Below are 121896 nucleotides of genomic sequence, written 5' to 3' on the forward strand. Positions count from 1 at the left end.
CCAAAGCTGTGTCTTGGACAAGTCATGTACTCGTCATATAGTCTGGATTTCCCACTCTGCCATACAGGTACCACTGGGATATGCAAGGTTACCTTAAGACATGCATTTATTATTTTAGTGAGGAAATTATCAGAGGGGAATTTATCTAAAAATCATATCCCTATCCATATTCATATCCATAGCAGTGTAAGATCTGGATATACCTGAGGGAATTTAGGAATATTTAGGAGACATAAATGTCAAATTTTATGATTTTGACATAAATCATAGATTCATAAGATTATTAGAATCATAAATCATTAGATTATATGTTCAAGGTGAAGAAAATGAGAGTCAAGAGGACTCCTAGATAGGGTGAAGTTGAGTGAAACAGAGAAAAGCAGCCAGGTACCTGATGAGGGGATGGTTGGATTTATAGCAGTATCTCAGCCAATAATTGGAGAAAGAATGATAGACTATCACTACTTTGCATTTACACATGAAAACTGAGATGTAAGCAATAATCACCAATGATCACCAACACCATAAAGAGAAAGACAACCAGACAACCAGATGGAAGCCACAACTCAAAAAACAAAATTGTCTTCGCAATCAAACCTCAGTCTGACCCAGCTTCTGCAGTCAGCCACATCTAAAGATGGCTTCCCTAAGGGAGCCAGTCCCTGGAGGGGTGAGGTTGGCAATGATGAGGCTGCTGCTATGATCCAGCCTCCCAAGGTGCCTGGTCCCTGTGCAAAAGCTACCTGACATGGGTGTCCCCCTAGGAACTCTGAGACTTTGGTCTCCCCTCCCCCCAGATATATAAGTTGGCCACCAGCAGAAACTGGGGGCATGCATGAGACAATGGTGCTCTAGCTCCATGCAGTCATTTCCAGGTAAGGAGGAATAGGCAGTGGCAGAAGCCTGAGCCTTCCGCTTCCCCTTGGGGCTCCCCTCATCCTGGCAATGCATGAGTCATCAGTTAGGCAGGAATCCATAGAGCAAAAATTATTACTCACCCTTTAGTGAGGCACCTGTAAGGTATCTGCCGGCATCAATATTTTGTTCCAGGAGGTTAAATACACTGAGAAGGTGGAGGATGGGAGGAGTCCTGGGGGGAGCGGGGTCCTCAGATACGTGAGCCTTCAGGGACCAGGATAAGGCTCAAATCCCAGTCGGAGTCCTGGAACTGAATCTCCCGTTACAGGCCGGTCTGCCCTACTGAATACAGCTCCAGCAAGACTCAAGAGAGGCATTCCTTGTCTCCCAGGCAGTCCCTGGTATCTGTAACCTTGAGTACCATCCCACCATCCATCAGTGTGGATCCTGAATCCCTGCCCCGGGGTAGAATGCTCATCTTCAGGAGGACCCTATCTCTGGACAAGGCCTTTGCTGCCTCCTTCCCCCACCCCAAGCAGAAGGTCTCTTGACTGCCCAGGATAAAGGAATCCACAGACATCTCAGGAAAGGCTGTTCAATGAGCTGGCATTCAAGCCCCCACAGAATACTACCAATAGCCATGAGCCCTCCTCCTGCTGCCTCAGTTTCCCTATTCACATAATGGGGTCCTCAATGTACTTTGGGTGTAAAAGTGAATGAGACAGAGCCCGTGTCCTCAAGGCAGTGGGAGAATGACTAGAATTCAAGTGCAATGGTAAGGATAAAGGTATAGGAGGGGACATGGCAGTTTCAGCTGGTAAGTTGAGTGGGGTCTATTGACTAGGCCCCACAGCAGATCCCAGATGGAGGTTTGGGGCCCCAAAGCCCAAGTGCAGCTGTGCGGGGCTTGGAGAGGAGCATCCATGGAAGCAAAGCAGGGTGTCAGGCTTGGGGAGAGGGCAGTGATAGCTCCTCCTGAAGTCCTGGAGACCTTGAGCCCCAGAGTCATCAGTCTGCCCCCTAGGGCTTGTGTGTCCCTGGTTTCCTCTCCTGGTAGGGTAACCAGGTAGGGGCCTTAGGGAGAGGCAAGACCAAGAGTAGGATCAGGGTCTCAGGGGAGGGAGGAGACCAGATGATCCACATGAGAAAGTCTAGGAAGGGAAGTGTAAGAGGAAGAGTAAATAGAAGAGGTGAAAGGAGGGAGTAAGGGGAGGGGTGGGAGCTGTGTTCCTGCCCTCACTCAAGCTGGAGGTAGGAGCAAGCAGCCTGTGGGTAGGGTTGGATATGGGAGCCCCAGCTAAATACCCTCCTCCATCCAGGAAAAAAAAAAAAGTCATGAGTCCAGTTCTGGCTAGGAGACTGTCAACAGCATGTGTGCCTTTGTGAGACATCTCTGCCTAGCACCCTTGGCCCCCAAGTCTCTGCTTACAAAGGCTGCCTCCCACAGGCCTTGGGTTACAGAGAACCGGTCCTCTGTGAGCTAGCAGCAGTTCTGGATCTTCAGTTTCCTGGGATGGGAAAGCCCATCAAGCCTTCTGTGTAGGCTAAATGATGGGCCTGCGAATATGTCCACATCCTGAATCCCAGAACCTGGGGATATATTACCTTAAATGGCAAAAGGGCTTTGAAGAAGTGACCAAGTTAAAGATTTTGGAGATGGGGAGATTGTTCTGGATTATCGGGACAGGCTGCATGCCCTAGTAAGAGGGAGGGAGGAGGAATCCATCAGAACTAAGTGTGATGGTGGAAGCAGAGACTGAAGAGGTGTGATTTGGAGATGGAGAAAAGGGCCACAAGGCAAATAGAATACAGACAGCTGCTAGAGGCTGGAAAGGGCAAGTAAATGGATTTTCACCTCAGACCTTCCAGAAGGAAGCAGCCCTGCAGCGCATTGACTTTAACACAGTAAAACTCCTAACCTCCAGAACTGTGAGAGAATGATGTGTGTTGTTTTAAGCCACTAAGCTTGTGGCACTTTGTTCCAGTGGCAACAGGAAACTCACACATTCAGCCCCCAACCCCAGGGGATAGTAGGCAGGCTGCTCTCAAGGTGCCTGGAGGCAGCGGCCTCTGATCTGCCCTAAACCTCCTTGTTGCTGTCAGCCAGGCTCTCATTTGGCCTGGGGAGCTCTCTTCTCTACACCCATACCCAGCAGAGCCCCAGACCTTGGCAAGTTAGCCAGGCCCTGCCTGCTGGTCTGCAGCTGCCTTGCCAGTGGGACCCCTGCTGAACTCGAAATGGTGAAGGGGACCAGAGATGAATTCAAGCTGCCCTGAAACCAGGATTCCCTGATTAATGTCTCCGTTTAAAGATGAGTAAGACAGTGTTCAGCTTCAAAACCTTAGAAACACCTTGGAATTTCCCCCTAGACAGCAGGAGGGAACATCTGTCCCACAGCACAGGACAGATCAATACATTAGAAGATTTGGCCTTCCATAGGAAAGTAAGACTGAAATGGAAGACCAGGGACAGAGTGGGGGAGTGTTCCCAGGGATCGGAGCCATCCTCTCCAGGATCCCCCTCCAGGGTTGAATGTTTTCATGCTGGACAAGCAGAGCTGGATAAGAGTCTCCCTCGGGTCCACTGGAGTTTCCACTGCTCTGCTTCTCACTCTCTCTTCTGCCCTTAGAGCTAAGCCAAACCTCCTAGAACCCCCAGTGGGCACTAAATGGCCACCGTTCCCCCAAACCCCAACTCCTTCCTGTCCTTGACTTCCCTTCTCCCCAGAGAGTAGGATTCCAACCGGAAGAGCCTGGTCACTGAGACCGCCAAGCCCTCACCCACCGACCCACCCACCGACCCACCGTTACCGACCCACCGTTACCGTTACCGCAAAGAGGCACCTGTCACCCAAGCCCTTGTGTAGAGACAGGTGGCCCCGCCTTTATTTTTTCTCCTGCCCTCTTCATGCTGCCATCCTCCTTTTAGCCTCTTCTCCCCATTTTCTTCCCTAGAATTTCTCCACTTTTCTCCATTTTCACTATGCTTTTTAAATGAGTCTGCTCTGTGGTGTGTGGGTGTCTCAATCAGTTAAGTGTCTGACTTCCACTCATGAGCTCAGGTTTGTGATCTCAGGTCATGATCTCACGGTTTGTGAGTTCGAGCCCCCACCTCTGGGCTCTGTACTGTCAGCTCAGAGCCTGGAGCCTGCTTTGGATTCTGTTGTCTCCCTCTCTTTCTGCCCCTCCCCTGCTGGAACTCTGTAATTCTCTCAAAAAAAAAAGAAAGAAAAAAAGTAAGATAAAATAAATGAGTCTGCTCTGTGTCTTAATGGAAGGAGCATTGCTGTCCGCAGACGACCCCTCTTAGGGTCCTTCTGGGAGCGCTCCCCCGGGTTGGGAACTCAGCTTTTGCCCAAGCACAGGAAGTCCCCCACTACAGTTGGGTCGGTTAGGTTAGCACAGAGGTGGCGCCCTGAGGGAGTGCCCCAGGGGGCGGTGCATATGCAAATGATCTCGGAACCCGCTCTCCTGATTGGTCCTTCTCTGCGTCCTGCCCAGAGACGCATTCTGCCCGGCAGCCAGCTTGCTCCCGGCTGAGGCTGGGGATGCAACAGTACTTGACCCCAAGCCCCGATTCCCAGACCCCGGAGAGGGGCGCCCTGCCAGCTCCCTTGCTTCCTTCTGCCTCTCTCCGATTCCTCTTTCCTGTATCCCTCTTTCGCCTTCTCTGAGTCCCCTTCCTTGCTTCCTTTGCCCCTGCGGGTTCTGGCCCCTGTTCTTAATTGCCAGATTCTTCCGTGTTGGGTTTTCTACCCATAATGAAACAGATATGCCCCCACTGTTTCAAGGTGCACGGAAGCTCACTCAGAGAAACGGCCGCTATCCGCAGCGCCCTCTGGCCTGATCAGGTCCGGCTCATTTAGGGACTCCAGAGGTCTGACCGCGAAGATAATAGGGTATATGTCCGTGAGCGCTGGGAATGGGCGCCCTGGCCTGAGTGGCACCAGGAGACCATCCCTCTCCCTTACTCTGTGATGAACCTACAGCCTCTCCTTGTCTGACGCTCTTCTAGGGCCTCATTCATTTCCAGGGGACGGCACACAGGGATCCTCTGAGAACTTTAGCATGGGGTTGGAGTCTCCTTTGCTGATAGGGACCTCAGGAGGAGTTCCTCGGCGCCCCTAAACCTTTTTAGGTTTAGGAATGAAGGGGCGGCGACCTGTTCTCCCACCGACTTCTGGTCAATGGCTACTTCAAATGGAGAAAAGATGGAGGTGATAAATCCTATATCTGGTTGGTGATACAGGTCCTCTCACACATCACAAAAGGAAACATCTTTCAGTCCGTTTTGGAAAACAATTTGGCAACGTTCCATAGCATTAGAATATATCTACCCTTAGACACCATAATCTCATTCCTGGATATCTATTCTGAGGAAATAATCACTAAGTAAAGATCACATTCAAAGATGTTATTAAGCAAAAAAATTTCCTGTACTCTTTAATAATGAGGAGGTAGATTGCAGTTTATCTCCACCATGGACAAGGGCCTCAGAGTCACTCTTGGGGTTTATAGGATTAGGGCATGGGGATTAGGGTTCAGGTGAGGACCCTAATGTTAAGATTCGAGTTAGGGCCTTAAATTTAAGATCTTACGATTAGGGCTTAGGTTGGTACTTTAGGGTTAAGATGACTCTCGGGATTAGAGTCTTTTTATTATTATTATTATTATTATTATTGTTTTAATGTTTATTTATTTTGAGAGAGAGAGAGACAGAGCTCAAGCAGAGAAAGAGGGAGACACAGAATCCAAAGCAGGCTCCAGGCTCCAGCTGTCAGCACAGAGCCAAATGCTGGGCTTGAACCCATGAACCATGAGATCATGACCTGAGCTGAAGTCGGACGCATGACCTGAGCTGAAGTCAGACACTTAACAAACTGACCCACCCAGGTGCCCCAGGATTAGGGTCTTAAAAGGGATGTGCTAGATCTCTATTAACTGATTCATGTAGATCTCTCAGATGTGTTCCAAAGAGGCAGAGAAGGCATACATTATAACCCCATTTTCGTAAAACAAATGATGAACAACTTTTTCTGTGTGCCATTTATGTGTATACATTCATATAAGAATATTGTTAACATTGGATAAATGCAGGGAGGATGGGGGAAAAATAAGACTTTTTAAAGCTGCATTATAAAAGAAGGGTGTCTTTTTACTCCACTGACTTAACAGAGAAGTAACCACTGGTCCCCCAGCTTCCATCTTCTTCCTGGTTCTTGTCCACATTTCCACATCCAGTCACTTGTCTGTGGACACCTTGATTTATAAGATGTGAAATACAAATGATATCCACATCCTTCAGGAAAGATCCAGGTCCTGCCACTCATGGCCACAACAGACAAAATAGAACACAACACAAAATGCAGCATCTCAGATAATAAACCTAAGGCTACTGGGAGAGGGTCTCACCTGCAGAAGCCAGACGTTGTGTTTTTTTCAGGAGACCATTCAGAGGTGGGAGCAGTGGGGACCCCTCTCTCAGGTCAGCCCTTGCCTCCTCCAGGAGTCCAGGTCTCCCAAGTTGTGATAGACGGTCCCCTTACATGTAAGCCATGTGGGATTTAGCATGTCCTCTGAATCATCCATTACATCTTGAGGCCCTGAGCTGAGGGCCTGCTTGTTGTGTATCTATTTGATCACTGTTGGAGGAAGGACCAGGAGTTCTGGCCACAGCAATTTTCCCAGTGCCCTGGTGCCACCATCCCCTGATGCTAGGCATCAGCAGTAGTCAACAAATGCCAGATTCCAACACTAACCAACAAGGGTCATATTGTACCTGTCTCACGTCTGTCATTCCACAGTGAATGACTCTAGCCCAAGATGTGCTGCTACAGGACCTCCTTCTCCTTAGTACCCTTGAAAGACACCTGGGGGATATATTCTCTACCTAACACTAGGCACTCCACTCAGCAGATCCGTCTCTGTCCCAATCTAGAAGAATCTAGCCCTCCTCTGGCACTGGCCTCACAGAACCCTCTGCTCTGGTGTTGGTAGCGCACCTTGCCTCAGCCTTCCTCTCCTCTTTTAGGACTTATTTCTGATTCAGGTCTCAGGCACCTCATTCTCTTTCATCTTGAAGTGTTGAAGCTCTTCCCTTTGGCTCTCACTATCCTAGAGCAGGAAATTAAATTGGATTCAGTAAAGCTAGCAATGGAGAAGATGAGTGACTGGTAGTGGTACAGTGGGATGGGAAGACAAGGGAAATTTGGGGGGGTTAGAGGCAAGAGAGAAGGAAAAGGTTATGTGGAGGACACCAGACTGTCATCTGTCCAAAACCTGATCCCACATACTGAGCTGAGCACCTATGGAGAAGCCCATGGTGTTACTGAAGAGAGGTTTTATGATGCTCTGTACATAAATACAGATGCTTCCATGGCATGACACAGAGAGTAAATATGGGAGGAAGAAGTGGCGCTTTCCCCAGGCTCTACATGGAAGACAGCACCACTGTTGGAACCCTGGGGAATGAGGAGTCAAGAAGTATCTGGGCCATCACCTCAGCCAACACATGAGCATTCCCATGATAGCCAAGGGGAAATGAGAGGATTCTCTAAAAGGCTGTGGGCTCACAGATGTGGCCAGAAGAAGGGGAGGAAATCATAAGGGATAACATGTACTGAATACAAGTATAAGTCAGATACAACAGTTAGCACTTTAGATGATTATCTTATTTAAGTATCAAAATGACACTACATGGAATGGAATATTGCACTACAAGTACAGAGTACACTATATGTACTCAGATTTGAGGGTCAGCTCATATGCAGATGAGTCATGATGTCACTGTCCTCAAGTTTGCTCTGGATATTAGCTCCATCATCTGTAAAAGAGAAAAAAATAATAGTAACAACATAAATAATAAAAAGGGTATTAGACACAAAGCACTTGACATAGAGGAGGACTTATATAAGCACTCTGTAACTCTCACTTATGATTATCCTTATTTTATCTGTAAGTAAACAGAGGATTAGTAACTTACCCAACACACATATGAGTCCACATTTGAATGACTGACGCTGACACAAGAACACAAAATCTTATCCATGGGAATGTACTTGGCCAACAGACTCAAAACTTATAGTGTCTTCACATAACCATGCCCTAATATAAAGGTGGTAAGGGGATTTATGTATCAACCTAAAAACCTTATACCTATCTACATTATCTTTCAAAAGTAAGGGCTAAAAAAGTCATAGTAGATATAAAATAAGAGAACTTACTCCCATACAGCCTCACTTAAAGGAACTATTTAATAATAGTATCAGAAAGAACAAAAGTGAGCCTAGAGAACAGGCTTAGAATACAGGAAAAATGATCCCAGAAATGTATAATTATGTAATGTAATTAGTATCTTTACCCATTTAAAACACACATGTATAAAAATTGTTATTTTTTAATTAATGGGAACAGCTGATGGGTATTGGGACTGTGTTAGGATCCTTCAGAGGAGGATACAAATATGGAATAAATGAGACTTTTGTCAGCAAATTTACAGTCAAACTGGTTTGGGTATGGGACTTCCACAGTGGCAGAGTGGGGTGGTCAGCAAAGCCTCTCCTCAAAAAGCAATGTTAGAGACACCAGAACCATAACAAGATGGTATAAACTTACTACTGTTCCCTGTGTCTCCCCTCTAATGGAACAAAACACCTCAGAAATTATGCAGATAGCAATAAAAAAGACTCTGAAGACTGGCAAAATGAAAGTGGACTAACTAGGAACAGGAGGAATGACATATGACAAATTCCTTGTGTATGGGTGTGTGTGTGTGTTAATTTCTCATAAATCCAGGACTTCGTGCCAGAACCAAGAACCTGGGTTCTAGAACCTAGAACCACCAATGGGCATATACAAAACAACACCACCACCACCACCAACAACAACAACAACGACAATAAAATCCTGCTGTCTCTGGCCAAAGGACAAGAATAGAGAAGCCCAACAAGACTGTATGGAGAGATTCAACCCTCACTCTACAGCTGAGTCATCAGCAAACAACCCCAACTGCCCATGACAGCAACAGCAGCAGCAGCAGCAGCAGCAGCAGCAAAGCCCTTTGTCTCTTTGCCCTTTAACAGTGGCATAAGAAGACCTCAAAGAAATGGCTACTGATACCCTATCTTCAACAGGAGGTAGCTCAGGGATACCAGGCAACCCAGTGAACACTCACTGTCCCCACAGAGAGTACTAGCAGAATCAAGAAGTCCCAGGAGCCCCAGAAGAATAAAGCAGAACAGAATAACATTGCAAGTCTCTGGAATTAAACTGTCAAGCTCACAAAAATAGGTCAGAACATACAGGCTAACCTTAAACAGCAAAACTACCTTCTAAATAGAATATTGAAATAGGATAAAGAGTCTCTTAACAACATAACCAAAACATTGAGGATATAACAGAAAAATCATTCCTCATACCAAGAACCAGTGAAATCACAATTTGAATAAAAGAGTTTGCTGACACCAAAACCAGGATGAGTAAGATGATGGAATGTTAAATATTTTAAAGCAGTCATCATAAATATGCATCAATAATAAATTACAAATTCTCTCTTGAAACAAATAAAAAAAAAGACTAAAATTTTAAGCAATAAAATAGAAGTTATTTTTAAAAGAAAAAAATGGGGGGGGGAGAGAACCAAGAAGAATTTTTTAAATTTAAATTTTAGTTAACATACAGTGCAGTATTTGTTTCAGGAGTAGAATTCAGTGATCCATCACTTACTTACATACAACAGCCAGTGCTCATAACATGTGCACTCCTTAATACCCCTAACCCATCTAGTCCATCCCCCACCCACTTCCCTCCATCAACCCACAGTTTGGTCTGTGGTTTGTTTCTTGTGGTTTGTTTCCTTCTCTTCTCTTCCTCCCTACCACCATCTCATATGTTCATCTGTTTTGTTCCTTAAATTCTACATATGAGTGAAAACATATGGTATTTGTCTTTCTCTGATGGACTTATTTTGCTTAGCATAATACATTCTAGCTCCAACCATGTAATTACAAATGGCGAGATTTCATTCTTTTTGATAGTTGAGTAATATTCCATTGTGTGTGTACACACACACACCCCACTTCCTCTTTATTCATCAGTCAGTGGACATTAGGACTCTCTCCACAGTTTGGCTATTGTTTGTAATGCTGCCATAAACGTTGCCTGTACCCCCTTCAAATCCATATTTTTGTATCCTTTGGGTAAATTCTGACTAGTACAATTGCTGAATTGTAGGGCAGTTCTACTTTTGGTGTTTTGAGGAACCTCCATACAGTTCTCCAGAAAGGCTGCACCAGTTTGCATTCCCACCAACAGTGCCAGAGGGTTCCTGTTTCTCTGCATCCTTGCCAACAGCTGTTGTTTCTATGTTTTTAACTTTAGCCGTTCTTACAGGTGTGAGGTGGTATCTAATCATGGTTTTAATTTGTATTTCCCTGATAAGAAGTGATGTTGAGCATCTTTTCATGTGTCTGTTAGCCATCTGGATGCCTTCTTTTGAAAACTGTCCATGTCTTCTGCCCATTTCATAGCTGGGTTGTTTGGTTTTGAGTTTGATAAGTTCTTCATAGATTATGGATACCAACCCTTGATCAGATATGTCATTTGCAAATATCTTCTCCCATTCCATAGGCTGCCTTTTAGATTTGTTTTTGATTTTTGTTTGCCTTTGATTTTTTCCTTCACTGTGCAGAGCTTTTTATTTTGATGAAATACCAATAGTTCATGTTTACTTTTGTTTCCCTTGCCTTTGGTGACATGTCTAGTAAGAGGTTGCTCCAGCCAAGGTCAAACATGTTGCTGCCTATATTCTCCTTTAGGATTTTGATGGTTTCCTGTCTTACATTTAGGTCTTTCATCCATTTTGAATTTATTTTTATGTATGGTGTAAGAAAGTGGTCCAGATTCATTCTTCTGCATGTCATGGCATCCATGTTCCCAGAAACATTTGTTGAAGAGACCGTCTTCTTTCCATTGGAGAGTCTTTCCTCTTTTGTCAAAGATTAGTTGACTATATAGTTCTGGGTCCATTTCTGGGTTTTCTATTCTGTTCCATTGATTAATGTGTCTGTTTGGGGGCCAATACCATACTGTTTTCATCATTAGAGTTTTTTTAGTATAGCTTGAATTCCAGAATCATGATGCCTCCAGTTTTTTTTCTTTTTCAGGGTTATTTTGGCTATATGGGTCTTTTGTGGTTAAATACAAATTTTAGGATTGTTTGTTCTAGCTGTGCAAAATATGCTGTTGGTATCTTGATAGGGATTGCATTAAATGTGTAGATTGCTTTGGGTAGTTTAGACATTTTAAAAATGTTTGTTCTTCCAATCCATGAGCATGGAACTTTTTCCATTTCTTTGTGTCTTCTTCAATTTCTTTCACAAGCATTCTATAATTTTCAGGTGTAGAGATCTTTTACATCTTTGGTTAGGTTTTTCTCTAGATGTCTTACAGTTTTGGATGCAATTGTAAATGGGATTAATACCTTGATTTCTCTTTCTGTTGCTTCATTATTGGTATACATAAATGCACCAATTTCTGTACAGTGATTTTATATCCTGCAACTTTCCTGAATTCATGTATCAGTACCAGAAATTTTTTGATGGAGTCTTTCAGGTTTTCCATGTAGAGTACATGTCTCTACATGGAAATAGTGAAATAGTGAAAGTTTTACTTCTTCTCTGCTGATTTGGATGCCTTTTATTTCTTTTTGTTTTCTTATTACTGAGGCTAATAGTAATGATGAGAGTGGACGTCTTTGTCTCATTCCTCAGTATAGGGAAAAAGGCTTTCAGTTTTTCCCCATTGAGGATTGTATTAGATGTGGATCTTTCATATATGGCTTTTATGATGTTGAGGTATGTTCCATCTATCCATACTTTCTTGAGCGTTTTTATCAAGAAGGAATTCTGTATTTTGTCAAAATTTTTTCTGTATCTATTGTCAGGACCATAGAATTCTTATCCTTTCTTTTATTAATGAGGTGTATCTTGATTGATATACAAATATTGAAGCAGCCCTGTAGCCCAGTTGATCGTGGTGAATAATTATTTTAATATACTGTTGAAATTGATTGGCCAGCATCTTGAGAATTTTTACATCGTGTTCATTAGGGATATTGGCCCATAACTCTCCACTTTAGTGGGATCTTTGTCTGGTTTTGGGATCAATGTAAGGCTGGTTTCATAGAATGAGTTTGAAAGTTTTACTTCCATTCTCTTCTTTTGGAACAGTTTGAGAACAATAGGTGTTAACTCTACTTTAAATGTCTGGTGGAATGCCTCTGGGAAGCCATCTGACCCAGGACTCTTGTTTGTTGGCAGATTTTTGATTACTGATTCAATTTATTTGCTGGTTATAGGTCTGTTCAAATTTTCTGTTTCTTCCTGTTTCAGTTTTGATAGTTTGTGAGTGTCTAGGAATTTGTACATTTCTTCCAGATTGCCCAATTTGTTAGCATATAATATTTCATAGTATTCTCTTATAATTGTTTGTATTTCTGTGGTATTGGTTGTGATCTGTCTTTTTTTACTCATTATTTTATCTATTTGTGTCCTTTTTATTTTCTTTTTTATATATCTGGCTAAGGGTTTATTAATTTTATCCTTTCAAAGAACTAGCTCTTAGTTTCACTGATATGTTCTACTCGAGGTTTTTTGTTTGTTTCTATATCATTTATTTCTGCTCTAATCTTCATTATTTCCCCTCTTCTGCTGGCTTTAGGCTTTATTTGCTTTTCCTTTTCTACCTCCTTTAGGTGTAAGATTAGGTTGTATATTTGGGACCTTTCTTGCTTCTTGAGATAGGCCTGAATTGCAATGTACTTTCCTCTTAGGACTGTCTTTGCTTCATCCCAAAGGGTTTGGACTGTCGTGTTTTCATTTTCATTTGCTTCCATGTATTTATTTATTTCTTCTTTAATTTTCTGGTTAACCCATTCATTCTTTAGTAGGATGTTCTTTAACCTCCATGTATTTGAGGGCTTTCCAAATTTTTTCTCGTAGTTAACTTCAAGTTTCATAGTGTTGTGACCTGAAAATATGCATGGATGATCTTGATCTTTTTGTACTTGTTGAGTGCTGATTTGTGACCCAGTATATGATCTTTATGGAGAATGTTCCATTTGCATTTAAGAAGAATGTGTATTCTGCTGCTTTAGAATGAAATGTTCTGAATATATTTATTAAGTCCATCTGGTACAGTGTGTTACACAAAGCCATTATTTCCTTGTTGACTTTCTGCTTGGATGATCTGTCCATTGCTGTGAATGAGGTGTTGAAGTTCCCTACTGTTATTGTGTTACTGTCAATAAGTTTCTTTGTGTTTGTTATTAATGATTTATATATTAGACTGCTTTCAAGTTAGAGGCATAATTATTTATAATTCTTAAATCTTCTTGATAAGTAGACACCTTAATTATGATATAATGCCCTTCTTCATCTCTTGATACAGTCTTTGTTTTAAAATCTAGTTTATCTGCTATAAATATGGCTACTCTGGCTTTCCTTTTAATGTCCATTAGCATGATAGATGGTTCTCCATCCCCTCACTTTCCATCTGCAGGTGTCTTTAGGTCTAAAATGAGGCTCTTGTAGGCAGCATATAAATGGATCCTGGTTTTTTTTTTTAACCCATTCTGATACCTTATGTCTTTTGATTGGAACATTTAGTCCATTTACACTCAGAGTGATTATTGAAAAATATGAACATTGTGTTGTCTGTAGAACTGGTGTTTCTGGTGATGTTCTCTGGTCCTTTCTAGTCATTGTTGCTTTTGGTCTTTTGTTTTGTTTTGTTTTTTCTCCACTGAAAGAGTCTCACTGTCTCATTTAAATTTCTTGCAGGGCTGGATTACTGGTCATGAACTCCTTTAGTTTTGTTTGTCTGGGAAACTCTTTATCTCTCCTTCCATTCTGAATGACAGCCCTGCTGGATAAAGAATTCTTGGCTGCATATTTTTCCCATTCGGCATGTTGAATATATCCTGCCATTCCCTTGTGGCCTGCCAAGTTTCTGTAGACAGATCTGCTGTGAACCGATCTCTCTTGCCTTGTAGGTAAGGTTTTTTTCCCCTTGTTTTCACGATTATTTCCTTGTCTGTGTATTTGTAAATTTGACTATGATATTCCTTGGTAATCGTCAGCTTTTCTTGAACTTAAAGGGAGTTGTCTGTGCTTCTGGATTTTGATGTCTGTGTCCTCCCCAGATTAGGAAAGTTTTCAGCTATAATTTGTTCACATACACCTCCTGCCCCTTTTTGTGTCTCTTCATTTTCTGGGACTCCTATGATATAATTGTTTTCCTCTTAATAAGTCACTGAGTTCCCTCTATGTCTTGTATTATGGGTCTTTTGCCTTGTTTCCCACTCTTTTCAGCTTCATTATTTTCCATAATTTTATCTTCTGTGTCACTGATTTATTACTCTGCTTCATCCATCCTTGCCATCATGGCATCCATTAGAGATTGAATCTCAATTATACCATTTTTAATTTCAGCATGACTAGATTTTAGTTCTTCTATCTCTGCAGAAAGGGATTCTCTAGCATCTTCTATGCCTTTTTTCAAGCCCAGCTAGTATCCTTGTAATCATGGTTTTAAATTCTAGTTCAGACATCTTACTTATATCTGTATTGATTAAATCCCTGGCTGTGAGTTCTACTGCCTGCTCTTTCTTTCTTTTTTTAAATTTTTTTACCATTTTATTTAATTTATTTTTTAAATTTACATCCAAGTTAGTTAGCATATAGTGCAACAATGATTTCAGAAGTGTATTCCTTAATGCCCTTTACCCATTTAGCCCATCCCCCCTCCCACAACCCCTCCAGTAACCCTCAGTTTGTTCTCTTATGCTTTGTCCCCCTCCGTTTTTATGTTATTTTTGCTTCCCTTCCATTATGTTTATCTGTTCTGCATCTTAAAGTCCTCATATGAGTGAAGTCTTATGATATTTGTCTTTCTCTGAATGACTAATTTCTCTTAGAATAATACCTTCCAGTTCCATCCATGTAGTTGTAAATGGCAAGATTTCATTCTTTTTGATTGCCGAGTAATACTCCATTGTATATATATACCACATCTTCTTTATCCATTCATCCATTGAGGGGCATTTGGGCTCTTTCCATACTTTGGCTATTGTGGATAGTGCTACTATAAACATTGGGGTGCATGTGCCCCTTCAAAACAACATACCTGTATCCCTTGGATAAATACCTAGTAGTGTAATTGCTGGGCCATAGGGTAGTTCTATTTTTAATTTTTTTGAGGAACCTCCATACTGTTTTCCAGAGTGGCTACACCAGCTAGCATTCCCACCAGCAGTGCAAAAGAGATCCTCTCTCTCTGCATCCTCGCCAACATGTATTGTTGCCTGAGTTGTTAATGTTAGCCATTCTGACAGGTGTGAGGTGGCATCTCACTGTGGTTTTGATTTGTATTTCCCTGATGATGAGTGATGTGGAGCATTTGTTCATGTGTCGGTTGGCTATCTGGATGTCTTCTTTGGAGAAGTGTTTATTCATGTCTTTTGCCCATCTCTTCACTGGATTGTTTGTTTTTTGGGTGTTGAGTTTGATAAGTTCTTTATAGATTTTGGACACTAATCCTTTATCTGATATGTAGCTTGCAAATATCTTCTCCCATTCTGTTGGTTGCCTTTTCATTTTGCTGATTGTTTCCTTTGCTGTGCAGAAGCTTTTTATTTTGATGAGGTCCCAGTAGTTCATGTTTGCTTTTGTTTCCCTTGCTTCCGGAGACGTGTTGACTAAGAAGTTGCTATGGCCAAGGTCAAAGAGGTTTTTGCCTGCTTTCTCCTCGAGGATTTTGATGCTTCCTGTCTTACATTGAGGTCTTTCATCCATTTTGAGTTTATTTTTGTGTATGGTGTAAGAAAGTGGTCCAGGTTCATTTTTCTGCAGGTTGCTGTCCAGTTTTCCTAGCACCAGTTGCTGAAGAGACTGTCTTTATTCCATTGGATATTCTTTCCCGCTTTGTCAAAGATTAGTTGGCCATACGTTTGTGGGTCCATTTCTGGGTTCTCTATTCTGTTCCATTGATCTTAATGTCTGTTCTTGTGCCAGTACCATACTGTCTTGATGATTACAGCTTTGTAACACAACTTGAAGTCTACTGTTCTTTATTTTGGGATGAATTTCTCCATCTTGTTATTTTGTCCGGAAAAGAAAAGAAGAAAAAAAATAAAGAAATAAAAAGAAAAACAAGCAAACAAAAAACCGCCTAGATCCTGTATGTGTTTTGGTCTACTTGCTAAAGAAATCTAGATCCAAAAATAAAATAAAATATAAGAAAATAAAATAGGGGTGCCTGAGTGGTTCAGTAGGTTAAGCATCCTACTCTTGGTTTCAGCTCAGGTCATGATCTCACAGTTTTTTAATTTGAACCCCGCATCAAGCTCTATGCTGACAGTGCGGGGCCTGCTTGCGATTGTCACTCTCCCTCTCTTTCTCTGCGCCTCCCCTGTTCACACTCTGTCTTTGTCTCAAAATAAATAAACTTCAAAAATAAATAAACTTCAAAAAATATATATATATGCATATATATATGCATATATATAACAAAATATAATAAAAACAAGAAACAATAAAATTAAAAGAATATGTATATATATAAAATGTATAAATAAAAATAATAATAATAAAAAAAGGAATTTAAAAAACAAGAAAATAAATGAAAAATAATAAAATAAAGAATAACGGTAAAACTGAAGTTAGATCGTATTTTCCTTCGAGCTGAAACTTTGCAACACTACGATCTGTAGACTTGGTACAAGGGAGTTGTTTGTGCTCGTCTTTGCCGGAAGGTCCTGCATCACTGACTCTCAGGCTGACGTGTGTCATGGAAACACTTCCAGGATGCAGGGGGTGGGGCTTGATGTAAGAGACTTCAGCCTCCACTAGATGGCGCTGTGCTTCCCTCTGAAGCCTGATGTTGCTGGGATTGGGGAGTAGATGGAAGATGGCATCACTTCACCCTTTAATCCCATGGGAGGGGAACTCACCTCTGTTCAGGTGGCCCTTACAGAAAAGCGTCCTAGGCTTTTGTCAAATCCCTGTCCTTAACCTGTCTGTACCTGGAAGTTGGCACACCCAGCACCACAGTTCTCCTGTGTTTTATCTCTGGCTGGTGACTGTGATTCAAAACCCCAAATCTTAAAGGGCCAGGCCTGGAGCAGACCTGCTCTCTTCCTCTGCCTTTCACTGGCCTGTCCCAGAAAAGTAGTCACATGGCACGCTCACAGTGACTGGAATATATTGTGGCACACAGTGAAAAGCTGTGATCAGGTTATTTGCAGTCTCTGTGTGCCTCTGTTCCAGAAAAGCAGTCACACAAGGCAAGCCAAGTGGCTGGAGTCTACTGCAGTGAACAGCAAAAAGCTGCAACCAGTATGTCTACCATCTGCAGGTGCTACCATAGCAACTCCCTGCTATTGAATGGCCACTCAATGGCTCCCAACAGGACTATTGTCCTTGAAGAGACAAAACCAAAAACAAACAAACAAAAGCCCTCTTCCAAATATACACCGGGAAAGGAAGCAATATCTCTTAGTGCGACCCAGGGGATCCACACACTATGGGGTCTTGTGTGAATCCTACAAGTCATTCCTTCCCCACCACTCTCTCCCTCTCTTCCTGACCACTCTCCATGAAAAAGTTTCCCTTCCTGCTGTGGTACTGAGACTTTCCTTTCCCCCAATTAATAGCTCTGAACCTCACATCTGCCATGTTCTCCCACTCCAATTGTACAGATTATTTTCTTAATCCTTCGGTTGATTTCCTAGTTGTTAAAAATAATTTGATGATGATCTAGCTGTGTTGGAAGGACGAGGCAAGCTCAGCATAACTCCCACTATTCTGCCATTTTAACTTCTCCAAAACCTTAAGTGGAAATTATACATCTGAAATAAAATAACTAACGTTTAAAAACTTGCTAGATAGACTCAATAGTAAGTGAAGATGACAGAGAACAGAATCAATGAAAACAAATGAGTAGAATTTACCCAATCTGAGTAAAGAGAACACAGTAGACCAAAAAAAGGGGGGAAGAGTGTGTGAAAGATCCTCGGGAACTTAAAAGACTAAAGAAAAAGGAGGTCTAGCATTCATAGAATTTATATTATCAGAGCCCCAGAAGAAGGAGAGGACAACGTGTGGAAATAAACATGTATTGGAAGAAATAATGGCTGAAAGTCCCAAATTTGGCAAAAGACATAATTCTACAGATTCAAGAAGCTGAACAATTCCCAAAAAGGATAACAAGAAAAGAAAAATCCATGCCGAGACACAGCAAAACTAAACTTCTGAAAACTAACAAGGAAACAATTTTATTTGTTTTTTTAGTGTTTATTTATTTTGAGAGAGAGTGAGCATGAGCAGGGGAGGGGCAGAGAGAGGGAGAGGGAGGGAGGTATGGAGGGAGGCAGGGAGGGGGAGAGAGAGAGAGAGAGAGAGAGAGAGAGAGAGAGAGAGAGAGAATCTTAAGCAGGCTCCATGCTCACAGTCCAACTTGGGGCTTGATGCAGGGCTTGATTTCACCACTTCGAGATCATGACCTGAACTGAAATCTAGTCAGATGCTAAACTGGCTAAACCCCCCAGGTGCCCCAAAAAGGGAAACAACTTTAAAACAACCAGAAAGAAGCAGGATATTGCATTGAAGAGAGCACCAATTAGAACGACAACAGATTTCTCATCTAAAACAATGGAGGCTAAAAAGAAAAGACACATCTTTCAGGCGTTGAAAGCAGAGAACTGTCAATTTTGAATCCCATGTCCTTCCTTCAAGAGTGAATAAGAAATAATGATATCCTAAAACAAGGAAAACTAAGAGAATTTATTGCTAACAGACCTAGTCTTAAATACCGGCTACAGGAAGATCTCCAAATAGAAAGAAAATGATAAAACTGGATGTAAATATAATACACAATCCTTCAGTTCATGAGTTTCTTTAATCATATTTTATGGTTGAAGCAGAAGTTATAACACCATCTGATGTGGTACTTAAAGTATATAGTGGAAATAATTATATTTTTTAAAGTGGAAGGGTAAAGGTAGGTAAAGTTTCTACATTTCACTTGAAGTGATAAGACATCAACACCAGTAGGCTGTGATTACATATATGTATGATTATAACTAGAACAACTACTACGAAAACTACACAAAAAGTAATATGCTGGAGAACACTATAAATCAGTCAAAATGGAACTCTAAAAATGTTCAGCTAACTTACAGGATAGAAGGAAAAAGTAGCAGAAGAACGATAAATATAGGAAACAGACAACAAATAATAAAAGGACAGAACCATGCCCGAATATGCCAATAATTACTTTAAATGTCTATTGTCTGAATACACAAATTGAAAGACAGAGTTTGGCAGACCTAAACGTAGTTTGCCTGCAAAAACTCACCTCAAACATAATGACATACCTATGCTAGAAAGGAAAAGGACAAAGCATGCAAACATTATTTTTTTAATCAGAAAGGGATATATTAACATCAGATAAAGTAGACTTTGGTGCAAAGAAAGTAAGTAGGGATAAATAGGGACATTACGTAACAACAAAAGGACCTATCCACCAAGAAGATACAGCAATTCTAAAGGTGTATGTATCAAACAATAAAGCTTCAAAATACATGAAGCATGGGGCGCCTGGGTGGCTCAGTCGGTTAAGCATCTGACTTAAGCTCAGGTTGAGTTCAAGCCCTGCATCAGACTCTGTGCTGACAGCTCAGAGCCTGGAGCCTACTTCGAATTCTGTGTCTCCCTCTCTCTCTGACCCTCCCCCACTCGCACTCTGTCACTCAAAATAAATAAACATTTAAAAAATTAAAAAAAAAAACCAAACTACATGAAGCAAAAAACTGAAAGAACCAAAAGAATAGACAAATTCACAAGTATAGTTGGGGGTTTCAGTCCTCATTTATCAATTGATAAAATTAAACAGAAAATCAGCAAAATAGAAGAATTCAGCAATGCTATAAAGAAAAAGAACTTGATGGACATTTGTAAAATACTCCAAAAATAGTAAAATACACATTCTTTTCTGACATCCATAGAACAATTATCAAGATAACACTTAAGGAGGACCATAAAATAAACCTTAACAAATTTAAAAGAGTAGAACTCATACAGAAGGTTCTCTGACCATACTAGCATAAAGCTAGAAATAAATTACAGAAAGTGAACAAAAAAATCTTCAAATATTTGGAAATTAGATGTCATACTTCTAAATAATTCATGAGTCAAAGAGAAAGTCCCACAGGAAAAAAATATATATATAATGTATTGAATGTAAATGAAAGCACAACTTATCAAAATTTGTGGGATGTAGCCAAAGCAGTGCTGAGAGAGGTACTTATAGCAACAAATGCTTACTTTAGAAAACAGAATTCACTAAGTACCTGGGTGGCTCAGTCAGTTGGGCGTTTGACTTTGGCTCAGGTCATAATCTCACCATTCACGGGTTTGAGCCCCACATCGGGCTCTGTGTTTACAGCTCACAGCCTGGAGCCTGCTTTGGATTCTGTGTCTCCCTCTCTCTCTGACCCTCCCCTGCTCACACTCTGTCTCTTTCTCTCTCTCTCTCTCTCTCTCTCAAAAACAAACATTAAAAAAAAAACAGAACTCAACAGAACTCAATAATCTAAGTTCCTACCTCCAGAAATTAGAAAAAAATAAAAATAAATACCAAGAAAGCAGAAGGAAAGAATTATTAAAGACAAAAGCAGCAGCCAATGAAATTGAAACAGGAAAATAGAGAAAATTAAGCAAAACCCCACTTTTCTGAAAAAAATAAAATCAACAAACTATAGAGAAGAGATGGTTAGTAGAGGGGAAGTGGGTGGGGAGATGGGTGAAATTGGTAAAGGGGATTAAGAGTATACACCTTGTTGAGCACTGAGTAGTATATAGAATTGTTGAATCGCTATACTGTACACCTGAAACAAATGTAACATTGTATGTTAACTACATTGGAATTAAAACTTAAAAACATTTAAAAACCCAACAAACAAACAAATAAGCAAGCAAAAAAAAAAAACCCCTATAAATGAATTCAGAGAGATATGACATGTTTATTATGTTGAGATTTTTGGTCCTTTCATGTGGTAGGTCTCTCCAAGAATTTAGATCATCTTTTATTTCTTCCATTTGCATTTTTTATTTTTATCTCACAGATCCTGTGCATATCTTGTTTGATTTATACCTCAGTATTTTGTTTTCTCTGAAGAAATTGTAAGTGTGTTATTGTGGCTTTGATTTTAGTTTCTACCTATTCACCATTAGTATATAGAAATGAAACTCATTTTTGTGTATTGATCTTGTATCCTGAGAGCAGGTCAAGCTCAATAATTTGCTTCAGGAGGATTTATTTTGTAGATTTTCCTGGGATTTTCTATACAGACCATCATGCCATTTGGAAATGGAGTTTTATTTTTTTCCTTTTCAGTGAATATCTCTTATATCGCAAATATCTTCTCCCATTCCATAGGTTGTCTTTTAGTTTTGTTGTTTCCTTTGCTGTGCAGAAACTTCTTTATTTTGATGTAATACTAATATTTTATTTTTGCTTTTATTTCCTTTGCTTCAAGAGATTTATCTAGAAAGATGTCACTGTGGCTGATGTCAGAGAAATTACTGCCTGTGCTCTCATCTGGGATCTTTATGATTTCCGGTCTCACATTTAAATTCTTAATCTATTCTGAGTTTATTTTTGTGTATGCTGTAAAAAAAAAAAAGTGGTCCAATTTCATTCTTTTGGATGTAGCTGTCCAGTTTTCCAAACACCTTTTGTTAAAGAGAATGTCTTTTTCCCATTGAATAGTCTTGTCTCCTTTGTTGAAGATTAATTGACCATATAATTACAGGTTCATTTCTGGGCTTAATATTCTGTTCCATTGATCTATGTTTCTATTTTTGTGCCAGTACCATACTGTTTTGATTACTGTAGCTTTGTAATATAACTTGAAGTGTAGAATTGTGATGTTTCCTGTTTTCTTTTTTCTTTTTCTTTTTTTTTTTCAAAGATTGCTTTGGTATTTGGGGTCTTTTGTGGTTCCATACAAGTTTTAGGATTGTTTGTTCTAGTTCTGTGAAAAATGCCATTTGTATTTTGATAGGGGTTGCATTAAATGTGTAGATTGCTTTGGGTAGTATAGACATTTTAATAATATTGGTTCTTCCAATTCATGAGCATGGAATTACTTTCCATTTCTTTGTGTCATCTTCAATTTCAATTTCACCCCTTTGGTTAAATTTATTCCTAAGTATCTTATTACTTTTAGTGCTACTGTAAATGGGATTGCTTTCTTAATTTCTCTTCTCCTGCTTCATTATTGGCATATAGAAATGCAGTGGATTTCTGTACATTAATTTTGTATCCTGTGACCTTGATTAATTCATTTATCAGTTCTAGTAGATTTTGGAGTTTTCTGTATATATAGTATCAGGTCATCTGCAAATAGTGAAAGTTTTACTTCATCTTTACCAATTTGGACACCTTTTATTCCTTTCTCTTGTCTGATTGCTGTGGTTAGGACTTCTAGTACTACGCTGGATAACTGGTGAGAGTGGACAGCCCCATCTTGTTCCTGACCGTGGAGGAAAAGCTGTCAATTTTTCACCTTTGTCTATGGTGTTAGATATGGGTTTTTCATAAAAGGCCTTTATTATGTTGAGGTATGTTCCCTCTAAATACTTTGTTGAGGGTTTTGTCATGAGTGTATCTTACGCTTTTTCAAATGCTTTTTCTGCAGTTATGGAAGTGATCGTATGGTTTTTGTCCTTTCTCTTATTAATGTGATGTATTACATTGATTGATTTGAAAATATTAAAACACACTAGCATCCCAGAAATAAATACCACTTGATCATGGTGAATTTTTAAAAATATATTGTTGGGTTCAGTTTAATATAATTTTGAGGATTTTTACATTTATGTTCATTAGAGATATTAGCCTGTGGTTCTCTTTTTATGTGGTATCTTTATCTGGTTTTGGAATCAGGGTAACGTTGGCCTCATAGAATGAATTTGGAAGTGATCTTTCCTCTTCTATATTTTGGAAAATATTACCTTGCTGGTAATCTGTCTAATCAGATTTTCTATTTCTTCTTGACTCAGTTCTGGTAGTTTATATCTTTCTACAAATTTATCTATTTCTTCTAGGTTGTCCAGTTTGTTGGCATATATTTTTTCATAAAATTTTCTTAAAATCCTTTGTATTTCTGTGGTGTTGGTTGTTATTTCTCCTCTTTAATTTCTGGGTTTTTTTGAGTCCTCTCTCTCTCTCTCTCTCTCTCTCTTTCTCTCTCTCTCTCTCACTCTGCCTCCCTCCCTCCTTCCCTTTCTCTTTTGATGAGTCTGGGTAGAAGCTATTAATTTTGTTGATCTTTTCAGAGAACAAGCTGTTGGCTTCATTGATTATTTATGCTCTAATCTTTATGATTTCCCTTTTGCTGGCTTTAGGCTTTGTTTGTTGTTCTTTTTATAGTTCATTAGGTGTAAGTTTAGATTTTTTATTTGACATTTGTCTTGCTTCTTGAGGTAGGCCTGTATTGCTATTAATTTCCCTCTTAGAACCACTTTTGCTGTATCCCAAGGGTTTTGGACTACTATGTTTTCATTTTCATTTGTCTGCATGTATTTTTTTATTTCCTCTTTCATTTCTTCACTGAACTATTCATTGTTTAGTAGCATGTTATTTAAACTCCAAATATTTGTGCTCTTTCCAGAATTTTTTTTGTGGTTGATTTCTAATTTCATTGCATTGTGGTCAGAAAAGATGCATGGTATAATTTGATCTTTTTGAAATTGTTGAGACTTGTTTTGTGACTAATATGTCATCTATTCTGGAGAATGTTTTGTGTGCTGGTGAAAAGAATGTGTATTGTGCTGTTATAGGATGAAATGCTCTGAATATATCTATTAAATCCGTATAGTCTACTGTGTCATTCAAAGCCACCATTTCTTGGTTGATTTTCTGTCTGAATGATCTGTCCATCAATGTAAGTGGGGTACCCCCTACTATTATTGTGTTACTATCAGTTAGGTCCCTTATATTTGTCATTAACCATTTTATGTGTTTGGGTGCTGACATGTTGGGTGCATACATACAATTGTTATGCCTTCTCTTTGGATTGTCTCCTTAATGATTATATAGTGTCCTTCTTTATCTCTTGTTACTGTCTTTGTTTTAAAGTCAATTTTTTCTCATATAAGTATTGCTACCCCTGCTTTTCTTTTCACATCCATTTGCATGATAAATGCTTCTGCATCCCTTCACTTTCAATATGCATGTGTTGTTAGGGTCTTACATGAGTCTCTTGTAGGCAACATATAGATGGCTTTTATTTTTTTTTTTTATCCAGTCTATCACCCTATGTCTCTTAATTGGAGCATTTAGTACATTTACATTAAAAACAATTATAATAGGTATGTACTTATTGCCATCTTGTTATTTGTTTTGTGTTTCTTTTTGTGGATTTTCTCTGTTCCTTTCTTTCCATGCTATCTTCTCTCACCATAAGTTTGCTGTCTTTAGTGACATACCTGGATGACTTTCTCTTCATTTTTTGCATATCTACTACTGGTTTTTGATTTGTGGTTACCATTAAGTGTGTATAACATCTTCTGCATACAGCAGTCTATCTTAAGTTGATGGTCACTTAAGTTTGAACCCATTCTTTACTCTTCTCCCCACGTTTTAGGTATATGGTGTCATAGTTTATGTCCTTTTATTTTGTGAGTCCCTTGACTGATATCCTTATTTTTACTCCTTTTATACTTCTTATTTTTCTAATTCTTACTTATGGCCTTTCTTTTATACTCAGAGTCCCCTTTAACATCCCTTTGCTGAGGGTTTTATCAAGAATGGATGCTGTACTTTGTCAAATGCTTTTGAACCTATGTTTGCATCTATTGAGAGGATCATATGGTTCTTATCCTTTCATTTATTAATGTGGTATATCACATTGATTGATTTGTGAATATTGAACCAAACTTACAGCCAAGGAATAAGTCTCAGTTGATTGTGGTGAATGATTCCTTTAATGTACTGTTGGATTTAATGTGTAGTAACTTGTTATGAGTTTTTGCATCCGTGTTCATCATGAGTATTGGCCTATAATTCACTTTTTTAGTGGGGTCTTTGGTTTTGGAATCAAGGTAGTTATGGCCTTGTAGAATGAGTTTGGAAGTTTTCCTGCCATTTCTATTTCTTAGAACAGTTTCAGAAGAATACATTTTCACTCTTTTTTTAAATGTTTCATAGAAGTCCCCTAGGAAGCCATCCGGCCCTGTAATTTTTTTTGTTAGGAGATTTTTGATTTCTGATTCAATTTCTTTGCTGGTTATCAGTCTGTTCAAATTTTGTTTCTTTCTGTTTCAGTTTTGGTGGTTTATATGTTCCTAGGAATTTATCCACTTCTTCCAGATTGCCCAATTTGATGACATAGAATTTTTCATAATATTCTCTTATAATTGTATTTCTGTTGGTTATGATTTCTCCTCTCTCACTAATGGTTTTATTATTTGGGTCCTTTCTCTTTTCTTTTTGATAAAGCTGGGGTTACCAATTTTATTAAGTCAAGGAATCAGCTCCTAGTCTCATTGACCTGTTCTACTTGTTTTATTATTATTATTATTATTATTATTATTATTATTATTATCTTCTATATCATTTATTTTCAGCGAGGATCTGAGGGATTCTCAGATCACACCATCTGCTCCCAGCCCTCTCCTTGCCTTCTCCACTGGATCACTGTAGTGCCTGCCAGATTCAACACCAGCCAGGGTGTGGACCTCTAGAACTCCAGTCTTTGAGCTCTGCTAGTTGTAAAAACTCAAATAATCAGTCCCTCTCCTTTTCCCAGTAAATAGCCTTGGGGAAGTGTTTTCTTTGTGCAATCTCCTTTGTGCTGCTCTCTCTCCTCTGTGATCAGGGCTCCCTCTCCTCTGCAGCACCTGAGATCCTTTTGTTCCTCAAATCACATCTCTGCACCTCCTATCTTCCATGATGTAGTCTCTTCTCTCCCACTAATTGTGCGGTCTGCTCTCTCAGTCCTCAGATCTATTTGTTGGGTGTTCAGAATGATTTGATACTCATTTCGCTGTGTTCGAGGGACAAGGTAAGCATAGGGTCCTCCTACTACTCCATCATCTTAGCTCTTATCATGAAGAAACTGATTTAAAAGGCATAAGTTTACAAAATAATAATTATCAACCTGGGCTTATAACATATAAACATCCAATAGTCTCTCAGAGAGGAAAAATAATATATCTATGTTGGAGCAAAATTTATGTTATTTACTGGAAATAAATTAGTATTAATCAATTAATTCATATTAATCTGAGATATACTTCCTTTACATTTTATTTTGATATAATTTTATGTTTGCCAGCAAATTTGGGGGTAAGGTACAGGGAGTTTGTATGTACCCTTTAGTCAATTTCCCCCAATCACAATACCTGTATAACCATAGAACAACATAAAAACAAGAAAAATTACATTGGTACAATCTACAAAGTTTACTCATTTTTCATTATTTTACATGTATTTATGTGTGTGTATTTCTATGCAATTCAATTACAATGTCTATGCAGATTTGTGTAACCACCACAATCAATATGCAGAACTAATCTATCACCAAAAGCCTCCCTTGTGACATCTCTTCATAGCCATATATATCCACCCCATGCCTGACCCTTGTCAACTACTAATCTATTCTCTATTTCCATACTTTTATTATTTCAAGAATGTTACATAAATGGAATCATATGCTATGTAACCTTTGGAGACTGACTTTATTCACTCATCATAATTCTCTTGAGGTCCATCTAAATTGCGTATATCAATAGTTCATTTTTTTAACATTTATTTATTTTTGAGAGACAGAGTGATCAGGGAGGGGTGGAGAGAAAGGGGAGACACTTAACTGACTGAGCCACCCAGGTGTTCCTCGTTTATTTTTATTGCTGAATAGTATTTCATAGAATGATGTACATAGTTGTTTAACCATTCACCCATTGAAGGACTTTTGGGTAGTTTACAGTTTTGAGATATCAGGTATAAGGCTGCTATAAACATTGGTGAACATGTTTTCTCATGGAAATAAGTTTTCATTTCTTTGTGATAAATGGCCATGAGTACAACTGCTCAGTCAAATGGTAAGTCCACTTTTGGTTTTCAAAGGAACTGCCAAACTGTTTTCTAGAGTGGCTGTATCATTTTGCATTTTGACTATCAATGTATGAATGACCTAGCATCTTCACAGCACTTGATATCATCACTACTTATTTTAGCCATTCTCATAGGCATGTAGTAATAGCTCATTGTGGTTTTAATTTGCATTTCCTTACCAGCTAATGGTGTTAAATATCTTTTCATGTATTTATTTGTCGTCTGCATGTAAGGAGGTAGATATTTGAAAATGTAAGATGCATATTGTAATTCTTAGAGAAACCACTATGAAAATAACTCAAAAATAGTAAAAATAAAGAGGGAAGAGAGGAGATTAAAATTATACACTAAAAAAAATCTATTTAGCACAAAGGTAGTAAAGGAGCAACAGAGAAGCAAAAAACAAAAAACAAAAACCACACACGAGATAAATAGAAAATAAGTAGCAAAATGGAAAAAGTAAACCCAACCATGGCAATAATTACAATAAATGTGGATAGATTAAAAAGTACAAATAAAAGAACAGAGACTGGATTTTAAATAGCAAGACCCATTATATGCTGGGCTATAAGAGATACAGCTTAGATTCAAGTATAAAAACAAATTCAAATTAAAAGAATGGAAAAATATATTAATTGTAAACAGTATCCATAAGAGCTGGATTAACTGTAACAATATTTGGCAAAGCTAACTTTAAGTCTAAAAATATTACAAAAGAGAAAGAGGGACATTTCATAATGATAAAATGATCAATAATCAGGAAGCTATCACAATTTAAAACTTATGTGCAGCTAACAACAGAGCTCCAACATCCACACAGCCAAAACTTACAGAATTGAAATGTAAAACAGACAATAAGACAATTATAGCTGAGTATTTTAAGCCTCCATTTTCAATAGCTGATAGAAAAATTAGACAGGAAATCACCAAGAATAAAAAGACATTTTTTTAATTTTTTTAACGTTTATTTATTTTTGAGAGATAGAGACAGAGTGTGAGGGGGAGAAGGACAGAGGGACAGAGAGGGAGACAGAATTGGAAGCAGGCTCCAGGCTCTGAGCTGTCAGCACAGAGACTCCAGGTTCTGAGCTGTCAGCACAGAGACGACACAGGGCTCGAACTCACAAACCATGAGCTGAAGTCAGACGCTCAACCGACTGAGCCAGCCAGGGTCCCCTAAAAGACTTATTTTTAAGTTTTGGACAACACTATCCAACAACTCAACTTGACATTGATTGAACACTCTGCCCCCAAACAGTAGAATATACCTTTTTTTAAATACCTATGGAACATTTTCCAAAATAGAGCATATGGTTGGCCATAAAAAATGCCCCAACAAATTTAAAAGGATTGAAATCATTAAATGTAGGTTTAAGATAACAGTGGAATAAACTTATAAATCAAAACCAGAAAGAAATGTGCAAAAATCCCCAAATATTTGGAAATTAAAGAACATACTTCTAAACTTAGGGTAAAAGAAAAAAATCATAATAGAAATTAGAACATATATTGAACTGAATGTCATCCAAACATAGTTTCAACATTATTCTAATGCCATTAAAAAGGCGAATTTATAGCTTAAAATGCCTAAATTACAGAAGAGAAAGGTCTCAAATCCCTAATCTTCCACCTTAAGAAACTTCTAAGAGAAGAGCAAACTAAACCCAAAGGAAGCAGAAAGAATTAAATAATAAAGATTAGAACCTAAATTAACAACAAAAATAGAAAACAGCAATAAAAACCACAAAAAATCAACACAATTAACAACGTTTAGATACACTGACCAAAAAGAAAGCAAGAATGAGAATGGGAGACATTTAGGTGGAGATACAGAGTAAAGTCACTAAGAAAATTAGAAATTGAAGAGAGGGTATCATTTTCTACCTTACAAATATTAAGATTATAAGGAAATACAATGGACAATTTTATGCCAACACATTAGACAACTTACATGAAATGGGCAGATTCCCAGAAAGACACCAGCTACTGAAACTGATTCAAGAAGAATTAGAAAACCTTAGTAGGCCTACAGCAAGATATTGAATTAGTAATTTTTAAATCTTCCCATAGAAACCCAGGCCCAGATGGCTCCATTGGTAAATCCTCCCAAACATTTCAAGAAGAAATTATACCAATCCTGGGGCACCTGGGTGGTGCAGTCGGTTAAGCGTCCGACTTCAGCCAGGTCACGATCTCACGGTCCCTGAGTTCGAGCCCCGCGTCAGGCTCTGGGCTGATGGCTCGGAGCCTGGAGCCTGTTTCCGATTCTGTGTCTCCCTCTCTCTCTGCCCCTCCCCCGTTCATGCTCTGTCTCTCTCTGTCCGAAAAATAAATAAACGTTGAAAAAAAAATTTTTAAAAAAAAAGAAGAAATTATACCAATCCTTCTACAAATTCTTCCAGATATATAGGAGGGAACCCTTCCAGCTCATTCTATGTGAGCAATATTACTCTGATATCAAAGCCAGACAAAAAGAGCACAAGAAAATAAAATTTCAGACCAATATCTCTCATGGATACTCAAACACAGAATACTCAGACACAGAAGTACTCAACAAAATATAAGCAAACTGCACACCAAAAAGAGTGAGATTCACTGTTTGCAAATTAAAATCAACTAGATTGTTAAACTGTTAGGAGAACCCGAAATGGAATGCAGACTGTGAGAAATGAATCTAAGTGTGATACAAATGAATCACATAACCTCACTTAAAGGAAGCTGAAAGGAGCTGAACCAAGTGATTCTTAAAAGCAGTGTTTTGGGGGCACCTGGGTGGATCAGTCGGTTAAGTGTCTGACTTCAGCTCAGGTCACGATCTCATGGTTGGTGGGTTTGAGCCCTGCATGCTGACAGGTATGAGCCTGGAACCTGCTTCAGATTCTGTGTCTCCCCCTCTCTCTCTGCCCCTTCCCTGCTCACACTCTGTCTCTCCCTCAAAAATAAATAATAAAAAAACATTAAAAATTTTTTATAAAACAGCACAATAATAATTGCTGTAGGCAAGATCCACTGATGCAAAGTTCAAGGACAAACAGAATTTTTTGGTAGCATCAAAGTATGATTTCCCCCCTCAAATATTTATTACACAGGGAAAAATAACTATCCAATGGAGAACTCTGGTATACATCACCTTAACCAGGTGATCAAGGCTAATATTTCCCATAGTAAGATATATGGATATTATGTACCCTTGAGGTGACGTGCTGAGAAGGGTACATCACCTAAGATTTTTCTTCAAAATCCTAACCTCAATGTTCTTACGAGAAAAAAGAGAAATCCAGATTGAGGGAAATTCTACAAAATACCTAACCAGTACTCTTCAGACATATCAAGGTTACACAAGATATTAAGACAGAGAGATGGTCAGTTGGGAGGAGACTCAGGAGACATGACGACTAAATCAAATTTGAGATTCTGGACTGATACTGGGACAGAAAGAAAACTTTACTAGAAAAACTAGGAAAATCCAATTAAAGTCTGAAGTTTAGCTAATAGCATCATATCAGTGTCAGTTTCCTGGTTTCAACCATTGTTCTGTAAGATATTAACATTAGGAGAAGTTCAGTGAAGACTAGATGGGGATTCTCTGTAACTTTGTAACTGTCCTGTAAGTCTACAGTTGCATCCAATTTAAAAATTTTAAAAAAGACTAAGTTGTCACAGCCATTTCATAACATACAGTAGGCATGATCAAGCCCAGAGTGATGTCGGGTGAGCCTGTGAGACACAAAAGAGGGAAAAGGCTGGTGCATGGGTTGCCACCTCATGGTCTCAAATTCAAAAATCAGGAGTTAGTGTCTAGAGGCATAAAGTGGTGCTGCTTTCCCATCAGCTGAGCCACAGAAAACCTGACACAGTTAAGACCAGCTACTTGTACGAGTCAATTTTTCCTCCATTATGTTCAGAGAAAAGACATGGAACATTTGGCATAACAAAAAATCACATATGTATTCAATATGTATTATTATATGATACATATTGTATATTTTGTATATATTACACATATTATATACATTTTGTATGTACAAGAATTATTATATATATCACCTATATATACATATATTACATATGTATATAATGTATGCATACATTTTATATTAATTGTATGTTCTATTATTATGTATAATAATTATATATTATACATTATACATATGTAGTATGTTATATATACATATTATACATATGCATTACATATATATTATGTACATTACAGATAGTAAATTATGTAATATATATAATACATCTAACAATACACATAATACATATTATATACATATATATTATATATGACTATATAAAACATATATAACATATAAATATATACGACTATATATGTGTGTGACATATAAAACTTTGTTCATTTATTGAATGTTTATTTGGTACCAAGTGTTCATATGTAGAAAGAGAAAGACTGAAGGCTGTCTTGCCTGCTCCTGCCTGGAGAAAAACTGGTCCAAATCTTGTTCTTCGGTTGCAGGGATCACTGGGTGGGCCGGCCTAACAAGCTCCAGCCACCCAATTTCTAGGGACACATCAGGCAGAAAGACAATGGGAATGAAACATTGTCTCTATGGAGACAGCTAACCTACTGGATGGGGGTAGTTGGCCCACAGGCACAGTGCCCTGGGCATAGCAGAACTTTGATGGTTTCCTACAATGCTCCTCCAAAGAACCAGTGAGGCCCTGCACAAAGTACTGGGGAATAAACCCTGGTGTACCAGGGAAAGGAGGACCCCTTTCTTATAGCCAAGCCAAGTAAGGCAAAGGTTTAGAGAGAACCAAGAAAAACAGCCCATGGAGGTGCCCCTCCATCCAACTATGGGAAGGCCACTGGGCCTGGGGAGTTCTGCATCTGCCAGAAGTTTTCTGCTGTGAATTAGTGCTGGGAGCTGGAGGAGGGAGTGCCTGCCACAGGCGGGTATGGACAAACAGGAAAGCTGAGGGGCGCTACAGTTGGAGATGGCCTCAGTCTTACCCTTCCAAGGCCTTGTTGATCCACTGGATCGCAGCTCTCTTCTCTAAGTCAAGGTCTTCAGCAGTGACTCGATAACCCACCTGGGGTGGTGGGAGCAGGATCAGTGAGTCATGTCGCCTAGAGGACAACAGCAGAGGACGCTTGCGCTTCCGGGGCCTGGAGCTGTCAGGTAGAGGTGAGCGATCCCTCAAACTTTGCTTCTGCCCAGAAGGTGCATCTGCAACATTTTCATGCTTGATCTTCCTTTGTGGTTCTACTGAGGCTGAAGAGCTAGAATGATAGCTTTCCTCACTGGCTTTCTTTGCGGCCACTTGGGGCTGGTATGAGGCTGGGCCTCGGATCCCAGCTGTGCCTGGGAAGCTCCTCGGCAGCGGTGGGAACCCTCGAGTGGAGCTGTAAGAACTGGTGATGGCATTGCGTTTGCTGCAGGAGCTCAAAAAGCAGGTGTGGGATTTCCTAATCAAGCTGTCTTCTAAGCTGGTAGAACAGAAGTCTCTCTTCAGAGGCCCCGGCCTGGGCACAAAGGAAGAGAGGACTCCGTTGACCATCAGGCACCTAAATGCTGACTGCATGCTCCCACTGCACTCGGCATCCCCTCTCAGATCATCCTGCCTCTTGGGGACTGGGTGCCCTTTTCCAGGCTTTGCCAGCTCTTCCCTGCTCTCAACCAGGGAGGTCAGGTCTTTCTCTTCTTTGGCTTTCGCTTGACCATTCTCTTCGAGGGCCCTCATCAAGGTGTCCCTTACACAAGGATTTGGGAGGTGACTAGACAGTGAAGACCACATACAGAGGACTGTCTCCTTCAGAGCCAAACGCAGCGTCAGCTTGCCCTTAGCAGATGCCATCTTCAGGATCACTGAAGTGCAGAACATCTTGGACCTGCAGGCAGACAGCACAGGCTTCGGATGGCGGGTGTGGGGCACTGAGGAAAAGACCCCCAGAAATAAACACCGGGCCTGCTGGATTGGATATTGCCGCAGATGGACTATGGCAAACCGCCGACGGTACCGACGACGACGGGGTGAAGCCACAAGATTCTCGCATGACGGCCTGCGAGTTAGGTCCAGGGTCGGGGCCGCCGAGTGAACCCGGCAAGTCGGAGGAACACTGCGGGCTGGGTGCGCGGGCCCGAGGCTCTCAAGCGTCTCGGGCGGGTCCCCGCCTAGCAGAGAAGGGGACAGCGGCCGAGGGCGGGGCCGGCTCAGGTAACTGCCCATGAGGAGCACTTCTGCAAGGTCGGGTCCTTCAAATGAAGTCAGTGGCTCAGGTTTCCGTTAGCTGCCAAAGGGGCCAGGCAAAGCGCACACTGTTGGGTGTGCCGCCTATGACGCGTCCTTGGAACGTGTGAACAAAGAAAGGGGCGCGCGAGTACTGCACGAGGGATGGGCGCGCGCACCCAGGTCGCTTCCCAACCCCTGCTTCTCATCAAAGGCACGAAATAGACCAGCCCATTGCGGGCACAGCCGCCCTTCATCAGCCAGGCCCCAGTTCCTTTGGGGGTGGGGAAGGTGCAACACCATGGTTCCCAGAACCCAGGAACGGCTCCAGGCTCAGGAGTGTTCCCTCCAATCCGGAGATTCAGAGTCAATACCGGGGTCTACCTGTGCTTACTCTAGCCCCCCAAACCCAGAGGTCAAACCACTCAGAATCTGTGGTGCCTAGATCCTAAGGGATGGTACAACCACCTGAGTGTTCAGGAGGCGGGAGGACCCCAGGAGGGAACTGGCTAGGCGTGGGACACCAGAGTGGAGTCCCTAACCTACCCTCTTCCCTTTCCCTAGAACCTGACTTTCCAGCTACTCCTTCTTGTCTCTCCTTCCCTTTTCCTGGGAAGTAAGGATTCTAGACACATTTTATAAAATCAGAACTTGTAGGGGCACCTGACTGGCTCAGGTCATGATCTCACAGTTCCTGGGTTCAAGCCCCACCACTGGCTTTGTGCTGACAGCTCAGAGCCTAGAGCCTGCTTCAGATTCTGTCTCCCTCTCTCTCTGCTGCTCCCCCGCTCATGCTCTGTCTCTCGAAAATAAATAGACGTTAAAAAAAATTTTTGTTATGGGACACCTGGGTGGCTCAGTCGGTTGAGCCTCCGACTTCGGCTCAGGTCATGATCTCACAGTTTGTGGGTTGGAGCCCCACATCAGGGTCTGTGCTGACCGCTTGCTCAGAGCCTGGAGGCTGCTTCACATTCTGTGTCTCCTTCTCTCTCTGCTCCTCCCCCGCTCACGCTTTGTCTCACTCTGTTTCTCAAAAATAAATAAATGTAAAAAAAAATTTTTTTTTAAATTTTTTGTTAAAAAAAAAAATCAGAGGCACCTGGTTGGCTCAGTTGGTTAAGCATCCGACCTCACCTCAGGTCATGATCTCCATTCTCACCATTGTTGGTTGGTGATGTCCTCTCTCACCATTGTTGTTTAACATAGTGTTGGAAGTCCTAGCATCAGCAATCAGACAACAAAATGAAGTAAAAGGCATGAAATAGGCAAAGAAGAAGTCAAACTTTCACTTTTCACAGACGACATGATACTCTACATGGAAAACCCAAAAGACTCCTAGAACCGATATATGAATTCAGCAAAGTTGCAGGGTACAAAATCAATGTACAGAAATCAGTTGCATTTTTATACACCAATAATGAAGCAACAGAAAAGGAAATCAAGGAATTGATCCCATTTACAATTGCACCAAAAACCGTAAAATACCTAGCAATAAACCTTACCAAAGAGGTGAAAAATGTATACACCGAAGACTATAGAAAGCTTATGAAGGAAATTGAAGAAGACACAAAGAAATAGCAAAACATTCCATGCTCATGGATTGGAAGAATAAATATTGTTAAAATGTCAGTACTATCCAAGGCCATCTACACAGTGCAATAACAATCAAAATTACACCAGCATTCTCTCAAAGCTAGAACAAACAATCCTAAAATTTGTATGGAACCACAAAAGACCCTGAATAGCTAAAGTAATATTGAGGAAGAAAACCAAAGTGGGAGGTATCACAATCCCAGACTTTAGCCTGTACTACAAAGCTGTAACCATCAAGACATTATGGTATTGGCACAAAAAACAGACACATAGACCAATGGAATAGAATACAGAACATAGAATTAGACCCACAAATGTATGGCCAACTAATTTTTGACAAAACAGGAAAGAGCATCCAATGGAAAAAAGACAGTCTTTTTAGCAAATGGTGCTGGGAGAACATGCAGAAGAATGAAACTAGACCACCTTCTTACACCATACACAAAAATAAACTCAAAATGGATGACAGACCTAAATTTGAGAAGGAAACCATCAAAACCCTAGAGGAGAAAGCAGGCAAAAACCTCTTCGACCTCAGCAGCAGCAATTTCTTACTTGGCACATCTCCAAACGCAAGGGAATTAAAAGCAAAAAAATGAACTATTGGGACCTCATCAACATAAAAATCTTCTGCACTACAAAGGAAACAATCAACAAAACTAAAAGGCAACTGATGGAATGGGAAAAGATATTTGCAAATGACATACTGGATAAAGGGCTAGTGTCCAAAATCCAAAAAAAAACTTACCAAACTGAACACCCAAAAAAACAAATAATCCAGTGAAGAAATGGGCAGAAGACATGAATAGACACTTTTCCAAGGAAGACATCCAGATGGCCAACAGACACATGAAAAGATGCTTAACGTCACTCATCATCAGGGAAATACAAATCAAAACCACACTGAGATACCACCTCACACCAGTCAGAGTGGCGAAAACGAACAAATCAGGAAACTACAGATGCTGGTGAGGATGTGGAGAAATGGGAACCCTCTTGCACTGTTGATGGGAATGCAAACTGGTGCAGCCGCTCTGGAAAACAGTGCGGAGGTTCCTCAAAAAATTAAAAATAGAGCTACCCTATGATCCAGCACTAGCACTGCTAGGAATTTACCCAAGGGATACAGGAGTGCCGATGCATAGGGGCACTTGTACCCCAATGTTTATAGCAGCACTTTCAACAATAGCCAAATGATAGAAAGAGGCTAAATGTCCATCAATTGATGAATGGATAAAGATGTGGTTTATATATTCAATGGAATACTACTTGGCAATGAGAATGAAATCATGCCATTTGCAGCAATGTGGATGGAACCCGAAGGTATTATGTTGAATGAAATAAATCACTCAGAGAAAGACGGATATCGTATGTTTTCACTCATATGTAGATCTTGAGAAACTGAACAGAAGACCATGGGAGAAGGGAAGGGGAAAAAAATAGAGACAAACAGGGAGGGAGGGAGACAAACCACAAGAAACTATTAAATACAGATAACAAACTGAGAGTGGATGGGAGGTGGGAGGGAGGGGGAAATGGGTGATGGGCATTGAGGAGGGCACTTGTTGGGATGAGCACTGGGTGTCGTATATAAGCCAATTTGACAATAAATTATATTCATTGCATATTTCAAAGTCATTAAGAAACTAAGTCTTAAAAGTTCTTACCACAAGAGAAAAATTCCGTAACTATGAATGGTGATAGGTGTTGATTAGACTTGCTGTGGTGATTATTTTGCAATATATCCAAATATCCAATCATTATGTTATACACCTGAAATAAAATGTCTGTCCATCATATCTCAATAAAAAAGAATACATTGGATTAAAAAAATCAGAACTTAGAGGTAGCAACTTGATATCATTTTAGACACCTAAGAGCAATATTATCTGGGCCTAAAATTTGATCCCTGTTTTCAAGGTCAGGCTTTTCTTCACCCTAATCTTTGTTTTCTGCACCTTAACAGATCCTGTAGGCCTTTGTGTCTTTCTTTTCTAATAAGTCTGAGTCTATGGGATAAGAGACATGACCTGGCAATGCGAGGTGGAACTCAGAAGTCAGCTCCCTTACAAACACTCTGACTGAAGTTAATACGATTAGTTCGATGGGACACACTTTGGAATACTTAGACTATTTAAAAATTTTTGATGTTCTAATAATTACCCCCACTTCTTTGTTGTTGTTTTTTAAATCTTTTTGCCTGCATTTTGATTATTATCACTTAGTGAATGACCCAAGTCCTTTTATTAGACCAAGTAGTTTTTCAAAGTAGTTGTGACAATCTGTACTCCTCTCAGCAAACAGAAGAAAATATGATTCTATATAACCTATATCTAAAGGGATGTACATTAATGAGATATACAAACGGTTTCTAAAACCCAGGAATTGGACCTTCATTCTTATGCAAAAAAATGTTGACAATATTGACTTTTCAACCTCCCAGTGTTTCATCAGCCTCTTGTGCTTCAACGCCCTTTTTAAAATAAAAAAAGAGGAAACACCCATGATACTACAATATGAATGAAATTATCCTAGGTGTTTAAAGGTAGCCCTCTACTCTGTTAAAGAAATAAATCTTGGGGCACCTGGGTGGCTCAGTCAGTTGAGATCTGACTTCAGCTCAGGTCAGGATTTCATGGTTTATGGGTTCAAGCCTCACTTCGGGCTCTGTGCGGACAGCTCAGAGCCTGGAGCCTGCTTCAGATTCTCTCTCTCTCTCTCTCTCTCTCTCTCTCTCTCTCTCCCCCCCCCCACTCACCACCCCCCCTGCTTGCATTCTGTCTCTCTCTGTCTCTCAGAAATAAATTTTTAAAAAAAGTTTTAAAAGAAAGAAATCTTTATTGTGTAGACACAATAAAGTAAAACATAATATTTCTGTGATCCAACAAATACCATGTTGAATAATTCTTTTCAACCATTAATTTTTAAACAGCTTTATTGAGACATAATGTACACACCATAAAATTTACTGATATTAAGATTACACTTCAAGAATTTTTAGTATCTTTACAAAGTATGTAACTTTCGCCAAAATCTAAGTTTATAACATTTCTGTTAACCCAAAAAGAAAACTTGTGCCTGTTTGCAATCACTCCCCATTCTTACTCCCAGACCCAGGCAACCACTGTCTCTGTAAATTTGCTTTTTCTAGACATTTCATATAAACAAACTCTTACAATATGTGTTCTTTTGTGTTGAGTTTCTTTCACTCAGCATAATATTTTTGAGGGCCATCTATGTAGTAACATGTATTAATACTTTATTACTGGTTTTTTGGCTTAAACAGAAACTTATTTGCTCATAATGCTGAGATCAACTTGTCGGCAGAGTGGATTTCTTCTGAGGCCTCTCTCCTTGGCTTGTAGATGACTGTCTCTTCCCTGTGTGCTCACAATGGTCTTTCTTTCTTTTCTTCTTTATTTAATTTTTGATTTTTTTCATGTCTATTTATTTTTGAGAGAGAGAGACAGAATGTGAATGAGGGAGGGGCAGAGAGAGGGGAGGACACAGAATCCAAAGCAGGCTCCAGACTCTGAGCTGTCAGCACAAAGTCCAAAGCAGGGCTTGAACTCACAAACCATGAGATCATGACCTTGAGCCAAAGTCAGACACTTAACTGACTGAGTCACCAGGTGCCCCTCACATGTTGTTTCTTTTGTGTATGTGTGTGTCCTAGCCTCTTCTTCTTATAAGAACAAGTCATGTCAGATTAGAACCCACCCCAGTGACCTCATTTAACCTTAATTACCACTTCGAAAACTCTATCTCCAAGTACATTCACATTCTGAGGTACTCAGGGCCTCAAAGTGTGAATTGTACAAAGACACAATTTAACCCATAGCACTCTATCCTTTGGTTCTCCAAAATTCATGTCCACCCATGCAAAATACATTTGCCTTATCGCAACAACCACAAAAGTCTTAACCTATCCCAGCATCAACTTTAAGTCCAAAATACCACCTGAATAGCATCTAAATCAGGTATGGGTGAGATTAGAGGTACGGTTCATCTTAAGGCAAAATTCTTCTCTAGTATTGAAACAGTGAAAACAAACAAGTTATCTGTTTACAAAATACAACGGTAAGACAGACATAAGATAGACATTTTCATTCCCAAAAAAAAAAGAAATTGGAAGGAAGAAGGGTAACAGGTCCTAAGCAAGCCCAAAACCTAGCAGGACAAATTCCATTAGATTTGTAAGTTATTCATATATTTAGTTTATTATATCAACATCAGCACTAGAATTCACATCTTTGCTTCTTCAGCCTGCAATACTTCTACAGAACTCATTTATCAACGTGAATATATGCAGCTAATCTCAAGATGCTTTTGTGGGAAATTCCACCAGATTTTAAGGCTAGAGAATAATCCTCTTTGGCTTAAATGTTCTGTCCTCCAGACCAGCCAAGGTAGTGGCCCTGCTCCCTCAGCCCTGAGCTGCAGCCCCAAACCCTCTAGAATGAAGGAGACAGTCTTGCTGCCTGGGCATTTGCCCTCTAAACCCATGGGGGCAGTGGCAGCCCTGCTGACCTCTGAGCTCCTTTTGGGGTCATTTTTCTGTGTTACTGAAGGATGATGCATGTTCACATCCAGAGAGCTATGCCATTCCATTTCCTGCCTGTGGAATTCCAGAAGTTTGATGGGCTTTCTTCATTTCATCCCACCTCTGGCCCTCCTCAATCCAAGCTACAGTGCTTCTACTGAGATGGTTGATTGAATCCACATGTTCCACACCCACAATCTCTGTAATGGAGGTTGTTCAGCCACACATGGTGTTCTCTATGAGCACAGCTTCTCATTTTTTGCAATATAGATAAACAATTTTTCGAATCTTCACATTCTGGCTCCTTTTTGCTTGACAATTCCTTTTTCAATGATTTCTCTCCTCTCACATTTCACTATAAGCAGTCAGGAGAATGCAATCCATGCTTTCAACATTTTTCTTGGAAATATCCTCAACCAAATATCCAAGTTCAACACTTACAATTTCTACTTTTCACAACACATGGAAACATAGTTTGGCCAAGTTCAGGATTGTTCAAGTTCCAGTTTGCAATAACATATTCCTCATATTCATCTGAGATTTCATGAGGAGAACTTTTAAAGTTCATATTTCTCCAGAGAGGGGAGAGGAGCTGGAAATGTAGTTAATAATTTATCATGGCTAGGTAAAGAAAACTCCATAAAATCCCTATAGTAAGGGTGTGGAGAGCTTTGAGGTCAGTGAACACAACCATATACCAGGAGGGTGATGTGATCCAACTCTGTGAGGACAGAAGCTTCTGCTCTCAGGACCCTTCCAGATCTTGCCTAATGTATCTCCTTATCTGGCAGTTCATCCATGTCCTTTATTATATCCTTTATTATATAAAAAACCAGTAAACATAAGTGTTTCACTGAGTTCTGTGAGCTGTTCTAGCAAGTAATCAAATCAAAGAGGAAGGGGGTGATGGGAACCTCTGATCTATAGCCAACTTGGACAGAAGTTGTGGGTAACCTAGGGACTTACTACTTGCAGTTAGCATCTAAAGTGGGGGCAGTGTTGTGGGACTGAGCCCTTAACCTGTGGGATCTGACTCTATCTCCAGGTAGATAGTGTCAGAGTGGAATTAAATGGTAGGAAACACAGCTTGTGTCACAGAATTGCTGGGTGTTGGGAAATCCCACACACATCAGGTGTCAGAAATGTGACTGTGGTAGCCATGTGAGAGTAATGGAGAAACACACAGAAGGAAGAGTGAGGATTTTTCCTACATACAAGGTTTCAAAGGTTTGCTCTTGTGTTTTTGTTTTTTGTATCTAGAAATCGTGTCGCTTTAGCTCTTACATTTAGGTATATGATATATTTTAAATTAACTTTTGTGTGTTATGTGAAGTAATTGTCCAAAGTCATCTTTTTGCATGTGGCTATCCAGATGTACTAGCATTATTTATAATTTTTTTAATGCTTATTTATTTTTGAGAGAGAGAGAGACAGAGTGTGAACAGGCAAGGGGTAGAGAGAGAGGGTGACACAGAATCCGAAGCAATCTCCAGGCTCTGAACTGTCAGTACAGAGCCCAATTCGGGGCACGAACTCACGAACCATGAGATCATGTCCTGAGCTGAAGTCGGACACTTAAGTGACTGAGCCACCCAGATGTCCTGCATTATTTATTGAAAAGACTATCCTTTACCCCCACTGAATTGTGTTGACACCTTTGTTCAAAATCAATTAATCATAAATGTAAGAGTTTATTTCTGGGCCTCTCAATTCTATTCCACAGGCCTGTATCTCTTTTCTTATGCCACTATCAAACTGTCTGATTACTGTAGCTTTGTAACAAGTTTTAAACTTGGGAAGTATAAAAGACCCTGAATAGCCAAAGCAATCTTGAGAAAGAAAAACAAAAGTGGAGGCATCACAATTCCAGATTTCAAGTTATATTACAAAGCGGTAGTAATTAAAACAATGGTAGCAGCACAAAAATAAACACATAGATCAGTGGAATAGAACAGAAAACCCAGAAACAAACCCACTATTATATGGACAATTAGTCTTTAACAAAGCAGGAAAGAATATCCAATGGGAAAAAGACAGTCTGTTCAACAAATGGTGCTAGGAAAACTGGACAGCAACATGCAAAAAAAAAAAAAAAGAAAGAAAGAAAGAAACTGGGCCACTTTTTTACACCATACACAAAAACAAACTGAAAATGAATTAAAGACTTATATGTGAGACCTGAAACCATAAAAATCCTTGAAAAGAGCACAGACAGTAATCTCTCTGACATTGGCCATAGCAACATTTTTCTAGATATATCTCCTGAGGCAAGGGAAATAAAAGCAAAAATAAACTATTAGAACTACATCAATAAAATATTTCTTCACAGCTAAGTAGATAATCAATAAAACTAAAAGACAATGGGGTGCCTGGGTGGCTCAGTCGGTTGAGCGTCCAACTTTGGCTCAGGTCATGATCTCACAGTTCGTGAGTTCGAGCCCCACATCAGGCTCTGTACTGACAGTTCGGAGCCTGGAGCCTGCTTCTGATTCTGTGTCTCCCTCTCTCTGCCTCTCCCCCACTTGCACTCTGTCTCTCTCTCCTTCAAAAATAAATAAACATTAAAAAAAATTAAAACTAAAAGACAACCTACTGAATGGAAGAAGATATTTGAAAATGACATATCCAATAAGAGGCTAGTATCCAAAACAAATAACGAATTGATACAACTCAACACTCAAAAAAAACAAATAATCCAATTAAAATGGGCAGATGACATGAACAGACATTTCTCCAAAGAAGACATCCAGATGCCCAAAAGACCCATGAAAAGATGCTCAACATCACTCATCATCAGGGAAATGCAAATGTAAACTACAATGACATATCACCTCACACCTGTCAAAATGGCTAATGTCAAAAACACAAGTGTTGGCAAGGATGTGGAGAAAAAAGGAACCCCCTCGCTTTTGTTGGTGGGTATGCAAATTGGTGCAACCATTGTGGAAAACAGTAAGGAGGTTCCTCAAAAAAAAATTAAAAATAGAACTTAACCTATGACCTAGGATTTGCACTATTGGATATTTACCCAAAAAGTATAAAAACACTAATTCAAAAAGATACATGCACCCCTACGTTTATACCAGCATTATTTACAACAGCCAAATTATGGAAGCAGCCCAAGTGTCCATAGATGAGTGCATAAAGAAGATGTGGTATATATATACCATGCAACATTATTCAGCCATCAAAAAGAATGAAATCTTGCCATTTGCAACAACATGGATACAGCTAGAGAGCATCATGTGAAGCAAAATAAGTCAAAGAAAGACAAATACCATGTGATTTCACTCATATATGGAATTTAAGAAACAAAACAGATGAACATATGGGAGTGGGGGAAGAAAAAGGAGAAGGGGAAGCAAACCATAACAGACTCTTAAAGATAGAGAACAAACTGTGGGCTGATGGAGGGAGGTGGGTGGGGGATGGGCTAGATGGGTGATGGGTACTTTTTTCAGTTTATTTATTTATTTTTGAGAGAGAGAAAGAGCATGTGGTGGGGGTGGCGTTGACAGAGAGAGAGGGAGAGAGAGAATCCCAGGCAGGAGTGCAGAGCCCAGTGCAGGGCTCAAACTCATGAACCATAAGATAAGAACCATAAGATAATGAGTTGTACACTTAACTGACTAGGCCACCCAGATGCCCCAGGTGATGGGTAGTGAAGAGGGTACCTGTTGGAGCGCCTGTGGCTCAGTCTGACTTCGGCTGTAGTCATGATCTCACAGTTTGTGGGTTGGACCCCTGAGTTGGGTTCCTGCTTTGGATTGTGTCTCCCTCTCTCTCTGCCACTCTCCTGCTCACTCTCTCTCTCTCTCGCTCTTTCTCTCTCAAAAGTAAATAAGCATTTAAAAAAAAGGGGTACCTGTTATGATGAGCACTGGGTGTTATATGTAAGTTATGAATCACTGAATTCTACTCCTGAAACCAATATTGCACTGTATGTTAACTAATGAATTTAAATAAAAATTTGAAAAGAAAAAAAAATCTATAGCTTCATCTCTACCTCCCACTTTGTACTATTATTGATATAGATAATATATATGTTCCTTTATATGCTAAAAAGCAACAATACAATTTTATAATTATTGTCTTACACACTTATTTTTAAATAACATAAGAGAAAAAGGAGAAAATATATAATTATACTGTTTTATAATTATCTACATAATTGCTTTTATTGATATTTGTTCTTTCTTCATTTACTGTCTGGTGTTGCTTATTTTCACATTGAAAAAAAAAACTTGCTAAACTATTTCTGGTAATGCAGGTCTGCTAACAGTTAATTTATTCATTTTTGTTTATCTGGGAATGCCTTTATTTCATCTTCATTTTTGAAAAATATTTTTGCTCAGTATAAGATTCTTAGCTGAGTGGTTTCATCACACTGAATATATTATCACACACATGTGTCCTCTGTTGTTTCTGAGGAGTTAGCTTTATCTTGTTGCTTTCAAAACTCTCTCACTATCTTTAGCTTTCAACAATTTGATGATGAGGGGACCATGTGGATGACTGAATATATCCAACATGGGGTTCATTGAACTTCTTGGATGTATGGATTATTTTTCATCAAATATTTTGGGACATTTTTGGCCAATATTACTTGAGGGTTTTTTTGTTTTGTTTTGTTTTTCTGTCCTTCAATCTTTTTCTTCTTCTGGTACTCCCATTATGCTTAGTTGTGTCCCACAAGACTCTGAGGCTCTTTTTCTTTTTCTTCATTGTTTTAACTTTTGTTTTTCAGATTGCATAATCTCTGTTCTTCTGTCTTTAAGGTATTGATTCTTTTTCCTGCCAGCTCAAATCTAGAGCACCTCTAGAAATTTTTCATACCAGTCATTTTATTTTTAATTACAGAATTTTCATCTGTTTTTTAAATAATCTTTACCTCTTTAATGATAGTCTCCATCTGATGGATTATTGTCATAATTTTCTTTAATTGTTTAAATATGGTTTTCTTTAGTTCTTTGGACATATTTATACTAACAGCTTTGAAATATGTTTACTAATTTCAACATCTGGGTCCTCTAAAGACAATTTCTATTACCTAACTTTTTTCCTATTATAAGTCACATGTTCCTGTTTCTTTGTATAGATTTTTTTTGTATAGATTGTATAGATTTTTTTGAATACTGGAAACTGTAAATATCATATTGAAGTAATTCTGAATTTTGGTCCCCTAGGGAATGTTGTTTTTACTCTTTTTTGTTTTTTCAGTGACTTTCCTTTAAACTCAGCTTTCCCTGTAGTGTGCAGCCTCTGGTGTGACTGCTTAATAGTGTCACACTTAATAGTGAAAGACTAAATGCTATCCTCTATAATCAGAAACAAGGCAAGGATATCTCCTTACACAAGTTATATTCAACATTGCATTAAAGGCTCTAGAAAGTATAATAACTCAAGATAAAGATTTCCATTTAGATTTTAAAAGAAGTAAAACTCTTTATTCGCAGATGACATAATCTTTTACGTAGAAATTCCAGTGGAATCTACCAAAAACTACTAGAAATAAGTGACTTTAGCAATGTTGCACCATACCAAATCAATAAACAAAAATTAATTATATTTCTATGGACTCACAAAGACCATTGGAATTCAAAATATAAAAATCAACAAAAATGATAAAACAGATGAAATAAAATAAATAAAAAACACTGGAATTGAAATTAAGAAATCAAGAAACAGACTCTTAACTACAGAGAACAAACTGATGGTTACCAGAGGGGAAGTGGGGGGGGGGGCGATAGGTGAAATAGGTGATGGGGAGTAAGAAATGTGCTTGTTGTGATGAGCACTTAGTGTTGTATGCAAGTGTTGAATCACTGTATTGTACACCTGAAACTAATATTACACCATAAGTTAACTAATTGGAATTTAAATACAAACTTTTAAAAAATTAAATTAAATAAACTTTTTAAACTTGCAAATAAGTCTGATAATAAATACATATGACCCGCACACTGAAAACTACAAAACATTGCTAAGAGAAATAAATAATTAAGAAAGAAAGAAAGAAAGAAAGAAAGAAAGAAAGAAAGCCTCTCAGTTGATTGACCTGAAGATGAAATATTGTTAAGGTATCAGTTCTTCCCCAAATGGTCTATAGATCTAATGCAATCTAAATTTAAATTTCAACAGGCTTTTTTTTTTAATAGAAAATGATGACCTGTTTCATATGGAGATGCAAAAGACTTAGGAGAGCCAAAATACATTTCAAAAAGATGAACAAAATTGGAAGACTTGCACTATCTGATTTCAGGACTTTTTAAAAAACCATAGGATTCAAGGCAGTTTGTCATTGATATAAAAATACACAAATAGATCAATGAAGTCCAAAAACATACCCACACATATGATCAATTAATTTTTAAAAGTCAGTCATTTTTTATTAAAAAAAACCTTCAAAATTGTATTAGAAGAAATAGACAAAAATCAAGTACAGGGAGAGGAATATTAAATAATCACAATTACCAAGATGTAAATACATTTTTAAATGCAACCAAACCAAATGAAATTGAAATCTAAATCCTCAAAGGATGTTTTTAACACAATGATTCTAAAATTCCTTTAAAAAAATGTACTAGAAGTAGATAGCAAAAGACCACCCAGATAAGAGCAGATATTACAGCATATTATAAAACAACAAACCTTAAAGCTTTTGACACTAGTACAAAAGTAGAAATACAGAGTACAGTAACAGAGTGGAAAACCAAACAAACAAAAAAAAAGATGATGATATATGTGTATTCTTTTTTTTTTTGTACAGTAAGCTTATTTAAAAAGGAAGTAGGGGGGCGCCTGGGTGGCGCAGTCGGTTAAGCGTCCGACTTCAGCCAGGTCACGATCTCGCGGTCCGTGAGTTCGAGCCCCGCGTCAGGCTCTGGGCTGATAGCTCAGAGCCTGGAGCCTGTTTCCGATTCTGTGTCTCCCTCTCTCTCTGCCCCTCCCCCGTTCATGCTCTGTCTCTCTCTGTCCCAAAAATAAATAAACGTTGAAAAAAAAAATTTAAAAAAAAAAATAAAAAGGAAGTAGGTATAGAGTAGTGGGAAGTGTTGTGGTAAATATATAACAATTCAGCAAAAATAGTTATGTTAACTCTACAATTTATATGCCAAATGAACCCCAGATATATTCATTAACTAAATATTTCAAATGAGGTCATAAAAGAATTATATCCTGGGGAAAATAATAGAAAATACAACAAGTATTTATTAGTTCTGAGTCAGATTTTAAAACTAGTAAAGAGGGGTGCCTGGGTGGCTCAGTCAGTTGAACATCTGACTTCAGCTCAGGTCATGATCTCACAGTTAGTGAGTTCGAGACCGGGGTTGGGCTCTGTGCTGACAGCTTGGAGCCTGGAGCTTGCTTCGGATTCTGTGTCTCCCTCTCTCCCTGCCCCTCCCCTGCTCACACTGTGTCTCTCTGTCTGTCTCAAAGGTAAATAAACATTAAAAGAAAAAAACAAAGAATGGGTGAAAATATTTGGGAATCATATATCTTGACAAGGTTCTAGTATCCGAAATATATAAAAGACTCCTTTGACTCAATAACAAAAAGACAAAATACTCAATTTAAAAAAATGGACAAGGGAGGTGGAATAGACATTTTCCCAAAAAAGATATACAAATGACCAACAAGCTTATGAAAAGATGCTCGATGTGATTAGTCATTTGGGAAATGCAAGTCAAAACCACAATAAAATACCACTGCACACCCACTAGGATGGCCATAATCAACAAAACAAAAAATGTCAAGTGTTGGCCAACACATGGAGAAATTGGAGCCCTCATACATTACTAGCAGGAATGTAAAATGGCACAGCTGCTATGGGAAGCAGTTTGATGGTGCCTTAACAAATTAAGTTAGAATTACCATAGACCCAGCAATTCCACTCCTAAGCATGTGCCCAAAAGAATTGAAAACAGGCCCTCAAACACATACATGTACACATATGTTCATAGCAGCATTATTCACAGTAGACAAAAGGTGAACACACCCTCAAAGGCCATCAACAGATGAATGGATAAATATTCAGTCTATCCATACAATAAAATACAATTCAGTCACAAAAAGGAATGAAGTTCTGATATGTGCTACAAAATGGATGAACCTCAAAAGCAATGCTAAGTGAAAGAAGCCAGACACAAAAGTCCACAGACTGCATGGTTCTATTTCTATGAATATCTAGAACAAGCAAATTACAGAGACCCAAAGCAGATTTGTGGTTGCCAGACGATGAGGAGAGGGGGATTCAGGATGCCTGCTTTATAAAGAAAGTATCTCCTTTTGGGGAGATGAAAATGTTATAGAACTAGATATAGGTGATGGTTGCATGACATTATAAAGTACTAAGTCCCACTAAACAGTACGCTTCAAAATGATTAAAATTGTGAATTTTGTTATGTGAATTCTACCTCAACAAAAAGGAATGAATTATGGATACAATAACTTAGATGAATCTCAAAAGCCTTATGCTATGTAAAAGAAGCCACTTCTAAGGCCTACCTAACTCTTGCATGATTGCATTGTACAATATTCTGAAAAAGGCAAATTACATTAGTGGTTGCCAGGTGTTGGGGCTGCAGGACAGCATAAAGGAATTTGGGCAAATGATAAAATTGTGTATCATGATTAGGGTAGTTGATACACCCATCTAAGCATTAGATGAAATTTACAAAACTGCATATCACGAAATTTTATTGTAACTAAATTTTAGAATAAAGCTTTAAATGGGTACAGTATTAATGGTGTCTTTTATTTTCTGGGTTCTGGTGTTTTGACATCTGGAGTCATGGGGACGCCAGAGGGGCTCCCCCTCCCAGGGTCAGCCAATTCCCAGAGACAGTGAACAACTCCCAGGAGAGAGAATGCATCTTTCATATGCGAACCACATAACCCAGAGACCACCCCCAACCACCTCCTTTATTGGCTTTCACACTCTGCCACCTGCTCTAATCTCATCCAGAGCCCCCTAAAATTATTCAAACTAGTCAATCCTAAATCTGCTGACCCTATGATTCCCTCTGTGGCCCCTTAGTGTGACAGCATGTACCCTCTTCCTGGGATCTTTTCAATGGCAATGACTTCATCATCTGTTGGCCTAGCCAGACCTATATAATAATAAAACCTATATTCAAAAAAAATTTTTGGAATCACCAAGACACTTCCAAAAAAGCCTAAAGGGATGTGATTTGCTATACCAGACATCAGGATTTATTCCTGATTGTTCCTGATTATGCCATAATGATGAGGATGGTTTCGCACAGAGTTAGATGAATAGACCAATAGAATAGAGCAGAGAGCCCAGAAACAGACCTAGCTCATATGCAACTTTCAAACAGGTCCTAGCTTGACAGTTCTGAGGGTCTGAGGAGGCAACTCAATTTCCATATTTTAAGTATTTTGCATTTTTTGCAAAGAAATAAGTAAGTCTTAATTTCATGAGTAAAAGATTCATTTCATCATGGGTCTTCTGTGGTTTTCTTCATATATAAAGGGAAGCTTGGCTTGTTTCACCAGCTGCTTTATAAGGGCTGAGCCCCTATCACTGAAACGATGCAAGCCAAAGCAGAGGTCCCATGCAGAGGGTACTGTGCAAGGTCAGAGGACAAGCTATCACCTCTCACGGCCCTTCCAACTTAAAGTTCCCACTGAGTAGCCCTGAGAGGTCATTCATACATGTGTCTCCAAGAGCTCCTTATACAAGCCTAATGGGTCCTTCTTGCATAAGCAAGTAAGTAGAAAATCCATAGATAATGGAGGTGTGTGGAGATCTGGCATACCAGGCAGTGCTCCTCACCTCTGTGGTCCTTCCTGATTGCATGATGCATCCCCAAAGAGATGGCCTCTACTTGGGACCATAGGTGGCAGGGGCATGTCCAAACTAGCGACAGAGTAATGCTATGGGGCAAGTCAGTTTCCAATAAGAAAAGTGAAGATGAATATAGTACCTACCTCACAGAGTTGTGGTGAGGCCAATAGATTACAAAGGAGCAAGGAGCTCCTACTCATTCACCCCTATATCCTGAGATCCTGTCACATAGTAGGAGTGCAAGGTGTCACTACTGAATGAATAAGCAAATAAATAAATGCATGGAGTACTTACCATGGGGGCTGGCCAGTCAGCACTCAGTAAAATATAACTGGATTGGTCACCTATCTTTTAAAAATTTTTTTTTCAACGTTTATTTATTTTTGGGACAGAGAGAGACAGAGCATGAACGGGGGAGGGGCAGAGAGAGAGGGAGACACAGAATCGGAAACAGGCTCCAGGCTCTGAGCTATCAGCCCAGAGCCTGACGCGGGGCTCGAACTCACGGACCGCGAGATCGTGACCTGGCTGAAGTCGGACGCTCAACCAACTGCATCACCCAGGCGCCCCATGGATTGGTCACCTATCTTAAAGAGGGGTTTTCTTCTCTAGGCACAAGCACCCAAGCACCGGTGGAAAGGGGAAAGATGGACCCTCTTGACTCACATTGTCTACACAGCTCTTCTTCAAAGTAGTGCAGCTCGTCTCTCCCTAAGTATGCTCTTCTCCATAGGTATAAATTATGTGAATTTGAAATTGCATGCTAAAAATCATTCATAAGTCCTCTCTTTGTGCACGGTTTTTAAAAATAATGTGAATCCTTCTAAATTAAAAAAAATATTGGGACAGTGATTTTTTTCTTATGTTTCTGGATTTTTTTATGTTTCTGGACTTTTTTGGTTAAGTTTTTATTTAAATTCCAGTTAGCTATCACACGGTGTAATATTAGTTTCAGGAGTACAATGTAGTGATTCAACACTTCCATATATTATCCTGTGTTCGTCATAATTGCATTCCTTAAATTCCACATATGAGTGAAATCATAAGGTATTTGTCTTTCTATGACTGACTTATGTCACTTAGCATAATACGTTCCATGCACATCATTGTGAATGGCAGTGATTTTCTTAATTTTTAATATTTATTTATTTTAATATAACTTATTGTCAAATTGGCTAACATACAGTGTGTAAAGTGTGCTTTTGGTTTTGGGGGTAGATTCCCGTGGTTCATTGCTTACATACAACACCCAGTGCTCATCCCAAGTGCCCTCCTCAATGCCCATCACCCATTTTCCCCTCTCCCCCACCCCCCCATCAACCCTCAGTTTTTTCTCTGTATTTAAGAGTCTCTTATGGTTTGCCTCCCTCTCTATAACTATTTTTTACCCCTTCCCTTCCCCTGTGGTCTTCTGTTGAGTTTCTCAAGATCCAGTGATTTTTATAGGTAAGCAGTTTTAGGTTCATGGCCACACAGCACAATATAGCCACACGGTGGCGCCCTTTAGGAAGTAACCAAATTTTTGCTTCAGTTGCTTAGGATCTTGAAACCCAGGCTGCAATATCCCCACATGTCACCTGCAAGTGGTCTCTGACTATGCTTGCTTGCTTGCTTGCTTGCTTTCTCCCTCTCTCTCCCTCCCTTTCTTTTCTTTCTTTCCTTCCTTCCTTCTTCCTTCCTTTTCCCTCTTTCTTTCTTTCTTTTTCTTTCTCCCTCTCTCCCTCCCTTTCTTTTGTTTCTTTCCTTCCTTCTTCCTTCCTTTTCCCTCTTTCTTTCTTTCTTTCTTTTTATTTCTTTCTACAATGTGACTATACTATTTTAAAATTCTTATCATACTGTAAGCTGTGTTTCCCAGAAGTACCACAGTAGTGTACCACATTCATTAGGTGGCAACATTAGTGCCAGAGCTGAGAAACACAAATAAGAATCAGTGCTTGAAATTACATGTGCTACAATGTTATGAAGCCAATGAAACTTCCACTACAGTATGACATGCTATAATGCCAGAGAGTCTGTGAGGTAAAAGAGACAATGTGGAGAAGAGAAAATACAGAAAAATTAACCTTGATAAATATATGGTTTCAACTATGCAGGGCCTTTAGAAAACTGGAACCATTCAAAAAGACTGTGTTCCTAAGTTGCCCTCCACCAGAGACAGATGGAAGAAATCAAATCCTGTTCTCCACGATAGCCCATTAGGTGTTTGAGTACCAGTACTATCCCCATGTAGGCCAATCTCAGGGGTAAACAAAATCACAATTGTGCCCTGTGCAGTGGGAGGGAATGAGGATGAGCAGGTAGGGTGGCCTGTAGGGTGGCGTCAGGGCTGCTGGTGTGTGTAGGGGGAGGGGCTCCACCTGGGCATCTTCCTCTTCCTCCATTCAGGTGGGCCCTGAAGAGTGGAACAGCAGCACCCTGACCATGAGGCAGTGTCTCAATTGGCAGGTCCTGAGATCTATTCATCCTTCCCACCTGTGTCCCCATCTGCCTTCCTTTCTCTCACTTAAAGGGACAATGTTTGCTCTGTCATTTGTACTTTTTTTCAGTTAATCATATCTCAAGGGCATCTCCCCAAGTTAGTGCATATAAAGCAAGCACCACCTTTTAATGGCTATCTGGGATTTCATGATGTGAAGCTAAATTAACTTACTTAACCAAATCCCTTCTTGAGCTTTTCTCTGTCTCACAAATGCGGAAGTTTTGACATGGACACATTGTAACTCAGAGGCACATAAACGCATGGCTCTTTATCCATAATTGAATGAAGTTACTACTGGACAACATCCTCTGTTTCCACAGATTCTGTAAACACACTTGTGCCTACATGTCCCTTTAGTCATTTCTGACTTGAATCTCAGTTCCTCTCAAGCTAACTCAGGCTCCTTTGGGTAAATGCTTGGCATGTCAAGGTTCCCCCAATTCTCCATCAGCTCCCCTCATCCCTGAGGGTGATCTAAGTTTGGGGAGGTTGTAGAGGCTCCCCAGGGTTCACTCTCCACTCTTCAACAGCTCTGGGCAGAGTTAGGGTCTCCCCTGTATGTAATCACTGCCATGCGGCTGGCTGGCCTGGTGCCATTACCTCCTGTCGTGACCCTGGCTCCTCCAGGCCACACCTGCTACAGGTCTTATAGAAACCAATTCCAGGACCTCTCTTCAACATTCCTGGCATGCACTGCATGGGGCCTTCCCTGGAGGATGCCTTGGGCCTGTCACTCGGGGCATCTCCCTCAGCCTTTTCTTGTCTACTCTCCACAGGACCAACAGCAGTGTGCTGGACATGGGCTTATCTTTGGTGCTCATGTTATTTCCAGGCAACCTCCAGAATATGGCACTGCCTCTGTGCCCTTAAGTAGCCCCCAACCATCATCTCAAGACCACCTTCCTGGGCCAAGGCCCAATTACTGGGGACACCACATACCCCTGAGAATCCAGGCCTCATCAGACTTGGGTCCCTACACTTCTTCCTGTCTACCTATGATACACATGTCTCTCCTCGGAAAAATGGTTCTTATATCATAGCTACTTCCCTATTTTGTGCCTTCATTTTTTAAATTCTGTGGTCTGAGTCTTCTATTCTTGGCCTTTCTGGAGTTCAACCCAAAATTTCATTCTAACACTTGGAAATCAAAAGCTGACTAGTTTTCAGGTGGTTTCTCTACTCTGAGCTTGATTATTTTTTTAAGTTTTTATTCTCATTCCAGATAGTTAATATACAGTGTAATATTAGTTTGGGGTGTACAATATAGTGATTCAGCACTTCCATACATCACCCTATGCTCATCCCAAGTACACTTCTTAATCCCTATCACCTATTTAATCCATTCCCCCACCCATCTCTCCTCTGGTGACCATCAGTTTGTTCTCTATAGTGAAGAGTCTGTTTCTTGGTTTGATTCTCCTTTTTTTCCCCTATGATCTTTTGTTTTGTTTCTTTAATTCCACATAAGTGAAACTATATGGTATTTGTCTTTCTCTGACTGACTTATTTCACTTAGCGTAAGACTTTCTAGCTCCATCCACCATGTAGCAAATGGCAAGACTTCATTCTTCTTTATGTCTGAATAATATTCCATTGTATATATATGCCACCTCTTCTTTATTTATCTGTCGATCGACACTTTGGATGCTTCCATAATTTGTCTATTGTAGACAATGCTTCTATAAACGTAGGGGTGCATGTATCCCTCTGAATTAGTGTTTTTGTGTTCCTTAGGTAAATACCCACAGTAGTGCAATTGCTGGATTGTAGCCTGGTTTTATCTTTAACTTTTTGGGGAACCTCCATACTGTTTTTGTAGAGCGGCTACACCAATTTGCATTCCCACCAATAGTGTAAGAGGGTTCCTCTTTCTCCACATCCTTGCCAACATCTGTTGTTTCCTGTGTTGTTAATTTTAGCCATTCTGACAGGTGTGAGGTGGTATCTCGTAGTGGTTTTGATTTGTATTTCCCTGATGATGAGTGATGGTGAACATCTTTTCATATGTCTGTTAGCCATCTGTATGTCTTCTTTGGAGAAATGTTTTTTCATGTCTTCTGCCCACTTTTAATTGGATAATTTGGCTTTGGGGTGTTGAGTTTTATAAGTTCTTTATATATTTTAGATACAAACCCTGAATCGAATATGCCATTTGCAAATATCTTCTCCCAGTCCGTAGGTTGACTTTTAATTCTGTTGGTTGTTTCCTTTGTTGTGCAGAAGCTTTTTATTTTGATAAAGTCCCAACAGTTTATTTTTTGCTTTTGTTTCTCTTGCCTCAGGAGACATATCTAGAAAGAAGATATAGCTGATGTCAAAGAAGTTACTGCCTGTGTTCTCCTCTAGGATTTTGATGGTTTCCCATCCCACATTTAGGTCTTTCATCCATTTTTAATTTATTGTTGTGTATGGTGTAAGAAAGTAGTCTAACTTTCATTCTTTTGTATGCAGCTGTCCAGTTTTCCCAGCACCACTTATTGAAAAGACTTTTTTTCCACTGGATATTCTTTCCTACTTTGTTAAAGATTAATTGACCACACAGTTGTGGGTTCACTTCTGGGTTTTCAATTCTATTCCATTGACTATGTGTCTATTTTTGTGCCAGTACCATACTATCTTGAGGACTACAGTTTTGTAATATAACTTAAAGTCTATAAATGTGACATCTCCAGCTTTGCTTTTCTTTTTCAAGACTGCTTTGGCTATGCAAGGCTTTTTTATGGTTCCATACAAATTTTATAATTGTTTGTTCTAGTCTGTGAAAAATTCTGGTAGTATTTTGATAGGGATTGCATTAAATCTACAGATTGCTTTGGGTAGTACAGACATTTTAACAATGTTTGTTCTAATCCATGAGCATGGAATATTCCATTTCTTTGTGTCATCTTCAATTTCTTTCATAAGTGTCCTATAGTTTTCAGAATACAGGTCTTTTACCTCTTTGGTTAGATTCATTCCTAGGTATCTTGTGGTTATGGATGCAAGTGTAAGTGGGCTCCATTCTGTGATTTCTTTTTCTGCTGCTTCATTATTGGTGTATAGAAATGCAATAGATTTATGTACATTGATTTTACATCCTGCAGCTTTGCTGAATTCATGTATTAGTTCTAGAAATTTTTTGGTGGAGTTTTTTGGGTTTTCTACATAGAGTATCATGTCATCTGCAAATAGTAAAAGTTTGACTTCTTCCTTGCTAATTTGGATGTCTTTTATTTCTTTTTGTTGTCTGATTGCTGAGGCTAGGACTTCAAGTACTATGTTGAATAGAATTGGTGAGAATGGACATCCTCATTTATTCTTCACCTTAGGGAAAAAGCGTTCAGTTTCTTCCCATTAAGGATGATATTGGCTGTGGGTTTTTTCATAGATGGTCTTTATTATGTTGAGTTATGTTCCCTCTAACCCTTTGTTGAGGGTTTTTATCATGAATGAATGTTGTACTTGTCAAATGCTTTTTATGCATTTATTAAAATGATCATGTAGTTCTTATCCTTTCTTTTATTAATATGATGTATCACATTGATTGATTTGGAAAATGGAACCACCCTTACAATTCAGGAATCAATCCCAATTGATCATGGCAAATGATTTTTTTTTTATGTATTGTTGGATACAGTTTGCTAGTATTTTGTTGAGGATACATGTATCTACATTTATCAGAGATATTGGCCTGTAGTTCTCTTTTTTAGTGGTATCTGTATCCAGTTTTGGTATCAGGATAATGTTGGCCTCATAGAATGAATTTGGAAGTTTTCCTTCTATTTCAATTTTTTTGGAATAGTTTGAGAATAGGTATTAACTCTTCTTTAGATGTTTCACAGAATTTGCCTGTGAAGCTATCTGGACTTGGACTTTATTGTTGGGAGATTTTTTTTTTCAACGTTTATTTATTTTTGGGTTTATTTATTTTTGGGACAGAGAGAGACAGAGCATGAACGGGGGAGGGGCAGAGAGAGAGGGAGACACAGAATCAGAAACAGGCTCCAGGCTCTGAGCCATCAGCCCAGAGCCTGACGCGGGGCTCGAACTCACCCACCGCGAGATTGTGACCTGGCCAAAGTCGGACGCTTAACTGACTGCGCCACCCAGGCGCCCCTATTGTTGGGAGATTTTTGATTACTGACTCAATTTCTTTACTGGTTATTGGTCTGTTCAAGTTTTCTATTTCTGCCTGTTTCGGTTTTGGTAGTTTATATGTTTCTAGGAATTTATTCATTTCTTCCAGGTTGTCCATTTTTATGACATATTGTTTTTCATAAATATTCTCTTATAATTGTTTGCACTTATATGGTGTTAGTTATTTCTCCTCTCTCATTTGTGAATTTATTTGGGTCCTTTCTCTTTTCTTATGGTAAGTATGGTTAGAGGTTTATCAATTTGATTAATTTTTTCAGAGAACCAGATTCTGGTATCATTGATCTGTTCTATTATTTTTTAGTTTCTGTATCATTTATTTCTGCTATAATCTATATTGTTATTTCTTTCCTTCTGCTGGTTTTGGGTTTTATTTGTTCTTCTTTTCCTAGCTCCTTTAGGTATCAGGTTAGTTGTTTATTTGAGATTTTTCTCTCTTCTTGAGGTAGACCTGTATTGCTATGAACTTTCCTCTTCGAACCACTTTGTTGCATCCCAAAGATTTTGGACTACCGTGCTTTCATTTTCATTTGTTTCCATGTATTTTTTAATTTCCTCTTTGATTTCCTGGTTGACTCACTCATTGTTTAGTAGCATGTTATTTAACCTCCATGCATTTGTGGTCCTTCCAGATTTTTTGTGTCGGACTTCCAATTTCATATCATTGTGGTGAGAAAAGATGCATGGTATGACTTCAATCTTCTTAAATTTTTTGAGGCTTCTTTTGTGGGTTAATCTGTGATCTATTCTGGAGAACATTCTTTTAAAAAAATTTAATGTTTATTTTTGAGAGAGAGAGAGTGAGCAGGAGAGGGGCAGAGAGAGAGGTAGAGACAGAATCTGAAGCAGGCTCTGAGCTGTTAGCACAGAGCCAGACACAGGGCTTGAACCCATGACCCATGAGATCATGACGCAGGCCAAAGTCAGCTGCTTAACTGACTGAGCCACCCAGGCACCCCTATTCTGGAGAATGTTCTGAGTGCACTTGAAAAGAATGTGTATTCTGCTGTTTTAGGATGAAATGTTCTGAATATATCTGTTAAGTCCATCTGGTCCAGTGTCATTCAAAATCATTGTTTCCTTCTTGATTTTCTGTTTAGATTATCTGTCCATTGATGCAAATGGGGTGTTAAAGTCTCCTACTATTATTGTATTATTATTCATTAGTTCCTTTATGTTTGTTATTAACTATTTCATGTATTTGGGTTCCTTATGTTGGGTGCATAAATATTTAAAATTGTTATTTTTTTCTTTTTGGATTGTCCCCTTTATTAGTATATAGTGTCCTCCTTTGTCTCTTGTTACAGTCTTTGTTTTAAAGTCTATTTTGTCTCACATGTTGCCACTCAAGCTTTCTTTTAACATCCATATGCATGATCTATGTTTCTCCATCATTTTCAATCTGCAGGTGTCTTTAGGTTTGAAGTGAGTCTCTTATAGGCCGCATATAGACAGGTCTTGTGGTTTTTTTAATCCATTTTGTTACCCCATGTCTTTTGATTGAAGCATTTAGTCTATTTACAAAGTATTTGCCAATAGATATGTATTTATTGCCATTTTATTACTTGTTTTGTGGCTATTTTTAAAGATTTTCTCTGATCCTTTCTTTCTCTCTTTCACATTTTGCTAATTTTCTTTACTGATATATCTGGAATTCTTTCCCTTTATTCTTTTTATATCTACTAGCGGTTTTTGATATACGGTTACCATTAGGTTTGTATATAACCTCTTCTGCACATAGCAGTCTATATCAAGTTGAATGGTCATTTAAATTTGAACCCATTCTTTTCTCCTCCCTCCCCCCCCCCCACATTTTAGGTATATGTTATTATACTTCATATCCTTTTTTTGTGAGTTCCTTGACCTATTTTTTTACAGAAATGTTAGTTTTTACTGTTTTTGTGTTTCCTGCCTTTATACTGTCACTTTTGCTCTCTCTTTCCACTCAAACAGTCCCTTTTAATATTTCTTGCAGGGCTAGTTCAGTGGATATGAACTCCTTTAGTTTTTGTTTGTCTAGGAAAATCTTTATCTTTTCTTCTATTCTGAATGGTAGGCTTGCTAAATAAAGTATTCTTGGCTGCAGATTTTTCCTATTCAGCATGTCGAATATATCATGCTGAATACCTTTCTGGCTTGCAAAGTTTCTGTTCAAAAATCTCCTGCTAGCCTTATGGGTTTTTCCTTGTAAGTTGCTGAATACTTTTTCTGTTTTTACAGATTTTTTCTTTATATTTTGCAAATTTAATAACAATATGTCTTGGTGTGGGTCTGCTTCTGTTGATTTTGATGGGCATTCTCTGTGCCTCCTGGAACTTGATGTCCGCTTCCTTCCCCAGATTAGGGAAGTTTTCAGATAGAATTTCTTCAAATAAATTTTCTACTCCCTTTTCTCTCTCTTTTTCTTCTGAGACTGCTATAATACAACTGTTGTTACATTTAATGGAGTCACTGAGTTTCCTAAATCTAATCTTGTTTTGTGTAATTCTTTTTTCTCTTTTTTTTCAGCTGGATTACTTTCCATTACTCTGCCTTTTAGGTCATTAATTCATTCTTCTACTTATTCCAGCCTGTTGTTCAATCCATGAATCATGTTTCTCATTTCATTTATTGAGCTTTATTTCTGCTATGTTATTTCTTATTTCTGTGTTAAGGGTCTCACTCATGTTTTTCAGTATTTTCTCAAGTCCAGTGAGTATCCTTATTATTATTATTGCTTTAAATTCTCTATTAGTCATGTTATTTATATCTGTGTCACTTAGATCTCTGGCTATGTCCTTGTCCTATTCTTTCATTTGTGATAAATTTCTCTGTCTCTTCATTTTGTCTGCCTCTCTGTGTCTGTTTCTCTGTGCTAAGAAAGTAAGCTATGTTGGGGCACCTGGGTGGCTCAGTCAGTTAAGCATCCAACTCTTGAGATCAGCTCAGGTCATGATCTCATGGTTTGTGAGTTCAAGTCCTGCATCGGGCTCTTCACTGACAGTGTGGAGCCTGCTTGGGATTCTCTCTCCCTCTCTCTCTGCCCCTCCCCAGCTTTCTCATTCTCTCTCTCCCTCAAATAAATAAGTACACTTAAAAAATATTTAAGAAAGTCAGCTATGTTTTCTGCTCTCAGAGTTGTGACTTTAATGCAGATGAGGTCCTGGAGTGCCCTGCAGTGCAGTGTCCCCTGTTCACCAGAACCTGGCACTTCAGGAGAGTAATCTATTTGTGTTGCTTATGCCCTGTTGTTGTGTCTGTCACTTTTCCTTTCAGTGCAGCCATCTGCACTGACTCTCTGCCTGTTGTGGGCTATGCCTGCTCTCTGTGATATTAGTGGGACCCATGCAAGCCAAGTCTGAGGGGGTGTGTGCACTAGGGAACATGCGTGCAGAGTGGCAGTGTTTAACAAAGTTTGTGTTGGGCCACTAGTCTTATGCCAGATCCCCTGAAGCACTGCAGTGGCTGGGGGCTACATGCCAGAGTGGTTGGGGACACAAGTCTGGGTGTGGTGGGGCAGCTGGGTGCTGTATGCAGTTGCCACTGTACGCCTAAGTGGGTGCAGCTTACGACAGTGGCTGGGAGCATGGCAGTTGGGCACTGTGTTATGGCTGGGCAGGGTGCACATGCAGCTTTAATAAAATTTGCCCTGAGCCCTGGGCTGAGACAAGTGTCTGTGCAACGCCACCTCCTGCAGGTGGTTCTGTGTTTGTGCTGGAGGTCAGGGAAGGAAAATGGCACCTGTCAGCTATTTCATTTTCAGAGAAGTCCCCCCAACATGCTGAAAAATCAGTATGAACAGATCTGTCCTGGTTTGCCCTGGCATTATGTACACTGTTGTTTTTATGTTGCCTCTCGACACAGGCTGCTATCTCTTTAAGGGCAGCGACCCAGCTGTCACTCACCCTCCCCCACCCACGAGTGCTCAGTTGTCTGACTTTCAAAGCTCCAGGCTTTGGGTGTCCCACTGGTTTTACAAACTCACAGAATTCAGCCCCTCTGGTATTAAAGGCCAAACATTATGGGGATTAGTCTTCCCCATATGAGCTCCTGGGTGTAAGGGCCCTTTTCTCTGCCCTCTTCACACATGCAGCTCCCTCTCTGATGTCGGCAGCCTCCCTTTGCCTCTCTGACATTCCTCTAATCTTTCTCTTTTTTTAGTAGACTCCCTGTCCAACATGGGACTCGAACTCATGACCTTGAGATCAAGAATCATATGCTGTACCAACTGAGCCAACCAGGTACCCTTGATCTTCCTAACCTTTCACCTGCACTTCTCCTCTATATTTAGTTATGGAGTTTGTTCTGCCAGTCTTTGGATCACTCTCTGGCTTATTGACTTGGATGTGGATGATATCTAGTTGTAAACATGGGACAGGTTGAGCTTAGCGTTCTCCTACTCTGCCATCTTCCCCAACACTTACCTCTGTTCTGAGCTTTAAAACATTTAATTTCAAAGTCAGACCAGAGTTATTATTTGGTGATTCCTCTGCTTTCTATAATCCAGCAGACTATCCTTAACATGTACATGCCACAGTGGTGGTAGGTTCTAAGAGTGTAAAGAGAAATTCTCTTGGCTAAAATAAGACAGGAGAATCAAGGAGATAAGAAATCAACGTCAACTTTTGATGGAAGAAGCTTCAAAGTTACATAGCAAAAGTGCATGGACATAGGAACAAGTAAGGGATGGTGGCCATCTTTGCAATCTACCTGCCACATTAATAGAAGAGAAAATATGTAATAATAAAAAACACTTAACCCAACTTGAGCTACGACTCAATGCAATCCAATTCAAACTCCCAACAAGTTATTTTGTGGATATGGATAAGCTGGTGTTAAAGTTTAAGTGGAGAGGCAAAAGACCCAGAATAGCCAACTGGATTTTGAAGAACAAAGCCAGATATCTGACATTACCTAACTTCAAGACTTATTATAAAGCTACAGTAATCCAGACAGTGTGTATTAGCAAAAGAATAGATAAATAGAGCCATGGAACCTAAATAGAGTCAACTGATCTTTGACAAAGGAGCCAAGGCAGTACAATGGAAAAGAGTCTTTTCAACAAAAGGTGTTGGAACAATTAGACATCCACATGCATAAAAATAAATCCAAACATAGACCTTACACTCCTCACAAAAATTAACTCAAAATGGAGCATTGGCCTACATGTAAAATGCAAAACTATAAAACTACTAGAAGATAACACAGGAGAAAACCTAGATGGCCCCAGGAATAGTGGTTACTTTTTAGATGCAACACCAAAAGCATGGTCCATAAAGGAAAAAATCAGATTTCATTAAACTTAAAATTTTCTGCTTTGTGAAAGGCAATTGTGAAGAGAACAGTAAGACAAGTCACAGACTGGCAGAAAATATTTGCAAAAGACACATCTGATAAAGAACTGTCAACCAAAATATAAAAAGAACACTTAAAACTCAATAATAAAAACAACCAAATTTAAAAAGGAGCCAAAAACTTGAACAGATATATGGATGGCAAGTAAACACATGAAAAGATGATCCACATTGTATGTCATCAAGGAATTGCAAATTAAAACAACAATGAAATACCTACACACCTATCAGAATGGCCAAAATTCAGAATACTGATAACACCAAATGCTGGGGATGACATGGAACAATAGGAACTCTCATTGATTGTTGATGGGAATGCAAGATAGTATAGCCAATTTTGAAAGGAAGTTTGGTGGGTTTTTTCAAACTAAACATACACTTACCACATGATTCAACAAGAAGTTGAAAACTTATGCCCACACAAAAACTTGCACACATATGTTTATAGCAGTTTTATTCATCATTGCCCAAACCCAAAAGCAACCAAGATGTCCTTCAGCAGGTGAATGGATAAATAAACTGTGGTACTTTCAGACAATGGAATATTATTCAGCACTGAAAAGAAATGAGCTATCAAGCCATTAAAAGATACAGAGAAATCTTAAATGCATATCACTAAGTGAAAGAACCCAATCTGAAAAGGCTACACACTGTATGATTCTAACTATGTGACATTCTGGAAAAGGTAAAACTATTGAGACAATGCAAAGATCAGTTGTTGCCAGGGGTTAGGGGGTAGGGAAGGTTGAACAGGCAGAGCACAGAGGATTTGTAGTGCAAACTAATATGTCATAGTGGATATTTGTCTAAACCCATAGAATGTACAAATCGTTAAACCCTAGTAACAACTATTGTCACTTTGGGTGACAATGTGTCAATGTATGTTCACGAATTGTAACAAATGTACTGACCTGGTGGAGGATGTTGATAATGGGAAAGGCTACACATGTGTGGAAGCAGGGAGTATATGGGAAATCTCTGGAGCTTCTGCTCAATTTTGCTACAAACCTAAAATTACTCTAAAAAATAAAATCTATTTAAAGCATTCAATTGGTCCATAAAAAATAAGAAAGAAGAAATAAATTAACAACAAAAAGATAGGACAAATGGGAAATGAATGGCAAGATGATAGACATAAACCCAAATATCTTACTCATTACATTAAATGTAAAGGCACTAATGTCAGGTTGTCAGCCTAGTTTCTTTCTTAAGTCAACTAAATGGTGTTTATCAAATATTTTAAACATAAGGGAATAGTTACAGTCAGTTATGCTATAAAAGACTTATTTTGAATATTTGAATTTTATTCAACACAATTGATATATTAGGAAACAATTTGACCATAGCACACATTTTGCATTTGCTCTTGTGTGATTTCATTTTCAAGAAATATTAGTAAATGTAGAAAATGTACCCACTCCCAGCTGACTCAGCCATATAGAAGTGCATAAAAGCACAAAGAAACATACCTCCAACACCTAGCAGCCACCTTACCTCACCATGTGTTTTATGAGCCATATCCATTCATATGTGGTGTAACAACTTCCAATTCCATCTGATTTCAGATAATCTCCCTTCCATCACTTCACACCGACTCAAACTGCAATGCTTCCAACAACCATTTCCACAAGCAACCTTGAATTTTATTCAGGGTAAAATGCCATATTTACTGAAGTATTTATCTACTCCTTAACCATTTAGTGTGTATAAAACTGTGCTACTAATTCACATACTATACAATTCATCCATTTAAAGTATATAATTCAATGCCTCTTTGCATATTCAGACAGTTGTGCATCCATCACCAGAATCAATTTTAGGTTTTATAACATTAAAAAGAAACCTAGTAGGGAATACAGGTATGCTGTTTCAAAGGGGCACATGCACCCCAATGTTTATAGTAGCACTATCAACAATAGCCAAAGTATGGAAAGAGCCCAAATGTCCATCGATGGACGAATTGATAAAGAAGATGTGATATATATATATATATATATATAGAGAGAGAGAGAGAGAGAGAGAGAGATACAATGGAGTATTGCTTGGCAACCAAAAAGAATGAAATCTGGCCATTTGCAATTATGTGGATGGAACTAGAGGGTATTAGGTTAAGTGAAATTAGTCAGTCAGAGAAAGACAAATATCATATCACTTCACTCATATGAAGACTTTAAGATACACAACAGATGCACCTAAGGGAAGGGAAGCAAATTTAATATAAAAACAGGGAGGGGGACAAAACTTAAGAGACTCTTAAATATAGAGAACAAACAGAGGGTTGCTGGAGGGGGAACAGGCCAAATGGGTAAGGGGCATTAAGGAATCTACTCCTGAAATCATTGTTGCACTATATACTAACTAACTTGGATGTAAATTAAAAAATAAATAAATTTTTAAAAAAAAAATCTAGTAGGGAGTGCCTGGGTGGCCCAGTTAGTTAAGCATCCAACTTCAGCTCAGGTCATGATCTCACGGTTCACTGGTTCAAGTCCCAGGTCAGGTTCTGTGTTGACAGTCTCAAAGCCTGGAGCCTGCTTTAGATTCTGTGTCCCCCTCTCTCTCTGACCCCTCCCCCACTCGTGCTCTATCTCTCTCTCTAAAAAATCAATAAACATTAAAAAAAAACAAGAAAACTAGTACTCTTTCACTATCATTCTCCTATGCTCCCTTGCACCAGCCTTAAGCAACTACTATCATATTGTAGTATGTATCATTACTTCATTCCTTTTCATAGCAGAACAATATTCCACCGTATGGATATAACCCCATTTAACTTCCCCATTCATCAGTTGGTAGAAATGAGTTGTTTCACCTTTGGGTTATTCTGAATAATGCTGCTATGAACATTTGTTTACATATTTTTGTGGACATATGTTTTCATTTCTCTTGAATATATACACACCAGTGAAATTCTTGGGTCATATGGTAACTCTGTTTAACTTTTTGAGGAACTGCTGAATAGTTTCCAAAGTAGTTCCCACCAGAAGTATGTGGGAATTCCAGTTTCTTCCCTTCCTCACCAAAACTTGTTATTGTTCATTGTTTTGATCATGGCCATCCTAGTAGGTGTGAAGTAGCTTCTCATGGTGGTTTTGATTTGCATTACCTTGATGACTAATGATGTTGAGCATCTTTCGTGTTATTATTGGCCACTTGTAGCTCTTCTTTGGAGAAGTGTCTATTTAGATCTTTTGCCCATGTTTAATTGAATTGTCTTGTTATTACTGAGCTGTAAGAATTATTTTTTGAGAGAGAGAGAGAGAGAGAGAGAGAGCATGAGTGGGGGTGGGTGGGATGGAGAGAGAGAGGGAGGCAGAGAATCCCAAGCAGGCTCCACACTGTAAGCACAGAGCTCATTATGGGGCTCAAACCAATGAACCCATGAGAGTATGACCTGAGCCAAAATCAAGATTGGATGTTTAACTGAATGAGCCACTCAGATGCCCCAAAGAGTTCTTTATAGATTCTAGATACAAGTGCCTTATCAGGTATATGATTTGAAAATATTTTCTCCCATTCTATAATCTGTTTTTTCATGCTTTTGCTCATGCCTTTTGGTGTACAAAATTTCTTAATTTTAATAAATCCCAGTTTATCCATGTTTTTCTTCTGTTGCTTGTGCATTTGGTGTCAGATCTAAGAATCATTTACCAAATCAAAAGTCACAGGGGCGCCTGGGTGGCTCAGTCGGTTGAGCGGCCGACTTCGGCTCAGGTCACGATCTTACGGTCCGTGAGTTGGAGCCCCGCATCGGGCTCTGTGCTGACAGCTCGGAGCCTGGAGCCTGTTTCAGATTCTGTGTCTCCCTCTCTCTGACCCTCCCCTGTTCATGCTCTGTCTCAAAAATAAATAAACGTTAAAAAAAATTTTTTTAAAAAGTCACAAAGATTTACCCCTATGTTTTCTTTCAAGAATTTTACAGTTCTGGTTCTCACATTTAGGTCTTGATACACTTTGAGTTAATTTTTGTATATGGTGTAAGGAAAAGGTCCAACTTCATTCTTTTGCATGTAGCTGTCCAAATATCTGAGCACTGTTTGCTGAAGAGACTATTCCTTTCCCATGGAATGATCTTGGCACCCATGCCAAAAATCAGTGGGTCCCTCTTAAAAATCAATTGACCATATACAAATAAGTTTATTGCTAGACTTTTAATTCTACCCTATTGATCTTTATGTCTACATTATGCCACTGCTATGCTGTCTGGATTATTGTTGCTTTATGGAAAATTTTGAAGACAAAAAGTCGTGAGTCCTCCATCTTTTTTTTTCTTTTTCAAGATTGTTTGCAATTCTGGGTACCTTGGGTTTTAGAACCAGCCTGTCAACATCTATAAAAAGGAATTTTATGGGAATTACCTTGAATCTATAGTCAGTCTGGGAAGTATTGTTATTTTCACAATATTAATTAATATTACTGTCATCTTCACAATTCCAATCCTAAAACATGAACTATCATTCCATTTATTTAAATCTTTAAAGTTTCAGTAATATCTTGTAGTTTTCAGGGTATAATTTTTTAACTTGTTTTGTTAAATTTATTCCTAAGCATTTTGTTTATATGTACATACAATTGTTTTCTTAATTTCATTTTCAAATGGTCACATGTGTGGTTCAGGTGAACCTATTCCTATTCTTTTAGTGCTTTTATCACAAAAAGGTACTGAATTTTGTCAAATGCATTTTCTGCATCAATTGATATAATGTTGTGGATTATTTTTTTTAGCCTCTTGAAATGTGCAGTACACTAATTGATTGTCAAATGTTAAACTAACCTTGCAATACTGGAATGAATCCCTCTTGGTCATAATGTATAGTTACTTTTACATGTTGATAGATATTAGTTGTTAGTATTTTGTTGAGGATTATTGCATCTATATTCATAGAAAATATTAGGGTGTGGTTTTCTTTCCTTATGATGTTTTTGTTTTGTTTTGTTTTGGTATCAAGGTAATAATGGCTTCATAGAATGAGTTAGGATGTGTCTTAGGAGGGTTTGTGAACAATTGGTATTAATTCTTTAAATGTTTCATTGAATATACCACTGAAGCTATCTGGGCCTAGGTATTTTCCTTGTGGGTAGTTTATTTGGTTCCTAATTCAATCTCTTTACTTACTCCAGGTATATTCAGATTATCTATTCTTTCCTGAAGTCAATTTTGGTAGTTTGTATATTTCTAGGAATTTGTACATTTCACTTCAGTTATGTAATTTACTGGCATACAATTTTTCATACTATTCCTTCATGCTCCTTTTTCTTCTTGTAAGGTCACTGGTAATGTCTCATATTTCATTTTTTTATTCTAATTTGCATTGTCTCCTTTTCTCTTAGTCAATCTAGCTAAAGGTTTGTCAGTATTGTCAATTTTCTTCGTAAAATTAACTTTTTGCTTCATTAATTTTCTATATTGTTTTTCTATTCTCAATTTCATTAATTTCCCCCTGGATCTTATTATTTCCTTTCATCTTCTTTCATAAGGCTTAGTGTGTTCTTCTTTTTCTAGGGTCTTAGGGCAGAAGGTTAGGTTACTAGTGAGATCTTTGTTCTTTTCTAATATAGGCATTTACAGCTATTACCTTAGCTGCATCCCATACGTTTTGTATGTTGTGTCTTTATGTCATTGACCTCAAAGTATTTGCTAATTTCCTTTTTGATTTCTTCTTGGACCATTGGGTATTTAGAAATGTGTTGTTTAATTTCCACATGTGTGTGAGTTTCCCAAATTTCTCTCTGTAGTTGATTTTTCATTTCAATCTATTGTAGTTAGCATACTTTGTCTAATTTCAATTCTTTTACATTTATTGAAATTTGCTTTATAGCCTAGCATATGGCTTCCTCGGGGGCTCTCACTTGTGCACTTGAGAAGAATGTATGTTTCTGCTATTGAAAGTTTGAGTGTTCTATAGATCCTATGGATCCAACTGGTTTTAGTGTCATTCAAGTCTTCGATTTCCTTGTCAATCTTGTGTCTAGTTGTTCTATCCATTATTAAAAGTAGGGTTTAAAGTATCCAACCCTGCAGTTAATAGACTATTTCTTCCTTTATTGTGTCAGGTTTTGATTCATATATTTTAATGCTCTGTTGTTAGGTGCATTTTTTTTATAATTACTATATCTTCATGATGGATTGACCCTTTTACCATAATAAAATGTTCCTGTTTATCTCTAGTAACATCATTTGTTTTAAAGATTATTTTGACTGATATTAGCCCAGCCACACCAGGTTTTGTATGGCTGCTGTTTGCATGATGTATCTTTTTCTAGCCTTTTACATTCAATCCATTTGTATCTTTGAATCTAAAGTGTGTATCCTATAGACATCATATTGTTGGGTCTTATTTTTGTACAGTCTGATCACCTCTATCTTTTGAATAGATTATTCAATCCATTCACATTTATTATTATTGATATAGATGGGTTTGTTTACCATCTCATTTTTCCTGTTTTCTATATGTCTCGTGTATTTTTTGTTCTTCTATTTTCTTCTTCTATTGCTATTCTATTCTCTTTTGCAATAATATCTTCTTATGTAACTTTAATTTATTTAATGATTTTTTAAACTTTTTTGTTGTTGTTATTTCCTTAGTGATTGCTCTTGGGCTTACACGTACATCTTGACCAATCAGAATCTACTCATATTTGTACTGACTCAATCCCAGTAAGATATAGGATATACCCTTTTTTTGTGTGGTATTATAGTTAGACATATTCCATCCCTGTTACAAATAGAATACACTGTTAAAAATTTAAGTTTTTAATTAGAACTTTACATAATTTTATGTCTTTAATTTTTTAATTAAATGTTTATTTTAATTCCAGTATGGCTAACATACAACTAACATATTATGTTAGTTTCAGGTGGACAATCTAGCGATTCAACAACTCTATACATTACTCAGTGCTCATTATGATAAGTGTATTCTTTAATCCCCATCACCTATTTCACTCATCCCCCCACCCACATCCCCTCTAGTAACCATAAGTTTGCTCTTTAAGAGTCTGTCTCTTGGTTTGTCTCTCTCCTTTTTTGTCCTTTGTTCATTTGTTTTCTTTCTTAAATTCCACATATGAGTGAAATCATACGGTATTTGTCTTTCTCTGCCTGGCATATTTCACTTAGCATTTTGCCCTCTGGCTCTATCCATGTTGTTTCAAAAGGCAAGATTTCATTCTTTTTTGATTCTTTTTTATGGTTGAATATATTCCATTGTGTATATATGCCACATCTTCTTGTTAGTTTTATCTTTTAAAGAAGCTGAGAGGCACCTGGGTGGCTTAGTCAGTTAACCATCCAACTCTTGATTTCTGCTTAGGTTGTGATTTCATAGTTCATGGGATCAAGCCCACATCAGGTTCTTCACTGACAGCATAGAGTCTGCTTGGGATTCTCTCTTCCCCTCTCTCTATGCCCCTTCCCCACCACTGCTTGCTCACATGTGCTCGCTCCCTCTCTCTCTCAAAATAAACTTTAAAAAAAAAAAGAAGCTGAGATAAAAAAGGGGATCAAGTATACAGTTATAGCTTCTGTCACTTTAGCCTTTTTGTTTACCATTTCTGGATTTCTTTATATGTTACTGTGGCTTCTACTTACTACCCAGAGTTATGTCTTCAACTCAGTACAGCTTTGCTCACACTCTCCTCCCTTATGTTATTATTGCAAATATGTTACATTTCTATATTTTAAAGGATCAACAAGTAATTACATACATATTATTTTATATAATTGTTTTTAAATCTGTTAGGAGTATAAAGGAAAGGAAATATTCATTTGAACTGTCTTTTATAATTACTGTTATTGGTGTTCTTTGTTTTTTCACATGAAATTAAATTATTATCTGTGATCACTTACTTCCAGCCTGGAGAAATTCTGCAGTATTTTTTGTAAGGTGAATTTTCTGGCAGCAAATTCTCTCAGATTTTATTTATCAGGAATGTCTTTATTATGTCTTCATTTTTGAAAGAGAGTTATATTACCTATGGGATTCTTGGTTGACAGGGTTTTTTTCTTTGAACACTTTGAATATGTCATCTGAGTGTCCTCTGGCATCCATTGTTTCTGCTGAGAAGTCAACTGTTAATCTTACAGGGAATTCCTGTAGGTGATGATTCATTTTTCTCTGGCTGCTTTAAAGATTTTTCTCTTTGGGGTGCCTGGGTGGCTCAGTTGGTTGAGTGTCTGACTTTGCCTCAGGTCATGATCTCATGGTTCATGGGTTCGAGCCCTGCATCAAGCTCTGTGCTGACAGCTCAGAACCTGAAGCCTGTTTCAGATTCTGTGTCTCCCTCTCTCTCTGCTCCTCCCCAACTCACACTCTGTCTCTCTCTGTCTCAAAAAATAAATAAACATTAAAAAAATTTTTTTTCAAGATTGCTTTGGCTATTCAGGAGGCATCACAACCCCAGACTTCAAGCTATACTACAAAGCTGTAATCATCAAGACAGTATGGTACTGGCACAAGAACAGACACTCAGATCAACGGAACAGAATAGAGAACCCAGAAATGGACCCACAAACGTATGGCCAACTAATCTTCGACAAAGCAGGAAAGAATATCCAATGGAATAAAGACAGTCTCTTCAGCAAGTGGTGCTGGGAAAACTGGACAGCAACCTGCAGAAAAATGAACCTGGACCACTTTGTTACACCATACACAAAAATAAACTCAAAATGGATGAAAGACCTCAATGTAAGACAGAAAGCCATCAAATCCTCAAGGAGAAAGCAGGCAAAAGCCTCTTTGACCTTGGCCACAGCAACTTCTTAGTCAACACGTCTCTGGAAGCAAGGGAAACAAAAGCAAAAATGAACTACTGGGACCTCATAAAAATAAAGTTTTCTGCACAGCGAAAGAAACAATCAGCAAAATGAAAAGGCAACCAACAGAATGGGAGAAGATATTTGCAAACGACATATCAGATAAAGGGTTAGTATCCAAAATCTATAAAGAACTTATCAAACTCAACACCCAAAAAACAAATAATCCAGTGAAGAAATGGGCAAAAGACATGAAAAGACACTTCTCCAAGGAAGACATCCAGATGGCCAACCAACACATGAAAAAATGTTCAACATCACTCATCATCAGGGAAATACAAATCAAAACCACAATGAGATACCACCTTACACCTGTCAGAATGGCTAACATTAACAACTCAGCCAACAACAGATGTTGGTGAGGATGAGGAAAAAGAGGATCTCTTTTGCATTTTTGGTGGGAATGCAAGCTGGTGCAGCCACTCTGGAAAACAGTATGGAGGTTCCTCAAAAAACTAAAAATAGAACTACCCTACGACCCAGCAATTGCACTACTAGGCATTTATCTATGGGATACAGGTATGCTGTTTCGAAGGGACACATGCATCCCCATGTTTATAGCAACACTATCAACAATAGCCAAAGTATGGAAAGAGCCCAAATGTCCACTGATGGATGAATGGATAAAGAAGGTTGGTATATATATATATATATATAATGGAGCATTTCTCAGCAATCAAAAAGAATGAAATCTTGCCATTTGCAACTACGTGGATGGAACTGGAGGGTATTACGCTAAGTGAAATTAGTCAGAGAAAGACAAAATCATATGGCTTCACTCATGAGGACTTTAAGAGACAAAACAGATGAACATAAGGGAAGGGAAGCAAAAATAATATAAAAACAGGGAGGGGGACAAAACAGAAGAGAATCATAAATATGGAGAACAAACTGAGGGTTACTGGCGAGGGGGGGTGTTGTGGGAGGGGGGTGGGCTAAATGGGTAAGGGGCAGTAAGGAATCTACTCCTGAAATCATTGTTGCACTATATGCTAACTAATTTGGATGTAAATTTAAAAAAATAAAAAATAAAACAAGTTAATATATATAAAAAAAAAGAAATGAAAATACCTAATAGAAGATTAGCAGAAAAAAGAAACCAGGGAACTTGAAAAATCAGTAAAAACCATCAAACTGAAATACACTAGAAAAATAGGCTAAAAGAAAAAAATTTTTAATGGCAAAGGACTTAAATAGACATTCCTCCAAAAAAGATGTACAAATGGCCAATAAAGACATAAAAAGATGCTCAACACCATTAACTAATAGGAAAATACAAATTAAAATCATAATAAGATACCACCTCACAACCATTAGATGGCTACTACCGAAGGAAAAACACAGAAAATCACAAGTGTTGGTGAGAATGTGGAGAAATTGGAATCTGTGTGTACTGTTGATAGGAGACTAAAATGATGTAGCTGCTGTAAAACAGTATGGAAGTTCCTTAAAAAATTAAAAATAAAGTTATCATATGAGCCGGTAATTCCCTTAGGTGTATACCCAAAGCAATGTACATAAATCAGGGACTCAAAAAGGTATTTTCACACTCATTCATAACAGCATTATTCACAATAGCCAAAAGGTAGAAGCAACCCATGTGTACATCAACAGATGAATGGATAAGCAAAATGTTGTATACACACAATAGAATGATATTCAGCCTTAAGAAGGAATGAAATTCTGACACATGCTACAAACAACATAGATGAACATTGAGAAAATTATGCTGAGTGAAATAAGGACAAATAAGTTACAAAAGGACAAATACTGTATGATTCCAATTATAAGAAGTACCTAGAGTCATCAAATTTATACAGATGGAAAATACATCTGTGATGGTTTCCAGAGGTTGAGGGGAAGATGAGAGGGGAGTTATTGTTTATGGACAATGGGGATGATGGCACAACAATGTGAGTGTTAATGCTGCTGGACTTAAAAAGAGTTAAGATAGTAAAGTTTCTGTTATGTGCATTTTACCCCAATTTTTTAAAAATAAAAAGGCTAGGGTCGCCTGGGTGGCTCAGTCGGTTGAGCGTCCGACTTCAGCTCAGGTCACGATCTCGCGGTCCGTGAGTCTGAGCCCCGCGTCGGGCTCTGGGCTGATGGCTCAGAGCCTGGAGGCTGCTTCCGATTCTGTGTCTCCCTCTCTCTCTACCCCTCCCCCGTTCATGCTCTGTCTCTCTCTGTTTCAAAAATAAATAAACATTAAAAAAATTTTTTTAAGTAAAAAGGCTAAAAAATAAGTCTTGGAAAACTATGGGAAATATCAAATGATCTGGTATTCTTGTAATTAGAGTCCCAGAAGAAGATAGAAGTAATAAAGACTTTTCAGACCTACAAAACCTGAGAGAATTCATCACTAGCAGACTCACACTGAAAGAAATGTTAAAAAAAAAAGAGGTCCTATGGGTAGAAATAAAATGATACCTAATGTTGACAGATCAGAAATGATAAATATACAACATGTTTTCTTATTATTTAAATGTCTTTGAAAGATAAGTGACTAGACAAAAGGAATGATCAGGTGTTGTGGGGCTTATGATAGGAGCAAGTAAAATGAATGACAACAATTGCATCAAAGCTGAGAGAGGAGAATGGAGGTAAACTATTGCAAAAAAATAGGTGTTACTGTCCAGCAAAGTTGAAGAATATACTCTCTGACCTAACAGTTTCACTCCTAGCCACATGTTTAGAGAACAGGCACATGTACACCAAGAAACATATACAAGCATGTTCCTAGCAGCAAAAAATGGAAACCGGTAACAATTCAAATTTCCATCAACAATGTGAAGCAGTATATTATCACTTGAAGGTAGACTAATATGAGTTAAAGATATATACCATAAACCCTAACGCAACCTCTAAAGTCAGAAAACAAAGAGTTATGGCTAATAAGCCAACAAAAGAGATAAAATGAAACCACAGAAGTACTCAGTCCAAAAAAGAGAAAGACAAAACAAGAAACAAAAGACAGATGCGATGAATAGGAAACCAAAGCATGATATCAAGGTGGCAAATTTAAACCTGGCCACATCAACAATCACTTTGAATGTAAGAGGACTAACCACCCTGGGGGCACCTGGGTGGTTCAGTTAGTTGAGTCTCTGACACTTGATTTCAGCTTAGGTCATGATCTCACGGGTTCGTGAGATGGAGCCTCTCATTGGGCTCTGTACTGACAATGCAGAGACATTGTCTGTCTCAGACAATGAGACAATGTCTCAGACAATGTCTCAGCTCAGAGCCTGGAGCCTGCTTCAGATTCTGTGTCTCCCTCTCTCTCTCTCTCTCTCTCTGCCCCTCCCCCACTGGCATTCTGTCTCTCTCTCTCTCTCTGCCTCTCTCTCTCTCTCAAAAATAAACATTAAATTTTTTTTTCAATTTTCAAAAAAAAATTGTAAATGATAAAAAAATAGTAAATATCTTCATGCAAGAAAGAGATTTCTTTAAAAGGATACAAATAGCACAACCATAAGGAAAATAAATCATAAGGGTTCTGCATTAAATTTAAGATCCTTTGTCTCACATCCTTCCCACTCTCCCCCCAAAAAAGACACCATTAAGAGGGTGAAAAGATACTGAATGGGAGAGAGGATTCCAGCAGCACATTGTGGCCAAGTGTATTTTCCAAAGATGGCTCAACAGTATCTCCCTTCCCACATGCTCTTCGTCAGTGTGACCTTGCCTCTCCCTATCTAAAAGCTGGATAGTATGTCTCCCCAGGAGGCTGTAACTACCACTTTGAGACCATGTAGCTTCCAGCTGGTTCTCTTGGGGTACTTATCTGGGGAAGCCAGCTCTACTATTCTGAGGTTGCCATGCTGGAATGGCCGTGGATGCTGGTTGACAGCCCCAGGTGAGTTCCCAGGCAACAACCAGCATCACCTGCCAACTGTCCAACCCAATCAAGCCTTTGGATAGCTGATAGCAACTTCATGAGAGACCCCAGGCAAGAATTACCCAGCCAACTCCTTCTCAAATTTCTGCCTTTCAAAAGCCTAAGCAAAATAAAATGGTTGCTGTTTTATATCACTACACTTTGGAGTAATCTGTTGCACAGCAATAATATCCAAAACTGGCAAAGGGCTCATATCCAGAATATATAAAGAACTTCTACAAATCAGTAAGAAAAAGACAACAGACAGTGGTAAAGAGCAAACAACTTAAAATTTAAATGGTCAATTATAAAAATGTGTTCAGCTTCAACAGTAATAAGGGGAAAGCTAATGAAAACCATAATGAGATTGCCCCTATAAGCCAACCAGAATGGCTAAATTTAAGAAATCAAAACTGACAATACTGTGCCAGTGAAGATACAGAGTACAGGGAACTAATTACACTGCTGTGGAGTGCAAAATAGTACAAATAACAACAACAACAACAAAAAAATAGCTGTTACTGTCCAGCAAAGTTGAAGATACACACTCTCTAACCTAGCAGTTTCACTCCTAGTCACATGTTTAGAGAACAGGCACATGTACACCAAGAAACATACACAAGTATGTTCCTAGCAGCAAAAGTTGGGAACTGGTAACAACTCAAACTCAACTCAACAGTAAAGGGACAGATTAATTGTGGTTATCACCACAGCTATGAAAATGAGTGAAGCCGAGGTCATCATCGTGGTACATGTATCACACAAAAGATGGTGAACAAAAGAATATATGGGATGAATCAATTTAAATAAAGTTTTAAAACAGCCAAAACATGTTTTTGGGTAATAACAAGATAAACAGAAGCAGGGAAATGATAAGGCCAGGACTGGTGGGTCACGGAGGATGGATGGGAGGGGTTTGTGACGGGAAAGGGTGGGGACTTCTGGAATGCTCCTGCCATTCTATATGCTCTGATCCGGGTGGTGTAGGCAGATTTTAAATTAACACTTATAATACACTGATATATACTTTTTATGTGTGCTATATCTTACAACAAGTTTTTATTTTCAAACTAAAAATATTGGAATAAAATCAATATATAGTTGAGAAAAAGTCTAACTTCATCTATTTGGTTGCGGGGTTCCTCCAACATAATTTTTTAAATCATCTGAATTATCACAAATTTCTAACATTTAATTATTACTCTCAGTTGAGATTGGTTATGGTTGTTATCAACAATCTGGTCTTGGTTTTTGGCCAGGATGAATGGACTTTTGCGTGGGGACGGGGGGACTGAAGTGTGAATAAAAGCGGGGGAGGGAAGGCTGCGATAGTCATCATCATGGGATTTATTTTTAAATAGGAAAATTCTAGAGACAGAACTGAAAAGAGAAAGGAAGTCTGTGAGAGGGTTGCCAAGTCAGAGAGTAAAGCGTCACCTGATACAAGGACTTATGAATGAGCTCAGAGTAAAACTATTTGGGGAAGATCTAAAGAGGAGGCGGTGCCTGTAGGGAGGAGGTTTGTTAACACTGGATGTCTCGCCCAAGGGTGCAGCCTCCATCCACACAAAGCTTACCGAATGTTCTCGAAGATTTGACATACTGTATTCATTGCTTTGTATTTTTATTACTTTAAACACTGTATTTACTGATTAAAGGAAATTACAGAAAAATTTTACACCCCGTTACATTTTGTCTAACCTTGACCGCTGCGGGGTTCATTCCCTTTGCAGCGCGCAGTGAAGGACCGGTGCATTATTTGCATTCTCTGTCCTCCCACAGGGGTCCCGGGGGGCTGTAGGGCGGCCACGGACTCCGAAGGAGGACACTAACCAGCCTCCAAGCCGCTGAGCCACACGGGTACCTCGGATCTAGCGGGCAAGCTCCACCCGGCCAGGGGGCGGGACTGATAGGTGCGAGGGGCGGTCCGACGGGCCTGGCCCCACCCCCTAGGGGGTCCGCCGGGACCCCGCCCCGCCCGCGGCCTGGCCCCAGCCCCGCCCGCGCCCTGGCCGCGCGCTCACACACCGAGCCCGAAGCGGCGGCGGCGCAGGTCTGACCCGCGCCGCAGCGGCCGGAGATGCAGCGGGAAGCCGCGCTGTGCCTGCGCCTGTGGCTCTGCCTCGGACTGCTCGACGGCGAGCGCGGTGAGCCCGCCGCCCGCCCGAGTGCGCGGCTGGCCGCGAGGGGGGGATACTTCCCCGGGGAGACGAGGGATGGGGTGGGGGGGCACTGGACCCCCGGGAGCCTGGGGCAGCAGGGGAGACGGGGCTGGGAGCCCGGGGATACAGACGCCGATGGAGCACGGCAGTTAGGGCCAGGGCCCTCCGGGATCAGGAAAGGGCGGGCGGAGACTGAAGCCGGGTCAGGGACCGGGCACCGTCTGCACCGCACCGGAGGGACTGTGCTCGGGGTCCTCGACCACCTTCCACTGTCTGTGGCTCAGCTCCCTTGGAGCCCGGCCCCATCGCACGGCATTCGCAGATAGGATCCTTCGCTTGCTTACTACCTCCCCGGCGGAGTCCCGGCGCTGCACGGCTCTGCCCTCAGACCCTCGCGCAACGGGGACAGTACCCCGGTGACCGAGGCGGCAATCCCCGCGGGGCCGCAGACCTGGGTGCGCACTTCCCGACTCTTCCTAGCTGCGCTCGAGGTCGGTCCCCCAGAGGGCGCTCCGGGCAGGTGTCCACCTTCCCCAGGCCAGAGATTGCCGGGACAGCGGTTCGGGGACCGCCAGAGACAGAAGCCGTCAGGCGGATTGGGCGCAGGTGCACGTGGGAACTTGAGGGGAGTCTTGAGTTGGCAATTCAGGAGCGATCAGCGTGGCAAGAGGCAGGATTCCAGCGCTCCCTGTATTTAATGGGTCAGGAGCCTTGAAGGCCAAATTCAAGAGCCTGGACTATATATAAGGCAGCAGCAGCCACGGAAGGATCTTAAGCGCAAGACAGACAGGGTCCGGTCTGTGAAAGGAATATAACCAGAAGTTGCCCCTGTGCGGTTGGAGAAAAGGGAGTGTGGAAGATGAGGGAGGGAACAGAGGAGTATGTTTGGATCGAGATGTCAGGGATAACCCCTCAGGGGTTTGGTGATGATGTGCTAGAAGTCCACGCATGATCTAGTGACCCAGGGAATCAGAGGGTGGAAGGAGGGTCATGGGTCCCCAGTGGTTGGGAGCAAAGTGCTGGAACGGCTGGAGAAGGGGATGGGGGGCTTACTACTTTTGAACTCTGCCCATATTGAGTACTGGCTTTACATGTTTTAACTGTTTTAACTCACAAGGAAGTGTTAGACCCATTTTATAGATGGGGGGCACAGAATAAAGACATATGTAACTTCTTCAAGGTTCCCAGAGGTCAGCAGTAAGGGAAATGGTCAACCCAGATCTATAGGATAACAAAGCCCTCTTCTCTATGCCCTGCAAGGTGAAGGGCAGAGGACAGGGGAGATGAAGTAGGTGTGGATGAATCTAGAGGCAGGTTGGAGGAGGACATCTGAGTTGGGGCAGGTCAGAGAAGAGGGGCTGCCCTTTAGTCCTTCCTTGCTCTCCTGCATCCAGCTGAGGTCAGGCTCCCACAGATATTTGGTGAGCTTGTTGAGTGACTGAATGAACATGGAGAGAAGTGAAGGTGGTCAGGCTGATAATGGGAGACCCCACCTTGAGGAGATACCCAGCAGGCAGCTGCATGTAGTGTCTGAGGCTCAAGAGAGAGGCTGGGCTGGGGAGGTGGAGTGAGAGCAGAGCAAAGGTTCCAGGATGGGATTCCCCCACCCCAGGGAGGAAGCTAGAACAGGAAGAGGCTTCCCGGGAGACAGGGAACATACCACAAGGTGTAAGAACTGGGAGAGCCTGCTGTAGTGTACCCAGGGGGTGGAAGAGTGAAGACAGATGAGACCAGTCCTACAGGGAGTGCGGGTGGCTCTTACCAAAGTCAGGCAGTGAAGAGGAGAGAGGATGTTAGCTGAAGGGGCCCGCGGAGCAAGATAGCCCAGGCTGGATCAGGGCATGGCTGGTAGGAAATGAGCCCTGCATTTGCCCTGAGGAGCTCCCAGCCTGGTAGGTGATGCTGGAGCAGACACATAAACACTTAAATGTAACCAAGTGTCAGGGCACCCAGGGTGGGTGGCCAAATACTGGTAGGTGAGAATCTTGGGAACCCTGAAGCTGACCCCTCAAACGTGTGCAGTTAGTCCTAGAACCAGATTGTTGTCCCAGCTCTGCCCCTAACTGGCTTTGTGGCCTGGGGCTCTATCTTCCTCTCCCTGCACCTCAGTTTCCCCATGCATAGCAGTGCAATGGGCAAGCACTTGAGGGCTGTGCTTGGGCCCGACTTTATGGCTTGGGGTCCCAGTCCAGTTCCAAAAAGCTTTGCCTTGGCAGTGTCCCTGTGGAGAGGGCAAGTGGCAGAAGATGGGCCCAAGAGGGAGGAGAGTCCCTCTAGAGAAAGGCTGTTTGTGCCATTGGACAGTAGGAAATCAGCTCAGGGACAGGTAGGGGAAGCAAGTGACTGCTCAGGACTGCCTTGGCCTAAGGACAGTGGCCCCTGCCAGCCAATCAGCTCTCTGCTGTCCCTGTTACTCAGCCCTGAGCCAGACCCAAGTCTGGACAAAGGTGTGGGGGTGGGATGGGGGATGTAAGTCAGCGCAGGCAGGATGTGGGGGCTGGGCCACCTTACTCAGTCCTGTGGACCACTGGCCCCGGCTCAGTCACTGTGGCTGAAGGGCTCTCTTCCTCCACAGAGCACAGTGCCCACACTACCAGGCACTGCACTGAGAATGAGGCATAACAAGAGGATGATCTGGCCAGCTCCCCACCCTGCCCCAGGCAGTGGGACCCTGATCCAGGGAAGGAGACTGCAGTTCTGTGCACGTCGCAAGCTAGGGTGCCTGCTCAGGGTAGCTCAGGGAGGATTTGGACCAGCCCCATCCTGCAGGGGTTTCCTGAGTGCCAGACTGGCAGGGACACAGGCATGGTATCTGTATCATAGGGATGCAGGTGCTCAGTGACCCCCATGAGGTCCAGCTGGGAGCTGTGGGCTGCTCAGGAAGGTGGCATCATTTCCAGCTCAGGGCTTCTTGAAAGGGTCTGCAGACTCCAGGGAAGGGAATTCCAAGTAGGGCAAAGAACCCCTGAAAGGTTCAGAGGCAGGAAAGTGCAGATGGCATGTGGGGACTCAGGGTTAGTCAGATGACACTAGTCTTGGGTGGGGTGGGGGAGGTGAGGCTGTTGGAGGTGGCAGGAGCCGGCAGCACACCTGGAAAGGGGATGTTCTGGACAGAGAGCCACCTAGTCAGGTTCCCTGAAAGCATTGCCAGAGGAGCAAAACAAGATGGGAGCCCATGGCAAGGACAATACACCAGAGGAGGAGACAGCAGGAGATGGTGGGGTGAGATGGATGTATGCTAGTCTTTGGCTTAAGCCACAGAGTGGGTCGTGAAGACTGTTGACCAGATGGGAGGAGGGGCACATGTAGGGAAAGAGGAAGTGCTGCCCTGGGAGGCAGGTCCTCCAGGTGGAGGTGCCCAGCGGGACTTCCTGGGAGATCCCAGTTGATGCACCCGGGCCAGATAAGGAAGGAGGAAATTTGGGAGCGCTTGAGTGTAAAAGGGCAGAGAGGAGTCAGGGAACCCAGGGAAATTAAGTGGAAAGTTCTTCTCTGCATCTAGCTTATACTCCTACTGCTGTCATTTGGGTGTTTTCCTCCATATGGCAGATTTCAACCCCCCTAGGTCCTGGCCTGGCCCCCATGGCTCTCTGAGATGCCTCTCGGAGAGGGAGGTGGGCAGAGGGAGGGGTCCGGAGAGTCCCTCACACTCCCTGCACTGACTTCAGAGCCAGAGGCAGCCGACGTGTCCAGCTGGAGCCAGGGATTCCTGAGTTTCGATCCTTTTCAGACACTGGCTTCCTCTGGGATCTCAGTTTTCCGGTCACGCCAAAGGGAGAAGTCTGGGAGCAGGAAGGTGCGGGCATTCAGTGCTGGCAGGGGCTGGGCCTGGGTGGGGCAGGAGCAGGCACGCCCCGGCCGGGACCCCGAGCCTCAGGCCACCTCCACCCTCCCACCAGGCCAGGCCAGGGTGGAGGTGGCCCCACGAGCAGGCGCAGGTCTGGGTGGCGAGTGGGGGAGCCCCGCCACGTGTCCAGCGAGGTCAGCAGGGGTTCATGGGAAAGGACTTGTCGGCCACAGGAGAGGACATCCTGCCTGCGTTTCCCTCTTCCTGTGGCAGGAGCCCACGGCCCCGATTTAGAAGTGCTGGGGGGCCACCTCTGAGCCAGCTGGGCTGTCCGATAACACCGCCCGTCCTGCCGCCAGGGAGCAGAGCCCTGACCCCAGGCAGGCCAGGCAACTGCCTGGCACAGCTGCCCTGCACCAGGAGCCCAGCATCTGCCAGCATGCCCCTCCCCCCATATCACCCTCAGCGGGATTCAGGCAGCCCGCCCTCCCTGAAATCACCTCCATGCTGCCCCCATGGGACCTCTAGAAAACAGATCTTATCTGACCTTTCAGTGGCACTGCCGATGATAAGCACCAACTTCTTGACCCTTCCCACTGGGGTCCCAAGGGCATCCCTAACCCTATGTCTGCCTAGCCCACACCCACAACACACCCCAGCTCTCAGCACATGACCTTTCTCCTACTCTAGATACACCTTGTCTTTCACCCAGCCTTTGGGAGGTGGCCAGGAGCTCTAGGCTGGTGGAGGGAGGATGGTGTTGTTCCAAGTGGGTGGGTGGGAGGGGGCTTCATTCCCACTCGCTGTGTGCCTCAGAGGCATGAATGCAGGCTTTCAGGCAGTTCCAGGGGAAGCTCTTATCGTCACCCGACCTAAAGCCCCATTCTCAAAGCCACCCTAAATTCTACCAAATGGAGATTCCTCTGTATTAAGCAGCACACAGGCACGCACACATACACATGCACATTTGGAGTGTCCAGCAGCGGGGCCTCACCTCAGTATAAAATGGTAAATCAAATTGCTTTACCCTAGGGTGTGTGAAAGTTTTAGCTTTGTGTCATAGGCTTATTGTGCCCATTTTGGAGATGAGGAAATTAAGGCCAGAGGGGTGAAATGGCTCACAAGGTGCTAGAGTGTCAAGTGCTAGAGTATCTGGTCTCAGATGGCATAGGGCCAAGGGGTTAGAAGGGGCAGGTGGTTGTCCACGTTCCCCAAGGAAGGATCTAGAGGGGAGACCATGGGGGAAACTAAATTTCTGACCACCTCTGGACATTTTTACCTTGATTGTCCCAGAGACCTTTCAAAAGCCACATGCCCCACAGACACGTTGCCTTTCCCCCAAGTCTGCCCCTGGGCAACATGCCTACCTCAAGACAGGACATCTCCATGTCCATCCCTCACCTCCACAGCTGCCCACACACTGTGTGCTGCCCCATTGTCCCCTAGATCCTCGGGGGAGTGGGCAGCAATCCCAGGCCAAGTCTCATACTGGGGATGCCACCATTAAAGGCGAGCATTAGCTCCCTCATCCTTGCACAAAGCAACTGTCAAATGTAATGAGCTGACCACTGCATGGAGCTGCAGAAACATGCAATGGGGTCCCCGGTCAGGGGGGAGGGGCCTCAACATGTACCTCTAGGGAGTGGGCACTAGATAAGGCCATGCAAAGAGCTCAGCTTCTGCCGCCAAGCAGCGGAATGGTTTTAGGCAGGAAAGCAACTTGTGTTCTAGAAAAATAATCTAACCACTGGGTAAGATCTGGACCAGTGGGAAGACACTGGTGTGGTGGGCCACACCAGACAGTAGAGGACTGGAGGGCTAGACAGCAGGGGACTGGAGGAGGGCAGTCCCAAGATGTGGCTATCCGGGCAGAAGGCAACCTCTGCTAGATGTCTGCGTGCTGGAAGTGCAAAGCCCTCTGCCAGGGGGGCAGGGAGAGAAGAGGGACAGGCCCAGAGCTCCCAGCCACCCTGCCTTTGGTGCTGCCTCTGAGAATGGACTAATGGGCTGTGGGGGGTGGGCAGAGTCAGGAATGCCTGACAGGTGACCGTCCCTAGGATGGGAAACCTAGTGGAAGGGAGAGCAATGCTTCCAGGGCTGAAGGAAGGAAGATGGTCAGATCAGCTGAAGGCCTTTACATTTCGTAAACTGCAGAAATGCAAATAATGCGATCCTGTATAGAGTAAGTGGTAACTTCCCATAATCCTGTCCCCCAGAGATCATCTCTGAGCAACAAGTTAACTTCTGTGCTTTAGTTTTCTCACCCGCGAAATGCCAAGAATAGTACCCACCTTAGTGGGGCGTTAGAGGGGTGTGATGTGCATAGTCCTGGGAAGACACACAGAAAAGTGTTAAATCCATGTTGGCTACTATTATCCTAAATAGTATGTATGGGGTAAGCAGAATTTGAGGGTCAAAGCACGTGAATATTCTTTTATTACGATGAGTGCTTGTGTGCCCACATCCTTGCCAACACTGGGAATTCTCTATCTTTTAGACACTTGCTCGTCCACAGCTGTGTGCCCTGTGGCTCCAGCTATCCTGCCCAGTGGTGAGTGTGGTTTGGTAGGAGGGCTGGGGGGTGCCCTGCCAGAGACATCTTGGAAGCAAGCCCCACCCCCAACCAGGGCTGGAGCTCAAGAGAGCTGCCAGGGAGAGTGGGGGAGCTCAAAGGTGGGCTCAGAGCCCTGCCATCACCAGAAGGCAGCACCCCAGGGAGCAAGGCCAAAAGTCTGAGGCTGGCCTGGGACCTGGGACCCTTTTCTGTGGCCTCATTGACCCACATCAGTTCTGTCTATGTGACAATCCAAGGTCAACCATACTCAGGCCTTGCACATTCCCTCTGCCATGTGTGTTCTCCTGGAACAAACTCCTACTCAGTCTACAAAGCCCATTTCAGCTCACCCCCTCCTGCCAGCATGGCTTTCTCTGACACCCCCCACCACCACCACAACTGTGACATACAAAGCACTCAGCAGACAGTGACAGCCAAGGGCTCAGTGTGCATGAGCCAGCAACAGTTTGTTCTTGCTATGGTTCTTATGTGGTATTGTTATTTGTGGTTCCCTGTAATCCTGGGAACAATTCTCATTTCTCAAGTAGGAAAACTGGGGCTTGGAAAGAGCAAGGGACTTACCCAAGGCCATACAGCCAGAGAGTGGCATTGTGGAGCACACAGCCAGGCTCAAGGGGCTCCAAGCACGTTCTGGGAACAGCCCCTCTCATCCCAGACATCTCAGCCCTGTATGGTCAGGGAACTGTGGCCTCTTGACCCTACCCTTGACCTCTGGAGGCACAGAGGTTACCGGCCAGGTGTGGGGGGACTCTAGGACTGAACACCCCTGTGCCTTCTGGCCAAGAGTGAAAGAGAGAGACCTGGAGCAGGTCTCCCCAGATCTACTCAGCTCTAGGACAGATGCATAGAGACCCCAAACCCAGCCTCAACTGGCCGGCTGTCTCCCATGTTTCTCCCTCAGCTTGCCTCCAGTTTGCAGCCATAGCTGCCTCTGTCCGTCTGGACATAGCTGCTAAGGAGTGTGTGGATCAGACTGGCATTACTGCCATATAGTCTCCATCACCCACAGGGTGACCATGACAGTGTCTGCAGGAAGAAATTATCAAATGCAATAACCACTACCACTATATTCTGGCAGTGTGTGGGGGCACCCCTGAGCTCACAGACAATCCTGACGTCATCCCCAGGTTGGCCATACTGGACTTGAGGACAGAGCCATGACCCCCAGGAGCTGCCTGATGATACAAATCCTCCCCATGTAGAGGATCAGGGCCAGGGTAAGGACAATGTGCTCAGCCTAGTGTCTTGGAGCAGGAGCAGTGATTCTCCAGCCACAGAGAGCAGGGAAGGAGAAAGTGTACAACCTGAGGCAAGCAGGGAGGTGGGCAAGGACCTACTAGATGCTGGCTGTGGCAGGAGCATTGGGAGGTGAAGCCAGAAAGGAGGGCAGGGCCTGTTAGGATGGGCATCACCCTGGAGGCCAGGCCAAGGGCATGCACAGCTCCAGAGGGCCTTGAGGGTCCAGTGCAGGTTTCCTCAGGTCACGACACCCCTCTGGGCTTAGGGACAGATTGGAGGCCAAAAAGGAGGCTGCTAGGGAGCAGGGAGGAGGAGAGGCCAGCACTCAGGTTAGTGGTGGGAGAGAAGGGGACCGAGAGATGTGAGGGCTAGGACTGGGCAGGGATGGGCCTGGGCTTTTCCAGACCTGGGCTCCTGCACAGCTGTTAGCCTGCTGGTGCTATGGGGCTGGGAGACTCAGTTTCCTCATTGCCGACTAGATTCATGATTCTTCCCTTCCTCCCAGGCTGTGTGAGGATCAAATGAGGCAGTGACTACAAGGTCATGGCCAGTGCCTAATGCACAGGATTTCCCACACCCCCGCCCCCTGTGACTCGCCCCTCACCCAGGATCCCAGTGTGCTGCTCCCACAGCCGGCTGCCTGTGGCTGACTCCAGGATCCCCACTGCCCAAGGCTGCTGACAGCACACAGAAGAGGAGGTGTGCACTCTGGCCTCCCTGACCTCGGCCCAGCGCCTGCCCTGACTGCTCTGTTGCAAGCTGGGGGGCCAGGGACGCCAGCCAGGGGAAGGAAGAAGCCAGTTCCTGGGCCAGGAACAGGAAGGCAGGGGGAGTGCAGCAGAGGCCAGGATGACAGCGCTTCCTGCTGCGGGAAGGGAAGGACAGTGGGGACAGACAACAACCAGGCAGGAAGGATGCATCTTCTTTGGGGTTGCAGGTGGGGGTTGGGCAGCATGGAGCCTCTGGGCAAGGCAGTCATTGGACCAAATCTGCCTTAGCTACTGAGCATTCTGGGGTACACATGGTCACCAGGGAGCTTGGTCTTTAAAATTGGAAACATTTTCCAGAGGAATGACAGGGTCTGACATAGTTTCAACCTAAAGGAAAACCTGAGGTTTGTTTAGCCAGCCAGTAAGCCATCCACCTATCCTTCTATCCACCCATCCATCCATGCAACCACCCATCCTTGCTTCCTTCCGTCCATCCACCCATCCATTCATCCATCCTTGCTTCCTTCCGTCCATCCACCCATTCTTTCATCTATCCATCCTTCTATCCATCTGTCCATCTATCCTTCTATTTAGCCATCCCTCCTTCCACCCTTTAATCCATCACCCATCACCCATCCATCCATCCATCCATCCACCCACCCTTCCATCTATCCATCCTTCTATCCACTGTCTGTCCATTTATCTTCCTAACTAGCCATCCTCCCTTCCATCCTTTCATCCATCTTTCCATCCACCCATCCTTCCATTCATCCACCCTTCCATCCATCCATCCATCCATCCATCCATCCATCCATCTGTCCGTCCTTCTATCCATTTGTCTGTACATCTGTCCTTCCACATAGCCATACTTCCTTTCATCCATCCATTTACCCATCCTTCTTTCCATCTATTTGTACTTCTATTTATCCATCCATCCTTCTATTCATCTGTCTGTCCATCTGACAGTCCAGCTAGCCATCTTTTCTTTCATCCATCCATCCACCCATATCTCCATCCATTCACTCATTCATCCGTCTATCCGGTCATCCATTTATTCATTCAACAAGTATTTATGGAGTCTTGATTCTGTGCCAAATGCTGTGCTAGACATGGGGTGGGGTAGAAAAGGAAACTGTACTGGTTCTTACCCCACTGAAATTTACTGTCTAGTAGAGGAAATGGAAAAACGTAACTTAAACAAATAAGTAAATAAGATATTTACAAATTGTGACAAGAAGGATTAAGGAAGCAACCAGAAAGTTAAGATGAATATTAAAGGAGGATTTAGGTTTTAGAAGGGGTTAGAAGGTCATGGCTAAGCTAAGGCTTTAAGGTGAGAAGAAGCCAGCCTGTGCAGGGCATGTGAGAGGATGCAAATCAGGAGGAGTGTGTTCAAAGCCCCGGGACAGGAAGGAGCATGCACATTATGGAAGAGCCTGAAGGGCATGATGGCTGGAGAACATGAACACAAGGTGAGGGTGGCCCAAGAGGGAATGGAAAGGGATCAGGGGTCTAGCCATGGAGTTTGGATTTTCCTGAAAATGCAGGGGAAATCACTGAAGGGATTTAACCATGAGCATGATATGGCCCCTTTCTGTTCCCTATGTATCACTTACAACTATGTGGGGGACTGAAGGAGGGCAAGAATAGGCCCAGAAGCCCACTTTGGGGAAAAGTGCAGTTGGGCAGGCCCCAATGAGACAGCAGGGGCTGGCTCTGAGATGCTTTGGTGGTCGGTGATTGGCCAGGGTGAGGAGAAGCGTGTCCACAGCTGCTCCCATATGGAGAGGTGGGAACTATCAAGGAGAAACCTTGGGCAGAGGTGAAGAGGGTGTGAGTCTGGAGTTCAGTATCAGAAATGTCAGACTTGGGGTGTCTGTAAGGTGGCTAAGTGCAGCAGCAGCTGGATACTTCAGGCTGGAGTTGAGAGAAGGACAGGAGGTAGAGACTCTGGAAGTATCCAGACACTTAGGGAAGAGACCTACAGAGAAGAGAGTGAGAGGGAGTACATGTGGTGCTGGGCAGAGGGGAAGGAGGAAGATAAGAGTACAGTGAGCTCACAGCAGGTGGCAGAAGAGGAAGCAGCCCTGCTCTCTGCCTGGAGCACCCACTGGTCCTATAACATGGAGGTCATGGGATGCCTTGACCAATGGCTCCATGAAGCAGGGGGTTGGAGGAGAAGGAGATCTGCACCCCAGAGAAAGGATGGATGAACTTAAGAGGAGAAGGCAGCAAGCAGAGCTTTTGCGGTGAAGGGGAATAGGAAAGGGGAAAGGGGACAGGCACAGGAAGCGAATAGAGGATCAAGGAATGGGTGGTGGCGGGTGGGGCAAGACTTGTTTATAGGATGGGAGATGGAGGTCTTGGCCTTGGGAGTGCGAGTGTCAGGGGGCTTCCAGGGCCCAGGTAGGGGGTGTAGAGTTCGGATGGGGAAAGATGATCTCCATATGATGGTTTTACTTCATTAATGCTGAGAGTGAGGGAGGAAAGAACGCCTTGAACTTCAGTCTGAGGGCTCATTTAGGATCCATCTACAGGAAAAGAAGGGGGTGGGGCAATAGCACAGGGCTCTGGCTTTGCACTGCGTGCTGAGCCACTGAGGGCCATGGTGGTGCTGCAAGGATGGGGTGGAAGGTGAGAGGCAAGGAAAGGATCAGGATGATGGGCTGAAGGCCGCACTATGCCAGTAGACAAGGGCAAGGCCAGGGAGGGGCCTTGGGGGGGGGGCCTTGGGGGGCCTTGCCTATGGGAAGAGGTCCCTGGACTGGGAGTTTTCATGAGGCTGAAGGACTTAGCAGAAGTGGCATAAGGGCACCTAGCAAGAGGAGATGGGGAGAGCAGGGCAAGGCAGGCACTTGGTAATGGTGTAGTTCTCATGAGGACCAGTTCCAGGGTGTGCCCAGGAAGTGAGTGGCTGAGAGGAGGCGGAAGGACAGTAGGGATGAAGACCACAAAGGCCAGGATGCTGGTGAGTCATCCACGTGGATTCTGAGGTCATGGGGGATGGTGTGAGTTGTGGTTGCAGGAGCTGGAAAGCTAGGAGCAGAGAATGAATGGAAGTCACCACGACAGCAGCTGATGACAGCTTTAGTGGGGAGTAGGTGGTACCATAAGAGAACAGAGGTGACCACAAGGAGCCCTTCATTGCCAGGTATGTGCAGTGGAGAGCAGTACTGCCCCAATGAGAGGGGTGGCTTCAGAAAGTCAGATTTCAGTTGAGGCTGAGGATGGTGAGGTCTACAGCAAAGTCTGCTGAGCATGCAGAGCCTGGTGGAAGTGAGTGAAGACAGGGGTACTGGAGACAAAGGAGAGGCTTGCACAGATGATAAAAGGGTTGGCAAGGAAAATGGATGGTCTGTCTGTTCAGTACAGTGATATGGATGCTTCCTTTGGTGGTACGGTGCCCTCTATGGAGGAAGATCCTACAGGCCTCATTCCCCATCCATCAATCCACTCCAACATCCACCTTTCCACCCACAATCTACCCACCCATCGACTCATCTACCCCCCAATCTACTCCCATCTACCTATCCACCCATATCCACCCATCCACCCTCCATTCACCAACCCTCTCATCCATTCATCCTCCCACAGTCCACCCGTCCATTCCACATCCACCCATCAACCCCCACCCATTCATCCACCCATCCACTCCTATCCACCCATCCACCCATCCACCCACAATCCACCCACCCATCTACCCATCTACCCCTCAACCATGCCCCATTCACCAATCCACCCTCCATCCATCAATCCACCCACCACTCATTCATCATTCCATCCATCCACTATCCATCTACCCACCATCAATCCATCCAACTATTCAGCCACCCATCCACCCTCCCATCTATCCACCCACACCCATCCATTTATTCACCTGATCGTTCATCATCCATCTTACCATTCTTGAATCAATCCCCTCAATCTTCGGTGTACATCTCCTCTGAACTGAGCTTAGGAAGATCAATAAAATACAGCTTCTCTTCACATGTGACCAGAAAACCACAAATCAGTCTGATAAACGTTCTAACAGCAGGAGCCCAGGAGGCAGAAGCTGCCTGAGTAATGATGATTGCCCCACCATAGGGAAGGGACATGTGAACTAGGCCCTGTAGAGGGGGCTCTGCAGAAGGGAAGGAAGTACAAATGTCCAGGGTGAAAAGACAGGTGAAAGCAAAGACTTCAGGATATGAAAAGCCCGGCCCTTTGCGACAATGGTGAGCACTCTGTGCCTCTCAGAGATGTGTCAGGAGATGAAGCTGGAGAGAAGGGCACTGGGCAGAAAGTTCTGGCATGCCCCTACTTTATCTTAGAGGCAAAAGCTTGCTGCCAAAGAAGCTTGGCTGACATCTGCCACAGCTCCTAGCCAGGGGTGCCAGGGGTGTGCCCTGGATGTGTACCCCAGAAAATGGGACCCTGGGGGTCCCAAGGCAATGCTACAGGCCTCACCACAGGGCATGCGCAAGCCTGGGGCAGGTGAGTGCTGGCTGCCATACTTCTCCTCTGGTGCCCACACACCAGCCTCAGGCCTCACCCCTAACTGATCCACTGGGAAGGCCCATCCTTTCTTCCCTCACAGGTCCAAACCCAAGCCCACTGACCTCCCTCTACTGTAGCTCAGAGGCCAGCCATCTGCTTGGTGTGGCTTTATTCACTTTCCACTACCTGGAAAATCCCATTTCTCCTTCAACACCCACCTCTCCTGGGATTTCTTCCTAGCCCCTAACCACCTGAGGGGAGGCTCCCTTCTGCAGGACACCCTCTTCACACACCAGCCCTGGAGGTGTGCAATGGGGGCTGGTGTGAAGGGAGTGCTAACACTTGCCCAGGGGAGGGTGGAATTGGTGGCAGAGCCCACTGGTCTGAGTGTCAGGAGGGGGTACACCTTCAGGCTAAGGAGGGACTTTGCAATGGTCACAGTGGCCAGACGGGGAGTTGCTTTCTGAGAGCAATGGTGCAGTCCAACTGGAGGTCCCCAGTTTCCCTGTCAGTACAATGAGACTAGATGCTCAGTAAGGGCCTTCTGCCTATGCCCCACTGTGGTGTGGTGCCTAGAAGGTTTTGACCAACAGGAGGCACGGAAGGGAAGGGGAGAGCCAGGCTCTGGCTAGTGGCCTTCTTGTCCACATGAGGCTTAAATGAGATCTGAGTGTACAGAGTGTGCTGTCCTACACCCTAGGGTGGGTCGGGGGTCAAGGGTTCAGGGTGGTGTAGAGCCAACTATAGTGGGGGTCCTCTAGGATCCGCATCCCACAATAAGCTGCCAGGGCAGGACACCTGGTATCAGGGAGGTGGGCAGGGAAGGACAGAGGAGCTGGACCTGTGGGTCAGTAGTGAGCTGTGCCCCTCAGAAGGACAGGGACATGGGACACGGTGGGTTGCGGGGGGGGACAGGACACAGCCCTGGGCCTCCAGCCACGCAGTCCTCTCTTCCTGTTGTCTCACGATGGTCCTGGCAGGATGCATCTGCCAGAGTTCCAGGTCCAGACCTCCCCCAAGGCCTGTTCCCACCCCTACCGGGATCTCACACACACACTCACACACGCCCATGGGCATGCACACATGGACATGTCAGACACATACATACACATCCACACACAAAGCCACACATACCACTTACACACCAGCCTCACAAACACGCAGATCCACGCCCCAGATACACACACACACACACACACACACAGACCCACACCTATGGGCATGTGCACACATAGGCACATGCTGTCCTGCTGAAAGGAGAATGGGGGCAAGAAGCTGCATGAGCAGCAGGGCAGCAGGAGGGTTTTCAAAGCAGAGTTATTTGTGTGTTTGGGGTCAAGCCCTGTGGGAAGGATGGAGGAACGAGGCAAGGGGTGTCGGGGGATACTGGGGCAGCCAGAGGGGGCTGCGAGGGTGGACAGAAGCAGATAGAGCCAAGGACATAGGAGGCGAACTCCATGGGACCTGGGAGAGGGTGAGGTCATGGGCAGAGTTTGCAGCAGGGGCAGTGGAGGCCCTTGGTTCTGGGCATTTGGGAAGGGTCTACACTGTGCATGTAAGGACCCCCTTACAAGCAGTGGCTGTGTGTCTGGGGTTTAGGAGGGAAAGCCCTTCATATAGTCATGTGGGGGTCACCATGCCAAGGTGACACACTCCAGGCCTCCCCCAATTTAGAGTAAGGCCTGTGGTCTCTCCCATCAACTTCATGTCGTCAGCCCAGCTTATGTGAGCTTATGGGGCCAGAGACTGGGATTCAGTCAGGTCACAGCTCACTGGGGGCTGGGCCCAGTCTGTTGCCAGGGACAAGGGCAAGGGGCAGCCTGAGGTAGAGATCCCTGGTTGTCTTGGGGCCTGGAAGGTGCTGCCCGGGGCCAAGAGCTGAGGCAGCCCTGCCATAGAGAGGGGTATGCTCTTGTGGGCAGGGAAGGCCCATCAGTCCCAGACTGACATCACCATGTGAACTCATGATCCAGCGCCATACTAACCCTGTCTCCCACCCCAGGTCTGGCAAGTGGCTACTCCATGACCCCCCCAACCCTAAACATCACGGAGGAGACATACATCATTGACTCCAGTGACAGCCTATCCATCTCCTGCAGGTACTCATACCTCAGCCAAGGGATCAGGGGCCCGGTCCCTCCTACAGAAGGCCAAGGCAGGAGATGGTAGAGGAGAACCTGGAAGGCAGTCCCTCCCAAGGGCAAAGGGACCTAAAGGCTTCGTGGGGCTCCCTGGTTGTCTGGGTGTGGGTTCCTGGAGGCATAGACCATCCCCTGCCCTGCAGACATGCTACACCTGCTCCCACCACAGATTGATTACCCTGCACCCACCCTTGGGTCACTCCTCACTGACCCCAGGCCACTCCATGCCCCAAGTTACCCTGCATGGACCCCAGGTTCCCTACACCCACCCCCAGCCACCCTCCATTGGCTCCAGGCCCACCCACACAGACCTCAGACCTCCTATCCTCCCTGCAGCCCTAGGAATGACTTGCAGGCTTCTTTGCAAGCCAGCCTGCAATATGTAGGCCCAGGAGCCATGCAAAGGCCCCCAAGGGCCTTGAGGAGCACCCTGCCCCGGGCTGGGTCCATGGGCTGTTCCAACATCAGGGTGAGACAAGCTATAGGCAAGGCTTGACTTCTGGGAAGGCTCCGCAGGGATTGTGCCCTAGAGTTGCAGCAGGAACCCCCTTGTCCTCTCGTGTCCTCTGTCAGGGGGCAGCACCCCCTCGAGTGGGCCTGGCCAGGGGCTCACGAGACACCAGCCACGGGGGAGAAGGACGGTGAGGACACAGGGGTTGTTCGAGACTGCGAGGGCACGGACACCAGGCCCTACTGCAAGGTGCTGCTGCTGCCCGAGGCCCACGCCAACAACACGGGCAGCTACCGTTGCTACTACAAGTACATCAAAGCCCGCATAGAGGGTACCACCGCGGCCAGCACCTACGTGTTCGTGAGAGGTGAGGGCACCCAGAGCAGCTGGCCCCGCGGCTGCCCAGGAGGCACGGGCAGGGTGCTGGATCCTGGAGAGGCATCCAGCAGCTGCACCCCAGCCCCAACCTGCGCACCCTTTGGGCGCCACCCAGGGCCTCTTGCCTGGGTAGAAAACCCCTAAGCCCTGCCTCCCCGCCCACAACCTGCCCCCTCTCCTCAGACTTGGAGCAGCCGTTCATCAACAAGCCAGACACGCTTCTAGTCAACAGGAAGGATTCCATGTGGGTGCCCTGCCTGGTGTCCATCCCTGGCCTCAACGTCACGCTGCGATCGGTACAGCCCCCATCCCCAACCCCACCCCAGGATCTGGCCCTCCTGTCTCTGTCACTGGAAAAAGAGTTCCCCGGTCTGGCCAGGAGGAAGTGAGCTGACAGCCACCATGTCTCTGCAGCAAAACTCAGCACTGCGGCCTGATGGGCAGGAGGTGGTGTGGGACGACCGCCGGGGTATGCGGGTGCCCACACCACTGCTGCGCGACGCCCTGTACCTGCAGTGTGAGACCACCTGGGGTGGCCAGGCCTTCCTGTCCAACCCGTTCCTCGTGCACATCACAGGTAGGGGCTGCCCTGCGCTGCAGGCCCTCCTCCTGCCCCACCTGGGAACCCCTGCCCATGTCCTGGGGGGACTGCAGGAAGAGGATGGGGGATCCCCCAATTCCTGCTAATGGGGCTATAGGTGCCACAGCTGGTCTCATCGGGCACCCTGTGCCCTACACCCTGTATGTGCCATCCTGTGAAGGGTGTGGGGGTCACTGTGCATGTCTCCACCAGGCAACGAGCTCTATGACATCCAGCTGTTCCCCAAGAAGTCGCTGGAGCTGCTGGTTGGGGAGAAGCTGGTCCTGAACTGCACTGTGTGGGCCGAGTTCAACTCGGGTGTCACCTTTGACTGGGACTATCCAGGGAAGCAGGTGAAGCCAGCAGCCCGGCCAGGGCCATACTGGAACCATCCCCCGGAGTCCCCATTCACTGCCCACACTGTCCCCAGGAGTGTCCATCACTGCCCACCCCCACCCTGGCCTGGTGCACACTGGCCTCTGAATAGAGGGTCCTGCCCCAAGAGCCCCTGTCTGATAGCAAAGTTTTCCTACCCTGTCTGATAGCAAAGTTTTAAGGAAAACTCTGGGTCTGGGTCCAAGGCTTCCAGAGTCCCTGCTAGGCTGGGGTATGTGCCTTTGGTGCTCAGTTCTGCCAGAACCCACCTGCTCTGACCCTGGGCTTCCCCTGGGCGTGGGCAGGCAGAGCGGGGTAAGTGGGTGCCAGAGCGGCGCTCCCAGCAGACTCACACAGAGCTCTCCAGCATCCTGACCATCCACAACGTCAGCCAGCATGACCTGGGCCCGTATGTGTGTGAGGCCAACAACGGCATCCAGCGATTCCGAGAGAGCACTGAGGTCATTGTGCATGGTATGGCGTGGGGCTGAGTTGGGTGTCAGTCATCAAGCCTGAGGAACAAGGGTCCATGTGCAGTGTGGGCGGAGGTCAGAGGTCAGGGTGCACCTGAGCAGTGTAGAGTCCAGCCAGAGGGAAGGGAAGATAATGAGTGGACCCCAGAGGGCAGGGCGAGCCCCAGTCTGCAGGCATCTGTCCTCTGGGGGGTGCCAGACCACGGCTGGGAGTCCCTGGGCAGGGCTGGGTCAGTGACTCCAGGCCCCAGCTTTACACTGATGCCTCCCATCTGGCAGAAAAGCCCTTCATCAGCGTCGAGTGGCTCAAGGGTCCTGTCCTGGAGGCCACCGCAGGAGATGAGTTGGTGAAGCTGCCTGTGAAGCTAGCAGCGTACCCCCCGCCGGAGTTCCAATGGTACCAGCCCTGGCCCCTGCCTCTTGCTACCCACCAGGTCCAACAAGGCGGGAAGGGCAGCATCCTCCCCATCAAGGGTCTGTGCCCTGAGACCCCTATGGGGATTCTCCTCTGAAGACACTCTAAGGAACATGCACCTAAGACAATATTTAAGCCAGAGGGAAAGTTATCTCTTGTTGCTTCTAAGCTACGAAAGCTTGCAAACACCAGCCTCCTGTTATCAGTGGGTGTGGTGGGCACAATGTAGGGCTTTATCCATCTGATTCCTGCAACTGTTCAGTGTCCCTGAGGGCCCTGCCAGCTGAAGGATGTCACAGAGCTTGGGCCTGCCCTACAGCAGTGGCTTTGGGTTTCTTAGGCCTCCCTCTGAACAGGTTACCACCGCCAGGACCCTCCTATCCATGAGTTCAGAGATGCCACACAGTTTCCACAGACTGTTGTAGGGCCAGGCTCTGGGCTGGGCCTGAGCTGTGTGGCAGAAAGCAAGAGTTTCCAGGAGGCCCACAGACTCCAGAGCCCCAGCTCTGGTCTGTGACCCGAGAAGGCCTCCCCTTCAGGATGTATTAAGGGTCAGTGAGGGGGAGGGTCCCTCAGTGGTGGCTCCGCCCTTGCTATGTGCTCCCAGAGAGCTCCCTAGGAGCTCAGGTTGTCACAGCATCCCCCACACACACACACCCTTGGGTCATCTGAGCAATCAGTGCAGTCCAACCCTGGGATGTCACACTCTAGCCTGACCCCCATTGTACACATGGAAACAGAGGTGGGGAAGGGGAAGGGCATTCCTACCTGAGCACTAAGCCTCCTGGGAGAACTCTGCTTCATCCTTTCCCAGCTGGCCAGAGAAACCCTGCCCTTCCCAGACCAGGGCACCTCCCTCCAGGCAGGATCACCTTTTCTGAAAGCCTGGAGCTGGGCAAGCAGGGGCCCCAGACATTCTCAGCTGGGATGTCACTGTGCTGGCTGTCCCAGGCTGGAAGCAGGCTTCTCCTGGGAGGGCCTCAGGATTCTGTGGGCCTGGGCCTTATATAACCCTACCTCTAAGGCCATAGGCTTTGTGGTCCATTAGCAGTACCTGGTAGAGGACCAGCATTTTGGGGACAGGGTCTTAAAAGGCACTGATGCAGCCTGGAGCCTCCCTTACATATCAGCCTCCTGGAGATACCTGGGGCTCTGTCCCCTGCTCTCCAAGGCCAACAAGACTGACCCATCCAGGGTCTGGCCCAGACCTGGGGCTCAGGCAGCTGGCTGCCTCTCATCATTCCCACTACATCTAGTTTTTCTCCTCTCACCTGGCCAACACCTGCCTCTAAGAAGTGCTCAGCTGGGCCCATTGTCCATTGAGGCACCTGCCCCCAGGCACAGTAGCCACCACAGCCCCACAAGGGTCTACTCTTCTAGGCTGTCATGTGATGGCTATGAGTAAGTGAATGGATAGAGATCTAGTGGACAGACAGGCTGGCCCTCAGCTCCTGAAGCACCCTTTGTGTCCAGCACAGTGCTGACACCACAGGCTGTAACTCAGTTCAACCTCATGACCCCTGCAAAAAAGTGCATTTTGTTTCCCCGGTTTTCAGATGATGACACTGGGGGCTTGGGGCCATGAAGGGGGTTGCCGAAGATCACAGACGCAGCAGGAGGCAGACTCAGAATTTTGCACCAGAGCCTGGCAGGCCACATGGCCTCAGGTCTGCCCTGCCCTGTCCTGCTATGTGACCCTGGATGACTCATGCTCCTCCCCTACGTCCCCCCTCACTGTTGGTCTCTGACCAAGGGTGTGCCTCTCCCGCACCACTCTGGCTGAATACCAGGGGAAGGCACCTGCGTGAGGGAGGACCATTTCCAGGTAGAGTCTGGGTTGCAGAGGCAGCTGCCAGCAGCACTCCCAGGTCAGGCCTGGGGAGGAACCACATCTATTTGCATATACACTGAACACCGATGTGTATTTCTCTAAGTGTAGGGACATAGCAGTAAAGGGGACAGTGTGAGGAGAAGCAGGCAGGGAGAAGCAGGGCAGAGGGCAGGAGCTGGTTCATAGGACAGTAGGCAAAGTTTTGTCTAATGAGTAAGTATTTGAATGTAGGAGAGAGGGAGCCATACAGGTGTCTAGGGGACCAAGCATCCAAGCAAGGAGAAGGACAGCAAATACAAAGGCCCCAGGTGGGAGTGTGGGGGCAGCAAGAAGACCCAGCATCTGAAAAGCTCCAGGAAGGGCAGAGCTGGGGTCAGAGAGTGAGGCAGAGCCCCCATGCGGTAAGGGTCTGGTCTGTGCTACTGGAGGACTGCACTTCCGGTCCTTCCCAGTACATACCATTGAAGTCTGTGAGAGACAGTGCGGCCTGGAGACCATCCCCATAGCCTCCAGGTCACCTGCTCTCCATGCAGAGTCAGCAGCTGCCCCAGCCTGAAGCCCTGCCGCCCTTCCCAGCAGCCTCCTGGTCTGGTCCAGGAGGGGTCTCTCACTCCAGCCTGGCCCATCAGGACTCTGGCACCAGCCTCTTCCTGCCTCCCCTGACAGTCTACTGCAGTTATCCTGTAGGGGCCTGGCTGTGGCAGGGAAGGGATGCTAGGACAGGGCAGGTATTGGTCCACGTGAGCCCCTGAACTCCCTTCTCGGGCCAGGTACAAGGACAGAAAGTCAGTGTCCGGGCGCCATAGTCCGCATGCCCTGGTGCTCAAGGAGGTGACGGAGGCCAGTGCCGGCATCTACACCCTCGCCCTGTGGAACTCTGCGGCCGGCCTGCGGCGCAACATCAGCCTGGAGCTGGTGGTGAACGGTACAGGGGCGGGACGGGAGAAGGGACGGTGCAGGGTGGGCTTCCTAGAACAAGACAGGGGACTCTGCTGTCCCTGGGTGGACTCTACAGGAAGGGGCACATCTTGAGTAGAGAATGGTGGGCACGGCAGGGGCCTGCTGACCAGCTGTCTGCTTGTGTCCCCAGTGCCCCCCCACATCCACGAGAAGGAGGCCTCCTCCCCCAGCACCTACTCCCGCCACAGCCGCCAGGCCCTCACCTGCACTGCCTATGGGGTGCCCCCTCCTCTCAGCGTCCAGTGGCACTGGAGGCCATGGACCCCCTGCAAGACCTTCACCCAGCGCAGCCTGTGAGTGTGGCTCCAGCCTGTCCTTCCCTGCTTCCCAGCCCCATCCTCAACCTGGGCTGGGTCCCCCACTCACGGCCTGCACTCCTCCCCAGAGTCCTGCTCTAAACTCGAACCCTACCGCCATTCCCTGACCTTACCTCACCTGAGCAAGGCTCAGAGCCTCCCTAGTATCCATCAGGCTGGGCTGCACATGGGATGGTGCAGCTGCCACCCACCGCCTTGAAATGAAAGCCCCCAAGACACATAACTGCATCATCATCCCTTTGCAGGACAAAGGGAACTGGGCACCAAGTGGGCAGACGTGAGCTAGTTTTATGAGACTTGTATTGAGCACTGGGGCACACCAATCATGCCCAGTTAACTTTTTCTGAGCAGTGTTCACGATGACCCCTTATAGAGGAAGAAACTGAGGATCAGAGAAGGGCCCTGACTTTCCCAAGGTCACGGCTGTAAGCAGCAGAGCCTGCCCGCCCGACTGAGGAGCCATGCGCCCCTACACGGGAGCTGGGTACCAGGAGGACAGACAGACCAAGGAGTTTGCTGAGAGCAGGGACAAATTGGACAAGCAGGGGATGGGAGAAGAGGGTGCCAAGGTAGCCAGCGGTCTGGAAGGCACTAGGGAGCAGTGAAGGGCACGGAGTGGGGGGGCTCACAGGTCACATTTGCCATTGAGCAAGAGATCCTTGTGGGCAGGGTGGAAGGGCACAGGCTGGGGAAGGATGGAGGCTGGGAACCCAAGGAAGTGACAGAGAAGCTGCACCAGGAAAGGGGCTATAGCAACAGGACCATCAATGGTGGAGGCTCGGTAGGGGTGGCCTGCTTTATCCAAGGCTCATAAGAGATTCTTCTAGACCACGAGGCCCTTCCAAATTTGCTTCCCTCTGATGCTTCTACCTTTTTGCTCTAGGCCAACTGACAGAACCCTAGGGTCCCACTCAGCTCTGCTGGGGGTAGACAAGAGCCTCCCTTGGGACCCCAGACCCATATCCCAACAAGGGACTAAAGGTGCTGGGGTCACACTCAGCCCAGGAAGGGGCCACAGCTCTGGAAGGAGGAGGGGGCTTCTTAGAACAAAAGTGTTGACTCTGCTGCCCCTGGGAGATGTAGGAATGGGATGCAGGAAGGGACACATCTTGAGTAGGGGGTGGTGGGCACAGCAGGATAGAGGGGGCCATGAGGCCACAGGTATGTGCTGCTCCGCAGGCAGCAGGCCTCGGCCTTTGGGGAAGGCTGTGTCTGGCAGCCTTCACAGGATAGGTTGTTACGGGACCATAAGCATAAAGAGTAGAAGATAGTGTTCCAGAAACAAAGCCCCAATCCCCACACGTGTGAGCAGATGACCCTGAGTATGACAAAGTCTCGACCCCCACCCTCTGTGGGGCCTTCCCTGCCCATATCCTGACCTGACCTGGCCCCCTCTTGCTCCCAGCAGCCGGCGGCAGCAGAGAGACCACATGCCACAGTGCCGTGACTGGAGAGAGGTGACCACACAGGATGCGGTGAACCCCATTGAAAGTCTGGACACCTGGACCGAATTTGTAGAGGGGAAGAATAAGGTATGCGTCAGCCATGCCACTGATAGGGGAGGAGAAGGCAGGCAGAGAGGAGCCCTCTCCTGGCCTCCTCCATTTCCCCTAAGCCTGCCGAGCTCTGACAGTTGGTGGTCTTTCTGCAGTGTCTCTGGGCTTCAGCTCCCCTTCCTGCACGTGGATGGGGGGGGGGGGGGGACCTCCAGCTGCTTCCTAGACAGAGAAGCTTAGATTCAAGGCAGCCCTTCCAGGCCCTGGGCCCCAGCCACCCACAGGCTCCAGGGCTAGGAGGGTTAGGCCTGGAGTCAGCTAGGTCTCCACCGAAGGCAACTGAGCCTCTGGCCCAGCCTGGGGGCAATGCCTAGAAGAGGCCAGGCGGGGGAAGGGACTGAACAAAGGCACCCACTTCCTACGGTCACTTCCTGTTTTCCTACACACCTCCAGAGCCTCTTCCTGTTCCAGGCCTGGCCAGGAAGTGCCCAGCTTGGAATGGGGGGTGGTGGTGTTTGGATGGTAGGCAGGGCCTATGGCCCTCTCCTCCCCCAGCCTCCAAGCTTCCTATTCCCCAGGCCAGAGTCCTTCAGGCCAGTCCTATTCCAGACCTGGGACCCATTCCCTCCCCTTGCCACCATCCAGGGCCCAGAGAGAGGTGCTGTGAGCAGCCCTGGGGTGAATGTGACACATCGCAAGGGTCCCACACAGTGACCAGCTGCTGGCCTTGCTCCACACCATGAATCCTAGCCCTGGCTTGGACCGCCCCAGTGCTAGACTGGGTCTGTCCCCTCCTCCTCAACATGGCCACAGCCTCAGCCTATCTACACCCAGAGGTCTCTGTACCCCTGCCTAATGCTGCCCTCTGACCTCAGCCACAGCTGATGCTGTTCATAGCTTCGTCCTTGACTTTTCCAGAGAGCCGCTTGTGCTGTGCAAAGGCTTCACCTTCTGCTCCCCACCTGGTCCTGTCTCTGAGCTTGGTCCCCTCCAGCTCCAGGCCTCAGTGATCCCCACTACTCTGCTGGGCACAGCTGCCTCCTTGCAGAAAGGGAGGAAGGTCAGGGTGGGATGAACTTGGGCAGGAAATGCTTGTATTCTGCTTAGACGGTGAGCAAGCTGGTGATCCAGGATGCCAACGTGTCTGCCATGTACAAGTGCATGGTCTTCAACAAAGTGGGCCAGGACGAGCGGCTCATCTACTTCTACGTGACCAGTGAGTGACTTGCACAGGCCTGGGTGGAGTCAGGAACCAGCGGGCACAGGAGGAAGGAGAGAAGGCCTGGAAGAGGATAAGGAGCCCAAGTTGGGCCCATTGAGTTTCTGATGATGTCAGGCACCCAGGAGAGACATCAGGGGCCCAGTGGGCCCCTGGGTCTGGGTGGGAGGGATAGATTTGGAGGTCATCAGCATATGAACTGGGGTGCCGGTCCACTGGGATGGAGTGGCACCCTTTGCCCCCAACCCTGGAGGCACCTCCCCACTGGTGCTCCTCCCACCCCCTTCCCACACCGCAGCTGGCTCACATGTACATGTTTCCTGGGGGGAAAAGGTCTGTAGTTTCCTCAGATTTTCAGATGTTTTAGTGCCCCAGTTATGCTCAGAAGCCTATTAAAGGACAGTCACTGTGCCCAGGCATGTAGATAAGGGCACCTCGAAGAGAGATGGGGCCAGAGAGGACACCCTGTGGGAGGGAGGGGGGAGAGGAGCCCACAGGAGCCTGACAAGGAGTGTGACCAAGGGACAAAAGGAAATCAGGAGCGAGGCATCGCCACAAGCTAATGAAACAATGAGATTGTTTCAAGGAGGGGATAGTGGTGGAGTGTGATCAGCAGCGAGGGAGGATGGGACAGGATGGCACCAAGTGTGCAGACAAGGACCCCACTGATGGTCCGGGCTCCCAGGAGCAGTAGGGACAGCAGTGGGGCTGGGGTTTATGCAATAGAGAGCTAGAAGGATGACAGGCAGGAAATGGTGGGGCTGACTTCAGGGAGCCAGTCCCACTGGTCAGTGTTGGGGAGAAGGGGCATGAAGGGGGCTCTCCCTGGTGGTGCACCCGGCCCAAATGCACGTGATGCACCATCTTGGTCGAGAGCTGAGTCCAAAGAGAGCTGGGAAAGGGAGAGCGAGCACCGGGACAGGCAGGTAGGTATGCCAACTCTGGGTGCAGTGTCACAGAGGTTCCTCCTCCCTCCCCAGACATCCCTGACGGCTTCAGCATAGTATCCGAGCCATCGGAAGAACCCCTAGAGGGCCAAGACGTGCGCCTGAGCTGCCGGGCGGACAACTACACCTACGAGCATCTGCGTTGGTACCGCCTCAACCTGTCCACGCTGCACGATGCGCACGGGAACCCACTGCTGCTCGACTGCAAGAACGTGCACCTCTTCGCTACGCCGCTGGCAGCCAGCCTGGAGGAGGCGGAGCCAGGGGCGCGCCATGCCACACTCAGCCTGACCATCCCCCGCGTGGCTCCAGAGCACGAAGGCGACTACGTATGCGAGGTGCAGGACCGTCGCAGCCACGACAAGCACTGCCACAAGAAGTACCTGTCAGTGCAGGGTGAGGCGGGCAGGGCTGCAGGAGGGGGCTGGCGGTGTTTCCCCAAGAGCCTTTCTCCCCTCCCAGAACGCGCCTGAGCCGCCACTGAGGTTCCTCCTCCCCACCCCACCCCCCTGCTGTGGAGGTCCACAGCCCTCCCACTCTGCGCTCATACCCGATCCTTCCTTGAGCTTCGCACAATCCGTCCCCACTCTCTGCTCCCAGCCCTGCAAGACCCTTTCCCGGAATGCCCTGAGGCTTTCTGCAGCGCCACTTAGCTCGCTCTCGACCCCCACCCTCAGCCCTGGAAGCCCCGCGGCTCACACAGAACTTGACCGATCTCCTGGTGAATGTGAGCGACTCTCTGGAGATGCGGTGCCCCGTGGCAGGGGCGCACGTGCCCAGCATCTTGTGGTACAAAGACGAGAGGCTACTGGAGGAAGAGTCCGGTAAGCGGTGGATCCAGGCGAAGGGCGGGGTGCAGAGAGAGGCTATCCAGGTCAAGGGCCCAGACACAAAATGAACTCGAACCTCCACCCCACCCCATACAGGAATCTACCTGGCAGACTCCAACCAGAAACTGAGCATACAGCGCGTGCGTGAGGAAGACGCGGGACGCTATCTGTGCAGCGTGTGCAACGCCAAGGGCTGCGTCAATTCCTCCGCCAGCGTGGCCGTGGAAGGTCCAACCTCCCCATTGCACCCTCCCGCCCACCTGCCACCCGCACTTGACGCCTTCTCATAGTCACCTCCCTCAAGTTGTGCCCGCCAGTCAGGGCGCTTCTCGCAGGGTGCATCCCCCTCCCAAAACACACACACAGAGTAGCCCCTTTCTGCCCACTCAGGCTCCGAAGATAAAGGCAGCATGGAGATCGTGATCCTTGTCGGCACCGGGGTCATCGCTGTCTTCTTCTGGGTCCTCCTCCTCCTCATCTTCTGTAACATGAGGAGGGTGAGCGTTTCTCCCCCAACTGAGCCTCTCCACCACTCCTTGTGGGGTCTCTCTACACCATGCACCGCGTGTAAGATAAGAAATAAAATCCTCATCCGTCCTGGCTCACCCGGAAGCCTCACCTCCTAGGAAGCCTCTCAGACCCCTCCATGCTGGGCTCTTACACCACCAGAGGTTGTCAGTCTCCCCTCCTTGCCTGAGAGTCCCAAAGGAGATCCCATCTGTCCTGGGGAAAGTTTTACCCAAGACCGTGGTGTGGCCAAATCAGTGAGTCGTCCCCACCTCCACCCCAGCCAGCCCATGCAGACATCAAGACAGGCTACCTGTCCATCATCATGGACCCTGGGGAGGTGCCTCTGGAGGAGCAGTGTGAATACCTGTCCTATGATGCCAGCCAATGGGAGTTCCCCCGGGAGCGGCTGCACCTCGGTGAGGCGATCGCCCAGCCTGCCCCACCCACACTATCCTGCCTGCACAGATGGGCTTCAGCCTCTGAAGTGCTGAAATCCCTCCATTCTCAGGCCAGAAAGTCATGCCTGGCCCCCACCTGGCCCAACCTGCCCATCTGGGCGTGCATCCCAAGAACTTTGGCCAGGGCTCTCAGTTCTCAGGCCCCCCGGGGTCACTTCCTGCAGCTCTGAGCTGGGTGGGCCCATCGCACCTGCTGGGAGAGGATGCAGGGCCTTCCTGTCAGCTTCTCCTCTCCCTCTCTTCCCACTCCTGGTCTCAGTGCTCTTCCTGTTTGGCAGAGAGGCGCCCTCTCCTCCCCCTCCTGGGCCTTCCTTCCTTCCTGGCCCCTCACAAGGGTTGCCCCTGCTGCCCATCCCTCTTCACCCTCGCCCTCATACAGCTCACCTGGAGCCGGCTCCCTGCCCCCACAGGGAGAGTTCTCGGCCATGGGGCCTTCGGGAAGGTGGTGGAAGCCTCAGCTTTTGGAATCAACAAGGGCAGCAGCTGTGACACTGTGGCAGTGAAAATGCTGAAAGGTGTGGAGTCTGCGGGTCAGGAGGTGGTGGGAACGGTGAGGGGCAGCAGCTCTGGGTGGGCTGGCAGAGCTGTGGTGCAGAAGGGGAAACTGAGGTTCAGAGCCAGAGCCTGACCCAGGGTTCTTCATGGAGGCCTGAGGCTTGGATCCGAGTCATGCTTCCCAATCTCACCCGAAACTCCAGCCTCAAAGAGGCGAGCAGGACGAGCTGGGGACTCTACGCCCTCACGCGCGAGAGCTCTAGCTGCACTTTAGCTAAGCCGGTGGTGGGGAAGAGGGACGCGCACGGACTAGGGGCCGGGGCCGGGGAGGGAGGCGGCAGGCCGGACACCCCACGAAGCCCCCATATCCCCTCCAGAGGGCGCCACAGCTAGCGAGCACCGAGCCTTGATGTCGGAGCTCAAGATCCTAATCCACATTGGCAACCACCTCAACGTGGTCAACCTCCTGGGGGCGTGCACCAAGCCCAATGGTGAGGAGCTCGTGCCCCACCCCTCCCCTTCCCCTGAGAGGAGGGGCCTGCTGGGCTTGGTATGGGCGGGGCCGGTCCGGGGCGGGACAGGAGGACTGAGGAGTGAGGCATTGCTGTGGTGCCCGCCCTCCACCTTGCCGTCGGTCCCCGAGCGCCGCGCTCTCGCCCTGCTCTAGGCCCCCTCATGGTTATCGTGGAGTTCTGCAAGTACGGCAATCTCTCCAACTTCTTGCGTGCCAAGCGGGAGGCCTTCAATCCCTATGCTGTAAGTGGGCGCCCTACCAGTGGCCCGAGCTCTGCCGGGGACCCGAAGGATGCCAAGGTGGGCTAGAGGGTGGGGGAGCGCCACTGCCGCGGGTGGCGGAGCCCCCCCGAGACCCATTTTGTTCATACCTAGGAGAAGTCCCCTGAGCAGCGAAGGCGCTTCCGCGCCATGGTGGAAGGCGCCAAGGCTGACCAGAGGCCAGGAAGCAGCGACAGGGCCCTCCTCTCCAGGCTCCTGATGGGCAAGGGCGGGGCAGGACGGGCCCCTCCGGTCCAAGAACGTAAGAGCCTGGCTTTCCCTTGCCCAGAGAAGTCTGACTGGCATGATGATACCCATGATCAGGGGACTGTGAGATAAGCTGGCCTCACTTGGGCCCTCCTGAAGGGGCTTACATGGGAGAGTGTGTAATGGGCTTTTCCTTTGGAAGGGAAGACACCACAGGGGCAGTTTCCAGAGACTTGACATTTGATTCGTTCATCATTGGGTGTACAGACATTTGCCTTCCAGACAAGGGTGGGAACAAACAGGAAGAAGTAGCAGGTGCAAAGGCCTGTGATGCAACAACATTCACCGCTCTGGGAGTAGATAGTGGGTGTCACAGAGAGAGTGGATGCTGAGGGGCAGGAGAAGGGGCCCACACGCCAGTGAGCTAGTGCCAGGGGCTTCAGGGGCCCAACCAGGAGGGATACAGCCAGGGTTGGTGAACAAATGCTCCCTTTGGGGAGGGGTGGAAGATAGGAGTTGTGGAAGGGGCCCCTCATGAGCCCACCTCACTCCATTGTGCAGCCCGGGACCTGTGGCTGAGCCCGCTGACCATGGAAGACCTTGTCTGCTACAGCTTCCAGGTGGCCCGAGGGATGGAGTTCCTCGCTTCACGCAAGGTGACTGTCCCAGCAGGCCCCTCAGAAGGGAGAAAGGTGCAGACCTACCAGCACACCAAGACACACACTTGTCAGGGGATGTTTCTCCCACTTTGCAGAGGAGGAAACTGACACCAGAGTGTGAGAGTGATTTCCCAAGATCTCTAGCTATCAGCAGCGGAACTGGATGTGAATCTGTCCCACTCCACAGCCTCTTCTGCTGCCCCCAAAGTTCCATGAGCCCCTGGAGAGTCTCAGGGGAGCAAGAAATCTATCCCCAAGGGGTACCTGAATGGTTCAGCTGGTTAAGCATCTGACTTCAGCTCAGGTCATGATCTCATGGTTTGTGGGTTCGAGCCCCACATCAGGCTCTGCACTGGCAAGGAGGCTGCTTGGGATTCTTGCTCTCTCCTCTCTCTCTGCCCCGTCCCTGTCTCTCTCTCCCTTCTCTCTCTCTCAAGATAAATAAATAAAATTTGAAAGATTAAAAAAAAAGAAAGAGCAGGACTCGGGCATGGGTGGGCCCCAGGGACCTGTGCTGACCACCCCCCTCACACCTCCTCGTGCCCCTAGTGTATTCACAGAGACCTGGCTGCTCGGAACATCTTGCTGTCAGAAAGTGATGTGGTGAAGATCTGTGACTTCGGCCTGGCCCGCGACATCTACAAAGACCCTGACTACGTGCGCAAGGGCAGTGTGAGTGCAGGCCACAGAGGGAGGGCAGGCAATGGGGGCATGGAGCTCCTATCCAGGAGCCAGGTGGGGGACTCACAGCCATCTACATGGCAGGCCTGAGAGCCTATAGGGACCTTAGAGGCCCCACCAGGGCACATGGGGCAGGGGAATAGAAACAGGAGCTGAAGAGCAGGGACCGTGGTGTTCCAACTAGAGCTTGTGTTTGGCCCCATGTCCTTGTCCAGTAGGTGGACACTGACTGACTCCACATGCTTGCCCTGCAGAGGTGGACCCTGAATGGTGCAGGGTGGTCACAGAAAAGTTTGTGTGTGCTGGGTGCAGTGTGTGTCTCATTGGTGGCACTCAGAGGCAGCCAGGCAGGCACTAATTTAGGGGTTTGTCCCCCGGAGGAGAAAGGAAGATGCTTGGAGAGGGAACAGTGGGCGAGATGGGTCTAGGCTGTGATGGGCCACCCTGATAGCATAGCCACCATGCAGAAAGCTTTTGCCCTTCATTCTCACTCACGGGTGAGTAGAGGGGGCTGGAGGGGAGAGTCCAGTGTGCCTTCCAGAAGCCCCCTCTGCAGGCCATGAGGAAAGGGGAGCAGAGGTGCTGAGGTGAAGGCAGAGGTCAGTCAGAAGGAGCTGTGGCCCTCAGAGCTCCCAGGTAGAGGCCACAAGAGGTTAGAGAGACAGATGATGGGGAAGGCACATCAGGAGCTACAAGAGGAGTGGTCAGGGGTGATGCCAGGCATCCAGTGGCTACCCAGTGAGCAGATGAGGAGATGAGGTGGGGATGGTGAGGGGGTGCAGGGTCCCGGTTCCGCTAGAGGCTGCGTCTGGGGTCCAGAGGAGGAGGGGTTCCAAGTGCCCCCCTAAGAGTGCTCAGGGGCAGGAAGGGGCCCAGACAGACCTGGGAGAACAGCAGCAGGGCAGAAGACTTCAAGGAAGACACTAGGCACCTATAGGGTGTGAGAGTCTTCTGAACACAGAAGGGGTGGGAAGGGCCAAAGGCCTTCCTTGGGGTGTGGCTCCAGAGTTCTGGGGAGACTGGGGGTGAGAGAGGGGCTGCCCAAGTGTTTGGCTTTCTCCCTCTCTTCCCTCCCTCCATGGGGACAAGCTTCCTCCTGCCTCCCCCAGGCCCGGCTGCCTCTGAAGTGGATGGCCCCTGAGAGCATCTTTGACAAAGTGTACACCACGCAGAGTGACGTGTGGTCCTTTGGGGTGCTGCTCTGGGAGATCTTCTCCCTGGGTAAGTGCACGGCAGGGTGTGGGGGAGGGGAGAGGCAGGATGGTAGGCTCCAGGTCACACCACCCTAGCCCTTGTGAAGCAGGGGGCTGGGCGGCTCAGACGTGTGCACCTGGAGCAAGCAGTCACTCTATGGCGAGTGGCTTAAGAGCCCTCCACCTCTCCCCTCTGCCTCCAGCGTGGGCCACCCTGGCACCAGCTCTCGCGGGTGGAGGGTGGTGTGCTCTGGTCTGTGCGAGCACAGAGCCTGTGTTTACTAGGCAGTCCCTGGGGTTACCGCAGGTCCCAGAGGAGAGGCCTCACAGGTCCCCCCAGATCGTCCCCTCCCTGGATGAGCCCCTTCCTCACCTGTCACTGGGGATGCCACTCCTGCCTTCAAGGGCTGGGGTGTGTCCTGGAGGAGACTGGGTGCTGACTCAAGGATTGTACCTACTTAGGAGAGTTCCACGTGGGTCCCTGGGTGGGCCCCCTGGGACCAAGATGAACCCCCCCCCACACACACACACACTAGGGTGGAGCTGGGCAGTGAACAAATGGAGAAGTAAAAGAACTAAAGAGCAACTACCATGAATACTATTACTAAAAATCCAAGGCCCTGGAGAGCACAGGAGGACAGACAGGGGCTGTGTGTGAGCTGGAGAGGAGGGCCTGGCTGATGGGGCTGGGGGAGGGCAGGCAGGCCTGGGAAGACAGCAGTCCAGGACTAGGGGACAACCAGGCCCATCATCCCAGAGTGTCGGAGGTGGGCAGGGGATGAGGAAGGGGCGTCAGGAAATGCAGCAAGAGGTAGGAGAGGTGGTCCATGCCCTGCACGAGCTGACCAGGGTGAGGACCTGGAATTTAAGTCTCATGGAAGCTTTGAGCTCATCAAAGCTCATCAAAGCTCATCAAAGCTCATCAGAGCTTTGAGCGAGGGAAAGAGCAGTCTGGGTTTTGTCTTAAAAGAATCACTCCTGGGGTGCCTGCATGTCTCAGTCAGTAAAGCATCTGACTTTGGCTCAGATCATGATCTCACGATCCTTGAGTTCAAGCCTCTGCTACCAGCTCAGAGCCTGCTTCAGATCTTCTGTTGTTCTCTCTCTGCCCCTCCCCCGCTCACATGCAGGCACACATGCGCGTGCATGCTCTCTCTCTCTCTCTCTCTCTCTCTCTCTCCCTCAAATATAAATGAAAAAAAAGTTTAAAGGATTGCCCTACTGGGGCTCCTGGGTGGCTCAGTGGGTTGAGCGTCCAACTTCAGCTAAGGTCATGATCTCACAGTTCATGAGTTCAAGCCCCATGTAGGGCTCTGTGTTGACAACTTGGAGCCTGGAGCCTGCTTTGGATTCTGTGTCTCCCTCTCCTTTGCCCCTCCCCCACTTGCACTCGGTCTCTCGCGCTCTCTCTCTCTCTCTCAAAAATAAATAAACATTAAAAAAATAAAAAAATAAAAAGGATCGCCCTGCTGTTGTGTGGCTTGCCCTCAGGGGCAGAGGGAGACCAAGAGGCTCTTTAGGGCCATCTTTTCTGTGGTCAGGAGAGGCGAGGTACTGCAGGCAAAGCCACAGGATTTAGGAAGGGATTGCATTGGATGCCTGGGGAGGGTGTCTCTGAAGAGGGGTCACTGTGCCAAACCTGGCTTAATTGGCTCAGTGTGGCTTCCTGACCCTGGGGATCCCCGCAACCGTGTTTTCATCCATCATTCTTTTTTAACCTAATGAAGAACTATAATAGGAGGACAGGAGTGCTGGCCAGCCCCCACCCCCACCCCAGGCCTGGAAGCAGCAGGATGAGCCCTCTGCCATAAAGGGCCAGGACAAAGCCAATCTGAGGGGGCTGGACTGAGCACCGGCTGCCTGCTCCCCACCCACCCCCTGCCTCACCCTGTTCCTGCCATCAGGGGCCTCCCCCTACCCTGGGGTGCAGATCAATGAGGAGTTCTGTCAGCGGCTAAAAGAGGGCACGCGGATGAGAGCCCCAGAGCTGGCCACTCCTGCCATGTGAGTTTCCCCACTGACTCTGCAGGTGTTGGGGGGTTGGTGGGGTTGGGGGTGTTGCATGCAAAAGAGCAGAACTGGGGAGGTGGCGCAGGCCTGAGGCTGGGGTAGAGGCCTGCAGATGGAGTTCATTGCTCTACCCCTGATCCACCCACTGGCCCCTGGGCAGCTCTCCCCCACCCACCCCAGGCAGAAAAGACAGGGTAGGCAGTGAGGGTGTGAGGGGCCAAGGTTAGGGGAGCTGGGAAGTCTGCTGGTGGATGGTGCGGGTGCACTCAGACCACAGGCCAGCAGCCAGCTTTACCCACAGACGCGGCATCATGCTGAGCTGCTGGTCAGGAGACCCCAAAGAGAGGCCTGCGTTCTCAGAGCTGGTGGAGATCCTGGGGGACCTGCTCCAGGGCAGGGGCCAACAGGTAAGTCTTCTCTGTCCACCCTGTCCTGCTGTAGCAACCTCTGACCCCCAACCCCAGGACCATCAGGCAGATGGTCAGAGCCCGTCTTTGGCCATGCGGAGCCCTCGACTGGCCTTCAGGGGGTATGCAAGCCCTGCCCCCTGCACCCACATTTCATTTCTGTCTCCCTCCCACAATGTGCCTGGGGGTGCAGAAAGCAAAGCCAGCTCAAGCCCACCCTAGTGCTCTGGGGTCCAGAGGCGTGAGCAAGGGCTGTGCCCACAGTACCAACTGTGCCCCAAAGGAGGGGACCCTGGGTTGAGATTGCCCGTGCTGTGTCTTCCTCCTTATAAGTGGGGCACCTGGGAAGACTGTTGGGAGAATTCGCTAGGCAGGCTCACTTAAACCTCAGAGCACCTTGCTGCACAGAACTTCACCGGTCAGGAGCCCCAGCAGTCCTGAGCGCGAGGGTGGGGGCTGAGGAGACACAGTGATGTTTGACCCTGGTGGGCTTTGCCATTCCCACCAGGAGGAGGAGGACTGCACGGCTCCCTACAGCTCTCAGAGCTTGGAGGAAGGCAGTTTCTTGCAGGCGTCCACCACGGCCCTGCACATCGCCGAGGCCGACACCGAGGACAGCCCGCCAAGCCTGCACCGGCACAGCCTGGCAGCCAGGTCAGCCACACTGCCTCAGGTCCAGGGATCCCCTGGTCAGGGAGAAAGCAGTTCCGACATGGTATATTTTATTCTCGTTAGTCATCAAGAAAAAGCAAACTACAAGGACTTGAGAGACCAACTCAGAGAGCACAGTGATTTTATTTTTATAATTTTTTTTAATGTTTGCTTGTTTATTTTGAGAGAGAAAAAGCGAAAAGAGGAGGGGCAGAGGAGAGAGGGAGACAGAATCCCAAGCAGGCTCTGCACCGTCAGCCTGGAACCCAATGCAGGGCTTGATCCCACGACCTGTGAGATCATGACCTGAGCCAAAATCAAGAGTTGGATGCTTAACCAACTGAGCCACCCAGGCGCCCCAAGAGCACAGTGATTTTAAAAGACAGTACTGGGGTCTGTGGCTCCCTGGAGGGCCTGGTTAGCTTTGGGGCCCCTTCAAGGCCATATAGACCGCCACTTTGCTTTTCTCTGCACCCCTTCAGTCCTTCTCTCTACCCTCCAGCCTCCTCTGCTTCTGGCACTCATAGCCCCTAAAGGCACTTCCCCTTAGTCTGAAATTTGGGGTCCTGGGAGCAGAGTAGGCCTATCACTAATCTGTATCCAGGATTCAGACGGTAGCCTAAGTTCCCAGAGTTCTGGATCAGATGTCTCTTGCCAATGGCTGTTTATACTCCAGGAAGGCTTTTTATGTTTCTCTGAAACCCACCACCCCCTGTGCCCCAGCATAGAGCAGGGTCAGGCCTGGGAGACAGGAACAGCCAGCTGGTGCCCACGAGGCTCCTTCCACCAGTCATCCTCACGCACACACGGACATGCACATGGGCACACATGTGTACACACACCCACACACACAGGCCAGGTGGCAGCTTGCTGCACCAGACTGCTTGCCTTGCACAGAGAGGCCCGTTCTGGGGTGAAGGCCTCTCTACATCTCTCGCCAGCTCCATGCCAACCACCCGCCTCTGCCCCCCGGGGCTGGGCACTCTGCACTCACATCCTATGCCCTTCCCAGCAGTGGCCTCAGGAGGTTTTCTCCTCCTGCACACACAGGAGAGGAGACACCACTCAGCATGTGGAGGGGGGCCGCGTGGTAGATGGCTGCAGGGGGCACCCGAGGGAGACCCAGCCCAGCACCGCACCCAGGGCCCATACTCTCATCCCAGGACTGGGTCCTCCTGGGGAGACATGGGGCAGATGGAGAGGTGGAGAGAGCTTTCTGGGGCACATTTCTTCAGCACTCCCTGCTTTCTCCCCACAGATACTACAACTGTGTGTCCTTTCCTGGGTGCCTGGCCAGAGGGACTCAGACCCAGGGCTCCTCCAGGATGAAAACATTCGAAGAATTTCCCATGACCCCAACAACCTACAAGGCCTCCGTGGTAAGTGGGGCCAGTGGGCCCGGGCACCCCAGATCAGGGTGGCTGGTCTCTGTCTGCTGGGAGAAGGTTCTGGGAACTCCTGAGGCTGGCAGGGGAAAGTCGCTGAGGAAAGGGTGCCTACTGTCCCTTGAAATGTCAAGTCCTCTATTGCACCTCAGGCATGTTGGGGTCTGTGTGCCTCTGCGATGCCACCATCCCTCAGCCGCTCCCCACTGTGCCCTCATCACTCACACAGGGTCTCCTTCCGCACAGCATAGAAACCCAGTGGAAAGACAGCTTCTCCTCTCAGATGGTTATTATTGGATTAGCCTGAGTCAGGGCCTCCCTTTGGTGGCCCCCCAGCCATGTGGCCAGAGAGAAGGGGATGGTGTCCCCAGAGAAGGAGGCCTGGGAACAGGGCACAGGACATAGCTGTGTCCTCGGATTCAGTCAAGCAGAGTGGACCCACCATGCTTGTCCACTTTGTAAAAGCACAAACTCACCCTCTTAGCCTATTTCCAAGACACATAGCCAGGAACCTTCCCATTCCAGCCTCGCTCCGGATGGGCCTGGTCAGTGAGTGCTCATGTCGCCTGGGGCCAGGTGAAGATGTTGGAGGGGCCCCAGCTCTGACGAGAGTGCTATTCCCCTCCATGCAATTCAAAACGAAAGTCACGCCCCATCTAAGGGTGACAGAACCCCGCCAAATCTGGGATGTGTCTCCGTGAAGACCATTTTTATCCACTACAAGCTGCCAGATTCTTTCAATGTTCTCCCGGTTTCTCCTTGTGTTCCTGCTCTCCCTACACCCTGAGCGCTTGCATGGCCACTCTGTAGGACCCCCCAGCATGCAGTATCCCGGCTTTGCCAACTCCTGAGTGCCGGCCAAGCACGGCCCCTCTGGGCCTCAGTTTCTCCCTCCATGGCAGGGACATGTGACCCTCCCCCGCATGCTCCAGTGAGGGGCGGACACCTGTTTTCTGCTCACTTTTCACAGGACAGGTGTTAGGTCTGCAGCAGTGCAGGTCTGTGCCATGCTGTTCTGGCCAGGGGGCAGCTGCCTGCAGATGGGCTTCAGGGGGGCCTACAGCCTCGGCTTGTTCTCTGCACACAGGATAACCAAACGGACAGTGGGATGGTGCTAGCCTCCGAGGAGTTTGAGCAGCTGGAGAGCAGGTACAGACAAGAAAGCGGGCTCAGGTAGGGCTTCTGGAACCTCTTTCCCTGCAAAGGGCCAGGAAGGGAAGCTGGGCCTGGGTATGCCCATCACTGTCTTACCTGAAACCTTTCATGGTTGCCTATTGCCTTTTTGTGTGTTCAAAGCAAACTACTCTGGAACTCAAGGCCTTTGGCCACCAGTCCTCCCAAAATAGCCCCCACCCCCATCACCATCCTGGCTCAACCAACTATTAGATATTTTCCCAGCAGCCTGCAAAGGGTGTGTTTGCAGCACTGTGAATGCTAGTGGTTGTGGGATCACACACCCAGCCATGACTACTTGCATCTATACCATGCATCTTGGCCTCTTTTTTTGTTTTTCTTGATTCCATCAGGTGATCTCTATTGGTAACCTAGTTTCGGAAAATTAATGCTAATTGCATTGTTGTAAATAGTTTTTGGCTAATGTCCCTTTACCAAACAGTATTTTCTATCTCAAAAAGTCAGCATACCTGGTGCTGGTCCCCTACACCTTCCTTCCATATGACGAATGCTCTTGCTGAATCGAGTATGAGCCACCATGCCCACTGTACATACGCACCCGTAGCCAGGGGACTCCACCACCATCCCAGGACCCCAGTATTTAAGCTCAGTGGCAGCAGGAGACAGACAGATCATGTGACTTGGAGCTGGCTGCTGTCCTATTTTGATAAGAATACCGTTACAGAGAAATCCTTGTGTGCCTGCACAGAAAGTGACCCAGATAGATGACCTCCCTTTGTCCAAGGTGATAGCACCCTACCCACCCCCCCAAAAAAAACTTGAATGTTTAATCTTTTAAGAGTATAGATGAAATAGTTACATGTCTACCTATTCGTTCTCCTAGTTGACTTGTGCATTACTGGGTTTAAGTTCATTTATTTATTTTGAGAGAGACAGAGGCAGCACAACTAGGGGAGGGACAGAGAGAGAGGGGGAGAGAGAGAGAATCCCAAGCAGGCTCCACGATGCCAGCCCAGAGCCTGACTCAGGGATCCAATTCATGAAATCGAGAGATTATGACCTGAACTGAAACCAAGAGTCAGATGCTTAACCAACTGAGCCACCCAGGTGCCCTGTACATAGCTGTTTAAATGACAGGACTTGGGGGTGCCTACCTGGCTCAGTTGGTGGAGCATGCAACTCTTTTTTTTTTTTTTAATTTGCATCCAAGTTAGTGAGCATACAGTGCAACAGTGATTTCAGGAGTAGATTCCTTAATGCCCCTTACTCATTCAGCCCATCCCCCCTCCCACAACCCCTCCAGTAACCCTCTGGTTGTTCTCCATATTTAAAAGTCTCTTATGTTTTGTCCCCTCCTTGTTTTTATATTATTTTTGCTTCCCTTCCCCTGTGTTCATCAGTTTCGTATCTTAAAGTCCTCATATGAGTGAGGTCATATGATATTTGTCTTGCTCTGACTAATTTCACTTAGCATAATACCCTCCAGTTCCATCCATGTAGTTGCAAATGGCAAGATTTCATTCTTTTTGCTTGCCAACTAATATTCCATTGTATATGTATACCACATCTTCTTTATCCATTCATCCATCGATGAACATTTGGGCTCTTTCCATACTTCGGCTATTGTTGATAGTGCTGCTAGAAACATTGGGGTGCATGTGCCCCTTCGAAACAGCATACCCTTTGGATAAATACCTAGTAGTGCTATGGCTGGGTCGTAGGGTAGTTCTATTTTTAGTTTTTTGAGGAACCTCCATACTGTTTTCCATAGTGGCTGCACCAGTTTGCATTCTCACCAGCAGTGCAAAAGAGATCCTGTCTCTCCACATCCTCGTCAACATCTGTTGTTGCCTAAGTTGTTAATGTTAGCCATTCTGACAAGTGTAAGGTGGTATCTCATTGTGGTTTTGATTTGTATTTCCCTGATGATGAGTGATATGGAGCCTTTTTTTTCATGTGTCTTCTTTGGAGAAGTGTCTGTTAATGTCTTTTGCCCATCTCTTCACTGGATTATTTGTTTTTTGGGTGTTGAGTTTGATAAGTTCTTTATAGATTTTGGATACTAACCCTTTACCTGATATGTCGTTGCAAATATCTTCTCCCATTCTGTTGGTTGCTTTTTCATTTTGCTGATTGTTTCCTTCGCTGTGCAAAAGCTTTTTATTTTAATGAGGTCCCAATAGTTCATTTTTTGGAGCATGCAACTCTTGATCTTGGGGTCGCAAGTTCAAACCCCACATTGAAATGAACGAATGAACAAATGAATGAATGGATGAATAGATGACAGGAACTACAATACTGTAAGACATTGCCCTTTTCCACTTTCTTCAGACCACTCACTTCTACCTTTGATGTCTGTGTCTGTCTCAGGAGTCCCTTTTTAGGTCATCTGACACAATTTTCCAGAACAAACCATGGATTCTGTCTCTGCTGTTTTTTAATCACTAAATGAGGTTGTCACTGAATATTTTACACTAAACCACAAGTACTTATTTGTGTCACGTTAGGGTAGTTGATGCTATTGTTCACCTTTCTGGTAGGTGTATTTATGACATCTACAACTCAACCAACTATTAGATATTTTCCCAGCAGCCTGCAAAGGGTGTGTTTGCAGCACTGTGAATGCTAGTGGTTGTGGGATCACACACCCAGCCATGACTACTTGCATCTATACCATGCATCTTGGCCTCTTTTTTTGTTTTTCTTGATTCCATCAGGTGATCTCTATTGGTAACCTAGTTTCGGAAAATTAATGCTAATTGCATTGTTGTAAATAGTTTTTGGCTAATGTCCCTTTACCAAACAGTATTTTCAATCTCAAAAAAAGATAATTCAGTAAGAGGGTGAGTCATAGGGTGATTGTTAAATTCTAATCTCCACATATCTTCGTAAAAACAACACCCAAAATAAGGCCACTCAGAGCCCATACCTGTGATGTAACCAAGAGAAACAGACTCAAGTTTACCTGTGAGTAGGGAACTCAGCACTAAGGCCAGCAGAGCCAAACCTGAGTCTTGGTGGAGGGAGAGTAAATAGGGACTGTCCCGTGAGAGAGGAGTGTGATAAGGTCCTCCAGACAAACAAACTGGGGAGATAATGGAGGAGCCAGAGGTCTGGTGGAGGAGAGCAGGGCTCCAGGGCAAGTCTGAAGCAACAGGAGCAGCCGTCTTGGGAAGGAGCTGCTTGTGAAAGGGAGTGTTTCGTAGTGAAGGAGGAAGAAAGTTGCAGAAGATAAGAGTCCTCCAGAAGCAAGAATCCAGAAGACAGATACACACCCAAGGAAACCATTTATTACAGAACTGCACCTCACAATAGAAGTGACAGCACTATTCTTCTCACGGGGTTCCCTGGGAAGCACAGCATGACCAGCCACCGAGAGGTACAGCAGGTCACCTGGTGGGTGCATTCACTTGGTACATGGAACATTCTCCAAACAGGTGCAAAGATAGAATGCACCTTGAAGGGCTCTGTGCAGGGAGAAGGAGGGAGCTTATCTGTCTGGTCCTTTCCTGTCTCCTGTGAACCACCAATCACACTTACCACATAGGGTCCTCACTTCCAGGTCACTCACCTGGCCCTTAGAGGGGCCACTTAGGATGACAGATCCACCCCCTGAAGTGTGGCATTTCATCCAAGTGTGTAGGCAAGAGGAAGATATGGAAGCCCTGGGCTTGTGGTAAGTCAGCATGGCTGTGTGGCAGCAACCACAAGGGGGCCCAGGACTCCCAGCAAAGTGACTGGTTGGTTCCGGGTGACAATACAATGCAGGACAAGAATGGAGCCTTTGCAGAGGATGCAGTTGAAGGAATTCAATGTGACACCACAGACACAGGTCTAGTGCAGCATTCCTAAATTAAGCAACATCAGAAGCCACCCATATCCCAAGCCCCTTCCATAGGATAACCAGATACTTCTAGCTGAGGAAATCCCAGCATGAATAATCATGAACAGAAAAAAATAATCACTATCCGTACAGAATTATTACAAGAATAAAACAATTAGAATGTAGATGTAAATACTCAAAACAAAACAAAACAAAAAAAAAGAAGCAAGGAAAAGCTGATACATACTCCAGTGTGTTCAATACATAATTAAACAAAGGAGCCACACCAGGAAGCAGAAACTCACTCAGATGGAAATGGGTAGTGTGACAGTATTAAATGGTGGTTGACTACATTTCAGGAAAGAAATTGAAATAAAAGAGAAATCCCCTCAAAAATGAAGACTGGAGAGGGGGTGCCCAAGGATCAGTAGATATGATCAATTCTTCCTTGCAGAGAAAGACACCGAAGATGGACATGAAAAGACAAAAGAAAATAAAACCAAAACAAAGAGGTAAAAAAGATGAGAAAGAAAGTTGGTGGTGTAGTAGTTGAGTAGAAAAGATCCAATCTATGTAAAATTGGAGTCTCCGAGGAAGCCTATGCTGACAGTAAAACAGACCTAGTATTTTAAACTTGGAATTCAAAGGGCGCCTGCGTGGCTCAGTCGGTTAAGCATCCAACTTCGGCTCAGGTCATGATCTCGCGGTCCGTGAGTTCGAGCCCCGCGTCGGGCTTTGTGCTGACAGCTCAGAGCCTGGAACCTGTTTCAGATTCTGTGTCTCCCTCTCTCTCTGACCCTCCCCCGTTCATGCTCTGTGTCTCTCTGTCTCAAAAATAAATAAACGTTAAAAAAATTTTAACAAAATAAACTTGGAATTCAAGATAACCCTCTTAGAAAAGAATAACTAAATCTACATCTCCAAAGATGGACTAGGAAAACTGACCCAGAACAGTAGGCTTGGACGCAAAGCTTAGTTGAACTGTTAGACTTTCAAGGTAAACATTCTGGAAATTCAGGCAAAAAGGCTGAGTAATTTATTTATTTATTTTTAATATTTATTTATTTTTCGGAGAATGCAAGCTGGGAGGGGCAGAGAGAGGAGGACAGAGGATCTGTGCTGACAGCAGCGAGCCCGATGTGGGGCTCAAACTCATGAACCTTGAGATCATGAAGTCAGCCACTCAACTGACTGAGCCACCCAGGTGCCCCAGGCAGAGTCATTTATGAAGGAAAAAAAAGTCAGGCTGGCATCAGGCTTAGCACCATGCAAAGCAAAATTAAAATCAGAACCAATGAAGCAACATTTGCAAACTCTCAAAGAAAGTGAGAGCTTAGTGGGGAGTGTCATCTGACCATCAGTGAGGACGCAGGGGTTGGGGCTGGCACCTTCAAGGCCTCCCAGGCCAGGGAGAGAGGAGCTTGGCGTTCATCCTGAGAGTGACAAAACGCCATTGGAGGGTCTGTCAGGAGAAGGACATTCTCCAGCTGGAAGGATCCCTGAAGACAAGGCCCTAGGGAGGCAGGGTTGGGAGAGGAGAGGTGTGCCAGGTTAGTGCAGAGCATCTGAGGTGGCCACTGACTCTGGAGCAGGACAGGGCATGCAGAGAGGGGCATGGATGCATTCTGCAGTTAAAACGTACAGGCGTCTGGGTGGATTGGATGTGAGGGGCTCAGGAAAGGATGTCACCCAGGGGCTTGAGCCACTGAGTCAGCATTGGTGCGTTCACAGAGATGGGCAGGTCTGGGAGAGAAATAGGTCTGGAGGCATGAAGCAGGCATTCTCCATCATCCCACACCCAGGCTTGGGACAGAGAAAGCTCCAGTGTTTGCCAACACTCACATCAGCCTGCTTTGTTGTGTGCGTCAAGCCTGTGTTCCTGATGGCTCTGGACTTGCTTGATGCTCTGGTCATGTCTCTGGTGATTCCAACCAGACCCCCTACTAGGGTCCTGTCCCTCTTGTCTTCTTGTCTTACTGACCATCACCTTCCCTGTCTCAGCAGCTGTAAAGGACCTGGCCGGAATGTGGACGCGACCAGGGCGCACCCTGACACCCAAGGGCGGCGGCGGAGGCCGGACCGCGGGGCGCGGGGAGGCCAGGTGTTCTACAACAGCGAGTATGGGGAGCTGGTGGGTCCACACGATGTGGGGGACTGCCCACCGTCTGCCCGTGCACCCTTCTTTGCAGACGACTGTTACTGAGGGCGGCCCCCAGGCAAGGCCCCAAGACCCTGGGCTCTGACCCTTGGCACGGGTGGAGGGACATGTCTGGATGGCGAGCAGAGGGTAGGGGGCCCAGGCTGGGAACTCCTCTCCTTCAGCTTGGGGCAGGAGGCATTTCCTCCTCCCTGGTTAGGAAGAATAAAACCCAGGCTCCAAGGCTCCCCAAACTCCATCACCACGCCTGCCCTAGGCCACCCTTTGGATCTCCCGGGGCCTTCTTCCCTTCAGACTCAGATTCCATGTAGCCCAACACCCATGGGGCCAGCCCTGATTGCCCTGCCCACCATGCTGGGTGGTGGCATGTTCCCCAATTTCTGACAAGGACTCCGTAGGTCTGAGAGTCACAGGGACAGAGGTGGAGCCAGACTTGTACTGTGGTCTCCCAGGTCCCGCCCCACTGTCCCCTGCACCTAGTCCCATGAGAATGGCTTTCTTGCCTCTCTAAGGCTGAAGACAGAGCTTTGTACTTCCATCTCAAACAACAAATGAGGAATTGGGGGGTGGGGTGTCCTCTCCTGAGCTGGCTGAACAGCTCGCCCTTCCAGGGACAGGGGTCTCTGCAGCACCAAGTGTCAGGGTCACAGGGTACCTTCCCCTGGGTGTTGAGAACTACCCAACAGAACTTTTTTGTTAGAACTTCAGACTATTTGCGCTGCTGTGAAGAATTTACTTTTCAAATCTTTAGTCCCAGGGGAGCCCAAGGAAGGTCTTTCTGAATCTAGACGACTCTTGTCTCTGACCCCTAGTCAGGTGCCACACCAACATAGCACAGGCCACCATGGCCACCTTTTGCTGGAGGAGGGCTCCAGCCCCACCTGCCTGGCCCAAAAGTGGAAGAACCAGGTGATATTCCAGAGCTGTCCAGCTTGAGAAATGCCTGGTTCTTCCCTCTGGGTCCTCCATCTGCCACCCAAGGCACCTTCCAAGCTGTGAACGGCCTTATGAGAAGCCAACACCGTGGGACCCACTGAGGAAGGTCTTTGGTGCTGGCCCAGAGGACCCAGCAGCATTGTGCTATGCCGGAAGGCTATCAACAGACTTTCTTGTGGCCCCGGGGACAATCCTGTGTTCTTCCCCTGGTGTGTGCCCAATGTCGGTGCTCAGGCAGGTCAAGCCTTCACAGGGAAGTGACCAGGACCCTCTGGAGGCTGGAGCTGCTCTGCCCGGGCCCCCGCTCCCCATTCCAGCACCCACTGCCCAGTCACCCCTACCTCCGGCAGGAGAGAGACCCTTCTCCAATTAGCACCATGGAGATTGACATCCCACCCCCACCCCATGAGACGCTTGCAGGACAGGCGGCCGTGCAGCGAGCAGGGGCTTGCCCGGCAGAACACCTCCCCCACTGCCCATTGTGTATTGTTCTTTTAAAATATATCGAATGCGCGTATGACTGTAATCCTCACTGTCCCCAACGGCCCTCCTCCTAAGCTGTCACCTGACTGGGAGATGTAAGTCCCAGGTTTACCTGGTGGAAGTCCAGAGGCCATTCTCAGAGGGGCAAGGCTCACGATGCAGGTGCAGGGGCAGCCCCCCAGTACCCTCCCTACGTGCATATCACCTGATTATGTCACCTCTCCTCCTGTCACATAACTGTACACGCAAAACTGGGAAGACAACCTACCATGCCCTTATAGACCATGTGTCCTGAAAAGATCTAAAGTATTTAACAAAAGATAATAATAAATTTGATGCCAGTCTTTGAGTTACAATGAATTGGTTCTCAGCTAAGTCCCAGCTGTCTATGAAGATGTGACTCCAGCCTTCTTCTCATGGAGTCAGCCCCATGAGACCACAGGACAGGCTACCCAGAGGAACAGGCACCAGAGGCAGCTGTGCCCCGTCCCCTCCCCAGCTGTGCAGTTCCCCAAAGCCACCAGCAGAGGGCGCTTGGGAACCACCAGGAAGCCTGGCTGCTCTCCCCAATCCAGGAAGCACCCAGCCTGGCGTCCTATAAACACGTGGTAATATCTGCTTTATGGGTAAAGTGACACAACTCTCTGTCCCCGACTAATACGGCCAAACGCTGCTTCAGGCCGACCCAGGCTGCCACAAGTCCCCTAGTTTCACTGGGCCTAGCAGGTGCCTTTGACCACCCTCATCACACACAGTGGGGCAGGCCCAGAGGGGTGCAGTGCACACTTAGGTCACCTCCCTGGTGTAAGTGTGTATCTGGACTCCGAGATCAGGAAGGTCTGAGCTGAGACTCCAGCTTCAATCACCCCCAGATAGATGTGCTCCAGCCAGGGATGTGTGGCAGGGCCCTCCACAGCCCTCCCCTGCCATGTTTGTGTGATTTCCCTTCCCGGGTGAGCAGCTGGCATAGAGGTATCTGTGGATTGAGGTGTAACCCTGGCCATATGAATGTGGCCCAGCAGTAGCCTCAGGGATTCGGGAGGGAGAGCAAGCGATGACCCCTAAACCTGGTTTTGGGCTAGGGCCAGGTATGTGGGGGACAGGCAGGGGACACCTCACCCAGGGGAGCAGATAGGAAGGAGCCCAGCAAAGGTGAGGAGGCTATCCTGTGGCCAGGTCCTATGCCTGCTTGTCCAGGCCCCTCCCATGCTGGGGAGACTTCTGTGTTCCCTAATCCCCTCCTCGGGCTGTGATGCCCACTGTCCTGGCCTCATTTTCAACTCTGGTGGGAAGATCCCCTCCCCACAAAGGCAGTTGGTAATGATGGGCTTGTTGTGGTTTTTGCTTCTATAATAAATCTAATCTGAATGTGACTACAGAAGAGACCCACACTGTCCCCTTCCCCATTGGGTTTGGACATTTTAACTTTATGATGTCATTGGTTGTGTTACGGAACCAGGCTGGAACGCTGGCAGAAAAACCAAGCAATACTCGGAGATCTTGGATCGGAGATTTATTTAACACCAGCAGGCTCAGAGGAGACCGTTTCTCCAAAGATCTGAGCTCCGAATGAAGGGGGGAAGGGTAATTTATATTTGTCAACTTCCATATCTGTGTCAGGTTTTCACCCGCGTGGCAAACAGGGCAAGAAGAACACGGAAGAGGGGTCTCTAAGCTAGAGACCAGAGCTTGTTTTAGTCCCATTGGCCATCTTATGGTGTAAAACTTTATTCATTTTCCCCAACATTCCCCCCTTTGATGCCTTTTTTAAAATCTTTATTAGACATCACTTTTTAGCTCTAGGAGTTGGTACCCTCAGAGGGCTAAGATACATGCTGCAGTTGACAAGCAACAGTGTTTTCAATAAAACGTACCAGGGTAGTTAGTATAGAGGGACCGATGGTCACAAGTAAAATTATGGAAAGCAGGGGCCCTGCCAGGGCAGGGAGCCAGGATGCCCAGTGTGTGAGATCCCATCCTCTCCATTGACCGATACTTTCCCATTGTCTACGTTGAATTCTTTCCTTGAGGTCCTTAACCTTAGTCCTGACTATTCCTGATTGTTTTACAAAATAGCAACATTCCTCCCCCAGAAAGATACAAGTCCCTCCTTTTTCTGAAGTGAGGAGGTAGAGAGCTGGCCTATTTTGGAGGGACACTGCTGCCAGGGAGTTTATTTGGCTTTGTCAGGTTCCCAGGGAGTCTGCCATCCAGTCCATGTCCAGTTTGTTGATGGCAGTCAACATGATGGCATGTCAGTCTCTATTAGCCTGACAGCAATAAGCAAGATCAGGGCGATGACACCAGTAAGGGGCAAGGGCTGGCAGAGTTGCATCTGAACCCCTGGCCTTGGTCCACACATTGATTCCTCAAGTTTCTGCCATGAGCAGGCCAGCCAGCTTCCAGGGTGTGGCTGGAGCAGGGCTGGAGATCTCAGGGGCAGTGTCTTTTTGAGGGTCAGTTTAAGCGGGTTGACTGTATCTGGATCACTTCACCAGGTTGAGGGTTCATCTGAGTTGGCCTTCTCAGCTCTGGAGCGATGGACCCATGGGGTGATACCTGAAACTAAATCCTCTATTTGGTTGTATATCTGTAAAGTCTACCTGCAAGTCTTCAAAAGGGGTGGGTTTCTGGTAACTATCAGATCAGATTTAGGGAAGATATGGTTTGCATATTTAGAGATCCATCCTGTTTTCCAGTTGTTTAAATAATCTTATGCCCATGGAGTCTTATTATTATCCCCAT

General features: G+C 45.3%; 2 protein-coding genes across 7 annotated transcripts; one reads left to right on the top strand and one right to left on the bottom strand.

The window, feature by feature from the left end:
• Nucleotides 1–7507: 7507 nt before the first annotated feature.
• Nucleotides 7508–33310, bottom strand: LOC125170825 (nuclear envelope pore membrane protein POM 121-like). 2 transcript variants are annotated; one of them, XM_047867675.1, is made up of 2 exons: nt 32095–33310; nt 7508–7681 (listed from the first exon to the last, which is right to left on the bottom strand). In XM_047867675.1, exons 1-2 carry the CDS (start codon nt 33229–33231, stop codon nt 7634–7636), a joined length of 1185 nt encoding a protein of 394 aa, XP_047723631.1. In that variant the 5' UTR covers nt 33232–33310; the 3' UTR covers nt 7508–7633. The 2 variants fall into 2 exon arrangements, with proteins under 2 accessions (XP_047723631.1, XP_047723623.1); XM_047867667.1 differs by having other exon boundaries at nt 32015–33310.
• A 42547-nt stretch (nt 33311–75857) lies between these two features.
• FLT4 (fms related receptor tyrosine kinase 4) lies at nt 75858–120425 on the top strand. Of its 5 annotated transcripts, none has more exons than XM_047875416.1 (30): nt 75858–75969; nt 90777–90873; nt 91489–91733; nt 91928–92040; nt 92159–92321; nt 92538–92677; nt 93005–93173; nt 93452–93569; nt 96189–96343; nt 96509–96671; nt 98101–98227; nt 99299–99407; nt 100391–100753; nt 101035–101181; nt 101284–101415; nt 101578–101684; nt 101978–102113; nt 102566–102670; nt 103028–103141; nt 103318–103406; nt 103539–103686; nt 104193–104287; nt 104840–104962; nt 106081–106192; nt 108069–108168; nt 108476–108581; nt 109090–109235; nt 110491–110611; nt 111705–111790; nt 117576–120425. In XM_047875416.1, exons 1-30 carry the CDS (start codon nt 75903–75905, stop codon nt 117775–117777), a joined length of 4098 nt encoding a protein of 1365 aa, XP_047731372.1. In that variant the 5' UTR covers nt 75858–75902; the 3' UTR covers nt 117778–120425. The 5 variants fall into 5 exon arrangements, with proteins under 5 accessions (XP_047731372.1, XP_047731381.1, XP_047731394.1 ...); XM_047875425.1 differs by having other exon boundaries at nt 117579–120425; XM_047875438.1 differs by having other exon boundaries at nt 111705–111766.
• The last annotated feature ends 1471 nt before the right edge of the window (nt 120426–121896 follow it).

Source organism: Prionailurus viverrinus, chromosome A1 (assembly GCF_022837055.1).
Source record: "Prionailurus viverrinus isolate Anna chromosome A1, UM_Priviv_1.0, whole genome shotgun sequence".
Classification (NCBI taxonomy): Eukaryota; Metazoa; Chordata; class Mammalia; order Carnivora; family Felidae; genus Prionailurus; species Prionailurus viverrinus.

Coding starts and splice junctions, on each gene's coding strand:
- LOC125170825 (XM_047867667.1), bottom strand. CDS start 33,231: ATGGGCAGTTACCTGAGCCGGCCCCGCCCTCGGCCGCTGTCCCCTTCT.
- FLT4 (XM_047875416.1), top strand. CDS start 75,903: ATGCAGCGGGAAGCCGCGCTGTGCCTGCGCCTGTGGCTCTGCCTCGGA. Junction 92,678..93,004: donor GGGACTATCCAGGGAAGCAG/GTGAAGCCAGCA, acceptor GGGCGTGGGCAG/GCAGAGCGGGGTAAGTGGGT. Junction 93,570..96,188: donor CCCCCGCCGGAGTTCCAATG/GTACCAGCCCTG, acceptor TTCTCGGGCCAG/GTACAAGGACAGAAAGTCAG.